This window comes from Nuphar pumila, chromosome 9, assembly GCF_984573655.1.
Source record: "Nuphar pumila chromosome 9, dmNupPumi1.hap1.1, whole genome shotgun sequence".
In the NCBI taxonomy this organism is placed as follows: domain Eukaryota; kingdom Viridiplantae; phylum Streptophyta; class Magnoliopsida; order Nymphaeales; family Nymphaeaceae; genus Nuphar; species Nuphar pumila.
In genome coordinates, this window is record NC_143257.1 from 11703975 (window position 1) to 11848153 (window position 144179).

General features: G+C 37.0%; 1 protein-coding gene across 3 annotated transcripts; it reads right to left on the reverse strand.

The window, feature by feature from the left end:
- Positions 1-8666: 8666 nt before the first annotated feature.
- On the reverse strand, positions 8667-69036 carry LOC149828418 (uncharacterized). 3 transcript variants are annotated; one of them, XR_016434285.1, is made up of 11 exons: positions 68921-69036; positions 56191-56646; positions 52232-52337; positions 51596-51688; positions 51311-51506; positions 48716-48894; positions 44419-44666; positions 42658-42842; positions 41016-41237; positions 32694-32729; positions 8667-9378 (listed from the first exon to the last, which is right to left on the reverse strand). XR_016434285.1 is itself a non-coding variant. In XM_090017568.1 (9 exons), exons 2-9 carry the CDS (start codon positions 56552-56554, stop codon positions 9373-9375), a joined length of 1377 nt encoding a protein of 458 aa, XP_089873694.1. In that variant the 5' UTR covers positions 56555-56646; positions 68921-69036; the 3' UTR covers positions 8667-9372. The 3 variants fall into 3 exon arrangements, 1 of the variants encoding a protein (XP_089873694.1); XR_016434284.1 differs by lacking the exon at positions 32694-32729; XM_090017568.1 differs by lacking the exons at positions 32694-32729; positions 41016-41237.
- Positions 69037-144179: the final 75143 nt, after the last annotated feature.

The following is a 144179-nucleotide window of genomic DNA, read 5'->3' on the forward strand; positions in this document are numbered from 1 at the left end:
GCATCCAGCGACAGAAGCGGATTTGGATCCCAATCCAAATATCCAGACCCGTTCCGAACATCTTTACCCAAGGCGAATCCACACGCTTACAGGACATCCATGGTTCTAGTGGATCTCTCAGTTAGTCGATGCTCGTCGTGATTCTTTTATTGTTTTGATTCTATTATGGAATCATATTTTGGACATTGTTTCAACAATAGTTATTTCATGTATTTTTTGTTTTTTTTTAGGAGCCCGATTCTATGGATCCGGATAGTTCTGGTACCCTGTAGGATCTTTTTTGTGGTACTAGAGAGTGTATGGGGTTCAAGGGTAGTTTTTATTTTTTTGCAAATGCGCTTCTCTTTTATGTTGGTGCAGGATCCAGTTCACAGCTTATTTGGATCTAGTTCATGATCCATCCCCATAGGGGGGGTCCTAGGTGGCTCCACCTTGTTGTGGTCCATCTTGGACCTCATTCAAATTCTGTTTGACCAGTCCAAAGTCACATTGGGTTGTTGGAGTGAGTTAATAGCTCTTGGCAAAAACGAGGCCTTGCACGCTCATTTTTTGGCACAAGGCTTGGGAAGGCCCAAGGTCTCTTTATTGTGGCTCTTCCCAAGCAAAGGAGGCTTTAATTAGAGAGGTCGACCAAGGGGAAGGGGGCTGCTTCTTTCTTTGAAAAAATCATGAATTTGGTTCTTGGCTGGCTGGTTCTCTTGTGTGGAAGAAACTCTTGTGTGAAAGTGGTGTTTGCTTGAAGAAGAAAGTGAAATTGTGTTTCTTTGTGAGTGTGGAAGTGGAACTCGTGTGCGGTTCCATTCGTGGTGGTTTTCCTATGCTCGTGTGTCGTGGATGAGAGTTCACCTTCCATTTGTGGGTTTCCTCGTGGCGTCGGTTGCTTCTCAACGACGGCCATTGTTGATTTCAGTTCGGATATCATCATTGGTTCTTCATTCTAGACTTTTGTTTATTTATTCTCATTTGTTTGTGATTGTTCATGATTAATTGTTGTTAAACTGTTTTGATTCATTAAGGAGTGGCGAATACATGTTTAGGAGGGTTTATGTTAAGAATTGACTCGTTTGATCTAATTTTATTCGGGACTATTATTGGGTGTGTATAAACTCGGATCCCCTTAAAAATATCAAATTTCTATTACGAGATAACACAGACGTCTCTGATAAAACATCGATGTCGGACTCATTTCTGAATGGATTTTCGTGTTCTTTGGCTTTCTGGAAAGCTAAGACGATTGTCTACAACTTTATTGTTGAGATTTATTTAAGATTCATTCGTTTAGACCTCTGAAATTGTCTATCAAAGCATCATACTGACAGAAGTCCATTATTTCATTTCTGTTACAGAATGTTTGAAATAGTGTTCGGTATTTTGCCGTTATCTGAAGATTCCTTACATAAAATTTGGAATTTTTCAACTCTGTGAAAAGCTAAGATTGAAACCTACAACTTTCATGTTTGGATATTTTATTGACTCATTGTTGTTGTACTCTAAAAGTATCAATTTCTACTGTTATCCAATATTTGAATTTTTATTACTGCAATAATATTTCTATATCATTTCGGATATTCAAAAATTCGTAGAGGGTTGTAGAAATATCATAAAATTATGATCTTTAGTGTTATGGAAAGATCTAGATCTGATCTTCATTTTGTCAGTGGTGAGTTTTCTCAAACTTCAATGTTTGAAGGATAAAAAATTCCTATGAACAATCTATCCCTGAAATTCAATAATCTGTGATAGACTTGTTTAGCAGTCCCGGTATCGAGTCCGTGGAACGAACACTCCTGCTTCGAATCTGGTGTTTCCAGATTTGTTGGAAAATTGTGTGAATCACGCACGACTTTCATTTGGACCACCTCTGTCGAAACAGAGCGCACAAGTCCCAAAAATCTGTTTCTCAGAGTTCTGTTCAGACTCTGCAGCGTGTAAGCTTCCACGTGGATGTGGATCCATTTGGATCCTGGATCGGTGTGTACCGAGTCCACACCATACCATTGCATCACTTTGTGGAAGGACTAGGGAAGTATTATTGTAAAATTTATTTCCTTTGTAAGGAAATATTTGTTCATAAAAAATAATATCTTGGCTTGTGAAAATCATTTTGTTTTGAATATCATAAACACGATATCCTTTTTTATTAAAAGTGTACCCAACAAATACACATGGCTTTGCTCGAGGAGAAAATTTATCCGTTGGAGAAGGAATAATTTTAACATAACACAAACATCCGAATGTATGGAGATGTTCATAGTTGATGGTTTTTCCAAATAAAAGTTCCAAAGGGGTTTTATTTTGTAAAATAATTGATGGAGTACGATTTATTAAATACGTAGTTGTTAATATACATTCCCCTCAAAAATCAATAGGTAAAAAGGCTTGAAAACGAAGAGCCCTTGCCACTTCTAGAAGATGTATATGTTTTCGTTCAACTCTACCATTTTGTTGAGGTGTTCCTACGCAAGAAGTTTGATGATCAATGCATGTTTGATGAAAAAATTCTTGAGTACAATTTGCCAAAAATTCAGATCCATTATCACTATGAATACTTCTGATTCTTGTTTTGAATTGATTTTCAACCATAGAATGAAAAAGTTTTAAACAAGAAAGAGCTTCTGATTTGTAGCGCATAAGGAAAATCCTTGTTGAACGTGAATAATCATCCACTATTATAAGAATAACGTGCACCAGTGTGTGATGATGTAACATAACCTCCCTATATGTCGATATGAATCAACTCAAAAGGTACTGATGTCCGACTTTCACTAGAAGAGAATGGTAATCGATTCATTTTTGCCTTATGACAAGCATCACAAGGTAAATCAATAACATAATGAGGTAATGACAATTTATTCTTTAAAACAAGCAATCGAAAATTAGAAAGATGACCGAGACGATTATGCCATGTTTGGGTTGATTCTTGAGACACTGCTAAAGCTTTATGAATAGTAGTAGTTGTGAAATGATAGAGTCCGCCATACAGATTACCCGCTCCAATCAGCCTCCTTAAGGTAAGGTCCTGAAAAACACAAAAATCAGAAAAGAAAACAGCCATACTATGTGATGATTTGTGAATTTAGGAACAAATAAGAGATTGTATTTGAATGTGGGAACATAAAGCACATCAAGAAGGATCAAGTTCGAACGAAGTTGGACTTTACCTACTTGATTGATGTATATACTATGACCATTTAGAAGTTTGATTGGTCTTGGATTAGGAATAACTTGCACATCAAACATAATATCCAGATATGGTGTTATGTGTTTGGATGCACCTGTGTCAATGATCCTTGGAAAATCAAATAAATAGGGAAAAGTTTTACCTGCGAGATTAGCATTGGCTGGTTTAGCATTGACATTGAGCCAAGAAGCTAGCTGATTTAATTGATCCTCTGACAACTGCGAGATAACAGAATGCTCTAGAACCGGTGCTCCACTTGTACTTGAATTTGCGGCATATGGTTCATTTGAATCTGATTTGTTAACTTTTACATGGTTGGCTGGATATCCATGCAAGACATAGCAATGCGCTTTAATGTGACCCATTCTACCACAATGGTCACACTTTGGACGTGAACGATTATTTGGGAAATGAACGCTGGTTTGAATGGAAACTCTTGATGGCGAGAGCGACATTTTTCGGCCCATGAGAATTTGGCATCAACAATCATTGAGTTTCTTCTTAAAGAACCATGGAGTATACTTTGTTTATATTGGGAAGAGGCTCGATGGTTAATATTTGACTCCGGATATTGGCAAAGGTGTCATTGAGCCCCATTAAAAATTGGTATACTTTCTCTCATTCAAGACAAATGTTAAATTCTTTGAAGGCTCCACAAGAACAATTTGGAGCCGAATTCAAAAATCCAAGTTCATCCCAAAGTGTTTTGAGATTAGTAAAATAGGTTGCCAAAGATGATTGTTCTTGTTGTAAATCAGATATTTGTTTCTTAAGTTGATAAATTCGGGCAACACTACCTTGTGGAAACCTTTCTTCTAAATCGACCCACACATCTCGTGCATCATTAGCATAGATGACACTATGTGCAATATCCTTTGACAATGCATTTAGTAACCATGAGAAAACCATGTCATTGGCTCGGTTCCATACTTGGAAATCTGCAGCAGTTGTAGCCGATCTGGGACAAGTACCATCAACAAATAAAAATTTGTTTTTAGCACTGAGGGCCATTTTCATAGCCCTTTTCCATGTAGAATAGTTGTCACCGGTAAGTGGAGTGGTAACTAAAACAGCACCCAGATTATCTCAATGGTGCAGAAAATATGGTGATGATATCTCTTTCAATCGATCAGAAAAATCAGAAGAGGCAGCCATGGACATGTATAGAAAATGCACTGTTTTGCAAAAAAAAAAACACAAGAAATGCACGGTCCTGCTACAGGCAGTGCAGTAAGTGTACCTGGATTGATAGTCAGGTGCACCAGGGAATAGAAACATACAAATGATCCACAGTGTCTGCAGAGGCCAGTAAGCAACGTGATAACAAAAAGGGCTCGGTAAGCAGACTCTGCGATAGCCTCAGAGTGCTCAGTCTGAAAATGAACAGAGAGGCATAACCTGCTCTGATACCATGAGAAAGGAGCAAACAATGAAGTTGCCAAAGAAAGAGGGAACGAACAGTAAAAAGAAATTGGTATGCTTCAATACATTTCAATATTTACATAGCACATTTATAATATCACACAACATGGGTCTGCGTGAGTTACAAGATTTGGAATTCAAAAATTACAGGTTGTTACAGATAAGTCGTGATCTCTGTTTCCTGATTTCATGTTGGACGGTTACTCATGTCATCTTAGTATCTTTGATACTATGGACCATCCAAACTAGGATCAGCCACGACCATCAGGCCCCCCACAACTAAAGCAATTCAAAGGTAGATTTGATCTACTGTAAAACGGAAGGGATATTTAAACAAAAAAGAGGAGAAAAGATGGTTTTCCATTTGAGGAAACCACCTCCCCATAATAGATTGAGGGATGAGGTTAAACCTCACTCTCCACGATCAACGGGGGGTGAGGTTATCTTCACCCCATCGTGAATAGCCCTCACGATAAGCTCCCCACCACTGTCGAGCAAGAGAGAGAGAGAGGCAGAGAGTGAGGGAGAGAGACAAGAAGAAGAAGAAAAAATTTATGAGAAGAAGCAGAGAAGAAGGAGACTCACTGGAGCTCGCCTTCGGCGAGTAAGCATCTGTCTTCTTTTTTTTCTCCTTTCATTTTTCGATTAAAATGAGAGCCGACAATCATGGCTGCCGACGAATTGCAGTGAAGGAAAAAAAAAAGAAAGAAAAGAGGGCACTACGATGGAAAGAAAGAGAGAGAGAGAGAGAGAGAGAGAGGTCGACGTCGACCCTTCTGCCATAGAGTGAAGGAGAGAGAGGGTTGGTTCAGAGGCCAGCCCCTTTGTTTCTCAGAATACGAAAGGGGCAGAGCCCCTTTCACTTTTGTGTTTTAAAAGGAGGACCAGACTGTGTCGGTCTGGGTGCAGCCCAAACCGAACCTGTCGGTCTGGGTCACACCCAGACCGAACCATGTATGAGTAAAAAAGAAAAAACAAAATAAAAAGTCAAGTCGAATCGGTTCAGAACGAGTCTGCTTAAAACAAACCACTTCAGCTTGAATCAGTTTAAAACTGAACTGATCTGGACCAAACCGGTTCAGACTGACTCAGACAAACCAAACTGGTCTGATTCAGAATTCAAGTCTACTAGGTCTCGGTTCTTGGTTCGGATCTGATCTGATATGAATCGGACTGATTCTCGATCCAATTAATCTAGACCAATTTAAATGGAACTGGATCTAGAGAGATATGGGTTTGGATCCAGTCCAACTATTCTGGATTCAGAACAAAACTAGATCTGGTTAGGATAAGTACTGAATTCAGATCAAAAATAAATCTGGATCTAACTAAATGGATCAGTTTTGGATCCAGATCAAAACTAGGTCTAGATCTAGTCCGACAATTCTAGATCCAGATCAGTAATAGGTCTGGATCCAGTTAGACAGTTTTAGATCTAAATAAAAATGGATCTATATCGAGTTTGTGATTTATTTTTGAATTATGAGAATAATTATTGAAATGACCAAAATACCTTTATATGTACCCAAGACCCATTTTGGTAAAATAGGCATTACTTTATACTCCACACTTAGAATTGAGTGAGGTTTGGTGCGTTGGACTCATATTGTAAAGGAGAATCTCTTTGTCCTTTGATCTTGGTCAAATTATGGAAAAAAAAATTGAGGTGTGACGAGTCAATTCAAGAGAAGTATTTTGGTAATTTGGTTAAAATATGCGAGGTTATGTATATTAATACAAATATGCTTGTGTAATGATCATATTCTTCTGTTAGATCAACTTGAGACTCGATTTTGATCAGAGACCAGTATTCATATTTAAGGTAAGGAATATTATAAGTAATTTTAATTGTAAATAACTTTTTTTGCATTTTTCATGTTATTGTTGATATGTGAATGAGCATGATTAAAAAGATAGATCTTGAGTGTGAGCATGATATGAATAAAATGATCATACATAAAATTATTGTAATGAAATGAGTACATACACATGTTAGTTACGATATGTTATGCATAATAGAAAGAGATTATTTTGTGATAGCATATCTATGTGATAAATTGCTAATAACATGCATTATGATGCGATTATGTTTAGACATGAATTCTTTTATTCTATTCATGTTATGTGAATGAATATATTGATTAGCATGCATAACTTTTTAAATCTTGGAAGTGATGATCTATGGTAAGGGCTACCTGGTTCGTGGCCAGAGTGCAACCACCATGGAGAGTGGCCACCGGTGATTTAACGATGTGGAGACTCTATATTGTTTCATGCTTAGTACGAGATAAGTGTGAACCCTAATGTCATCATGAGATTAGAGAGTGAAATTCATCGTGATCATTTCACAATATCAATCATGAGAGAACGAGTGAAATACGAACTTGAGATCGTAGTCTAATATGATGAACTTAATTTATAACTTAGGGTTATACTCATACAATGTTTGAGACTCTAGACGATCATGGATAGTTGAGAATCATCATGGTTATGATGTAGCATGAACCATGCCAAGATTGAGATTGAGTTTGACCTTTCGGTCAGCTATTAAAGAGGTTTTTTTTTGTTTTACTATAATGCTTGGTGGTCTGGGGATTATTGGGAGTGTATAGTTCATAGTCTGGCCAATATGCATAATTGATGTGTTCTACGTGGGTTGCTACACCCATAGATAGCTATGACCAGTCTAGCCGACCTAGTGTTAGTTTGGTTTGACAGAGTGTTTGAGAGAGTTAAATAGAGATAATTAAAACATACAAACCGTGTATGGTGTGTCAAAAACTAAACTCAGACTCGAGGCATAGAGACCACTACAATTGTTAATTAAAGTGTTTATTTACTTATAATTATTTCTTACTGGGTTGTAGACTCACTCTCTGTATAATTACAACTATAGGATCCAAACACACTAGCATAGACAAAACATGATCGGCTACTTGTTCGGTGGAGCACTTTTAGTTTTTATTTTTCTTGTCATTGAATATTTATGTATTTGTTATTTTTTATATTATGAATGATATTACAAAAGAAAGTGAGTTATTGAAAAACTATTCCAAAAATTTTCTGTAGTTATGTTTGCCCTGGTCAGGAGTAGAGCATTCAGTTTTGGTTCATATTAGAGATCATAACTACACGGAAGGCAAGTTCATGATAGCAAGAACCGCCAAACTGTTTTCCATGTTGATGTTTCTGGAGGCTCCCCTCATCAATAAAATACCATCTGATCGGCAGATAACTGAACGGCAGATTTTGGTTGCAGCCTGGTGTTCCTGAATGAGGGCGATTACAGAAGGTAGGAAGCACATTAATCCTATACACACGTGCCTGATGCGCTGTGTACATAACCTAACAATTTTGAATGTTAAACCAGCCAACGATGTGGAATGTTTATTACTGTTTCCCACAAGGCAGGGGGGAGCAAAGGGTGTGGCACAATATGCCCGTCACCTCTGCACTCCCGGTTCATTTTTCACCTTGTTTAGTTTTGCTGTATATTTTGTATCCCCATGTATAGCTTCCTCTAACAAAGGACAGGCCTCCCACAGCTTTCTCAGCGAAAAAATGAAGAAAAAATTAGCTTTTCCAAGTTCTCGACGTTTTCAAGCCGCTATATTTTAAAATATAGACATCTGAGAAGTCATCTGCGGCACTCTCTTTGACATAACCCATACTGAAAGTAATTGGAACACCCCATTTTTTATCATATTGAGAACCATTGTGATGGGATCTAATTTTTCTGATAAAAAACAATGTTTCCTTCACACATTTTCAACTTTGTTTCTGTTCTTAACCAATCTAAGGCACTCTTGCACCATCATGTCATAGTTCCCTCCATTCAGCCCGTTGATGGTTTCCATGGACAGAGGGGAAGGCCCAGTCTTTTATCGACTACCACATTCTAAAAGGCAACACCTGCGGACTGTAGTATGCTGGTAATCTGGTCTTTTGCTGCAACCAATTAGAGCTTTGTATCCTGGTTTCCACGGCTCCAAGACAAGAAGTCATTGTCGCCTGGCTTTTATAACAAAAAATTAGGAAGCTAACCAAGATCATCAAAATTTCCTTAGGACGATCAAGCCAGGAAATCATGTCCGTTAAACCACCAGGGTTCTTGAAAAAGTCAGAACAATATCCATTCCCTAATTGATACAACAAAGAGCAGCCTCAAAAGGCTTTTCAAAGTCTGGTTTGCAGATCCTGTGCAGAGAGACATTACTCAATTACTGCATTTTTTCCATTTTTCAACAGCAGACTCGGCTCAACCGCTTATATGGCGTTCCAGCACCAAACAACAGTCATGAGCTGAAATCGATCTTTCTTTTTCACTGATAACATGCATCAATGATATCTACAGTGACATTGACAAAGAATCATGATGCATACATCTGGAAGTTTTAAACAACTGCCTTCGCAGTCTGACATGTGAAAGATCAAGAGGTCGGTATCATCGCGACTCAGATTATCACTGGTTGTCTCATGTTGTGCAAGAAACCGGGTGCTGTTCGCCTGATCCACTCAAAGCGATATGTATTTGTATGAAGTAGTCCTGCAGTTAGCTCTTCCCTTTTTTGTTCTTTCGATAAGAGTTGGCTCTTCCCTTGCCCAGTGACACAAGGCAGCCCAGCCAGTGACCCATTATGTCAATAACACTCCAAAGAAGCTACAAGAAACTTGTACCGAGATTAAGATCGTTCAAATTAGTCAGGATCAGAGAACGTGTGGTTCCAACTTGCTGTGCAATCTCCAACTGCGGCTCCAAAGTCTGCATCTCATAGCTGCAAGAAAAAGAACAGTTAAATTTCACACAACAGTAGCTTCAATCATCACTTTACAATTAATCCCATCTTCACAAAGACTAATGACTGAAAAAACCAAAATTATGTACCATTTATTATAATCATGCAATCATCAGATTTTCAATCAGCCCTCTAATCATCAAACAAGAAACCAATGTTGTCAGAACCAGTTTCTCAACTGAATCATTTTTCAAAGGATTCAGAAAAAATCGGCCCCGAATCAAATTTTGTCAAATTAGTTTATTTGAAAACTGCTTTTTTAAACAATTAAAAAACTCAAAAACTAAAACAAAAAAATAGGAAAATACGGAAACAAAAGTAAATGATTACTTATAGGGTCCAGTCAAATTTTAACATACACATTTAATGGCCATAAAATATTAGAGTGAACAAACATCATAATTATCACAAAAAAAGATTCAGGCTGATTTGTATGTGAATCGGTGAAGTGCTGATTTGATTCAATTTTGATAAAAAAAATCAGGCTGATTCAGTTCAATTTTCACAGCACAGGATGGAACAATTCAAGTGAAAGACTAAAACCATGTTCTCAATGATTTAAACTAGAGAGAAGGGAAGAAGAAACAAGAGTGGTCCATCTCAACTACAAACTATAACTTACGCATACTTAGCCAGTCACGAAAGAGAACAAGAATCAAAAGAGCAAGTTACTCTTTTCTGAATCTTCAAAAGACCCCACCACTCTTTTAACATAGGCCATCAACAGTTTGTATCCTAATAAGATGTCATTGGAGTTCAAGGTGAAGATAGACCCATACCATACCAACCACAGTGCAAAAGGACACTAAGAAAATATTGCAAACTTTTCTTATACACAATTCTAAGGTTACTCTTTATAATTAAAATATAAAACCATAAAAATCTTGGTTTATCACAATTCATAAACTGTATTTACCAAAAAACATGAATGCAATTTAATCCTCATTCGCATATCCTATTAGCAATGGACCTGGGTCTAGCAATGACCTCTTTGGATGCTGTCAAAGAGGCCAGGAAAATACAAATTGCAGTGCCAAGCATAAACAACAGTATTAGTCTCTGTAGGAATGTTCAATGTGTGAGCGTATGTTGAGTGAGAGAGAGAGAGTCTTCAAAGAGTGAGCATAACTACATAATCTTGTAGATCCCTAATTGTGCATGTCCATACCATCTTAAATAGTTATTGCCATTGCATATATGAAATTTGATATGGAAAAAGGATCATGCTTCCTATAAAACCAGAAGACAGTATAAAAAACTGTCTAAACAAACACTCAAGCTACATTCCAGAGTTCAACTGATCCATCACTTTGCAGCACAGGCTTGCTGCTAAGAATAACAATCTAAAAAACGAGGTACTTTTAAGTTCACATAAAGCAGAAACAATATATTGGGGTATAAGCATATCTATAAACTGTATGAAAAGAAGTTATGGAACTTCATCATTTAGCATATGTCATGTGGTGTAAATAACCAAAATGTCCACCAATATCAAAGTGGACAAGCACAAAAGCGGTCTCTAAGAACACACTCACAAAACCCACAAAGGGTCACACACAAGAAGGCTCACAATATAAAAAATAATATTTTATTAATTAATCACAAGTATGCAAAAAGCATACTTTAACAAAGGGTTCACCCCTATTTATATACAAGAGAGAGAGGTGAGTAAGAGAGTTAAGAGAGAAGAAAGAGAAGAGAGAGAGAGAGAGAGGCCTCTTCTTGCTGTTGGACTAGATCCAACGGCTAGTTTGACTAGCCGTTGGCCTCTTCTTGCCATTGGACTAGATCCAACGACTAGTGTGACTAGCCATTGGACCAAATCCAATGACTAGAATGACTAGTCATTGGACTATATCCTATCGGCTAGTCCTAGTCAACTTGATTTTGACTAAAATAAATAAAACAAAAATATTTTACAATAAAGAATAAAATAAAATAAATATATATTATATATACATATATACACGTATATGAAGATAGGTATATACATAATGAGTAATGCTACCTACTTCGACATACTAGAAAGCATGGTTGTAAGTTGTATCTTCTAAATCAAACCTTATAGATGTACTCAACATAGTTTTTTTGATAGGGATCATCTGGATCATGATTTTTGGACATAAAAGTAGGATTTTTTAAGTCATAAAATTTTGATACATTATGAGTTGTTGTTTTTTAAAGGTCTTAAAAAATATACATATATGCTATAATCACATGATCCAAAACTTGTTTCCTACGAAATAATGCTTATAGATCATATCTATAGGGTCTAGTCAACTAAAAAAAGTTTAAGAATTTTGACAATCTAAAACTTCTATTAGGTGGGAGTAGGTACTCCGGGAGCACCGTATCATTACCAATACATAATATATATGTACAAAGATTACATATCTTAACATGTAGACCTACAAATTTTCTTCTCACACCTGTCTAGCTAGCCAATTGTTACAAAACCTTTCTTGCTCCAGCTTTGACCCAAAGAATATGCCCCCTAGTTAGGATCTGATCCGCAGGAGTCACAACTCTAGGATCCACTCCAAGAAAACCTGCCCAGCCTAGAGTTCCACTAAGGCTGGGACTCTGGTGGGACACCCTCCTAGAGTCCTCTCTAGGGTAAAATTGTGATTGTACTTTTACCTTTTTTTCTTTTGTAATTCTATAAATAGGCATGTATAGCTTAGTTTATTTTCAATGAAGCATATTGAGATTCCTCTCTATTCTTCGTTTTAGTTTGTATAATTGCTCCCTAAGGGAAAGACTCTCCTCCCACACTTGTTTCTCTATGGTCGGCTCATCGAGAATGTGTTTCTCTTCTAGTTGACACCCTCACCGCCCGCTAGGTGATATGTTTGTCTCTCTCTCTCTCTATCATTTTTCCTTTATTGTATCTTCTGCCTTGGGACACGTCCTTTCCACACGCCCCTCCATGACATCTTTGGTTGTGTCAACTACTTGAGACACACCTCTCTTCACCTCCCCGCCTAGCTATGTCCTCCTCCTGCAACATGAACCTGGTGGCTCCCTGTTCATGTGCAGCATGTCTGACACCTACACAAATATGCACCTTGCCCAACGCTACTGTTGTCGTGCCCTCCCTATTTCTACATCATACCTGCTCACAGCTCGATCTATGTACGACCCTTAGTTGCACAAGTGCAGATTCTTCTTGACCTTAAATTTGCACTCCGCAAGCCAAATCCACAAGACTGACCCCTCTGAGAATCGAGTCCTCACAATTGGTATCAGAGCATTGATCCTGCGAGTCATGCTATCTAGTAGTAAGGGACCACGCCCTTCTCGCTTTCACTCAGGTATGATTCGACGTGCGTGTTAAATTTCTAAATTATATTTTTCAATTTTGTTGCATCGGATTTTACTGTGTGGAGCGTTAGATCAGATCTAACGCTGATCTAACCTGAATCTAGAGGATTTGATTTTGCTTCTCATGCTCGTGATAGTTTTTAGGTCTCCAAGGAGCTGGACAACAGTCTTGACAGCTTTGTACAAGTGTGGCTGAATTCTTTCCCAGTCTGCACTGAGTCAAATACGTATTTTGGTCCAACCTAGGCACTTTTGGGAGGGTCTGATGAACTCAGGTTCTCGACCATTGTTCCAGAACATGTTTGTCTTTTATACGATAGCCCCATGCTTACTCGACCATTTGTAAATACAATGCTGCTAGTACTGTTACCATAACTCGTTTTGATATCATGAATATATTCAATGAGGGCTCACACCCTTCTTGTTTTCGTAACCCTGGAAACTTGCGATATGACTTAGGCATAGGAGATATATGGTGAACTCTGCACCGCATTCGAAGAAAGATCTACTCGAGTCAATAAGCAACTCGCTCAATTGGGCAAATACATAGTTACGCTCAACAAAAAGTTGGATGATTGATTTTGGTAGCTCCTCGTGCGTATCGATGGACGCAATAGCGATCAAGATTATCGTAACATGGAATCTAGCTCTGGCGGTTAGACCTCAAGGTCCACCAATGAACTCTATCAGGCCTGCCAACCCTAGCTGGAATTTTCTAAATTTTCCAGGGTCAACCCTACAAGTTGGTTGTTTTGGGTTGAGCAATATTTTCGGATTGCTTGGACAGCCGAGGAGGACCAGGTGGCCTTCACCTTGATTTACCTCAAGGAAGATGTCATCCGCTGGTATCAGTGGTTGGTGTCCTAGTTGGGGATGCCTACTTGGGAGGGCTTTTTTATAGCCCTAGTGATACGATTTGGTTTATCTGCCTACGCCAATCACCATATCTTGTTGTTCAAGATCTGTCAATAAGGCAGTGTTATCGACTACCAAGCAGAGTTTGAGAGGTTGAAGTTACCGGTTGGTCCCAAGAGTCACAAATTTGGACCTTTAATGCGGGCCTCAAATCGGACCTATAGATCGAGGTTCAGGTTGTAAGACTTATCTCCCTAATGCAAGGTTTTGAATTGGCATGAGTGGTCGAGAAGAAACTATCCAGGGTGAACTCACGTTAGACCCGAACAGTCAGAGATACGTGTATCAGGGAAATCCTATTTCTAGAAAGATCGTGCCCCTCCCCTCCCAAGAGGCCGCCCCTCCTAGGTCTATTATGCAAAACATGGATCACTCCTAGTCGCCTAGTCGAGCGTCTGAACCATGACTCAAGATGCAAGTAAGGCAACTCTATCGGGAACACATGGAAGAGCGCTACGAGAAGGGCCTATGTTATCACTGTGATGGAGTATGAACCAAGCACTACAAGTATAAGGTCCTAAATATGTACCTTATAGATAGTGAGGTTGAGGACAAAGAGCTTAGTGATCCTGAGTTGATCGATACGAGTGATGGCACTTTGGAGGAAGTTTCAAAGATATCATACCATGAGCTAGTCGGCGTGGAGGTGCCTTAAATGATGAAGGTACTTGGAAGAATTGGTTAATTGATGATTTTAGTGTTGATAGACATCGGTTCGATGTACAATTTCATGTGTGCTTAGACGGCTAAACGGGCCAAATGCACGACTACCCCGCAACACCCCTTTGAGGTGGTGGTTGGGAACAGTAGCAAGCTCAGATGCACCACCCTTTGTCCTAGGGTCCATCTAGAGATCCAGAGAACCATCTTGACCATGGATATATACATATTGTCGATTAAGGGTGCGAACATGGTTTTAGGAATGCAGTGGCTCCAGTCCTTGAATTATGTCTATTGAAACTTCAAGGACATGACAATGGAGTTTGAGTATAGGGGCCATCAGGTCTCAATCTGAGCTCTCCTAGGATACCTTCTCTAGCCGAGTCTAGACAGGTCACCAAGGTTGATCTGGAGAGCGTCTCTTAGGTGTTCTTGATGATAGAGGCAGAAAGGGGTACCCATGACCCCTATAGAGATTTTGGTTGACTTGGAGGCCTTGCTTCAAGAGTTGGGCACAACGTTTGATGAGTCCAAGGGCCTACCACCCTCTCGCTCCCATGACCATGCAATCCCCATTGACCTGCGGGCCAAGCTCATGAATGTATGGGCCTACAGATATGCACACGCTAAGAAGCTAGAAATTGAGTGGTTAGTCGGGGAGATGCTCTCCGACGGGATCGGGCCAACAAGAGTTTGTATTCTTCTTTAGTTTTATTGGTGAAGAATGACGGATCTTAGAGTTTTGTATCGATTATCGAACTCTTAATCAGATTACGATTAAAGACAAGTACCAGATTTTGGTAATTGACAAGTTGCTAGATAAACTACATGGGGTACATTATTTTTCGAATTACCCCAGGTCCGGTTATCATCAGATCTGCATGGCCCCAGAAGACAACATTCTGGATGCACGACGACCAACATGAGTTCTTGGTATTGCCTTTCGGTATCACCAATGCTCCGACAACTTTTTAGGGCCTAATGAATGATATTTTTTGGCCCTACCTATGGCGATTTATACTGGTCTTCTTCGATGACATCATGATCTACAACCCTTCTTAGGAAGACCATATGTGCCACCTGCGGATTGCCATGGAGACCCTCGCTGCATTGTATTGGAATATGAGGTTTCGGGTTTGGATTAGAATCTTGATTCAAACCCATGATGATGTCTTTTAGTGATTGTAATAGTCACGCACTTCATTAGTTTTACACTTTTTTTATTGCCTCTATCCTTTTGTATTCTCATGTATATTGAATAAGAGTAATTTTGTAACAGATTTGTTTGTTAATATACAGTTATCCACGACCCACAATGGAGTGTGTGGAATCAGTTTTGCTGCAACCCTAATTTCCTTTCTCTCATCTTCCTTCTCCCTCTCTTCTTTCTCTTGATGTTATGCTATGTTTTTACATGGTATCAGAGCGACGATTGAGTCTCGATCTTCCACCATAGTAAGTCCAACAAGTTCTTGGCTATTCCTCTATTTCTTAATATTTTTCACCTCATATTGCTTCTCCTCTTTTCAATAATATATTCTTTCTTCTACTCTTTATCTTTTCTTTTTATACTTAGTTTTCTATTTCTTCAGACCTACTCATATTCTTTTCTGATCATCGTATATTCAAAATCAAGTTTTTTCTTGATCTCTTCTATAGTGACGTTATTCAAATCTTCTTCAAGGGACATCAATTTTTTAAAAAAAATGGGGAAGGGAAACCCAAATCGATATTGGGTTTATTCTGTTCTTTGCAAGAAAAACATATACAATTTTTTTTATGTGATTTCTTTCTTATCTTTTGTTATCTTTGCTTCATTCAGATATGAAAACAACCTTTCTCATTATTCCAAAAAAAAAGGGTTTCATTATCTTTCATTACAAATCTTTTTGTATTTGTTTATTATTGCCCTACCTATTTGTTGTTGATAACATTTATTATTTGTAATAATTTTTTATCTGCAAAAAAAAAAACCGCAGTCAGATTTGTAAGTGTCAGCAGCCATTTCTATTTTTTTCAAACATGGATTTGTCATCTTCATATGCTCTCAGCTAGCTTTCTCAATCAACTAGTTTTTAAAAAATTGATTATATCCAATTTTTTAATGTGAAAACGTCAAATAACTCTTATTCGTAGCCAAGATCTCTCAGGACACCTAGATGGATCGGTCAAGATCCGACCATAGTTCATTTTGTGGGAAGAAAACTATGAAAAGGGGTTGTAGTTGGGGCAATGTATATTTGAAATTTGGATTTTGTTACTTGGATTAAACGTGATCAAGCACTAGTTGCTTATATCACGTCTATATTATCACAAGAAGTCTTGATCAGCATCTCTGATTACTGCACAACCATAGAATTATGGGATAAACTTATGCAGACATATTCACAAGTTTCAGAGGCAAGAGTGATGTTTTCAAAGAAAGAATTTCTAAATCTTAAGAAGGGTTCTATGTCCATTATGGAGTACCTTAATAAGATAAAAGAAATTATATACCAACTTTCCATTCAGATGTAGGGTTCCTGATAAGGACAAGGTGCAGTAGGCCCTAAACAGATTAGGACCTGAATAGTGTCTTTTATACTGTTTTGATACACTCTATATTTAAAGCCTTGTGACTAAAGATTCTTCAATTTGAAATAAGCTTACAGGTACAATTGAAAGCTCATAAGGTCTTGCAGATAATCATCAGGTGCTTATGTTGAATACCCAATTTAGAAGAGGAAGATAAGGTATGAGAGGAGGACAAGGTAGAGGCCAAGGAGAAAATCAGGGAGGTCGTGGATTGCTTCTACTTCTCAATACTCCCTTCATTTTTTACTCAGATAGAAGGATCCCCACCTGTTGTATTTGCAAGAAGTTGGGCTATGTTAAAGTTAATTGTTGAAATAAAGATGACTCAAGATATTCAAGGGAGGCAAACTCTCAAGCAAAGAATGCATTAAGTTCATCTGGAGGATCATGGAAGTATAATTACCAATGGATAAATAACTTATTTTGACTGTCATAGCAGGGCTGAATATAAAGCAGAATGACCAGGAAGTGTGGTACATTGATTCTGGGGCAGCCAATCATATAACCGAGGATGAAGGCAAATTTAAAGTTTTGAATCATTATTCTAGTAGGGATAGTCACTTACACTGGAGAGGTTGTCATTCTTATGTCTGATTCTAATCTTTGTTTGTCAAATATATTTCTAGCTCCTAATATAAAAAATAATCTTGTATCTATTTCTAAACTTGATAATACAAACTTTTGCATCGTTTTTACTCTTGTTAATATAAAAGATCTTCACGTGAAGAAGACGTTCGTTGAAGGAGAAAGACAAGGAAATATGTATTTCTTCAAGGAGAATCATCTACTTTAAGTTTCCCCCAAACCTTCAAAAAATCCAGAAGTTCTTTATCCTCTTGTTTTGTTAATAAGTCAGAATCTAAACAGCCAAAAGTCTAGCACAATCGCCTAGTACATTATAATAAGGCTTTTGTTGAGAAGCTTGTTTCTGATGGTTTAGTTCCTTTGTCCTGTTTGAGTTCTGAGTCAAATAAAATATGTCATAGTTGTCAAGTTTCAAAGAGTCATGTATTTATGCACTTCTTCTAATACAAGAGCTCCTAAATTATTTGATATCATTCATTCTGATGTATGGGGACCGGCTCCTATTGTTTTTTCTTCTGGAAGTCATTATTATGTTATATTCATTGATAATTATTCTCGATATACCTAAATATATTTTATGAAGCATAAGCATAAAGTTTTCAAAATATTTAAGAACCTTCATGCTTTTGTTCACAATCAATTTTCAGTGTGATGGTTGAGGCAAGTACTCTTCAAATGATTTTATTGAATACCTTAAGGAAAATGGAATTAAACGAAGAGTGTCTTGTCCCTGGGCCCTTCAACAAAATGGCCTTGCTACAAGGAAGCAGAGACACATCATCGAAAGTGCCCTTGCTATGAAGCATGAAGGATGTGTCACTTTATATTTGTGGACTGAAGCATTACACTAGTCTATGTAATTAATATGTTGCAAATGAAAGTTCTTCAACATAAATCACCATACTACGAACTGTTTGGACAACATCCTAACTATGGCTTTCTATGTGACGCCCTAAAATCCCAACTTGGAAAATTCGTAAATTCTTAGGGTAATTTTTTTTTTTTGAAATCGTTGCGCAAAGAGGAAAAACTGGCAAGGGAAAACAGTTGGAAATTCTGAGTGGGTCACAGGAAGCGACAATAGAAAGAAACATTTTATTTATTACAAATTGATACATAAGGAATGTACATCATTTTCCTTTTCAAAAGACCACTGCCAAGATCTCAAGTTCTAGAGTGTGGGTTCAGTCTATCGCCGCACATCAAGCTCCATCACACCACTAGAAGCCAAACACTTGTATCCCCATAAAACGGGGTCAGTACTCTTGCAAGTTGGTGAGATAAACCATCCATACATTATCATTTCTAAGGAAAAGCATAAGGTATGAAGCATGAAGTAGGATACAAATATGTCATAACTTGAAAACTACAAGTAACAGGCTATTGCTAACATGATGGGACAGTTAGAAATATTTAAACCAAAGTACATGTGCGTGTGTCAAGTAAGCAAGTGTGTGTGTTACAAGTCTAAGCAACAATGAGAGTAGCAAGTACAACAACTACATCAAACTGAATAAGGAAACAAGCCAAGCAACTATTGAACAACGAAATGAGGGAACTAAGCAAAAGAAGGAATTGTGCCAAACAACTGTTGAACAACAAGTAACTAAGGAACCAAGAACAAGACAAACACAAGAATAGTACTAACACAAGCAGTGCGGTAAAGATAATGCTAATTGATAAGTGACGATGTCCATCACTAACACACGTGGATAGTAACATCAAACATTTGGGTAAGTAAGCAAGGAAGATACGTGTAACCACACGTTTTCAGCACAGGTGAGCTCAACTCACGAAATGGGTCTATAACCCCTATGAACTCGCCACGGAGTTCATAGCATTCGATCCAGTTTCAAAGGCAAGCATGTATTTCTATAATGTGTTACAAGTCTCTTTTGTACTTACGGGGCGGATCACGAGTCAAGGGTAAGTCGTGTGCCTAATGCAAATGCACACGAAACTAATCAGACATTTAAGCAGTAAAGCACTTAATTAATGGAGCCCTTACGATGATGAAAATCATTGTGTACACCAAACCATAATTAGGCATAATTATGTGTATCCCATCACAATTCCTCCTTTCGAGGTACTTAGGCCCATCCGGCTTGGTGTTCCCCGCATAGCAACACGAGCAGAAATGTCAAGGTCACACTCAAACATTTACGTGCTCCAACACTACCAGCATAGTGAAGTGCCTTGCCAACGAAGGCGATAACCATATATGACAATTAGAGATGTGACAAGCATTAGCTTAATGCCAAGGGGTGAATCACCGCATACATATGTGTACTGATGTCGCATACAATCCATATGATGTACATGTTAATAAAAGCAAGGTATAATTGCTCAACCATCAAATGTAAATGTTAGTATTTACGTATCTCATTTCCATTCATGTGTGAACACGTGCAAGGGCTAAGTGGCAATCAACAAAGCAGTAAATAAGCGATCGTATTGTGATATTTGTAATTATAACAATGCAAGTTTATCCAACCTGTGCCTCTTGCATGAATTTAAAACTACGCAAATGCTTCGTGGTCCCCACGGGGTACGCAGCGAGGTCTCAGCCATATCATTCACATGCTCGGCCTCACACAACCCAAAAAGGAGCACGTCGCTGGTAAAAGCGATCTCACATCACTACTATTTCCATTTTCATTTCTAGGGTATCACAATACGTGAGCTCTCTCTCACGAACATGGGGCCATCGCCCAAAGACTCCAACTGAGTCCCAAACCTCAACAGGTCGAACTGTGCTATACCCTCATGGTGTTTCAGTTTCAAGTGTATGTCATGTCAAGTGTGAAGCACGTCTCTGGTGCAACGTATATTCATCAATATACGAATGTGAGTCAAAACAAGTAATACTCGACAAACCAACACCAGTGACATACATGTCAGGATGTGCCAAAGTGCATGTGCGAAACGAGGAAAGCCATGAAGCCTCAATCATTCGCATGAGTATCGAGCAAAAGCTACGATATGAACATATATTTATGTAAATGGCACATTTTAATATATTCAAGTGATACGAGGCTCAAAAATGCATATACAATCATTATCGTACGTGCATAGAGTGTTTCGAGCCTTGAATATGTATTTCCCAAATACGTGTATTCCAAACGTCATACCATGGAAAATCTCGCATAGTGAAGCCTTCTACGAAGGATCTTCGCGAAATCGACACTCACGAGTGTCGAGAATGAATCTTGGCTTAATCCCATTCGTATGGGAATCACGTTATCATATCCCAATGCGTGGCCGCACTCTGCTCGCATAAACGGGGCACGAACGATGCCATTTGTCGGAGGTGTCTGACGAAGGTGTGAAATAATACACGCAAGTGTATAGCGCGATGCTCGACGTGAGCTCAACACATTGCTGCCACGACGGGACAGTGGGGCACGAGCATCGAATGCCCAAGGTCGCAACGATCTCGTTGCACACAAGCGAGATTCCTCGCTTTACACGTGCCTTCGCCTCGTGGGTTGGCGGCAACGAAGGGGAAGTTGACGCCACCCATCAAATTTCGCGGGAAACTCAACGAGGACTCGACCACCGGGTCTGAGCCTGTATGTGGCTCAGACCATGGGCTGAGGAGCCTAGTTCAGCCCTTAGCTGCGCTAAAGGCAGCAACCACTATCGGGTGCCTTAGCACCCGGTGCCAAGGTGGCGCCAAGGGGAAAGTCAGAGCCCATATAGGGTTGATTGCATGGTTGGGCTGCTGGGGCCTCGCCAACCTTGGTCTACACCCCCCGTGCAGACCAAGTGCAGATGACAGCCACATTGGTCAAGGGCCAGCACTAAGCTCACCCGGGTGCACCAGCACCCGGCTAGGCCTAGAGCCCCAAAAATTGGGCTCGGTTGGGCTAAATGCCCAAATGGGCCGATTGAACTTATAGCAGGGTCCAATGATGACTAGACCCAGCTGAGTCACAAATGTGACCCTGGTCTGAACCCTTGGGTTCAGACCAGGGTAACACACCCAGCCAACTCCCAAAGTGGGAGTGGTTGACTCAAGGGACCCCCAACCGGTGGGTCACAACTTCAGCACGGTCTGGACCCTGTGGGTCCAGACCCTGCTGGGTCAAATGGGGCAGAGCAGCACACTGGGATATGCGCTAAGCCTATGCCCCTGGTCGGACCCATGGAGGGTCCCGACCAAGGCTGCAGGCCACAACCTGCACCCCACATAGGTGCGCCCATGGGGGCGACCTAACACCCAACGTGGGTGATGCGGTCAAGGCAGCATGGGCTGGACCCAGTAGGTCCAGACCCAACTGTATCAAGGGAAAAAAGGGGGTACAGGCTGGTGGTCTGTACCCCCTGGTCTGACCCACACTTGGGTTCAGACCAGGCCAATCAATGGTCGACGCCCCACAAGTGGGTGCGCCAAAAGAGGGAAATTTGGGTGCAAAGTGCACCCGGTTCCCAGCACGGGTGGTGCAATCAATGCAGCACGGTCTGGACCCAGTGGATCCAGACCTTGCTGAGACAAGCGGTGGGGGCGATGGGCTGGGGATCTGTGCCCCCCTGGTCTGACCCCGAAATGGGTCCAGACCCCTACACACTAGTCGGCGCCCCATAAGGTGGGTGCGCCAAGCTTGTACCCGGGTGCTAAGAGCACTCGGTTTGACTAGGTTGTACAACAACAAGGGGGGGGGGGACCCCACATAGTAGTGGACTCCCAGGTGGGCCTGGGTCCCTTCGTGGCCCAGACCAACTGGCCACCACCAGGGGGCTGCAGCAGCAGCCCAGCAATCCAAACCGCACCAAGGGACCACCAGGGGGCTGCAACAGCAGCCCAGCAATCCAAACCGCACCAAGGGGGGGACGCACATGAAAGTGGCCCGGACTGACCGACCCTTGGTCAGTCTGGGGACTTGCTGCGTAGGTTGCAGCAGCAACCCAAGGTGGCCATGTGGCCCCAACGTAGCTACACAAAGGGTCTGGGCTGGCTGCGAAAGAGCCTAGCCCAGCTACCTCGAGCACAGCCCTACAAAGGGGCGCTCCACCGAAAATCATACATAGCATTCGGAAAAAAAAAACGAATCATGCTACAATGTTAACGAAACAAAAACGAAAGGCATAAAAGGAAACACAGAGTTTCCATTGAACATGCTCATGGCTTGAAGCCATTACGAATCGGTTTGCAAATGCAAACCGATCTTGAGCCTCAAAGCTTGCAACCTATGCCATTCCATACAAACGAAGTATGAGAGGGAGGTGACTCACCTTAGGGAAAATGGAGGGTTCCTCCTTCAGCTGGGGCTATTTATGCCTCTCTCACACACACACACAGCAACTAAAGAAAAGAAGAAGGGAGCTGGGGGAAAGAGAGGAGGAGACGGTGGAGGGGAAAAGAGGAGAAGGAGAGAGGGTGTCGACCCTCTCTCTCCTCCCCTTCCATTTTTAAAAGGGGAAAAAGGATGGAGGGTGGGGAGTGAAAGGAGGGAGATGGAGGGTCTCCCCATCCCATGCCCTCCCTATGCCCAAAACTAGGTCAAAGGGGGTGTCAAGGGCTGGCCCCCAACCACTCCCATTGATTCAAGGGGAGTGGTTGGCTTTGACTTGTCAAAGCCAAGCCACCAAATGGAAATCGCCCCTTTTTTTGAAATTTAAACTTTTATATATATTTTTTTTAAATGAATGCATTTAATGGGGTTAGGGGCTACCCCCTAAGGGGCGCCCATCCCATCCCAAAATCATGGGGCTGCCCACCCACTTCTTAAAATGGCATTTCAAGACCCCAAAAGTTGCATTTTACTTGCTTTTCAAAAAGCCCTTCCAAAGTGAGTTTTTTTTTAAAAGTTACTTTATTTTTATTGCAATAATCATGGGCTGAGGTGGGGCCCATGCCAACCACTTCTCCCAAATGCCCAAAACAAACCTCCTTTTAAATTTTTTTCTAAAACCTCTTTTAGGTTTTGTGAAAATTACAATTGACTACATTTTTAAAACCCTATTTTGCTTTTTAAATGGATAGGTTTTAAATAATTCAAAAGCTACAATTCCAAATTATATTTCATGAAATTAAGACCTAAATTTTAATATTATATGTTTAGATCTCCAATTTTGACGAATTTGGACCTCGTTATGACTCGTACTTTACCGATATGCCCTTTTTCGCCAAATTACATAAAATAACAAGGTAATATCCTCGTTTAGGTTCCAAATTTGGAGTGTGTCCAAAGGGATATAATATCAATCAAGTCTAAAAATATCAGGGTTCAATTCGTCGTGGTTTTCCCTGAATCACCTCCTAAAGCAAATTTACGCGATCCAGAACCTCGAAATGCTATATATGCATAAATTACGAGCAAGTCTCGCGTTAAAGCCAAAAATCACCAACGTTGAAAACATATTTCATCTCAAATTTCCTCAGAAATATTGTGGGTCTTACATTCTAAAAGCATATGGATGTATTTGTTATGTTCATATTGATGCATCTTTGAGAACTAAGTTTGACAAGAAAGTGTATATTTGCAAGTTAGTTGGGTATGTTGATGATTACAAGGGTTGTCAGTGTTATTATGTTGAAAATTAGTGCATTCGCATTTCAAGAACATTATTTTTTATGAACAAAATTTTAATAAGGAAAACATTCAAAGCGGTGTTAGATTGCAATCCAATCAGTCATATCAGCCCTAGTTAGATGACAGTTTGTTCCCTATAGAGAACACATCGAGAAATGAAGATGAAGATAATTTTGATGATTCAGAAGGCGAAACAAAGGAGCAGAATGTATCAGATCAACCAATTAGCAGCTCAGATATGATGAATAGGAGATTTAAAGGTATTGTGTATGAGCACAGGGATCAGACAATAACAGAAAACAATCTAGAACAGGGGAACACCACTGCACCATATGTAACACCTCAATTTTTATAACCCAAAAAATGGTGGATTTTTTTTTAAATACTTTAACAAATACAACGGGAAAACACATTGGGTCAAAAATTTGGCGTGCTACTTCACATGAACACTTGCAACATATAATTATGGAATTCATAATTTAACAACTAATTAACCATGCATAAAATAAAATTAATATCTACAATATCCAAAATTTATTATAATTGTCCTTGAATTGAATTAAAAAAAAATAGAGTCCAAAATTCATGTGAAGGCAAAGGAAAGGTAGTCTCGGTCCCCATTACAACCTTCTGCCTTTGCATGTAAGCAGCTATTCAACTCCTTAAAAAAACATTAAAATCAGAGGGGTCAAGCACAACTTGTCTCAGTAGGATAAATTATACTAAACTTGTAAAATAGAAATACAAAACAAGAACTTCATCTGTTTTTTTTATAGCAATTTAACTCTAAGTGATTAATCATGCATTTTAATTTAAGCAACAAATATAAGAACTAGCAAATTTAAACAAATACGCATTATTAATTTTTAACTCAAATCAAATATAATGTATGAACTTAGCATATGTAGGAGTCATCAAATGCATGCATAATCTTTTTTTTTGTTTGATTAAGTGTTCTTTCTTAAATGACGAATGTAATGCCAAACTAATGTACATATATTTTCAAGCTATCACTTCTTAGCCCCACTGGTACGACACAGGCTTGAAAACCAGATCAAGGCCATGGCGCAAGGGTATTTTCATACATAAGGATGGCTTTGACCTGGCCAAACACCTTTCACCAATGATAGGGTGAGGGATGATAATTTGAAAAAGATTCCCAACACCTTTAATCCTGATGCATCAGATTTTCTCACGAGTACCTTATCCCTTTACGCTGCAGTCTAATGCAGAGGTTTTCCCATAAAATCGTGGGAGGGGAGGAGCAACCTTTCGTGCTTGAACTTACTTGACCAACAAACTTTTGTACCACTTGTCACTCTCCAGACAAGTATCTTTTACATATGATGTTGCATTGTTTTACTTATTTACTTGATGTTTTACATGAAATCATACTTGAACCTGTAAAAAGGATTTGACCTCGTATAGAGCAATGGATGCACTTGCAAAGTAGTGAAACATCAATTCATTTATACTTTTAAACATAAATACATACATATGCATAAATGAAAATTTCATACATTTCATGCTTTGGCTAACATATATGCATGTACATGAATAATACGATAAAGAAATATATCTTGCATGCATCCACATAACTGAAACATCAACATCATTATTGTCATCATAACATGTTCAAATATGCAGCCACAACTAACATTTGGGATTTAACATCACACTTTGCATGTTAGACCCTTCGCTCCATTCACTAACGCTTAGCTCCCTTTTTCGCAATATGTTTAGTTATCAAAATTTTCATTCATGACATAAGGTAGACACATCTTTACTGTATAAATCAGACATGTATATGCAAATACCTTATGCATAAAAATCATAAAAAAAAAACTATGAAACATATATACCTACGCATGAATCGGAGTTGGACCCTTGACCAACTCCTAAAATAAAAAACTCTCAACTCTGTCTAACAGTTATAGAGTTTACAGAAAATTTTGCAGATAGTGAACAAAGCTAAAATTTTCACAAATCATATAAAATTTTGTCAGCTTTTCGTAAGCACAAACCGTTTATAAAAATTCCTTTGTATGAGGGAGTTACAAATATTTTACTATAGACATATCAGACTGTTTTCAACTATTGCAGTACGATGCTCAAACCATGAACAGAGCTAAAAATTTCACAGAGGGTAGAAAATTTTGTTACCATTCCAATGCAACAAACTGCTCATCAAAACTTCTCTGAACGAGAGAGTTATGAATATTTTATTGGCTGAAAAACTGTAATTTCGGGTCTATGCATTCGAGTAGGCCCAAACTGGGTTACCTGAATCCGTACACCCATATTTTTTTTGACATAATTTTAATTAAAAACTAAAATAAAACTACACAATTAAGTCTGATCTACTCTAAATGAGACAAATCATATTTTTTCTCAGCCGATTGGCCAGAAAAATCGAATCATCTCTCACCTACATTATTTTCTCAAAAATTAATTCAAGAAAATGCATAATAAATGAAATAAATCATGGAATTTATATGTAAATAAAATTCAAAAAAATCTACAAAAATCACAGAATATCCACATGCATATATTCTACCAACTTCAATAAAAAAATTACAGAATCTATGTCACAAAATTCATGATTTCCCTAAATTACCAATTTTTTTTCTTAAAAACCCGATTTGACTAAAATTGTGATATTTCAAAATTTTGACCATAGAAATTTACCAAATTTTTACATAATGTCTACAACAACCTACTCTACTAATCCAAGTCAATACTTTCAAAAAAATTATAGCATAATTTGTGTATTTTTAAAATTTACAGATTTTTTTTTAAGAAACCGGTTTTTGAGCAAAACATGTTTTAAAAAGGGGTTTTCTCTCAGAAAACCATTCCCTTTCCATCTTTCGATAACCCTAAGCCAAACCCACGTATGGGAGGGTTTGTTTAGGAATTCAAGTGAAGTATAAATCCACCTACCTTTTGTCGAAGAATCTGCTCCTATGCGAACCGATGGGTCTTTTCGCAATATCCGGCCATTCCACGCATACCAAGACCACGACTAGGCTCTCTTTTAGCCCTCCTCAACCACATGAAGGTATTTTTTCAAAGCTCCAAGGTGAAAACCAATGGAGTTGAGGTAGGAGAAAGAAGAAAAAGTGGTTTTCAGAGAAGGAGAGAGAGAGAGAGACTTGAGATAGGCTAAAAAAATATTCAAAGACACAAAATAGGGGGGGGGGGGGTGAGCCCCTCCATAGCTTTATAGATTCTAGGGTTTGGTCAAGGGATAGATTAATTTCTAGCCCTTGATCAAGATCAAAAATAAATTTCCAAATCCCCTTGCATTGCTACTTTCCCTTTTTTTTATAAAGAGTCCCTTTTCTTTTTTGTTTGTTTTAGCTTAAGACTCATGTTATGTATTATGTATATCATATAATATACTTTATATCTATAATATATTATGGCTATGAGGGCTAGTCGACCGATCTATAGGAGCTAACTTTTCTTTTTTTTTCATGAATTAGCAACTTCCTTGCTTGGCAAGCAAGTTGACTAATTCAACCCTCTTGTTTTTTATTATTATTAATTTAAATGTTTTCTTCTTACCTTTACTTTCCTAATCTCTAAAGGGGTTCCAGCCCTTGCTGGCCCCTTTAGAATTTTTCCAAGTTGATGCCCCCCACTATGGGGCTCTTTTAAAAAAAAAATAGCAAGTGTTGACTTTTTCAACCTTGTTTTATTTTTTTGGTGACTTTGATTTTAACTTCTTTTTCAAGTTGATTTTTGTTTTTAACTTTTTAAAACTTTAAATAGGATGCCACATAGGATGGGAGGGCCCACCCATTGACTCCTATCATTTTATAAATTCTAATTAATTCTTGAAATCCATTCCATAAAATTCAAGCTAAATTTATTCTAAATTAAATTAAAATGTTTTATAAATTCATTCAAAATTCACATAAAATTTTAATGAATGAAATTTAAGCTAAAGTTATTGGTTAAGTCTTCATTTTATTTAGTTGCTGTTTTGCTTCTTTCTAATTTGTTTATCTTGAGGCTAAGGGTATTTCTTAATACTTTTAAGTCTTTGACTTGCTAGGCCACCCATTATCTCACTGAGCTTATCAAAACTCGAGCTTGAACTGAACTTAAGCTAGAATTGGGTGGGGTCATGTTGGAGTGTGGATGAGGCAGCGTCAAAGCCATTTAGAGGGTATCTTTCTAGATAAGGGTCGGAGAGAGCGGATCGTATGAAAAACCTGGGTGACATTAGCAATGTTCCCAGCAGCCAGAACCGTTATACCCGCCCCTCTGTTGTAGCTCAGTTCAAACGGGACCCAGCCAGGACGGGATTAATGGTTCTGGCGGATGGGTGACATTGCTAATATCACCGAGCGTTTCATATTATCCGCTCTCAGGGTTGGAAAGGGGGGGCTTTAACGGGTATGTATAGATAATGCTAAGGTAATATTACCATGGTCACATTTGGTTAAGGCTGGGAGAGGGGCTTTTGATTGGGCACTCATTGTCTCATTACAGTTTCTAGGGAGGGGATGTGTCTTACATGTTTTCGTCTCTCTCTCTCTCTCTCTCTCTCTCTCTCTCTCTCTCTCTCTCTCTCTCTCTCTCTTCGTAGTTTGGTGCAGTGCACCAGAACATTACTATTTGCAACAATTTCAGAAGCCAATGCAACTGAAAATTATCATGATATTCTTAAAAAATCACCTAATTGAAAGTATCACAAATTTGTCATGATATTAACGCATTTTTTGCTCTTTATTTTTCATATATGTATACATTTTGTAAGTCTTATACAGCAATATTTTCTCTCTGATTTTTCTAAGAAAAAATTTTTTAGTCCTCCAGCTCATGATACAAAGTCGTCTCTATGGCAAGAAATATTTTGCACATCTTCAAGCTCGGGTGCATAAAGATCTTCTCAAGGTTATAACGATAGATGCAGAGAAGCACAGGATCATAAATATAACCAAAAAGACACTAACGAAGAAAGAATTTATTCGTTTTTTGCGCATGTTGGCATTCTTTCATCTTTGCACCCCCAGTGAATTTCAGTCTTAACTAAAATTCATAATCAAATTTCTCCCCGTCTCGTGGTGCTCATTATACAAAGTCGTCTCTATGGCAACAAATGCCCCCATTTTTACCGAAAAGATTACATTTTTTCTTCGAAGATTTTCACACCATGTCTTGCAAACGCATTTTACTTCTAGACGAAATCACACCATGAGTTGCATCCATTGAGTCTAGGAAGAGGTTACCCACCTCCTACCAGTGCAACAGGTCATCTACTTCTTTCTTAATCAATAAGTTGTTCTTTGAATCTATCACTTGGAATCAAGGATTTAAGTAGAATAGATCTGGACCAAAAGAAAGCGGATTACAAGCTAAAGAAAGATGATCCAGTTTCATAAAAAAAAATACCCATATTACCCCTTACACCTTTCAATGGCCTTAAAGATATTATAACATGCTATTGGACCTAAATACTAATTATTTAATCCGATTCAAAAATCATAAAAATAAAAAATACTAAATACTAATACATCACATATTTGGATCAAAATTGATTCCAAAAAAAAAATCGAAAGCTAAAAAAAAAATTAAATTTGTCTTTAAGATGGACCGAGTTTATGCGTTCAGGTGCAATGACATATTTTTTTCGAAAGTGTCCTCTAAATGCGTTGCATTCGTTTCTCTCAAGGTCAAATAGCTTCGTCCTCGGAGTCTGAGTCTTGCTAATTGGATTACTGCAAAAACATTCACCCATAAATATTTTAGTTGGAATTCATTTTATAAAATTAAGGAGAACAAAATAACAATATTCATGCATTTTTTGAAGTAATATAAATTTATCAAGTTGGAAAATTACCTGATTCCTTCTCGATGAACCTTCACGAAAATTCGTATTTAGCTCTTCTCAAATTTTAAAAGAATTAGAACTTCTTGATGAACCTTCACCCATAACTGATTTTCATTTTCATTCGTCCTCCAGATGTGCTGCATTAGAACTTCTTAGGATTTTCTTATCATTAGATAAACGATAAGTATTTGTATGTTCCCCAATCTTGATTTGGCTTTTCTCAACCTACCAGATTTTTTCTTCCCATGGTTTCTCTATTCTCTTTCCTAGGTTTCTTCTTCCACCTGTTTCTTTCCTTTTATTCCTTCTCTCCTCTCATTTTCCTAGGTTTTGTTTTTAGTGGGTACCTCTTCATGTGCCTATTTCTCATTTTCCTCTCTTTCTTGATGGTTCAGGACCTCTTCCACCTTTTGGACCTTTTTCTGGACTTTGGATCCAAGTATCTTGACCCTCATGAACACTCTAGATGGATCCAGACCTTTAACTTCCTATTCCAATCCATAATCATATCTATGCCACTCGTCCCTTTCCTTGATCTACCAATGGCTCAAGACACAATCAAGAATGAAAACAATTCAACTTACATAAAATTTTGAAAACTTTTAGGTGTCCTAATATACATTTATTTCAGCAAGTCACTTTGGGGTTCTAGGTTTTTGGTTTCCTTCTTGACCACTCATGACATTTCCAGCCAGGTTCACCTACCGATATACTTAGACTTAGGGTTTCCAGTATGTGGTATGAGAATCTTAAGATCCAAGAATAGAAAAAAAGAGTTTGATAACTCTTGCACACAAAAATCATAGTGGCTCTAGACATAGAGAGAGGATAAAAGAAAGAGAGCACACACAGAACAAGTATTATGTCCACACAATTTTGTGAGATTATTAGAGGTGAGAAATTTAATACTTAGAATTTAGGTGAAGTAAATCCCTAACAATGTGAGTGTGTGAGGTGTTTACGGTTCAAGAATTCTTAGGAAATAACTTTCCTGAAAATATCTCAACAATGGAGGAGACTGGGTTCCATCACGATCGCCGAAACATTTATTGATGAGAAAATCCACCAAGGGTTTTTAAAGTTTTTAGAAACATACCTCCCTTTCAAAAGATATCACTCATTGAAAAGTGTATTTCAAAGTGCCAAAAGTAAACAAAAAATTATTCTCGGTGGCAAATGCAATTGACTCAGGGCATTATGTCATGTTCGATACAAAGGACGTGAACTTCTTATACAACATTAGAAGCTTGGATAAGGATGTGGTACACACCGGCAAGCATGTTAAAGATTTATTAGTTTCATCTGTCGCTATGTCTTAAGTTGACAAGATGAACATAAACGATGGAGCATCAATTTGGCATGCTAGATTGGGTCATCTTAGCATGGATAAATTGAGAGTCATGGTAACCAAAAATCTAAATGGGTTGCCAAAATTGACTTCTTTTAGAAATAGTGAATTATGTGAAGGATGTTAATATGGAAACCTTCTTTTAGAAATAGTGAATTATGTGAAGGATGTTAATATGGAAAGGCACATTGTCTTCCATTTGATAGGGCTTCCTCCATATGCAATGCTCCAATAGATTTTATTCATAGTAACCTGATGAGAACTTGTGTCACACTAACCTATTCAGGTATCTGGTTGTGAACAGTGGATCCAATGTAGTTTTGTCAAGTGGTAGTTTTGGCCATTTCTCATGATAATTGGGGAAAAGATTTTCTACAATTGTTTGTATTTGTATGTATAATCGACTTAGCAATCCTCATTCCAATGAGATAACTTGATTGTCAGGTCAGAGCTGGGATCTCAGGTTCGAACCTTTTATAGGTTATTCCAAGCTTTATATATATATAGAGAGAGAGAGAGTGTGTGTGTGTGTGGTAGCTGCTTGATCAAAGCACACTCACGCATCGCATGCATTTTTTTTGCACAAAAACACATTTTTTTGTAAAAAAACACCTTTTAGCAAGCACCACTAAAGGTCACAGTTCCGCTGGGACCTTTAGGGATGCTTCAAACGTCGTTAAATAACAAAAACTAAATGCCACGAGTGCCCTGGCTGAGCATTTAGCGACATTTTGAAGCATCATTAAAGCCTTGTTTGAAATTTTTTGCACATTTTATAGGGAAAAACGTGCTGAGTCATCCATCCGTTTAGACAACTATGGATTAAGCAGCTACCACTTTTCCTCTCTCTCTCTCTCTATATATATATAGGTTGTAGCTGCCTACTTTCTTTAGTGTCTACCGGCAGCCTACCAAGCTTTGAAAGGGTTTTTTTCATTTTTTCTAAAATCTGACCAAACAGATGTGATCTATATGTTTAATTTTATATGAATCAGCTCTTGGATAGACCGATTCCGACACAAAAGTTTTTATAAATTTTAAAAATTGACTGTACAATTTTAAAAAATATTCAATGCTTAAGTCATGTTTTTACCAAAAAAATATGATTCAAGTGTCATTTTTTACTAAATAGACCATGCCAAACACATCTGCAGGGTTAGATATGTGAAAAACTGTAACGCTCCAAAATTTCAAACTTGCGAACCTTTCGGAAAGCATGCAAGAGACTATAAAAAATCATTTTCATTTCAGAGTTTGCTTATGAAATCAGCGAAAGACTATTCTTTTGTCAAATTTAGAAAGAAAAGCTGACAACTTTGGGCACGTTAGCTAAAAGAACCAAAACTCACAATCCATGCTACTTGCAAAACACTTGGAAAAACCACTTTCATTAAAAATACCTAAATAGTACAAAATTCGGATATCCCAAGAAAAATCTGTTACAAAACCCAAAAACGTCCAGGACGCGAGCTAAGAGCAGGAAGAGAAAATCTTGAAGCCATCTTACCATCACGTAATCGCCCGTGGTGTACCTAATCATCACCTGTACCCATAGAATGGGTTAGTTTCGCGAAAAACTAGTAGGTGCACAAGAGAGACTACAAGAAATTGAATTAAGTACATTTAATTCAACATGCTAAGCAGTTTAAAGCAGATCAGCAGTTAACAGGTAAGTCGTTTCAAACAAGCAGTTCAAAACAGGTAAGCAGTTCAAAGCAAGTAAGCAGTTCAAAGCAGGCAAGCAGTGCAATTGTCAAAACGCAACACGACGATTCATTTGATCATAAGTTGTGAACTACCACGCAACAAGCAAGTCTCATGACCCATCAACCAGTGTGAACAGACTTTATGTTTCGATATTACTGGCATGAGGGTACGCACAGACAAACCGTAGAAACAACTGAGACTAGTTCGGGCATCTGTTATTCTATGTATTTTCAATAACCCGAATAGCTAGTTGAGTCTGCTCCTAAGGGGACGACTTTAGCCGAGAGAGGATTCCTCAAAAGCAGGTACTTGGCAACGGATGCATCCAACTTCTGCAGAAGTCCATGGGATCTACCACCTAGGATAATGTATGGTAGTCCCTTCCCCTGACTCCAATGACTGGGGAGGCCGGATCTTTGCCCATGGGTTGGTTGTTAACAACTTGTCCATTGGAGTTATGTATCAATCCATCCTCTCCCTTGACAGAAACATAAGGGCGAATGAGTGCGTCAGGGGTAAATTAACTGACGACTCATTCTATATGCTCTGGTCCTTTGACTAAATGAGCATCTTACCTGTGAAGGCGATCCCATTTTTATGTGTTTACAACATTGTGCATTTAGCACTGTTCGAGGTACTCTAGAACGAAAGGGATATAATTCCTCAATAAGAACCTCAACAAAAGTGTTTCACAAAGATGTAATGTTTCTCAAACTTTACTTTTGACATTCTTTATCTTTTGAAACAGCCAACAGCTTGTGCCAACATTTGGCATGCAATTTTCTAGAATCTCATCCGCTATCGGGGTATCTACATGCCTCGCATGACTCGATATCGGCCTCGATAGACGAGATACGGGTTTCTCAACAGATCCCCCGCTAAGAAGTTCGCTCAAGCCCCAATTCGGGGTTACCCGAGATATGTCGAATAGAGGAACAGAACCAGCCAATCACATTCTTCCAAATACTTTGATTTAGGCAGTCATTGATGCTTTTACGCAGCTCCCTAAAATCTTAAGTCTACTTTGCAGGACTGCTCACTCGAAAAGTCAGGATCCTTGCAAGGTATCCATCTCCTTATATGAGGATGTATCGTTAAGCTCTCGACTCAACTTTTGTCGCAAGAGGGAGAGCAATAAATGCCTTTGCATCCTCCACGAGGATCCCTTTATAGTACATGCAATGAGCAAAAACCTGAGCGGCATCTGCAATGGCAAGGCAGTAACGAAACATTTGCAAAAACAAGAGCCTGGACGCAAAGCGCGACGACAAAGGAAAGACATGACAAAAAGTAAAGGACAAAGATCGGAAAACTATGTCCTTGAGTTAAATGCGTATTCGTATGCATATATATTTATTTAATTATCATTTTTAGTTAATTGAACTCAATTCAATTATCCAAGTCCTACGTGCAATCTTCCCCTACCTTGAGGAGTTGCAAGCTTGTTGGCGCCTGTGGGTATAAACGATTGACGGCTTGGGTCGCAGAGCCAGAGTTGGATCCGTTGTACGAGCTGCAAAAGTGACAGTCTTAGCAAGCTAACACCAAAAACAAAAGGTCGGGGGCACTGTCGTTGACATAACGTGAAGGAAAAAGAAGCAGGGGCATCGTGCCCTTGCGCACCACAAGAAGCAAAGGCAGGGGCTGCAAGCCCCTACTGACCTGCTCTCTGCAACCTACGAGGAGGCAGGGAGTTGCACCCCTGCCCTCAGAAAGCGAGGGCAGGCAGGGATTCGCCCCTATCTGACAAAGTAGAAGAGAGGCAGGGGCAAAACCCCTGCCTGTCAACAACAAAGGGGAGGCAGGGGGCTTCACCCCTGTCTGTCGAGCATGCAAGGAGGCAGGGGCGAGGCCCCTGCCCGTCGATCAAAAAGGGGGAGGCAAGGGGCTTCGCCCCTGCCTGACGCCAGAGAAGGAGCAGGGGGGTGGGGGGGGGGGGGGGGGCTCGACCCCTCCCCTGCCGGAAAAAGGGGAGCACGGAGGGACTTGACCCCCTCCCTTGACCGCAGGGAGCACAAGGAGCAGGGAGGGGGCTCGACCCCTCCCTGAAATCAAGAGTAAGGAGGGAGCTCAACCCCTCCTGCGTACTACGAAGGCAGGGAGGGCTCGAGCCCCTCCCTGCGATAAACATAGGCAGGGAGGGTCAGACCCTCCCCTGCGCACCTAAATAGGGGAACAGAGAGGGGCTCGACCCTCCCTGGTGAAGACAAAAGGGCAGGCAGGGACCCCAAAACCCCTGTGTCGGAACCCTTCTCACAGGCGGCAGGGGTTTTACCCCTGCTGACCTGTCGGCAAACTGGTAGGGGCTAAAGCCCCTGCCGGACGGCCCTTCCTTGCCGTAAAAGGCCGACAGGAAGGGGCTTTTGCCCCTGTCTGTCAACGGAAGAAAAGAAAAGAGGAAGAGGAGGCGGCAGAGGGAAAAGGAGAAGAAGAACGAGGGGAAAGGGTGCGTACCTGGAGGACGCCGGAGAGCTCGTCGAGGGGAGGAGGGTCATCGGTGGTGGGATGCCGGTGGTCGTGCTCGTCGAATGCAAGATCAGCAGGGTGGTCAGTCGAGAGAGAGACGAGAGAGCAGAGAGGGGAAGGTGTTTTGTAACCCCTCTCCTGCCTTGTTGTCTTTAGAAGGCACGAGGGAGGCAGTGCCTCCATTGGGTCCGGGTCGAGTCTGGATCCGACCCAAATCCAAGTTTTTTTTTTTGGGGGGGGGGAGGGGGGTTTACAAAAAACTCCTAATTACTGGTGGTAGGCAGCTACCACTTTTCATATATATATAAAAGAAAGCTTAAGAATACAAATATTGTTTTTTGCTGAATAAGTCAAGCTTGTGACACTTCTATTACAATTGGGTAACATTCCTGGACGATGACCGTACACGCATAACATCCTCTCCTCTTGACCATCGTTCAAGATACAAGGTTGATGGTATTGATAAGCACTACCATTTTGATAAATAGAGATGGATAATGACAGTGTAAATCAATTTGAAAAAAAAAAAGTGGCTTCTTGTAATAAGTGTAGATATTGGGTTCAGTATGTGCCTTAGAAGAAAGAGAATTATTAAGATGCTTAATTGGTTACAGTTATGTAGCTGGATGGAGACTGCAGTGATTAGATGGATGGCGTATATGAATCCATGTTCGTTGGGTCCAAAGTAAGAAGAGGGCATGTAAATTACCGGAAGAAAGAATGAGGATGGCCATCAGGACCAAAAGGGAGGCCTGGAATTTTATCCTTCCCTTCCATGATCAATCGCTCTAACAAGACCAGTACAATTATCCGAGTTCGGATAAAAATAAGGCCCGGAAAGGGGCTTAAATAAATGAGTCGAGAAGTGGGAGAATTGAGATTAAACAGGCAAGTTACTTTCCAAATTCCAAAAGATTAAAGTAGGAAATAAATGCTTTATAATTTGTAAATCATTAGGGCCACTACAGTATCTTCATCACCTTTCCACACAAGGTTATACAAGGAAACTTTGAATTTGGTTCTTAAATTTTCAAGCAATAAAAAGATGATAAACTCTAGACAGTTTTAATTCCAATTTCCAAAAACGGCCAATGGTCCTATACATATATATATATATATATATATATATATATATATATATATATATATATATATATATTAACGTGCAAGATCACTTTTGAACATGACCAAAACGAACTCGCGCGGAGCATCCATTGCGCGCATGATGGACGCTCCGAAGTTGTCTCTGCTGAGCAAGAGCTTTAGCAGGGACAAAAGTTGCTGCTAAAGGTCTCTAAAGGTCTTCTTTGGCGGAACCATGCAAGGAGCATCCATCACGTGTGCAATGGACGCTCCGCGAGAGTTCGTTTTGGTCATGTTCAAAAGTGATCATGCACCTACAAGTTTTTCTTTTATATATATATATATATATATATATATATATATATAACATTTGCGGCAGTTGTTTGTATGTACAGATACCTTATTTTTCCAAAAAAAAGAGGGAAAAAAAACTTGGCACGGTTTTTGTGCCATGCACTGTTATCCTAGTTTTCTTGATAAGCCAGTTTAATACAGGGGACTGCTTGGCTAGCGGTTCTTGTGCCATGCCCTGTTAATTCTACATATTTGCATCACATTTTCAGAACAAAATACGTGAATATGATCAAAGTAATGATAGATTGATGAGGATAACTAACTCCATATCAAAAATATGTGAAGAAAAATTTTTGTTTAAAGTACGGGAACATCATTACAAATGTTTTGTACCAAAAAAAAGAACAATGAAAAATGCTAAAATTTTGAGTTGAAGAAAGTTTGGTAGACAATATATATAGAATATGAGAACGCCATTTTCATGGATGTTTTGTTCTTTTCTCTTGAATCTAACCATTCAATGTGATTTACAAGTTTGGTTTTATAAGAACCCGCTCTTGAATCATCCAATTTTGAGGCTTAAACAGGAATTTTTAGGGCTTTAAAATCAATGACTCATAATCTTCATAAATATTCACGCATTCAGAATTAGCATTTTTCAATGGTTGATTTCTAACAAATTCACCACACCAAGCACATCCCCATGGTAGGATTTGCAAAAAAAGTGTTGGAAATGCCCATATTTCTGGTTCTCATATTCTAGCTCTCATATATATATATATATAGGCATGGGAGTAACAGTGGACGATTAATGTTATTCGGACGAAGAGGCACCGCTGATTGCAAACATGATCAGCAGCACCCTTTTTTGTGCAAAAAGCTTATTCCTCAACTAAAGATCTGGGCGGAAAACAGGTCTTTAAAGGTGGTCAAAGACTGCCACTGATTCACCATGTTGGGCAATTTTAAGCAACATCAGAAGTACAGGGAGCGTTCAACCTTTGTTCAACAGAAAGGGGTTCAACGATACCCCCTTCCCTATATATATATATATAGATAGATAGATAGATATAGATATAAGTTGGTTTTAATTTTACAAGATGAGGTCAAAATATAGGTAAATACGAGATTTTTCCTTTAAAGCAAAGCTATATATTTGGAACTATGCGGTTAAATCCAAGACCCATTTTGAACTCTAGATTTGGGGTTTTTTCTCAACGAAATACCTTTTTAATACAGCTGATGTGTCAATTACCATGTTTCGTAAATTTTAGCTACTTGGTAAGTTCTGGCCAATCACAAAATACCTTTTAAATACAGCTCATGTGTCAATTACCATGTTTCATAAATTTTACCTACTTGGTAAGTTCTGGCCAATCACATAATACCTTTTAAATACAGCTCATGTGTGAATTACCATGTTTCCTAAATTTTTCCTACTTGGTAAGTTTTGGCCAACTCACATAATACCTTTTTAATACCGCTCGTGTTGATTGCTATGTTTCATAAATTTTAGCTACTTCGTAAGTTTTGGCCAGATCACATTTATGTGAATTGGAATATGTTTGAAATAAAAGTTTTGTTCCAAAATTTATCTCCTAAAGTGTGCAACCAAAAAGAAGTTTGTGCTGGGGTGCCGCCCTCCACTGGCAGTACCATACTGCATAATAGATATTCAATAGATAGTATTATTATTATCATTATAGATGCATTTATAATGGCTTAAAATCATAAGCATCGAGTCTGTAGCTAACAAAAACACTCATTAATTCCCAAGTAACAGCAAGTAACAACAGATAATCTTGAGAAAAATACCCCACCAGCTTCCCAAAACAAACAAGCATACAAACGAACAAGGAAAAAAAAAAAGGTAAACCGCTGAAAATTGAGGTCACAACAAGCACAAAAATTAATCAAGATGCCAAACAGGAAAGAGAATTTTGTTGCTTTCAAGTCATATTTTGATCAATTCTAATAGCACAGATTTAATAACACATGATATTACATTTAAAATTCAAGACATATTCTGATCAATTCTAGATATTCCAATAGCACACATCTAATATAGTAATATCACATGATATTACATTTAAAAATTAAAATCTTTTAAAGGGTTGGTAAATTCTAATCAGATTGCCACGTTGGTTGACTGCATGTCCTGCCTGAATTTCAAATTGAATTTGTATACTTGGATGTTACCATTCAAGATGTGTCATGATCTATGTAACAGGGATTCGGCTACCAGGGTGCCGCACCCGCGTCGAGTCGACGCGGGTGCGGTCAACCCGACCCTGGGTGCGTTGACCACACCCAGGGTCATTTCAGTCCATTTTTTTATTTTTATTTTAAAAAAAAAAATGCCCTATGAAAAGGGAGGGGGTGTTGCGCAGCTGCTGGAGTGTTGGGGTAACCAACCCCCACTCCCCACGATCCCCCACGACCCCCATCTCCCTTCTGTTTCGCCCCTCTCTTAGGCACTCTTATAAACCCCCCATCCTCTTACTCTCTCACTCGTTATCTCCCTTCCCCTACTTCTCCCCCTCTCGTTTTCCTTTCTTTCTCGCACCATTTGGTGAAAAGGCACACGGCTCACACGAGCACAATGGTGAGGGGACTCCTTTGGATTCACGGTAGCCGAAAGAGGGAATCAGAAAGAAATCAGGAATCCGCAATTCACAGGTAGGGTTTACTACGATTGTTGTGGGTGTATTTTGTTTCAAGTTTGCAATGGGTTGTAACACACCCCAAATATAAAGGATTTTGAAAGAAAAAAAGAGGGGTTTTAATGGCTGCCGAAAACCCCAAATCGGCAGATTTAGGGGTTTCGGTTGCTTTGAACCCCAAATCAAAAGAGGAGTTTTAAGGACTGCCGTAAACCCCAAATCGGCAGATTTGAGAATTTCGGCTGCTATGGACCCAAAAAAAAACTCAAAGATTGAAATCACGGACTGAGTACTGGCAACAAAACGTTTTTTTTTCTTCTTGTATGAAATCCATGAATAGAAATTTGTGATTTAGTTATCCTAAATTAAAATTGAAAAAATGTTTGTGATTTGCCTCAACTAATCGGTGTTCTCTTTTGTATCTCAAAGTATAGTTGTGTATGACTGTGGGTTTGCATTTTTATCCATGGTCGAAAATCTGTCTGCAACACCTGCATTAGAACAAAAAATATGTTTGATTAGTTGTTCTCACTTGCTTAGTTCTTATCCCATCATAATTGTGTAATGAAAGGTGTTGTACATTTGGATGCAAGTAGGAGTTATATTGGTCGAGATAGTATGAGATTTTATGCTAACTAAAATGTGATGAACATGAAATGTCGAGGAGTTATCTTTTTAAGTATTAAAACATATGTTGTGATTTGCAATATAGATTGTAACTATCACACCCCTAATTATTAGAAGGGAAATCTATGCGTGTTTATGGATATTCTATAACATACGGAATTTGTAGGTATTTTTGGCACACGTGGGTCCAGGGGTGTTGCATATTTAATCCCTGTAGAACTTATTTTCTTAGATACACTATGGTACTGTGCTATGCTTTACTGGATATTGGTTTTTCCAGATGATTATACCGTGATGGTAACATTCACACCAGAAATCATGAAATATGTTGTTTGTTCATGTACATTTTTTTTTATAGAAAACTATAGTTCTAATTGAATTTGAACATATTGAGTAGTGGATTATATATATATATATATATATATATTACATTTTTTTCCCTGCCGCACCCCCGCACCCATGTGGCATAGGTCATGATGTCATTAGTAAAAACCACCTGAAGAACCTCGATCATCTACTACCATATCTGTATTTTCTCCAACATTCGTGGGCGCCTTATCTGTCTATGGCCAGGATACTTCCTCTAGGTTTAAAGCACTAATCAACACCTCATAATATCATAGACAAAAGGCAATGATAAAACACAGGTTATTTTCGCACAGACCAAATGCTGCCATTGGAACAGTATTGTGATAATGGCAGTAAGAGAACAGCAGCAACTAGTATGTGGTTTTTTTTAATGACGAGGAACCCTCATCGAAGCAAGGAAAACCCTGGGTGGGGCCCCACGACCACCCTGCCTTATGTGGACCAACTCTGAAAGCTACGGACACACCCGTGCCAGCAACTAGTATGTATTATGTGCCCACAATGAACAAAAACTGCCCATACTCCAGAGAGATTTATAAGCATTGAATGTTAATAGCTTCCCAACATACACGTGATAAAGGGTATCCAGAACATATAGAAAAGAGAGTTTAGAGATTTACCAAGAGTACCTCCCAAGAAGACCAGAAAAAAAGCTCATTCACTACTACAGCTGCTCACGTGAATGGATAGAAGTTTGAGAAGAGCAAACTCCCAAGAAGAATATAGGATATAAAATAAGCCCAAATGAAGTAAGACCATTTCAAACCAATACCAGTAGAGACAGCCAAGTGTGAAATAAACCAATAAATAGGGAGACTGGAAGACAAGAATCGAGTTGCAACCTGTAGAAAAATGTTAGTATCACAGTACGGCATGTACTTGAACTCAAATGAAGACCATCTCAAACCAACACCAGTAAAGAGAACAAAGTTCAAAATAAGGGGACTGACAGACAAGAATCAAAACAGAACGCCTCAATCAATTGAATAGTTTAAGGCAAACAGAGCCTAATGCAGTAAGAATCCAGTAGAATACCTAGGATTGCCATTTTGGATTTAAAGTTTTCCATATTTTCTAGACAAATATACAATTCATTAACTTTTGATGATCTGAAAATTTTACCTCAGATATAAGTGAAGATACAACAGAAACAATGAAGATTTTAGGCTGGAGTTAATAAAACTGGAAGATGACTATTATGCACTGAGCAAATCAATGTACCCATCAGAGGTATTCGTTATTTCTTATAAATGGGGATGCATGCATTCATTTCATTTCATTTCATTTAATTTAATTTAATTTATCAGTAATACTGAAAAGGTTTTCTAAAAAATATGAGAAACCTGTCATATAGGTATGTGTACATGGTACAACATGAGTGTCTCGTATGACAGTTGTTTCCCAAAAGAAGAGTGCAAAAATGCAGCTGGGTTCTGCTTGTTAATGTGCAACTCTGCATGAATATGCATGCATATGAGTGAAGAATTCTAGTAATATATAAAGGAAAAATTGCATAAAGTATAACATAAAATATATCCTACATATGATGTAATATCCATGTTTGACACTACCCAAAAGTACCCACATCAACATGGTATGTGGGCACGTTGAGGAACCCATATTAAAGTGAGAAACCCAAGGTAAAAAGTAGATTTTTTCACAATCTATAGATGATGAAAAATAGTTAATTTTTCATATAAACTCTGTTGAAGTGGTGAGATACTGAAACTGAACTTAGGATCTATCAGTTGGTGTATGTTTAGTAGTCTAATAACGGCCCAGTAATGGAAATTTATGATTGTGTATGTGTGTGCATGTGCACCTGTTTGTGTGTGTGTGTTGCATATGTGTATATGTGTGTGCATGCATGCACACAAACGTGTGTGCAAGTGTGTATACACGCGCGCATGTGCATGGCCGCTTGCGCATAAACTGAACAACGCCTGGAGTCAAGCAAATTCATTGGCAGACACAACTTGACACAAGGCAGCATAAATCATAAGGAATTTTTTTTGAGAGACTACGGTCATTCACATAATGATTCAACTTACTGCTCTATACAGATCTGGAGATGTATGATTTACAACAAATGAGATCTAGCAATTGAGGTCAACCAGTCATTTCAAACTTTATGGCACTTGTCTTAGATTGATATGAAGTTATTCCTCCATTTTCTAAGTTCTAATAAATGATCATAAGAATGCCTATGGTTGTGCATGTACGAGCTAAGTTAATAATCAAATAGAATGACTAGTTTTTTACCTGCACATGCATCACAAAAAATGCAACAGCAACCAAGAATGCCAAGTGTAGAATAAAAGGCAGTACAAGGACCGGGTCATATCTCAGCCTAACTGAAAGATGATTACTCTCTTGTAAACAAGAATCATTAATTATTTGAACACCACCAGTATCAGTCCTCTTCCTCTTTCTATGCATGAGTTTAGCTGCCAAGGAATTAAAAACAGGTATGAGATGCTAGATATTGGAAACAGCGGGTAGAAATAAAAACATATAACGAGATTCCTACAGTTGGATAAACTCCAGGATAAAACCAAATGATCAAGAAACTGCCTTAATGTGAAACAAATATCATTTGATTTTATCCATGCATTTTATAGCTGTTATCTGCCCCTTGTGTTTCTCACCCATTATTATTACACTACTATGGAATTTATATAAAACAAATATATAAATTCATATATAAACAAGGCAAAGAGAAACCAAAAGTTTATTGTACCCCTATACAAATGAATAAGAATGGAAACATACAATATCTTGTCCCTTTTGTTAAAAATGCAAGGTCATGCACATACTTGTTGGTATTGTCATTTATTCATGGGAGCAGAGGTAGGATAGCTTTTTCTGTCATTATGCCGGCTTGTTCATGGGTAAAATGGCCCTTCTACCTAGAGCCTGCATTAGTTAACTTGTGCAGATTAGCAGCTTTACTCAATCTGAATTTTATTTATTCTCTGCATTATGGAGAATGCTCCAATATACTCGTGCAGTGCATTGTGGGACCAAACATTAAAATCAAGAGTTGGTGAACAATAGTGAAGACTCACAGCTACAGCCTGAGATGTCATAGCCAATATATTTCATCTATGGTTGTTGAAATGACAATGTGTGAATCTGTCACAGGGATGCTTCAAATTGTCCTGTGCCGTGTAGCCTTTTATACTATTCCTAAAGGAAACTACAAATGGTCTGTCATGTGACTTGGTTTGAATATTTCATCAGCTAATGTTGAATTTGTCTATCTGATTAATCTTTGTTCCTTTGTTATCCAGTCATCATAAGCTGAACTTTTAATCACAATTGATTTAGTTATGACTTGCTCAGTCTGCTTAACAATGAATTTAGGTGATGGCTCTGATCCACCATGATCTGCAAGTTTCATATATCTTATGTAGGAACAAGCAGTTCGTTGCCAGATCAAGTGTTAATTTAACAGTCACTTTCAAAAAGTTTATGTATCCAAATTCCATGATGTTAAAACAATTCTGCTGAAGTCTCAATGAGAAGCTCTGGAGTATTGGGCAATTCAAGAAACGTTTACATCCTAAATAACTTGAGATACAAAGTATATCCACTGGATTGAAACGAGATTTAATTCTCCAAAAGAACAAAATCAGACCCAAATGATCCAAATCCCAATGATTTGAGGTCAAAAACTTCATTCAGATCCAAATGATCAAAGATCCAAAAGGGACCAAATGGTCCAAGATACAAATCAAAAGTCAAATATCCAGACGGTCCTAGATGATCCAGATCCAATACAAGCCGTTTGGTATAATATTGGTTCCAATGTTGATCAAATGGGTAGATCTGATGCTGTCACATGGATTTGGCTGAAGATATGGAGGTGCTAAAAGCTACATGTTTAGCTTTGTACAAACTATAAAGAGCGGCATGAAGTAACATAATGAGCAACGAAAATTAAATGAATTATTCCAGGCTCTTAAAAATTTCTCATATTGTACAGACCATCTAATTAACACTGCATGTAATCCTGCAGACCTGTGGGTATATCAGAAAAGTTTGTGTCAAAAGACTGAATGGTATTGCACTTTCTGCCTATGCCAGTAGAATGGAATATAAAAGCATCCTTTTCAATATGATGAGCAAGAAAACCCAAAGAAAACATCACTTTATGATGCAACTTTGTGTATTCAATAATCGAGCATGCAGCCAGAGACAGAACCGGGGAGGCAAGAAGAAAATTTGGTAGCTGTTTCAGTTGGAAGTATCTCAGGAACCCAACACCCCTGCATCACAAGGTCAACCAGGGATAAATGAAATTAATCAATCAGCACAGAGATATACCCACAAACACTAGAAAAAACAGGAAAAGAAGTGTTGATTGCATCAGTTTGGTTTGAACAAAAACTGTGATCAAATACAAGTCCAATAGTTAAATAGTCATAGTTGGCAAGCATTTTCAGAAGCATATCGGATTGAAAAAATGTATGCATCTCGATTCAACTATTACATCAACCTGAAAATCTAGATCCAGAAAGTTAACAAAATTTGGATCTGGTTTGGTATTTTTTTGTCCAAAGTTGGTTTGCAGACAATAATGCTGCACCTAATTAAGCGAGTACGTTGTACCTAGATACATGCACAATCTGTATGATTTACTGTTAATTTATAGTCTTTATATATATATATATATGTGTGTGTGTGTGTGTGTGTGTGCGCGTATGTTAATATATATATATATATATATTAGGGATTTATGTATTTTTGTATTTCTTTCATTGTATTTTTCTTTGTTTTCTTTATTATTTTATTGTAATAGGTAGTTCCCCTTAGGGGCACTTTTGTAATTTTTTGTTATAACCATTGGGGGTAGCCGTTCGGCTAGTCCAATGGGTAGCTCAACTAGCCGTTGGACTAGCCCAAAGGCTAGTTGAGCTCCCACTCTATTTTAGTCTCTTGTGTGTGTGTATATATATATAGAGGGAGAGAGAGAGTAATGGGTACATGCTAAATGAAATATGTTAAATGAAACATGCTAAATGAGTTTTTCAGGGTTTTTTCATTTTATTTTTAAATTCTGACTGTACAGATGTGATCTATGTGCTTGATTTTATAGGGATCAACTCTTGAAGTGTTCGATTCTGATACATGGGTAGGTTTTTATAACATTCAAGAAATCAACGGTCCAAAATCTTTGTAAATTTTTTAGGCTCCAAATATCATTTTTTTCATCGAAACACCAGGTGTGGATTCCTCGTAAATTGACCATGCCCAACACATTTATGGGGTTGAAACTGTGAAAAAAACACTGGAGGAGCAGAAAAACCCATTTAGCATGTACCCATTATTCTATATATATATAGATATAGATATATATATATATATATGTGTGTGGGAACTAACCCACATATTCTTGTGCTTTTCATAAGCATTCTTAGATCATAAAATTATTTATTTTTATGTGTTGTAGCCCTTGAGTGGCTTGTGTTTTTGCTACCTTTGGTGACCTTGTTTTTGCCCATAAAAGGCTTCTTGTATTTGTGCACACACTTGTAATTGTGTTAGCCCATAGTGGCATCTTTTTGTGCACACTCTTATTTCGTTATATTTACATCCTTAGAATAATAGCACTTCAAGCGCATTAGCATTAGCACAAGAATTACTAACGAGATGAGCAAGGCATGACAGTTTTTTGAACAATGTAAGCTATAGGTTTCAATAAAAGAGAAAGCCGCTGAGAGTTGTCCATTATTAAACAAAACTACAAGAAAATTTTAAATACCATTCTATTTTCTGAGCACAAATATAAATTTTCATTGACCTGATGGCACACAATGCCATGAGAATTATCAGTACCAAGGGGCTGTGAACACATTTTGTTGTTAGTATGATGACTCTGATAAGCATATTCTCACAATTTTTTCTCTGTTATAAGTAAAAGCCTGAAAAGGTGAGAAGATACTACAGCCCAAAGCAGGGTTACCAGAAGTGCTATAGGGCATGGGGAAGCGTGCTATAGGTTCTAATCTGGAAATTCGCTTTCCCATCTAAGGAAAGAGAGCTTCCCGACAATGGGAAGCGTGTTCCCAGAAAAAAAGGAATCGTGTTTCCAGAGATAAGTAAACGTGATTCCCATTATGACTCCCAGAGTTGGGAATCGAGTTTCCTAGGATTGACTTCCCTAAATCTTTTGCTTGGCCATTTTTTCCCCTACCAAATTTGTTTTTGACAAAAAAAAAGAAACTTCACTTTTTTAGGTCAAAAGGATCTTTTACTTAAAAATGTATAAATGCAAAAGGGGGAACATTTTGGGGCTTTTCAAAGGCTTTTAGAAGAGAAGAAAGGGTGCAGTGCTCTCAGCTCTCTTCTATGGTTTGTCTTTGGCAAGAATCTGGCATCATGTGAGGATTTCCAGCAATGTGTGGCTTCATCATTGCCTTCCTAACAAGGTATGCCCTACTCTCTCTCTCTCTCTCTCTCTCTCTCTCTCTCTCTCTCTCTCTCTCTCTCTATATATATATATATATATATATATATATATATGCACGTCTTCTTCCTCTTCCCATGCACTTCTCCTTTTCCGTCTTTTTCTTATTGTTCTTCCTCTTACCCTGCACTTTTTCTTTTTCTTCTTGTTTTTCTTCCTCTTCCCCTGCACTTCTCTTTCTCTTCTTCTTTTAATCCCTCGCCCTATGCTTCTTCTTTGTCTTCTTCTTCTTCTTCCCTACACTTTTCTTCTCCTTGTCTTGTGCTTCTTCCTCTTCCTCTTCCTCTTCCTCTTCCTCTTCCTCTTCCTCTTCCTCTTCCCTGCCGTTCTACTTCTTTCTGCAGTTTTTCAATTTTTCTCCATTTTCCATGTTGCTTTGCATTGTTGTTTTTTTCTGCTGGTTTTAGCAGCGGACCAAGGCGAGGTATGCACTATATATCTTGTGTTTTTTTACTTTCTTGCATATGTATTGTTTATATTTTAAATTAAACTTTTTGAACATTTTAACAATATTCATTGTAGGAAATGAAGAAAATGGAAGGAATGGGGGTGTGGATGTGGAGAGGCAAAGGCAGGAAGTTCTTCCGAATCTATTGTTGAACCGAAGAAGAGAAAGATGACAAATTATTGACTATGAACTCTTGATTATGTAGTTTGAAAACTCTTAGGTTGCTTTGGTGGTGACTTTTTTGTTACAGACTTGTAATATTTTGTTGGTTTGATGGTTTGAACATTGAACTTTGAAGTTTGAATGTTGAAGTGAACTGATAGTTTTAAAGTTTAAACTTTAAACTTTGAATTGTTTAATTTACTTTATGTTTTTTAGTGCTTAAATGTATAATTTGTTTTGTGAGTTAAAAATTTTAACCATATCTCCATGTAATCTTTTAGTTTATTGATTTTGTTATCTTGCATGGATCATAACCTCATATAACAAATTTCCTAAAAAAGGTATGTTTCTTAACCAAATTTATTAGTTTTCTATAGCTTATGCTTTTACTACCAATAATGTGATAATGTTTTTATTATTTTTATATTTAGTAGCTCTTAAATTCTTGTTGTATGGATTATGGAATATGAATTTTTGTTGATGTATTAATTATTAAATGCTTGCAACATGATGCATTTGTTAAATGGTTGCACTTGCATATATGATTCAGTTTTGAGATTAATAGATCAGCTTGAATGTTATGTACTCATGCTTTATTTTGTCCATGATACCATAAATTTTATATTTTCATTAATTAAGAAAAATATAATTACATTTTTGCTTCCTGTTTTATTCCTATTCGCTTTCCCTTTCGTTTCCTTTTCACTTGCCACTCGATTCTCTCTTTGTTTCCCCAACAAATCCTTTTTATTTCCGGTTTGATTCCTAGGTTGCTTCCAGTTTGATTTTCTTGTTGCTTTCAATACGATTCCCAGTTCGCTTCCATGTCGTTTTGTGCTTCCCGCTATTTAAAATTTTAGAAGTGTCTCACTTCCCGATTTCTCTTCCGGAATCGCTTCTCGCTCCCACTACCTCGATCAGCAACCTTGGCCAAAGTAATGAAAAAAGTGAATACACCATGCACCATAGCCATTTTAAACATTTTAAACAACAGAATTTAACAAAAAGAGGAGTCATGACAGGAAAATTGCACCACCCAAAAACTGATAATGTCTGACCAAAACCTGTAATTTTCTTAACCAAAACTGTAAAACAAAAGGTAATTTCATCAGAACTACTTGTGAAAACATAAAAGCGGTTGTGTAACAAGGTAAAAAGCTTATTAATGACATTTATGAAAATAAATCCAAGTGTGAAAGTTATTGCTATTCAGCCTTCACAATAATATTGAGGCTTACCAGTAATGGCTTTGAATAAATCCATATAAGTACGGCACTCTGGATTTGCACCAAGGCCTTAATTCATCTGAGGAACTTCTTCGGCAAATGTTATAGAATCCATACGCTTGAAATGAAATGAAGGGCATGAAAACAATTAGAGATTGGAAAACTGCAGAAAAGGCAATCCGCAATGCCAACTGCAACAAAAATAACAAGAATATTTTACAGGCAAAAATAACAAGAATATTTTACAGAAGATTGGTACCGAACCCCAGCATCAGCATTTAACAATATCAGAAAAGTACACATTACTGATTCTGAAAAACGTAAGGTTGAATTTCCATCAAAATGAGCACTGTTTCTTTAGTGTTAGGGTGTATTTGGTCAAAGGAAGAGCTTTTGCTAAAATTCACTGCGATTCAAATTTTACATTTGAACCACTTCAGATCAAGTATTGTGATCACTCAAATTAACAATGGTGGATAAATTAAAGTCCTGCTAAGAAGAATATCCTTTCTCATTCATGATGCTGATAATTCAAATTCTGGATATTTTGGAGACCCAATATTCTCCATGGTATTTCCATCAGTTTTGTCAACACACTGGTATTCTTCATCACGAGCATCAACTTTTACTTTCCATACAAACAAAACCTTAAAGTTGTTTAAAACTCAAAGCTACAGAAAATAATTGTGTGGACTTACATTATGCTAACTAGAAATAGTGAATACAAAGAAGGTGCAGTTCCACAAAAAAAAAACAATAGAGCATCTTGTCCATAAAGCATCATTCAGTAACTGAAAAAAATGCCCTCACAAAATTAAATAATCATAATAGCCAGCAAAAATATATGCAGAAAAGGGCATGTGGTTAGACCAAATATGGTCACCATAAGAACTCTAACATTTGTATTATTCTTCTCTATTTTTCTTTTAGATATGATATTAAAATTGGTTTGATTGACCTAGACAAGCCTACCAGTTGAGGAGGCATATGATGCAGGGGCAAAATCATAACTTCCCAGAAGTCTTGTATTTTGATTCTTTATTACATAATCTTATGTTTTATGGTATGTGGTAATTTTTTATGTTTGCAACCCCTATTAATTTAACCATTTTAGGGTAAAGTCCATATTAATAAAAAGATTATGGGGGTCAAATGAGATAGCTCGATGGTTAGATCACACTATCATACCAACATCTCATTTCAAATCACATGGGGGTTATTCCCAGCTTGCCTATCAAAAAAAAGCCAAAGATTATGAAGTAGTTCCTCTCCATCAGCAAACGTTAGAGTCATGGCCAGTCTATCCCCTCATTTCCTTCATCATGTTGCAACAATAACCAATTAAAAAATCCCAAAATTTTAGTTATGTCATTTATCTACATTATTCTTTGCTAAACTTGCTTTATGATTCAGCAAGAGTACTTGCAATGCAATATTTCTCTAATTATGTTTTTCTTCATCGAAGCATGTGCAAATTTTGTTACCAAATATCATTCAACTTGCTTTCATTAGCTTTTCACCAAACACTCAATGGTTACTGTTGATGCTTGTATAACATGAAGGGAAGTGTCTAATTGATATATGTCTATGTATATAGACCTTTTTGTGATCTACATTTGTTTCTTAGACATTTTTAACAGTCACATATAATCTTATCTATCCTTTAAATGATAGCTTACAATCTCAACTCTCCAATAAGTTATTTCATTTCACAATATCAAAATTGTTGTAGAACTATAACCAGAAAAATTAAGCCTGCATTTCCATGGTATATATACTTCCAGATGCCTGAATTACCAAATTCTTATCATAAGATGCTTTCATGGCAGAGGTTATTGTAACGGGTTGCCAATCAAACATGGTAAAATTCCCACTGAGTTGCTTTTCAGATTCATTGGTTTTCAATTGCCAGAGATGAGACATAATAAACCTTAGCAGTTTACTGCCACAAAAAAAAAACCTATCAGTTGTCAAAACAAATATATGTAGCATCTTTTTCGACATTTGATGGAAATACAGATTCACAGCAAAATGTTGAGTGCTAAAAACTGTTTATATCGTCTTCAAAATAGCATCTTAGTAGTCTTCTCAAAATTGAATGCTTTCTTACCTAATCACAGGTATTTGTATCACAGTAACTCAACTAAAAGTAAAAGCCATGTATCTGTGACAAATCAAGAAAGACAAAGCTACTCAAAGGAACCTGGAAACCAATATTCAGTTAAATGCAAAATTTCTTCAGGAAGGGAAAGTTGGCATGCAATTATTCTGAAAAGCATTGTATTGAAACTTTGACATGTACAGTGCCAAATTGGCCTATCATCCATTAAGATAACAGCAACAGCAGCAACAGTAAGCAGCAAAGAATAAATTCCCATGTAAATAAGATTGGTTAAATTGAAAATGTACAGGCTCATGCAAGCACACACATGCACAGACACACACATGTTCCTCTGCATATAGTAGATTACATTACAAAATCAGTAGTCATGATCCTTGAATTAAAAGCTCATACATAAAAATGGATTTCAAGTTTTTACATGATACTCAAGAAACATGAACAATGATGCTAGAAAACCACAACAGAATCCAGAATTACATTCTTACACTGACTTTCTTTTTCTGCACAATGGCATCACAAGCCTGATGCATTGCTTGAAAGCAGAAATACCCAGCATTAAGAAATCCATTTGACCTTGCAGAACCAGAAAAAGCAAGCAGAATTGTAGCTTTCGTGTTGTTTCGGCAGAGCAGATGATATAACCCTCCAAATGAAAGAAGGGCATATAGACTTTCCGAGTATCTGACAGATCAAGGAAATACAAATTACCAACTTCATAGCAACCATTACCAAGAGGCCTACAGATTCATCTGGCAGGGGTTTAGTTTTACATTGATGAATAGAATATGGAGGCTGGATTGAAGCAGAAAAAAACAGAAGCCCGAAAAGCATCTCTAGAATCCTTTAAGATGATGAATGAAAGCCTGCAGAGAAAAGAACCTTTAGATCTTTTTTTTATCTTACAGCAGGTAAACAACAAAAATGACACGTAAAGAAGAATCGTAGACATAATCTTTGGTTACTATCTAATTTCTCAGAAGACTGACATTGGATGGCCTTCCCGAGCATTAAGAAGAAAGCAGTAGGAAGCATGGGAAAAGCAGTCAATAGGCATCGGTTTAGTAGACTTACAAAACTTCCACTAGAGCAACATCACACTGAGCTATCAAAAATAGATAGAGAAAAGAAAAACCTATATCAGACAAAATATGCACAAAACTGACATGCTGAGCTCATCAGCTCTTCAGGTCACCTACAAAATCCTCACAACTTAATTCTTTAAAGCTCACCAAGATTTCATATTACAGCATAAATAAATGAAAAGGAAAGTGCCAAAGCTCGGCACAGTATTAGTATGGAAACGACCTCAAAATCTGGATCTGACAAAAAAGACCAAGCAAAACTAATGAATTCTTATGGAACTCCAACAGCTAAGTTGTCCAAATGTGCAAAATTAGATATCTTACCAGTAAAAGTAAATTGATGCAAGGCAAAAGGCCAAATTATTCAGAACATATGCAGATACGCCCAACACTGCCCTGTAACCCAATAGTGGAACAAGAGGTGCAAATACTGCAAATCCACCAGGCAAGCACAATCAAGCTCATAAACAAGTAACCTACAAACATGGATCCCCTTTTATTAAAGGGATTTCAAAAACATAAGTATATCTCCAAAATGAATAAAATCTGAGCATGCTGCCTACAACATTAAAAATGAATGATTTGTGGTAAAGTTATTGAACTTACGTAACCAGTGTTGTGAAAATCGTTGAGGCGTAGCGAGGCATTCCACCCAAAACCGAGGCGAGGCGCAAGCCTCGAGGCGAGGCGCAAGCCTCGAGGCGAGGCGCAAGCCTCGAGGCGAGGCGCAAGCCTCGAGGCGAGGCGTAAAGCGTAAGCCTCAAAAAAAATTTGAAAACTTTAAAAAAATATCAAAGAATACAAATAAATAAAGAAATGCTTTATTGATGAAATAACAACCAATAAGAAATAGAAAATCTCAATTAAGTACTAAAAATATGAGATTAACATATAAAAGTAACTAAAAACTGATTACATAACTGGAAAATATATGAGATTAACCAAAAAAAGTTAAAATATACTAAGAAACTGATTACACAACTGAAATAACTGAAAAATATATGAGATTAACCTACAAAAGTTAAAATATATGAGATTATTCTAAAAAATATGAGATTAACATATAAAAGTAACTAAGAAATGATTACATAACTGGAAAATATATGAGATTAACCAACAAAAGATAAAATATACTAAAAAACCGATTATATAACTGGAAAATATATGAGATTAGATTAACCAACAAAAGTTAAAATATATGAGATTATTCTAAAAAATATGAGATTAATATATAAAAGTAACTAAAAACTGATTACATAACTGAAAAATACATGAGATTAACCAACAAAAGTTAAAATATACTAAAAAACTGATTATATAACTGAAATAACTGGAAAATATATGAGATTAACCTACAAAAGTTAAAATATATGAGATTATTCTAAAAATATGAGATTAACATATAAAAGTAACTAAAAACTGATTACATAACTGGAAAATATATGAGATTAACCAACAAAAGTTAAAATATACTAAGAAACCGATTACATAACTGGAATAACTGAAAAATATATGAGATTAACCTGCAAAAGTTAAAATATATGAGATTATTCTAAAAAATATGGGATTAACATATAAAAGTAACTAAAAAACTGATTACATAACTGGAAAATATATGAGATTAACCAACAAAAGTTAAAATATATTAAGAAACTAATTACATAACTGAAATAACTAAAAAATATACGAGATTAACCAAAAAAAGTTAAAATATAGTAATATATTAAGAAACTAAATACATAACTGAAAAATATATGAGATTAACCTACAAAAATCTTATTGATTATGTCTCAGAAATCTTGTTGTAAAAAAAATAATAAATTTTTTTTGCGCCTCAGACCTGCGCCTTGAGGCACAGAGGGCCGCGCCTCAAGGCGAGGCATGCCTTTTGTGCCTCAAGGCGCGTTTTTGATAACACTGTACGTAACTAAAACAAAAGAGTGTTTGTTAACATGAATATCAAGAATAATGATGTAGAATAAGACTAACTTTTGTTCATTGTAAGTATCATAGTGTATTGCATGATACGTATCTTGCCTAAGTGGTGTTATGATACGATACACACCTGTATCTCGATACGGGCGGATATCGTACCCGTATTGGGTGTATCTTATGATACACTCCTGTATCTTATGAGTTATAATACACTCCTGTATCTTATGAGTTATAATACACTCCAATAAGTGCAGTTGAAGTTGCACTTATTTCAATTTTTTCGTAACATATAAGGCCCTTTGAGCTCAGTTTATGCTCATTCATAAAGGGCTTGAGAGTGATTTTGGGAGAAATTTCTTTCAAAAAAAAAAGATGATGATCATGATCATGATTGACTTTATCTAGTTCTTTTTTTTTTCAAAAAACTTGGTTATGTAAAATTTGTAAGCATTGAAAAACACTTTATGATATTGTTTTTGTTTATATAAAAACAGACTATTATGAATCTTGTAACTTGTTAGTTTAGTTTTGTGGTTTAATATGTATATTATGTCACAGTTTGCATTTTTCTTGTGAGATATGCATCATATTCATAACATATTATCTTAATTATTTAATGTTCGATGTCTCATGCATGACATCGCATATAATTGTTTTGATATATGATATTATAGTCTTATCTTATAAAATTTATCATTGTTTCTTGTGTGATGATTTTTCTAGAAATTTTATTGATTCTTTTGGATTTTTTGGATGTTTTATCCAAAACATCCGATTTTTTACGATATGATATGATTGATATGTATCTTATTTTGAGCCTGACAAATACAGGTTACGATATGCTTTTTACAACCTTGCTTTTGTTTTCTTTAGTCCAGCTCTTCAAAAGAAACTTGACAACAAAACCAACAAATAGTTTGACAAGTATGGCCAAGTAGATCTTCTGTGATGCTTCACCAAAATTGGGTAAATAAAGGGGCATCTTTGTTTCAATCACGTACTTCAGTCCCAGCCTTGGAGGTTTACCCACAGTTGGATTTATATCAGCTAGATTATGAATGTTAAAAAATAAAAAAAGAAACATATTCCAATCTAACTAAAGAGCAGATGAAGAAATCATACAGGATATGAGAATTTTGCAGCAAAGTATGAGATCAAGCATTAATTTTGTCTAATCTAAATGCAGTTAGTCCTCTATATGCATATTACAACAGAATTTTGATTTTAATGAAGTTTCATTTGAATAAGACAAAAGAAATGCTTGCTGTGAAGGAAGATAACTAACTTTCTGGCACATAAGATGTTCCACCAAATCAAGGCCTCACAAAATTTAGATCTTGATTCTTGAAATGCATTGCACTATCAAAACCATGTGCAGTTTTATGGGAATAAATATGTTTGCACCCTTCAAGCTCTGGTGCATAAAGATCTTCCCAAGGATATAACGATAGAAGCACAGGATCCTAAATATAACCACAAAGACCATTGGCAAAGAAAGAATTTATTCACTTTTCACACATGTCGTTCTTTCTTCTTTGCACCCCAGTGTATTCCAGGGTCTTGACTAAAGATCATAATCAAATTTCTCCCCCTCTCATGGTGCTCATGATACAAAGTCGCCTCTATGGCAAGAAATATTTTGCACATCTTCAAACTCGGGTGCATAAAGATCTTTCCAAGGTTATAACAATAGATGTAGAGAAGCACAGGATCCTAAATATAACCAAAAAGACACTAACGAAGAAAGAATTTATTCGTTTTTTGCGTATGTTGGCATTCTTTCATCTTTGCACCCCCAATGAATTTCAGTCTTAACTAAAATTCATAATCAAATTTCTCCCCGTCTCATGATGCTCATTATACAAAATCGTCTCTATGGCAACAAATGCCCCCATTTTTACTGAAAAGATTACGTTTTTCTTCGAAGATTTTCACACCATGTCTTGCAAAAGCATTTTACTTCTAGACGAAATCATGTTTTGATTCTTTTATCGATTCTAAGGCAAGATTTGAACCAGTCTTATGACTATTGACCAAGGCTTGTTTAAATCTAAAGATGATCGGCCGTGGAGTTGAAGCGAGACTAGATTTAGGCCAATCTTCGGCATTGATGATTCAAACCCACAGGCAAAAACGTTGAATTAATACACCAGTTGATCTTCGAATCATAAACTCCTATGTGTCCCTTACCAGATTTTACTGTGATGTATTTGGCTAGACACGGTTATCAAAATGCGAGTCCAATTTCCATTTCGTTTCCATAAAATCAAGCCTCCAATGATGAATCTCAATAAGAAAACAGCTAAACAAAGCAAAAAACAAATCATGCAACCAAGAAATTCACGAACCCGATCGCGCCAAGAACGAAATGCACAGAGGAAGGAGCGGCAAGAAGGCGTAGCTTTGCTCGTACTCGTACCCGCACTCGGCGATCCTCACGAAGTAGACGCCATCCCAGACGATGCTATCCTCGATGGCCTTGCCAACCGCCGGCCAGCGAACGGGCCGCGACGGGGGGTCGATGACCCTGACGGCATCCGACGAGAGGCACGGCGGGTTCAAGGAGGCGGAGGTGTCGTAGGGAGAGGCGAGGAACCTCCAGAAAACGATGAGGGCGAGAACGGACGCCCTAGAAGCGGTCACAATGCGGAGGACCCTTAGGGTTTCTGGAGGTTGGGAGGTTTCTGGCAGAGAAGATATCTCATTCTCCATCGGTAGACGGGAAGAACCAGAGTGTCGTCGGACTACTCTATGATTTCCATAGTGTACGTGAAGTCTCTATGAGAGGCCCACACCTCTTTTACCTGCAAAAAGGATAAATTAAAAATAGAAAATATATTTGCAAGAAGAAATAAAAATAAAAAACACTTACAGCTTTTACATTGTTACAGGGCTAGCTAGCATTGGCCTCTCTCTCTCTCTCTCTCTCTCTCTCTCTCTCTCTCTCTCTCTCTCTCTCTCTCTCTCTCTCTCTCTCAGTTTTGTGTGCAATAGACCATGGCTATATATATAGATATATATATATATATATATATATATATATATATATTTAACAGCAAATCTCTAATATAGTCCAGCAAACCTCTATCTTATATTGTGATAGGGACATCTAGATGGCTAGAGGTTGGATGCATGGTGGCATTGCTTCAATCATTTTATTTGTTAATCAAGTTGTTAGATTTATTTGTTAATGTAATCCCTAACCTATGTATTTTATGTTAAACATGTCTTCAGATCGGGGCTTGAAGGTCCATTATCGAGTCAGGGATGTGAAGGTCCATCCTTGAGTCGAGGACACGGTCGGGGATGTGAAGGTCCATCCTCGAGTCAGGGACATGGTTTATGTTTGCAGGTGGTTCACACATAAACAAATCGTAGAGGATGTCACAGAAGGACACTTTTCTTTATGTTGGTTTATGTTTTCAGAAACTTGTATATTGGACTAAAACTTGTATATTATGTAATGTTCAAACCCTTAAAACTTGTATGCATTTGATGCAAAAAAACCTTTGAACTTTGAAGCAAAAACCTCTAAAACTCGTAGAGGGTGCTTATTTTCTGTATGGTACATACAATCTTTATTTTCTTTATTTGTTTTCCCTTCGATGTTAATTGTCATACAGTCTTGCAGGTATTGTTATGTTTTTCTTAGTACAGGAGATCCTGATATAGGTAGAGTTCCTTCTCCTGGCCTTAGCATGGTTGTTCAAGCCTTACCATTAGGCAGCACATCTGTTATTGGCGGTGATGGCTAGACATCTGCTTCGGCTGAAGTTCCTGTTATAATTGCTACAACCCCATGCTTTTATCTGTTCAACAAACTGCCACAGCAAGTGCAGTTTCTGTGCCACCAAGCACACCAGCTGGTCTTAATACAGCTGAAACATTAACTATTGCTCCTGCACATGCTCGTACCACTCCACAAGCATGTGTTTCATATTAAAATTGCTGAGAAACTGTTCTATTGTTTTATACCTTGTCTTCTTTGATACAGGTGTCCATCAAGACTTGGAAGCTTGAGGAATTGGCTATTAAGCAGTCAAGACAGTTGATCCCTATGACACCTTCGATGCCTAAAAACTCAGTAAGAAACATGATTCATCATTTTCCTTCTCTAAAGCAGCTCCAGTGAACCTAAGTTAGAATAAATTAATTGCATCTCCATCTTGAACCTAAGTTAGAATAAATTCCAGAGTGTTGAACTCCCATGTTGCTTGGAATCTAACATTTATAGCTTGTGTTGCAATACATCCACTGTGTCTGCTGGCTATAAATAAAAATACTTTATACATGTTATTTTGCTTAGATGCACCATTTAGCTGTAATGTGTAAATGTTTTGCTTGCATCTACTACATATGCACATGTACAACCATGCGCCAGGAGGCTAGGTTGTTTTGTGCGATTACGCATGGCAATAGCCCACAGTCACAATCTGATTTCAGATAGCTATATCCATCAATGTTCTATCTGCAATTTCATTAATTGTATTTGTATCCAAGGGCTATATAATCATCCAAACTACAATCAGTATGATATTTCTGTTGCATTTCCTCTGAAAAACTTTGGCACATATATGAAAATACTGGGAAATACTCTATTTTGCTGATGTTGTCAGATATTATTGATCACTTATTGAGCAATAAATGTTTATTCATCTTTTGAGAGATGTGCATCCTGCTTTACCATTCCAAATGTTTTTCAATCGTTTGTAATGGCAATCGATCTTTCTATAATGAATTAAACACTTTAACACAAAGGTTATCAATTAAATACTGCACAAACCTGGACCCCTATCAAAATTTTAGACCAAAACAAGAATCTCATATGACATTCAGTGCATCTATCTATCTTTCAATTTGCTGATAGAAAAGAGAAAGTTCATGTTTATTTAATTGGATCTGGCATTGGACATCATATGTTTATTGAAAACTGTGAAATGCAAAACCAAAAGTCAGAAATATGGCATAGCAAAGCAAAACCAAAAGTCGGTCAAGAAATGCATTGCAAGCCTGCCCAATCTGGGGGTGACCTAATTGATGCAGGTATTGATGTTCTTGCAGGTCATTGAAACCAAAACATGATGTTAATGTTTTGTTTTGCTTGAACTTTACATGGCTTGTACATGCAGGTTTTAATTTGTGCTTTGGTGTTTGTAGGAGGCAACAGCAGTGACATTTTGTCTGGCTGTTATAGAGAGAATTAGAGGCGACACTTTTGTCCCTTCTATTACTTTATAGCAGCCACGTTAACATGGCTGCTATTGCTACTAACCTACTAGAGAGCAATAGGGGTGACACTATTGTACCCTCTAATGTTTACTATAGCAGCCACATCAACATTGCTGCTAGTGGCCCTTATTAATAACAGCTATTTAATTGTCCCTGCTATTGCTAACAATATCAGCCGCTACTAACCTACTAGAGAGCAATAGGGGTGACACTATTGTACCCTCTAATGTTTACTATAGCAGCCACATCAACATTGCTGCTAGTGGCCCTTATTAATAACAGTTATTTAATTGTCCCTGCTATTGCTAACAATATCAGCCACATCAGAAGCCACATCTAATGGCGCAGTGATTACTTAGGAAGTCGTTAATTGGTCGCTGCTGTTGGCTGAATCAATAAGAGCCACAGGAAAGTTGCTGCTAATAGTGCTACCAATATTGACTCAATAACAGTGACATTTTTACTAATAGCAGCCACAAATGTCGCTGCTAAAGCTCCTTATCCTTGTAGTGTGTGTGAAAGCCCTTTGTGGCTGTACCGCACGTGCTCTGCAACAAGACCTCATTAGTCGGACGTTAACCCTAGAGGGTGTGTACGTGTGCTAAGACCCAATGGAAGAGCATGTTCTGTGTTCGCCAACTTATAAGAGCTAACATCGGATTTGACAACATATTTTTCTTGAATGCATTCTACAGATGTGTTGCATCAGTCTTGCTAGTTGGATTACCATAGTACCTGCAAAAATATTTACCCATAAATATTTTGGACTGAATTAATTTTATAAAATTAAGGAGAACAAATTAACAATGTTCATGCGCTTTTTGAAGTAATATAAATTTATCAAGTTTAAAAATTACCTGACTCCACTATTATCAAATTTTAAAATGATTTAGGATTTACAAAAGATGTTTTTTACTTAATATTTTATCAGAAATAATATTTAAGGATTTGACCTTATGATAAAGCTATCAAAATCTTAGAAAAATGTTGTCCATCAACAAATATTTTTTTGATTGACATCTTAATCTTAGATAAAGAAATGATTTCAGGCAAAGAATACTGCATGATGACTCAATTCCTGTTTCAGAACAAAAAAAATGAAATACATTCTAAAAAATAATAATTCAAACCAGTTATGTGAATCTTCTCTAGTTTGTTCATGAACTCAAACCAAATTCAAGAGTGAAGAGAGTGGCTTGGTGTAAATTTTTCTCTCGGTTCCTGTATTGAGAAAGAGAAGAGAAATAGAGAGGGAGAGAAAAGGGAGAGAGCGACTTCGGCTGTCACGATTTCTATTATGAAATCGTGACCTAAACTTAGGTATTTAAGTTACATTAAGGTATGGGTCCGGGTCTGGTGTATCCAGACCCGATAAATGAAAAACAAAAAATTACATTACATGTTACATAGATTGGGTACATGGATCGGATCCTATGCACCTTTTTCACCCCCCCTCAAGTTGATCATGGTTTTGGACCATGAACAACTTGCTTTTAAGCATCCAAAAGCGATCCTTGGTTAACCCTTTTGTAAATATGTCTGCAACCTGTCTTTCAGTACTGACAAACTCAGGTTCAATCTCTTTTTCTTCAACCTTCTGTCTCACAAAGTGTTGGTCGATCTCAATGTGTTTGGCACGACTGTGATGTACTGGATTGAATGACATACTGATAGCACTTTGATTGTCGCAGAACAAGGCAGTGTGGGAGATCTTTTCTCCTACTTCAATTAGAAGATGCCTGATCCATGTGACTTCGGCAGTGGCAGCAGCCATGGATCTATATTCAGCCTCAGTGCTTGATCTAGCGATAGCTTTTTGTTTTCTACTGCTCCAAGAGACTAAATTTCTTCCAATGAAGGCACAATATCCTGATGTAGATCTTCTTTCGTCGGGATCTCCTGCCCAGTCTGCATCACAATATACAACAATTTCGTGCTCGTTTTGGCCATGGGACTGTGGTAAATATATCAATCCATCCCCAAGAGTCCCTTTCAGATATCTAAGGATCCTCTTGACCGCTTCCATATGTCCAGTACGTGGCGCATGCATAAATTGAGACACTTGATTGACTGAATAAACAATATCAGGTCTAGTGAATGTGAGGTATTGTAACATTCCTATTATGCTGCGATACCTGGTGGGGTCATCACACAGATCTCCATCATGAGCGCTAAGTTTTTGATGAAGTACACTCGGAGTTCCTAGAGGTTTGCAGTCTTTCGTGCCTGTCTTGCTGAGAACATCTACGGTGTACTTGTGTTGAGTGAGTGTCAATCCATGAGCCTGGTTGTCAACTTCTACACCAAGGAAATAGCGTAGAACTCCAAGGTCTTTCATTTTGAACCTTTGACCTAATAAGTATTTTATTTCTTGAATGTGGTCCGCAGAGTTTCCTGTGATGATAATATCATCGACATAAATTAATAATAGAGTGGTCACAGACTGGCTTTTAAAAATAAATAATGAGTGGTCCAGCATGGAACGTGAAAATCCATGTTTCTGAATTTCAGATGAGAAGCTATCAAACCAAGAGCGAGAGGCTTGCTTCAGGCCGTAGATGGCTCTTTTTAACCTGCATACATGGGTTTTACAATTTTGTTCTTGATATCCAGGGGGTTGTTCCATGTATACCTCCTCCTTCAAATCCCCATGTAAGAATGCATTTTTTACATCAAACTGGCTCAACTTCCATCCATGTTCAACAGCCAGGGAAATGATAATTCGAATCGTTCTCATTCTTACAACCGGACTAAAAGTCTCATCATAGTCTTGCCCTGCTTCTTGAGTGAATCCTTTTGCTACAAGCCTTGCTTTATATCGTTCAATAGTTCCATCTGGCTTGTACTTGATTTTGTAGACCCATTTGCATCCGACAACATTTTTGTCGGGTGGTCTGGAAACAACTTCCCATGTTCCACATTCATGCAATGCTTGCATTTCATCACTCATGGCTTCTACCCATTTCATAGAAGTTGATGCCTGATAATACATGATGGGCTCTTCATCCTTATTGATGGCAGTTAAAAACAATTGAAGGTCCAAGGAGAAGTTGTTATAGCTAACCCACCTGTCAATAGGATGCCGTATGTGGTTTGATTTTCTGACTGCAAGGGTATGAGAAGGAGTAGGATTGGCGTCTGAGACCTGATCTAAAAGACTTGATGTTGTCGGTCTCTGTCTGGAATAGACAATGCCTTTGTATCTGCCCGGTACTTCCTCTGCATTCTGTGACCCCGACATCCCAGTGTTCTCAAAAACCTCTTCTTTTTGTCGCACGCAATCTGAGGAACATGTTTCATTGGAGCCAGCAAAAAATTCTGAGCTTAGCTAAGGATGGTAAATTTCAATTGGCATACTCGTTGTGTTAGCTGCGTGATCAAAATTTTGTTCATCAAAGACAACATTTCTTGAGGTTCTGATACGTTTGTTGTTGGGATCATAACACCTATACCCTTTGTAGTCATCTACATATCCTACAAATCTGCACTTTTGGGCTTTGTCTTGAAACTTGTTTCTCAGGGACTGATCGATATGCACATAGCAAACACATCCAAAAACAGGCAGATCATAATAACTGGGATAAGTTCCAAAAAGACAGTGATAAGGAGACTTATTTTCCAGAATAACCATAGGCAGTCTGTTTATCACATGCACAGCAAAATGGAAGGCTTTTGTCCATAAGTTGATGGGAAGATTGCTGTCATGAAGCATACTCATGGCACTTTCAACGATATGCCTGTGTTTTTGTTCAGCAATTCCATTTTGTTGAGGGGTGTGAGGACAGGACACCCTTCTTCCTATTCCATTACTTTGAAGAAAAGAGATAAAATCACGGGATGAGAATTCCCCACCTCCATCACATTGGAAAAATTGAATGGACTCAGAAAATTGATTTTTGACAAGTGAAAGAAAATTTTGAAACAAAGAGAAGACTTCCGACTTATTTTTTATGAAATATATCCAAGTGTATCGAGTATAGCTATCAACAAAGATTAGATAGTATTTGCTCCCAGATCCAGAAACAACTGGGGCTGGTCCCCATACATCAGAACGATGATCTCAAAAGGTTTTGAAGCTCTCTTATTAATGGAATGAAAAGGCAATACATGACTCTTGCAGGAAAGACAACTGGAACATTTGTGACTGTTCTCATCCCTATTTAGACTTTCTTTTGGAATGAGATTATTAGATACAAGTTTCTCAATGAAATGACCCCCACAATGTCCTAATCGACTATGCCATAAGAATGGCTTATTACATTCAGAAATACTAAAAACATTAGCAGAAGAAGATGAACACGACTCTAATGAAGGCTCTGAATTCAGGTGGACAGGGCGGACAACATGACAAGGAGCTTCTTCAAAGACATACATATTGCCTCGTCTCTTTCCTTCAGCGAATGTTTCCCTCGTGCGAAGGTCCTTGACCTGCACAGAGAAGGGAGTGAATTCAACTGAAGCATTATTATCATCAATAAGTTTGGAGACAGAGACAATATTTTTCTTAATGTCAGGAGCATGAAGAACGTCAGAAAGAGTAAGAGTGGAATGTGACATGGGAATGACAGTTTTTCCAACATGAGAAACAGGATGGTGGGACCCATCTCCAGTGACAATCTTACTTTTTCCAAAATAAGGAATGGGATGAGAAATCTTACCTGCATCACCTGTTACATGAGTCGCTGCCCCTGAGTCGACAACTCTGACAAGGCAGATATCAACAAATCTTTAATCTCTCCACTGCTTGAGAACTTCCTTTTGTTTTCTGTCTGTGGACCCTTTCCTTTCTCTGGATTATGCCAACAATTTGCCTTGATATGCCCCTTTTTATTACAAAGGAAGTAAGTAGGAATGGATCTTGGCCCCTGCGCATGAGCTAACATATTTGGAGTGGGAAGTAAACCACGCCCTCCGTGTCCACTTCGCCCTTGTCCTCCTCGTCCGCGTCCTCTACCATAAGACACCCCTGTGGCAAAAACTTCTTGAGAATTTGTGTGAACGTGAGATTCCTCAGAGAACCCTTTCAGAGTTATCTCATACTGAATTAATTTTGCTCGCAACTCATCAAAGGTAGGTAGAGAAGGGAGACATAATAAGGAAGTGACGATCATGTTGTAGTCGGATCCCAATCCACTCAGAGTCTGTTGTACCATATCGCTGTCATTCACCGCGCATCCTATAACTGCAAGTTGATCTGTGATAGTCTTCATCTTGTTCAGATATTCCATGATGGTCATGAAATCTTTTCTCAACATCTGGAATTCCCTCTTGAGAAAAACCATTCTCGCTTGCGGAACTTGTGAATATGTTTGAACCAATTTTTCCCAAAGTTGCAGAGCAGTACAATTGTCGGGGATGGCAACAAGGACCTCTTGGGACAAGGTGGAAGTGATGTAAGCAACCACTGATTGATCTTTCCTTTCCCAGTTGAGGTACTCAACATTCTTGACTTACACAATTGAACTTACTCCTTTGTCGTCTTTTCTTCTCTCGTAACAAATTCGAGTGGGACGGGAGTGGTTCCATCAAGGTGACCTAAGAGACCTTGACTCCTTATAAAAGGAATAATTTGCCTCTTCCAAATCAAGAAGTTTGAGGTAGTTAACTTTTCAGAAACGAGTTTTGTGAGAAAACTTGAGGAAAGGTTGGATGAAGAGGAATGAAGATCCATGAAAAGGGTTTTAACAAGAAAGAGAACCGCCTTTTTGAGTTTTTGAGTATTGACAGATTGCTCAGTCTGCAGTCAGAGTGGTTTGCTGATGGCCTTTTTTTTTTTCGGCTGTAGTAACTCAAGGATAGACCGATCAGAAACTGTCAGAAGAAAGCACTGAGTTTTCAATGTGAATCCCACTTGTAACAGTCAAAACAAGAATGATACGAAAAAAAAATTAAGGCAAAGGAATGAAACAGGTTTTCTGTCCCACAGCAAGCTGAACAACAAAAATTTTGTTGGATCCTGCGTGAACAGATTAGGGATTCACGTGAGATGTGAATCCACTAAATGAAGTAATCGCAAAAATGAAGTACACGTGAAATTAGGGATTCACGTGTGATTCACTGCATGAAAAAATTGGGAAAACAAAAAAGGGAAAACGAGAGGTTGATATTGAAATCGTGATAAAAAAAATCAAGATTCACGTGAGATGTGAAACGATTAGGGATTCACTGCGTGAAAAAATGAGAAAACAGAAAGGATAAAAAAAACCAAGATTCACGTGAGATGTGAACTGATTAGGGATTCACGTGAATCCTGTGTGACGTGAACTGATTAGGGATTCACATGGGATGTGAATCCACTAAAGGAAGAGATCGTGGAAATGAAATCCACGTGATATTAGGGATTCACAGCGAGGAAAAGGTGGGAAAACAGAAAGAGAAAGGAGAAGTGGAGATTGGAATCGTGGTAAAAGAAAAAACTGAAGGAGATGAAGAAAAGAGTAGGCGAAACCTCAAACCTTGATTTTCGGCACCTTCGGAATCCACTTCCACCCTTAGTTGGATCTTTGCTCTGATACCATGTAAATTTTTCTCTCGGTTCCTGTATTGAGAAAGAGAAGAGAAATAAAGAGGGAGAGAAAAGGGAGAGAGCGACTTCGGCTGTCACGAATTCTATTATGAAATCGTGACCTAAACTTAGGTATTTAAGTTACATTAAGGCATGGGTCCGGGTCTGGTGTATCCAGACCCGATAAATGAAAAACAAAAAATTACATTACATGTTACATAGATTGGGTACATGGATCGGATCCTATGCACCTTTTTCACTTGGCTCAGGAGAAGCCTGACATCCAAAACTTCTCTTGAGTCTTCATTGTCTTCAAACTCATCGAAGATAGGATTTCATTGAGAGATTCTTCACGGTGTCCTTTGGCAAAAATCATAAAGCTTTGGACCTCTTTGTTCCTCACATCTTCATTGAAGATTGATTCACTCTTGAATTTAATCAGAGGTTCTTCGTGAACCTCGTTTATGAAAAGGGGGAGTAACATGGACTCTACCAAATTAGGAAATTCGGTAAGCTGCCCTCTGATACCAACCTGACACAAAGGAATGGTAGTTGGGGGTGGGATGCAAAAGAATCCCCTAACGGTGTCCTGATCACTAAGTCCTAACAAACTACAAAAATCTAAGATCCCGTGTTAGAGAAAAAAGGTGACAACAATAGTCACTTGCTCCAGGACTTCATAATCATCCACAATGGAGCAATTTCAAACTCAATAGGAGTGCAACATGATGTTAGATTCTAGCAAACAAAAAAAAAAAAACAGAAAAACTCAATAGGAGTGAATACCCACTTCGTGCGTCCCCACTGTGAAACGCAATAGGGTTTGGTTGGTTTGGGTTCACATGAATTTTATTCGTGAATCAAATCCTATGTGTCAGTGATAAATCACATATAAAATATCACATTTAACTCGTATTAGTCGAACTCTTAACAATTCAAATAAAATTAGTTTTCGATAATCAAGCAGAGTAGAAATAGATCAGTTTCAGTGCAGTTTGGACCTAAAAAACACTCGAAACATTGCCTTTTTAGCCAAAACAGGTATACGTATCAAACAATCAGGCATAAAAATTATAATTAGCAATGCTAGGGACCTAACGCATTCAGTTCTTTACGGTGAACAAACAGGGATGTCAAAACTGGTCCCACAAGTGGACAATTTTGTGTCTGATTCAACCGTTCAAACGTTACAGAAAAGTTAAGATCGCTTAAACCCTATCCTCAATCAGTTTATAAAAAAATGAATACTCAGCCAGGTATTTCAATCAACAAAATTTGATCATTAACAGTTCTAAAGAAAACAGATTCAAGAGGTGTCCCCCTGTTTCACCTTCAATCAAACAAAGTTTTGATCCTGACCGGATTAGGTAGATGCCCAATCAAGTTCACAAACTGATATTGATCAAGAAAATGAAACAACGTTCAGCATGTCGGGCATCCAAGGTAACTGAAAAGTATTTCAGTTCAAGAAAAATGTCTAAACAGATTTTGCATCCACATTTTTTTGTCTACTTAAATCAGCGTTAACAACCTGATAGTCAACAATGAAATTGCACAAATCAGTCACAAAAAAATCAAATCACAACAATATATTTTCCTGTCATTGTCATTGATAGTTCATGTTCTGAGCCAAAAATAGATTCAGATAAGAAGAGGAAAAAGGGGCAAAAGCAAATAGATACAAACACAAATCATATTTAGTTCATACGAGACATTCAACAAGAAAAAAATAACAGAGAAAGGGGGGTTCAAATTTGTTAGCTCCGACCAGAAGCTGGCTGAACACGCCCTTTTGTTGGGTCTTAGCACACACACAGACCCTCTAGGGTTGACGTCCAGCCAAAGAGGTCTTCTTACAGCGCACGTCCAGGACGGCCACAGAGAAACACTGAGAGAGAGAGAGGGGTGGCTTCCAAGACTCTTCTCTTTTTTTTCACAAAACAAAACTGGTTTTCCTTTTTCCTTAGGGTTCTTTGAGGAAAATAGGGAAAAATGTGTGGGAGGAGAGGAGGCTAGGGCTGCCGCCCCCTAGACCAATGGATGTAGGTTCACCACCTCCCAATGATACTAATACCATGGTGACAAAAGTTTAAAACGGCAATTTCTCGGCAGTGAATTTCTCGGGAGATTTTCAACTTTTTGAATATTTCTCGAGTTTTTTTCGGCAAAATCTCGGGAAAAAATAAAAAATCAAATAAATTCTCAAAAAAAAACTAAAATAATAAAATAATAAAATAAAATAAAATAATTTAGTTTTACATGCAAAAAAATAGAGAGTGAAGAGGGTGCCATGGTGGGATCAATGCTAGCAAGTGCTAAGAAACATCCTTGCTTTCTACTTTTCCCTTTTGACAAATTATTATAAAGACCACTTTGTGGGATATTCCTACTGTTTTGCTTCTCTTTAGCCTTTAATAAAGAGAGTTTAAAGTGTGATTAAAATAGTCTTTTCAGTCCTTTTCTAAGAACACAAAGGAGGATGAAAAAAGAGTGTAAAAGCAACCCAGTCAGCCTATTTAACCAGTTCAATGTAACCTGTAAAACTGCATAGACAAATAGAAGGGTCTGCCTAACCCCAGCTTTCTAGTAGGAAAAAAAAATCTATACTCGGATTTGGACCCATTTTATGAACTGAGCATAGGCCTAGAGCTACCCTGTTTATGCAGAGCAGATGTATTGGGAAAAATGATCGCTGGATTAGTTGATCAGTTTTTGATGGGTCCTTCTTTGATGACTCAGGTTCAGAACCTTGTTAGCTGGCACTTTGTGGGTTAAATTGATGAAGCCTGAAAATGACCGAGCGTTCTTCAAGACAGTCACAAAAAGAAAAAATGCTCGCCACTGATGCAAAAACTATCCACCATCTATAAACAAGAAAGCTGCATCAATCATTTTGTCCAATAATTCAACACCCAAGATCAGCTTCTATCATTTTCACCTCCACTGCAAACCACTCAATCGATGCCCATTATGCTGAAAGGTGTTTTGAACCCTTTGCTATCATGGAATACTCTCTTGAGCATCAAGTGAGTCAAGATTTTAACACTACAACCCTCGATTACCACAAGATGAAATTATAGGAGAATCGATTTCCGGATCATAGAGACCATTTCCTAAATTCGTTATTAAAAGAAGAAATTGAAAAGCAAAAACGATTTAGAAAGTATCATCCCACCATTTTATTAGTATCATCCACGCTCTTCTCTGTAATACAATAAAACAATAAAACCCCTGAAAATCCCTAAGAATCTGTAGGCTCAAAACAATAAAACCCCTGAAAAACTACAGAAAACGTAACCAATCTGCAAAAAACGTAACTATAAAAAATTGAGAGAGAGATGAACCTGTTGGCTTGGCTGTTGCAGACTTGCAGTCGGACAGTTGTTCCATCTCAGAGATCTCACAGTCACAGCGTTGTTGTTTTTTTGCAAACAAGTGGGAAGGGTTTCAAGGGTTTTTGCAGTCGGACCATTTTTGCAAACATGCTAGAGTAGAGTCTAGGGTTTCAAGGGTTAAGTCTGACTCTTAACCGTTAAGACCGTGGAAAATAACGTTGACAAAAAACTTGAGATATTATCGCCAGATTTAGTAAATCTCGCGATAATATCGTGAGAAAATGTCACAAACCAAAAATCTCGCAAGATTTAACCGTTTAAAACGTTTACCTAAAATCTCGCATTTTTTTGCGAGATTTTTCATAAATATCACGATATTTTTCACTATGACTAATACAAGGCTGCCCTTTTAGGGCCAACGAGAGTGGGTTCTCTATCTCTCATGAGGATTAATAACATGTGTGTCCCTTCTTGGTTTAATAGGAGGTGTCCCACCACTCATTGGACTAGGGGTGGCAAAATCTGACCAGACCCGCCAACCCGCTGCTTAGCCGGGTTAGGGTTTGGCTTAAATGGGTTTGTGTCATAAACGGGTCGACCCGCCTAACCCGTTTATTAAACGGGTCGTGTTCGTATTAGGGGTATGCCAACCCGCCAACCCGTTTGACTTGTTTAATAAACTGGTTAGGCGGGTGGGTCAACCCGTTTACACGAACCCGTCAACCCGCAACCCGTTTTTGCGTTTCTAATTGTGTTATTCGGGGCAATCTATAAACAATATATGAGACTTGATCTAGAATTTTCAAAAAAATTCAGCACCAAAACTGAAATTATTTCTTTTAAATAAATGCTTACAAGTAAAAAGGAAAAGGAAACCCTAATCGGGTTCCCTTTTTCGTTTCTCTGAGAAAATGAGAGAGAGGGAGAAGAGCAGTCGGAGCTGCAGGTGATCTCCGATGAACGAGATGGACTAAACCCTCTCCAGCTCAGAGAAGCGACGATGGCGAGGATGTCCTTCTCAGTCGTTGCCTCTCACGGCTCCTTCTCGAGAAAGCAATGACTAAGACGGTGAGGGTTTTCCACCTCCTGCAGTGACTTACTTCCGGCAACGCGGGTAGCCCTGCAATTAGACAGGTTATTCGGGTTACTCGGGTCGGTTATCGGGTCGACCCGTTTAATAAATGGGTCACCGTGTCGTGTAATCTTGTCATGTCGACCTGACCCATTTATTAAACGGGTTAACCATGTCGGGTTACCCGTTTAATAAATGGGTCATGTTTGTGTTTGCCACATTCGACCCGTTTAATAAATAGGTCGTGTTCGTGTTGAGGTATTCTGACCCACCAACCCGCCGACCCGACCCGCCAACCCAATTGCCACCCCTACATTGGCCAATGAGAGTTGCATTCATTGAGTCTAGGAAGAGGTTACCCACCTCCTACCAGTGCAACAGGTCATCTACTTCTTTCTTGATCAATAAGTTGTTTTTTGAATCTATAACTTGGAATCATGGATTTAAATGTAAAGTGGCAAAATATGCATATCCAAGTAGAATAGATTTGGACCAAAAGAAAGTGGATCATAAGATAAAGAAAGATGATCCAGTTTCATAAAACAAAAATTAAAAATACCCATATTACCCCTTACACCTTTCAATAGCCCTAAAGATATTATAACATGCTATTGGACCTACGTCCTGATCCAATTATTTAATCGGATTCAAAAATTATAAAAATAAAAAATACTAAATACTACTACATCACATATTTGGATCAAAATTGATTCCAAAAAGAAATAGAAAGATAAAAAAAAAGCAAAATTGTCTTTAAGATGGACCGAGTTTATGCATTCAGGTGTGATGACATATTTTTTCCGAAAGTGTCCTCTAAATGCGTTGCATCCATTTCTCTCAAGGTCAAATAACTTCGTCCTCGGAGTCTGAGTCTTGCTAATTGGATTACTGCAAAAACATTCACCCATAAATATTTTAGTTGGAATTCATTTTATAAAATTAAGGAGAACAAAATAACAATATTCATGCATTTTTTGAAGTAATATAAATTTATCAGGTTGGAAAATTACCTGATTCCTTCTCGATGAACCTTCACGAAAATTCGTATTTAGCTCTTCTCAAATTTTAAAAGAATTAGAACTTCTTGATGAACCCTCACCCATAACTGATTTTCATTTTCATTCGTCCTCCAGATGTGCTGCATTAGAACTTCTTAGGATTTTCTTATCATTAGATAAACGATAAGTGTTTCTATGTTCCCCAATCTTGATTTGGCTTTTCTCAACCTACCAAATTTTTTCTTCCCATGGTTTTTCTATTCTCTTTCCTAGATTTCTTCTTCCACCCATTTCTTTCCTTTTATTCCTTCTCTCCTCTCATTTTCCTAGGTTTTGTTTTTAGTGGGTACCTCTTCATGTGCCTATTTCTCATTTTCCTCTCTTTCTTGATGGTTCAGGACCTCTTCCACCTTTTGGACCTTTTTCTGAACTTTGGATCCAAGTATCTTGACCCTCATGAACACTCTAGATGGATTCAGACCTTTAACTTCCTATTCCAATCCATAATCATATCTATGCCACTCATCCCTTTCCTTGATCTACCCATGGCTCAAGACACAATAAAAAATGAAAACAATTCAACTTACATCAAATTTTGAAAACTTTTAGGTGTCCTGATATACATTTATCTCAGCAAGTCACTTTGGGGTTCTAGGTTTTTGGTTTCCTTCTTGACCACTCATGACATTTCCAAGCTTAGGTTTTCCGGTACAACAATCAAGGGCACCGGCAAGCCAGGTTCACCTACCGATATACTTAGACTTAGGGTTTCCAGTATGTGGTATGAGAATCTTAAGATCCAAGTGTAGAGAAATCAAGATAACAAAAAATATGCGGAAGCAATATAGGATCTAACAAAGGCACAATCAAATCACAACACAAGGGTTTACGTGGTTCGGTCAACATGACCTACATCCACGGGGCACGAAGAGAATAATCTACTATAATGAAAGTAGAGAGTACAATGTAGAGAGTACAACGTCCAATAGCTGGCTCAAAGCTAAATATAATAACAACAAAGAAATCACAGGAAGAAATGAATACAAGATTACCTCTCCGATGCACAACCCGAGTCAAAACCCACACCACAACCAACACCTCTTTCTGAGGATCAATGTGTGGTGACAAACCTTCTTCCTTCCTTTTCTTCTTTCTACTCTCTCTCTCTCTTTTACTTCTTCTCTCTTTACACACTGCACACAACCACTCTACCCTTCTCCCACCAGCATACAGCCTCTGCACCCTTATTTATAGATGGCATAGAGTCTTCTAGATATGAACCTTCTAGAAGTGAGCCTTCTAGACTCATTCCAGAAACTGAAGGGGTTTTAACCCTTCAACTTCCTGCATTAATGGGAGTTAGGTGGCTATTTCACTTCCCCACATCATTAATGAGGGGATAGGGTTGACCATTCAACTTCTCCTGCATTAATAAGAAGTGGGTGGCTATTCCACTTCCCCACACCATTTGAGGGATAGGGCTAGACCCAACAATCTCCCCCTCCAGCCTAAGGGGATACTCCAATTCATCTAATCAACTGAAGTTCATGCTAGGCAGTTGCCGACATGTATTTTGTTTCTCCATCGGTAAGACCTTTGTCAGCATATCTGCATCATTATCATTTGTGGAGATCTTTGCAAGATGAAGCAAATTTTTCTCAAACACATCTTGGATCCAATGGTACCTGATATCTATATACTTTGACTTTGAGTGAAAACTCGAATTCTTGGCGAGATGAATAACACTTTGATTGTCGCAATACACCAAGTACTTGTCTTGCTCAAAACCCAACTCCATCAAGAATCTTTTCATCCACAACATCTCTTTGCAAGCTTCTGTAAGAGTAATATACTCTCCCTCAGTAGTAGACAAAGCAATACACCTTTGCAATTTTGACTGCCATGACACAGCTCCCCCTACAAAAGTGAGTACAAAACCAGATGTGGACTTCCTCGTATCAATATCTCCAGCCATATCTGCATCTGTTTAACCTGTCAAGACAGGTGATCCACCACCAAAGCTTAAACAAACTTTGGAGCTCCCTTTGAGATATCTAAAGATCCACTTTACTGTTGCCCAATGCTCTTTTCCTGGATTTGCAAGGAATCTACTAACAACACCTACTGCATATGCGATGTCTGGTCTCGTACATACCATCGCGTACATCAAGCTTCTGACTGCTGAAGCATAAGGAACTTTCTTCATTTTCTCCTTCTCCTCGTCACTTGATGGACTCTGCTCTGAGTTCAGCTTAAAGTGACCTGCAAAAGGAGAACCAACTGGCTTTGCATTGTTTATATTGAACTTGTCCAACACCTTTTCGATGCATTTCTCCTGTGATAACCATATCTTCTTGTTTTTTCTATCACGAGAGATCTGCATGCCCAATATTTCCTTTGCTGGCCCCATGTTCTTCATTACAAAGGTCTTACTCAGTTTCTTCTTAAGCCTGTCAATTATAGACATATCTTTTCCAAGGATAAGCATATCATCAACATATAACAAGAGAATAATAAAATTCTCACTGAACCATTTTATGTAGACACAATGATCTGCAACCGATCTATTGTATCCATTTTCAGCCATAAATGAATCAAATTTCTTGTACCATTGTCTTTGAGCTTGCTTCAGCCCATACAAGCTCTTTTTTAACCTGCATACAAGATTTTCTTTACCTTTGACTTTAAAGCCTTCTGGTTGCTCCATGTATATCTCCTCCTCCAAATCACCATGGAGAAAAGCAGTCTTCACATCTAGTTGCTCAATCTCCAAGTCCAGGCTAGCAGCAACACCTAGAGCAACACGAATAAAAGACATTTTAACAACAGGAGAGAAAATCTCTTCAAAGTCAATACCTTGCTTTTGACCAAAGCCTTTCACAACCAATCTAGCTTTGTACTTTGGTTGAGAACATTGTTCTTGAGTCTTCAACCTGAAAACCCACTTGTTCTTCAAGGCCTTTCTGCCTTCTGGTAGTTCCACCAAATCATAAGTGTGGTTCTTCTGCAATGCATCCATCTCATCGTGCATAGCTATTAGCCATTGCTCTTTCTGCTCACACTCTTGTGCTTCCTGGTAACTCTCTAGTTCACCTGCATCAGTAAGCATCACATACTCATGTGGAGAATATCTTCTGGAAGGTTGTGACTCTCTGGAAGATCTTCTCAGTTAAGGTTCTATAAGAGGTTGTTCTCTAACTTCTTCCTGCTCAACATGGCCTGCAGGTAAATCAACATTCGTCTCTGCATCATCTTTCTGCATTGTTCTTCCTTCAACTTGTGCCACTAGAGGAGTAACTGGATCTAAGTAGATAGATTCACCTACAGAAGTCTGAATTGACACTTCTTTCTTGATATCTTCAAGTGCCTGGTCTTCAAAGAATATCACATCTTTGGATCTGAATACCTTATGCTTCTCTGGATCCCATAACCTGTAGCTGAATTCAGCATCACCATATCCTAGAAAAATGCATTGTCTCGTCTTATCATCAAGTTTGAACCTCTCATCCTTGGGGATATGTGCAAATGCCCTGCATCCAAATACCCTCAGGTGCTTGTAAGACACATCATTTTCTGACCATACCCTATCTGCAACATCATTTGCTAAGGCATGAGCAGGAGACAAGTTGATCACATCAATTGTTGTCCTTAAGGCCTCGCCCTAAAATTTCTTTGGCAGCTTTGACTGTGCAAGCATACACCTGATTCTTTCTGCAATGGTACGATTCATCCTTTCTGTAATTGCATTGTGTTGTGGGGTACCTGAAACTGTCAACTCATGGCGAATTCCATGAATTTTACAATATTCATGGAATGGACCTGTGTACTCGCCACCATTATCTGACCTGATACATTTCAGTTGCTTTCCTGTTTCTCTCTTAACCATAGCATGAAATTGCTTGAATACACCAAGAACCTGATCCTTGGTTTTCAGAGGGTATGCCCAAACCTTCCTGGAGAAGTCATCTATAAAAGTAACAAAATAAAGTACACCACTGAAGGTTTTCACATCAGTAAAACCATTAATAGTTTTTGTTCTCAGAGGACCACAAACATCAGTATAAACTCGCTCCAGAATGTGAGATTTTCTATGAAAGGCATTTCTAACAAATGATACTCTATGTTGCTTATCAGCTAAGCAATAAACACACGGGTTTAGACATGTACCTTTTAACTCTGGGAGTTGCTCCCTCTTAGCAAGAATCTGCAAGCCCTTCTCACTCATGTGGCCTAATCGACTATGTCACAAATCAATAGAAGAGTCCTCAGTTGTATTCAACTGTCCCTTGCATACCTTGCCTTGCATCTTGTAAAGAGTACAACATCTCTTTCCTTTGGCCTGAACCAATGACCCGCTGTTGAGTTTCCACTGTCCTTGGCTAAAAACACTGCTTCTACCCTCTTTATTAAGCTTTCCTACTGAAAGCAAATTCAACCTCAAGTCTGAAACATGTCTGACATCCTTGATCACCAACATGTACCCAAGACTGGTCTGGAGATGAATATCTCCAATACCTACAATTTCTGACGTTCCTGTGTTTCCCATTCGGACAACACCAAAATTACCGGTTCTGTATGTATTGAAATATTCTCTCTGTGGTGTGGCATGGTACGAGGCTCCTGTGTCTATGACCCAATCTATATCCTGACATACACAGATACATAAATCATTAATAGTAGACAAAATCACAAGCTCACCTTCAACTGTGGCTGTGGTATCTTCTTTGGTTTCTGATGATTCTGTCTCTTTCCCTTTTTTCTGATTTTTCTTTGTCTCTTTGCACTGATTCTGGAAGTGCCCTTTCTTTCCACAATTATAGCAAGTGATGTCTTTCCTTTACCTGAACTTGCTCTTATATCTGCAGTCATTTTTTCTGTTTTTTGACCGACCCCTGCCTTTGGATGAACTCACCATCAATGCTTCACCAGAATCCTCATTCGGTGATGGTCTTCTTCTAATTTCATTGGAAATGAGTGTACCTGTGACCTCTTTCATATCCAATATTTCTTTTCCATAAATTATGGTTGTCACAAGATGCTCATAAGATGGTGACAATGAGGTTAGTAACAACAAAGCTTTATCCTCATCTTCAAGTTTAACATCCAGACTAAACAGACCAACAATAATCTTATTAAACACACTAAGATGGTCAAGAATGAGAGTACCTTCATACGAAGACTATAAAGTTGTTTCTTGAGGTGTAACTTGTTGGACAAGTTCTTGGTCATATAGAGGCTCTTTAGTCGCAACCACAATCCCGCTGCTGTCATCTCTTCCATCGCGTTACACATGACTTCATCTGATAGACACAACTCAATCACACTAGCAGCCCTCAAGTCAAGATCATCTCATTCATCATCGGTCATGTTTTTTGGCTTATTCGCCTTCCCGACAAGAGCCTTGTGCAACCCTTGCTGTGCAAGTAGAGCTTTTACTCTTCTTTGCCATAAGGAAAAGTTTTCTTTGCCATCAAACCTCTCCACCTCAAACTTAGAGCTAATTGACTTAGAAGACACGATTTTCCACAAACCTGCTCTGATACCACTTATAGAGAAATTAAGATAACAAAAAATATGTGGAAGCAATATAGGATCTAACAAAGGCACAATCAAATCACAACATAAGGGTTTACGTGGTTCGGTCAACACGACCTATATCCACGAGGCACGGAAAGAATAATTCACTATAATGAAAGTAGATAGTACAATGTAGATAGTACAACATCCAATAGCTTGCCCAAAGCTAAAGATAATAACAACAAAGAAATCACAGGAAGAAATGAATACAAGATTACCTCTCGGGTGCACAACTCGAGTCAAAGCCCACACCACAACCAACACCTCTCTCTGAGGATCAATGCGTGGTGACGAACCTTCTTTCTTCCTTTTCTTTTTCCTACTCTCTCTCTTTTTCTTCTTCTCTTTTTGCACACTGCACACAACCACTCTACTCTTCTCCCACCAGCACACAACATTTGCACCCCTATTTATAGATGGCATAGAGTCTTCGAGATATGAACCTTCTAGAAGTGAGCCTTCTAGACTCATTCCAGAAACCGAAGGGGTTTTAACCCTTCAACTTCTTGCATTAATGGGAGTTAGGTGGCTATTTCACTTCCCCACATCATTAATGAGGGGATAGGGCTGACCCTTTAACTTCTCCTGCATTAATGAGAAGTGGGTGGCTATTCCACTTTCCCCACACCATTAATGAGGGATAAGGATGGATGCAACACCAAGAATAGAAAAAAGAGTTTGATAACTCTTGCACACAAAAATCGTAGTGGCTCTAAACATAGAGAGAGGATAAAAGAAAGAGAGCACACACAGAACAAGTATTATGTCCACACAATTTTGTGAGATTATTAGAGGTGAGAAATTTAATACTTAGAATTTAGGTGAAGTAAATCCCTTACAATGTGAGTGTGTGAGGTGTTTACGGTTCAAGAATTCTTAGGAAATAACTTTCCTAAAAATATCTCAACAATGGAGGAGAGTGGGTTCCATCATGGCCGCCGAAACATTTATTGATGAGAAAATCCACCAAGGGTTTTTAAAGTTTTTAGAAACATGCCTCCCTTTCAAAAGATATCACTCATTGAAAAGCATATTTCAAAGTGCCAAAAGTAAACAAAAAAATTTTCTCGGTGCCAAATGCAATTGACTCAGGGCATTATGTCATGTTCGATAAAAAGGACGTGAAGTTCTTATACAACATTAGAAGCTTGGATAAGGATGTGGTATACACCGGCAAGCATGTTAAAGATTTATTAGTTTCATCTGTCGCTATGTCTTAAGTTGACATGATGAACATAAACGATGGAGCATCAATTTGGCATGCTAGATTGGGTCATCTTAGCATGGATAAATTGAGAGTCATGGTAACCAAAAATCTAAATGGGTTGCCAAAATTGACTTTTTTTAGAAATAGTGAATTATGTGAAGGATGTTAATATGGAAACCTTCTTTTAGAAATAGTGAATTGTGTGAAGGATGTTAATATGGAAAGGCACATTGTCTTCCATTTGATAGGGCTTCCTCCATATGCAATGCTCCAATAGATTTTATTCAAAGTAACCTGATGAGAACTTGTGTCACACCAACCTATTCAGGTATCTGGTTGTGAACAGTGGATCCAATGTAGTTTTGGCCATTTCTCATGATAATTAGGGAAAAGATTTTCTACAATTGTTTGTATGTATAGTCGACTTAGCAATCCTCATTCCAATGAGATAACTTGATTGTCAGGTCAGAGCTGGGATCTCAGGTTCGAACCTTTTAGAGGTTATTCTAAGCTTATATATATATATATATATATAGAGAGAGAGAGAGAGAGAGAGAGAATATGGTAGCTGCTTGATCAAAGCACACTCACGCATCGCATACAATTTTTTTGCACAAAAACACACTTTTTTGTAAAAAAACACCTTTTAGCGAGCACCACTAAAGGTCCCAGTTCCGCTGGGACCTTTAGGGATGCTTCAAACGTCGTTAAATAACAAAAACTAAATGCCACGAGTGCCCTGGTTGAGCATTTAGCGACATTTTGAAGCATCATTAAAGCCCTGTTTGGAATTTTTTGCACATTTTATAGGAAAAAATGGGCTGAGTCATCCATCCGTTTAGACAGCTATGGATTAAGCAGCTAGCACTTTTCCTATATATATATATATATAGGTGGTAGCTGCCTACTTTCTTTAGTGTCTACCGGCAGCCTACGAAGCTTTGAAAGGTTTTTTTCATTTTTTCTAAAATCTGACCAAACAGATGTGATCTATATGTTTAATTTTATATGAATCAGCTCTTGGATAGTTCGATTCTGACACATAAAGGTTTTTATAAATTTGAAAATTTGACAGTGTACAATTTTAAAAAATATTCAATGCTTAACAAGTCATGTTTTTACCAAAAAAATATGATTCAAGTGTCATTTTTTACTAAATAGACCATGCCAAACACATCTGCAGGGTCAGATATGTGAAAAACAACCCAAAAACTCCTAATTACTGGTGGTAGGCAGCTACCACTTTTCATATATATATATATATATATATATATATATATATATATATATATATATATATATATATATATATATAAAAGAAAGCATAAGAATACAAATATTGTTTTTTTACTGAATAAGTCAAGCTTGTGACACTTCTATTATAACTGGGTAACATTCCTGGATGGTGTCGGTGACAGTACATGCATACCATCCTCTCCTCTTGACCATCGTTCAAGATACAAGGTTGATGGTATTGATAAGCACTACCATTTTGATAAATAGAGATGGATAATGATAGTGTAAATCAATTTGAAAAAAAAAGTGGCTTCTTGCAATAAGTGTAGATATTGGGTTCAGTACTTGAGATGTTACCATTCAAGAAGTGTTATGATGTCATTAGCAAAAACCTCCTGAGGAACCTCGATCATCTACTACCATATATGTATTTTCTCCAACATTCCTGGGCGCCTTATATGTCTGTGGCCAGGATACTTCTTCTAGGTTTAAAGCACTAATCAACACCTCATAATATCATAGGGAGGGACTGCCGACAAAAGGCAATGATAAAACACAGGTTATTTTCGCACAGACCAAATGCTGCCATTGGAACAGTACTGTGATAATGGCAGTAAGGGGACAACAACAACTAGTATGTGGTTTTTTTAATGATGAGGAACCCTCATCGAAGCAAGGAAAACCCGTGCCAGCAACTAGTATGTATTATGTGCCCACATGCCCACAATGAACAAAAACTGCCCATATTCCAGAGAGATTTATAAGCATTAAATGTTAATAGCTTCCCAACTATGTCACACGGACTCGGCTCCAAGGTCGCCGCACCCGCGTCGACACGCACCGACACAGGTGCGGACACGGGTGCGGCTCGGACTCGGTCAACCCGACCCTGAGTGTGGTCAACGCACCCAGGGTCATTTTGGTCCATTTTTTGGAAATTTTTTTTTTGAATTTTTTTTTTAATTTTCTGGGCTACAGCTGTAAGGAAAAAAACCCATCACAACTAAAAAACCTGTACACTTTCAAGTTTTAAGTACAGAATGGGCACAACTCAAGTTTTTGTGGTTTTTTCCTGTATGAAGAAAGTGAATTATTACAGTGTATGAAGAAAGTGAATTATTACAGTGTATGAAGAAAGTGCCCAAAAGTGAATTATTCCTGTATGAAGAAAGTGTACAGAATGCCTTCACAACTCATCACCTGTCCCCTAATGGGCACAACTTTGACTGAGTCTTATATATATATATATATATATATATATATATATATATATATATATATATATATATATATATATATATATATAATTTTTTTTAATATATATATAGCCGAGTCCCCGTGTCCAAAATTTTTGAAATTGCGCCGCACCCGTGTCGCACCCGCACCCGCACCCGCACCCATGTGACATAGCTTCCCAACATACACGTGATAAAGGGTATCCACGACATATAGAAAAGAGAGTTTAGAGATTTACCAAGAGTACCTCCCAAGAAGACCAGAAAAAGCTTATTCACTACTACAGCTGCTCACGTGAATGGATAGAAGTTTGAGAAGAGCAAACTCCCAAGAAGAATATAGGATATAAAATAAGCCCAAATGAAGTAAGACCATTTCAAACCAATACCAGTAGAGACAGCCAAGTGCGAAATAAACCAATAAATAAGGAGACTGGAAGATAAGAATCGAGTTGCATAGAAAAATGTTAGTATCACAGTACGGCATGTACTTGAACTCAAATGAAGACCATCTCAAACCAACACCAGTAAAGAGAACTGAGTTCAAAATAAGGGGACCGACATACAAGAATCAAAACAGAACGCCTCAATCAATCGAATAATTTAAGGCAAACAGAGCCTAATGCAGTAAGAATCCAGTAGAATACCTAGGATTGCCATTTTGGATTTAAAGTTTTCCATATTTTCTAGACAAATATACAATTCATTAACTTTTGATGATCTGAAAATTTTACCTCAGATATAAGTGAAGATACAACAGAAACAATGAAGATTTTAGGCTGGAGTTAGTAAAACTGGAAGATGACTATTATGCACAGAGCAAATCAATGTAACCATCAGAGGTATTCGTTATTTCTTAAAAATGAGAATGGATACATTCATTTCATTTAATCTATCAGTAATACTGAAAAGGTTTTCTAAAAAATAGGAGAAACTTGTCATATAGGTATGTGTACATGGTACAACATGAGTGTCTCGTATGACAGTTGTTTCCCAAAAGAAGAGTGCAAAAATGCAGCTAGGTTCTGTTTGTTAATGTGCAACTCTGCATGAATATGCATGCATCTGAGTGAACAATTCTAGTAATATATAAAGAAAAAATTGCAGAAAGTATACCATAAAATATATCCTACATATGATGTAATATCCATGTTTGGCGCTACCCAGAAGTACCCACATCAACATGGTATGTAGGCACGTTGAGGAACCCATATTAAAGTGAGAAACCCAAGGTAAAAAACAGATTTTTTCACAATCTATAGATGATGAAAAATAGTTAATTTTTCATATAAACTCTGTTGAAGTGGTGAGATACTGAAACTGAACTTAGGATCTATCAGTTGGTGTATGTTTAGTAGTCTAATAACGGCCCAGTAATGGGAATTTATGATTATGTGTGTGCATGTGCACGTGTTTGTGTGTGTGTTGCATATGTGTATATGTGTGTGCATGCATGCACGCAAACGTGTGTGCATTTGTGTATACATGCGCGCATGTGCATGGCCGCTTGCGCATAAACTGAACAATGCCTGGAGTCAAGCAAATTCATTGCCAGACACAACTTGGCACAAGGCAGCATAAATCATAAGGAATTTTTTTTGAGAGACTACGGTCATTCACATAATGATTCAACTTACTGCTCTATACAGATCTGGAGCTGTATGATTTACAACAAATGAGATCTATCAATTGAGGTCAACCAGTCATTTCAAACTTTATGGCACTTGTCTTAGATTCATATGAAGTTATGCCGCCATTTTCTACGTTCTAATAAATAATCATAAGAATGCCTATGGTTGTGCATGTATGAGCTAAGTTAATAATCAAATAGAATGAGTAGTTTTTTACCTGCACATGCATCACAAAAAATGCAACAGCAACCAAGAATGCCAAGTGTAGAATAAAAGGCAGTACAAGGACCGGGTCATATCTCAGCCTAACTGAAAGATGATTACTCTCTTGTAAACAAGAATCATTAATTATTTGAATTCAAAACAGGTATGAGATGCTAGATATTGGAAACAGTGGGTAGAAATAAAAACATATAACGAGATTCCTACAGTTGGATAAACTCCAGGATAAAACCAAATGATCAAGAAACTGCCTTAATGTGAAACAAATAGCATTTAATTTTATCCATGCATTTTATAGCTGTTATCTGCCCCTTGTGCTTCTCACCCATTATTATTACACTACTATGGAATTTATATACAACAAATATATAAATTCATATATAAACAAGGCAAAGAGAAACCAAAAGTTTATTGTACCCTTATACAAATGAATAAGTATGGAAACATACAATATCTTGTCCCTTTTGTTAAGAATGCAAGGTCATGCACATACTTGTTGGTATTGTCATTTATTCACGGGAGCAGAGGTAGGATAGCTTTTTCTGTCATTATGCCTGCTTGTTCATGAGTAAAATGGCCCTTCTACCTAGAGCCTCCATTAGTTAACTTGTGCAGATTAGCAGCTTTACTCAATCTGAATTTTATTTATTCGCTGCATTATGGAGAATGCTCCAATATACTCGTGCAGTGCATTGTGGGACCAAACATTAAAATCAAGAGTTGGTGAGCAATAGTGAAGACTCACAGCTACAGCCTGAGATGTCATAGCCAATATATTTCATCTATGGCTGTTGAAATCACAACGTGTGAATCTGTCACAGGGATGCTTCAAATTGTCCTGTGCCGTGTATCCATTTATACTATTTCTAAAGGAAACTACAAATGGTCTGTCATGTGACTTGGTTTGAATATTTCATCAGCTAATGTGGAATTTGTCTATCTGATTAATCTTTGTTCCTTTGTTATCCAGTCAACATAAGCTGAACTTTTAATCATAATTGATTTAGTTATGACTTGCTCAGTCTGCTTAACAATGAATTTAGGTGATGACTCTGATCCACCGTGATCTGCAAGTTTCATATATCTTATGTAGGTACCAGCAGTTCACTGCCAGATCAAGTGTTAATTTAACAGTCACTTTCAAAAAGTTTATGTATCCAAATTCCATGATGTTAAAACAATTCTGCTGAAGTCTCAATGAGAAGCTCTGGAGTATTGGGCAATTCAAGAAACGTTTACATCCTAAATGACTTGAGATACAAAGTAGATCCACTGGATTCAAACGAGATTTAATTCTCCAAAAGAACAAAATCATACCCAAATGATCCAAATCCCAATGATTTGAGGTCAAAAACTTCATTCAGATCCAAATGATCAAAGATCCAAAAGGGATCAAATGGTCCAAGATACAAATCAAAAGTCAAATATTCAGACGGTCCTAGATGATCCAGATCCAATACAGGCCGTTTGGTATAATATTGGTTTCAATGTTGATCAAATGGGTAGATCTGATGCTGTCACATGGATTTGGCTGAAGATATGGAGGTGCTAAAAGCTACATGTTTAGCTTTGTACAAACTATAAAGAGCAGCATGAAATAACATAATGAGCAACGAAAATTAAATGAATTATTCTAGGCTCTTAAAAATTTCTCATATTGTACAGACCATCTAATTAACACTGCATGTAATCCTGCAGACCTGTGGGTATATCAGAAAAGTTTGTGTCAAAAGACTGAATGGTATTGCACTTTCTGCCTGTGCCAGTAGAATGGAATATAAAAGCATCCTTTTCAATATGATGAGCAAGAAAACCCAAAGAAAACATCACTTTATGATGCAACTTTGTGTATTCAATAATCGAGCATGCAGCCAGAGACAGAACCGGGGAGGCAAGAAGAAAATTTGGTAGCTATTTCAGTTGGAAGTATCTCAGGAACCCAACACCCCTGCATTACAAGGTCAACCAGGGATAAATGAAATTAATCAATAAGCACAAAGATATACCCACAAACATTAGAAAAAACAGGAAAAGAAGTATTGATTGCCTCAGTTTGGTTTGAACAAAAACTGTGATCAAATACAAGTCCAATAGTTAAAATAGTCATAGTTGGCAAGCATTTTCAGAGCATATCTGATTGAAAAAATGCATGCATCTCGATTCAACTATTACATTAACCTGAAAATCTAGATCCAGAAAGTTAACAAAATTTGGATCTGGTTTGGTATTTTTTTGTCCAAAGTTGGTTTGCAGACAATAATGCTGCACCTAATTAAGCGAGTACGTTGTACCTAGATACATGCACAATCTGTATGATTTACTGTTAATTTATAGTCTTATATATATATATTAGGGATTTATGTATTTTTGTATTTACTTCTTTCATTGTATTTTTCTTTGTTTTCTTTATTATTTTATTGTAATAGGTAGTTCCCCTTAGGGGCACTTTTGTAATTTTTTATTATAACCATTTGGTAGCCGTTCGGCTAGCCGTTGGATTAGCCCAAAGGCTAGTTTAGCTCCCTCTCTCCTTTAGTCTCTTGTGTGTGTGTCTATATATATATATATATATATATATATATATATATATATATATATATATATATATATATATATATATATATATATAGAGAGAGAGAGAGAGAGAGAGAGAGAGAGAGAGAGAGAGAGAGAGAGAGAGAGAGAGAGAGAGAGAGGGAGAAATGGGTACATGCTAAATGAAATATGTTAAATGAAACATGCTAAATGAGTTTTTCAGGGTTTTTTCATTTTTATTTTAAATTCTGACTGTACATATGTGATCTATGTACTTGATTTTATAGGGATCAACTCTTGAAGTGTTCGATTTCCGATACATGGGTGGGTTTTTATAACATTCAAAAAATCAATGATCCAAAATCTTTGTAAATTTTCGAGGCTCCAACTATCATTTTTTTCATCGAAACACCAGGTGTGGATTCCTCGTAAATCGACCATGCCCAACACATTTATAGGGTTGAAACTGCGAAAAAAACACTGGAGGAGCAGAAAAACCCATTTAGCATGTGCCCATTACTCTCTCTCTCTCTATATATATATATATATGTGTGTGTGTGTGTGGGAACTAACCCACATATTCTTGTGCTTTTCATAAGCAATCTTAGATCATAAAATTATTTATTTTTATGTGTTGTAGCCCTTGAGTGGCTTGTGTTTTTGCCATCTTTGGTGACCTTGTTTTTGCCCATAAAAGGCTTCTTGTATTTGTGCACACACTTGTAATTGTGTTAGCCCATAGTGGCATCTTTTTGTGCACGCTCTTATTTCGTTATATTTACATCCTTAGAATAATAGCACTTCAAGCACATTAGCATTAGCACAAGAATTACTAACCAGATGAGCAAGGCATGACAGTTTTTTGAACAATGTAAGCTATAGGTTTCAATAAAAGAGAAAGCTGCTGAGAGTTGTCCCTTATTAAACAAAACTTTAAAACTACAAGAAAATTTTAAATACCATTCTATTTTCTGAGCACAAATATAAATTTTCATTGACATGATGGCACACAATGCCATGAGAATTATCAGTACCAAGGGGCTGTGAACACATTTTGTTGTTAGTATGATGACTCTGATAAGCATATTCTCACAATTTTGTCTCTGTTATAAGTAAAAGCCTGAAAAAGTGAGAAGATACTACAGCCCAAAGCAGGGTTACCAGAAGTGCTATAGGGCATGGGGAAGCGTTCTATAGGTTCTAACTTCTAATCTGGAAATTCGCTTTCCCATCTAAGGAAAGAGAGCTTCCCGACAATGGGAAGCATGTTCCCAAACAAAAAGGAATCGTGTTTCCTGAGATAAGTAAACGTGATTCCCATTATGACTCCCAGAGTTGGGAATCGAGTCTCCTAGGGTTGATTTCCCTAAATCTTTTGCTTGGCCATTTTTTTCCCCTACCAAATTTATTTTTGACAAAAAAAAAAGAAAGTTCACTTTTTTAGGTCAAAAGGGTCTTTTACTTAAAAATGTATAAATGCTAAAGGGAGAGCATTTGGGGGCTTTTCAAAGGCTTTTAGAAGAGAAGAAAGGGTGCAGTGCTCTCAGCACTCCTCTATGGTTTGTCTTTGGCAAGAATCTGGCATCATGTGAGGATTTCCAGCAATGTGTGTCTTCTTCATGGCCTTCCTTACAAGGTACGCCCTACTCTCTCTCTCTCTCTATCTATCTGTCTATCTATATATATATAGATATGCACGTCTTCTTCCTCTTCCTCTGCACTTCTCCTTTTACGTCTTTTTCTTATTGTTCTTCCTCTTACCCTGCACTTTTTCTTTTCCTTCTTGTTTTTCTTCCTCTTTCCCTGCACTTCTCTTTATCTTCTTCTTTTAATCCCTCGCCCTATGCTTCTTCTTCTTCCCTACACTTTTCTTCTCCTTGTCTTGTGCTTCTTCCTCTTCCTCTTCCTCTTCCCTGCAGTTCTTCTACTTCTTTCTGCAGTTTTTCAATTTTTCTCCATTTTTCATGTTGCTTTGCATTGTGTTTTTTTCTGTTGGTTTTAGTAGCGGACCAAAGTGAGGTATACATTATATATCTTGTATCTTCTTACTTTCTTCCATATGTATTGTTTATATTTTAAATTTGCTTTTGAATTGAGCGAAATGGATATGTACTGAAAGTGAATGTGGATGCTTAACTGGTATGACCACTTCATATTTATAAATGAATGTAAAGTTAAAGAAATATATTGATGCATAGGTGTTATCTCATATTTAAGGCATGTTCTTCCATGGGCCCTAAAGGGGTCAAATTTTATAAATATGACTCAATGGAGTGTTGCATGGAATCAATAGATTAAAAATCTAAACATGTAACACTAAATATTAATGCTTACAAGAAGCAGATAAGCAGTACTAGTTTGGCTTTGTAGATACCATACTTGAGTACGAAATGTTGCTCCTCCCTAGCCACGAAGATAAGAGAACCATCTATATTAGACTGCAGCGTGGAGGAATAGAATCTCATGAGTAAAGTTTGCTGCATTGGGATGGAGGTGTTAGGAGCTTCTCTCACTCTTGTCGTCCCTCACCCGACATTGGTGAATGGTGTCTGGCCCGACCAAAGCCATAATTATTTGAAAACACCACTTGTGCCATTGCCATGATCCAGGATATTGTCTTTATTTATACCCATAGGGGTAAGAAATGAAACATAAAGTGAATGTGCATTTAGTTAGGCATATCATGCATCATTTAAAAAGAAAACTTAATTAAAGATAATAAAGTCACTTATGCATATGATTCAAATATCGACAATGGTAAGTGCATGCATTTTTTTAACTGCTCATGCATATTTAAATATTTATAGTTAAGTGAATGTTTTTGATTGAAAGAATTATGTAAATGTATGGTTAAAAGTCTTGTAAAGAATTGCATGTATGTATCCTTAGTGTGCTTAATAATGTTTGGGTGTGCAAGTATCAGATTAATCGTATGCATGAGCATTTTAATTTATGTGTATTGCATAACGCTGTCCTATTGAGGACTTAATTGTCTAACCCTATTATTATTTAATGTTTTTAGATAGTGAATAGATGACCATGTAATGGCGGGAGGTTGCGTCTGGGTCCTCCTTCCCAGTAAAGGTTGGGGGACTCAGTTTCATAAAGCATTTATAGGACACTTCATGGTTTACAACATTGATGGGTCTGATGAATAGAATTATTCGACCTTATCTGGATTTGTTTGTGATAGTCTTCATCGATAATATTTTGATTTATTCAGAGAGTGAGTAAGATCACGGAGAGCACTTGAGGATTGTTCTCGAGACACTTAGACAACATCTATTGTATGCCAAATTTTCTAAGTATGAATTTTGATTGGAGCAGGTGATGTTTTTGGGACATGTGATCTCATAAGATGGGATGTCAGTGGACCCTGCTAACGTAAATTCACCTCGATGATTATGCCTTGAGAAAGATTTTTCCTTAAGATTTTTTAGCTTAATTGTTTAAGTATTATAGTTTTGGAATTGTATTAAATGGAAGCAATCTTAGACTGAAAGCAACCAAAGAGCATGTCAGATATATGCAGTTTTCTTAGTCTTGCAGGATACTATAGAAGATTCATTCAGGACTTTTTTAAGATCGCAACATCGATGGACAAACTACTTTGTAAGGAGATAAAGTTTGTATGGACGTAGCAGTGTGAAGAAAGCTTTCAAGAGCTGAAGAAGAGGCTTACTTCAGCCTTAGTGCTCACTCTACCATCAAGCCATGGAGGATTTGTAGTCTATGAGGATGCATCAAGTACAAGACTTGGATGTGTACTCATGCAACACAACAAGGTCATAACATATGCTTTGCGCCAACTGAAAGTTCATGAACGAAACTATCCCACACATGATCTGAAACTAGCAGCTATAGTTTTTGCACTTAAAGTGTGGCAACACTACCTATATAAAGAGCAGTTCGAGGTTGTCTTGGATCATAAAAGTCACAAGTATATTTTCTCTCAGAAAGATCTGAGTATGAGATAGAGGCCGTGGTTAGAATTCTTGAAGGATTATGACTTTTTCATATCCTACCACTCAGGCAAAGCTAATGTAGTGGCAAATACATTGAGCAACAAAGCAAAAAGCCTCACAAGCATGATCAACAATGAGTGGAGATTACTCGAGGACCTGATTAATTGGAAACCTTTTAACACAAACTCAGGTCACATTCAGATCACAAGCTTAGTTGTGCGAACCGAACTCATGGATCAGATTATTTCTCAGTAGAAGGATGACCCAAGCTTCGCAAAGATGGTTGCAGCGTGAAAGCAAGACAAAACAACCCTATATCTAGAAGAAGATGGTAGCATCTGATACAATCAAATGTTATAGGTGCTAGAGGATCAACAGATATGGAGGGAGCTACTTGATGAAGTGTATAGAACTAAGTATACTATATATCCAGATAACACCAAGATGTATAAGGATCTTCATAGGAACTACAGGTGGAATGACATGAAGAGAGATATCACAGAATATGTGTCGAGATGTTTGGTATGTCAGCAGGTCAAGAAAGAATATTAGAGACCTGGAGGAACACTGTAGATGATCGAGATACCTTAATGGAAGTGAAAAAATATTACCATGGACTTTGTGGTAGGTCTGCTCAGGACACAACACCAGTACAATACTATATGGGTCATAGTGGATCGCTTTACGAAGTTGGCACACTTCTTATCGACCAGAGTGAATCAGATATTGGAGAATCTAGTGGACTTGTATATAGACGAGATCGTCAGATTACACAGAGTGCCTGTCTTGATTATTTCTGATAGAGATCTGAGATTTGCGTCCAAGTTTTGAGGACAAAGCTTAAGTTTAGCATGACTTTTCACCCACAGATGGATGGACAGTAAAAAAGGACAATCCAAATGCTAGAGGACATGTTGCACGCTTGTGCATTGGAATGGAAGGGCAATTGGAGTAAACATTTGAAGCTAGCCAAGTTCGCCTACAATAACAGTTACCATTCGAGCATCCGTATGGCTCCATATGAGGGTTTTATATGAGTAACCATATAGGTCGCCGATTTGTTGGAGTGAAGTTGGTGATCGAGTGATTAAGTCACCAATAGTACTGCAATACTACACCAACCAAGTGCAGTTGATACAAAAGAGACTTTTGACCGCTCAGAGCTGTTAGAAAAGTTACGCAGATCCAAAGCATCGTGAAGTCTCATTTGAAGTTGGGGATCATATATTCGTTAATGTATCGCCAACCAAGTGTGTGTTTCGATTTGGCAAGAGAGGTAAGCTAAGTTTGAGGTATGTAGGACCTTTCCTCATCCTTGAGAAGATTGGCAACCTATAGATTAGCACTCTCGCTACAGTTTTGAACATTCACGATGTTTTTCATGTGTTGATGTTAAGGAAATATGTGCCAAACTTGACACATATTATTCAATATGATGAGGTTAAAGTGCAGAAGGATCTCATGATCGAGGAGCGTCCCATAGAGATTTTAGACCGACGAGAGCAAGTATTGCAAAATAAGATGATTCCTTAGGTAAAAGTATGATGGCAACACAATGGACTCGAAGAATGCACATGAGAGCTAGAAGCGGAGATGAAAGCGAAATATCCAAGCCTATTCAGTAAGTAACCCTAGACAAATTTTGAGGATGAAACTTTTTTAAGGGGGGGGGGGGGGTGGATGTAATGCCTACGATTTTTTGAATTTTTTTTGTAAATTTTTGCAAATGTCTTTGTATGTGATAATTTGATAATGATAATATGTATTAGATAATATACATGGATTATGTAATAACCACATTTTTTCCATTAAAATTTTTAATATTTTAGGCGTAATTTGGGGGATTTAGGCATGGCTCCAAGTTTCGGATCCAGAACCCATACCTAAGTGCTACCTCTTATACATATAAACCTATTATATATATATACGTAAATAGAAAAAAATATATATCATTAGGTAGGGATTTGGATCCAACTATGAATCCACATTTTAAGCAAGACTCGGATCCAACACACGGTTGGATCTCGAGTTGTGGGTCACGGGTTTCGGACCCGGACCCGGGCTGCATTATGAGTAGCAATAAAAAGGGAAAATTGGGGTTAGGGTTCTGAAAGAACCCTAACACGATTTTGGCAAAGGGGAGCGTTGTGGAGCCGCCAGGGGAAAATCTCGCCCTCCTTCCTTTTCGGAAGGAAGGGGAAGGGGGTCGCTCCTCTTCAAAAGGGGGGGGGGGTCTCACCTTTCTTTCGCCTTCTGCATTTCCCTCTGCCTCCCATCTCCCTCCCATTTTTGTGTGCGCCAGCAGAAGAAACCGACACCCTCTACATTCCCCTCTGTCTCTCCTCTTCTCTCCGTCTTTGTCTCCCCTTCTTCCTCTCGACTTCTAGCTTCCCCTCTCAAACAACTTCGCGGTGGTACAGTTGGGGCCGACCGATTTCCCCTCGTGGTAGCAGTAGCCTCTTCGTCGAAAAAGGTAGGTTTTACTGTCCCTTTTCTTAGGGTACACTGTGCGCTCGGGTATGTGGTGTGGGCTGATCGAAAGCCCCAAATCAATTGATTTGGGGATTTCGGCTGTCGTGAAAGGAAACCCTAATTGAAAAGAAAATTGGGGATTTTTGGCTACTGTGAAAACTCCAACTTCTAGGGGTACCTTTCGATTTCTGTAAAACAGGGTGGGGGTTTGGCTGTTAATCCGCTCAAGTTTTGAATCAGTGATGGTTTGAGCTTGGTTGAGTATACTGTCTTTGGTGCATTTTGGGTTTAAATGTAAATTTGCTCTCATTTAAGTATTAGGAAGTTTTTTTTATAGGTCGATTACCAAGTCATGATAGTTTTACGATTTCAGTTGGATATGGTAGTGGTGAAATAGGTGATTGAAATTTCTGCTTGCTTTAGCTGAGATATGGCAACTACCTATACTTAACTCTGAAGTTACTGTTATTTTGACTGGTTCCATGTGCCAAATTATCAAGGTATATTCATGTTTTTGATTTTCACAGCACTGTCATGTTGGAAATACCCTAAGTTCATCTGATGAAGCCTTGATTTTATTTGACATATCAGTGTTTGTACATGCTTAAACTCGGTGTGGATCTTTTGATCTAAATGTCAAAATTGTTGTTTAAAAGCATGTTAATATATGTTCAGTATGTGTGCTGAAATACTGCTTAAAAGCACGATAATATATGTTCAGTGGGTAGAATAATGCTCAGGTATTATCTAAGTTCAGTTTCTGTGCTGAAATACTGTTTAAAAGCACAATAATATATGTTTAGTGGATAGAATAATGCTTAGGTATTATCTAAGTTCAGTCTGTGTGCTGAAATTCATTTTTCTGAAACATGTATGTGATTGTTCCGATTATGTGTTACATTATGTCCTGCACATACAAGTGTTCTGATTATACTTTAGTTCATGACCAACATGATATAATTGGTTTCAGTTATATGTCACTTCACGCCCAACATAATGGTAGATGATTTTGGTTACACCATAATCCATGATCAATATGTCTTTATATCTTTGATTACACTTGGTTTAAAGACCAACACATATATAGTTGGGTACATCCCACTTTAGGCCTAGTATAAACATATGTCTCAGGTCGGGTACTAGATGCGGGTACTCGGGTTGATGAGCTTGCACTCAATGTCAAATAAAACTAATGAAAAACTTAATCTTAAATGTTGAGTGCCCGATTGGTTTGAAGGTGTCGGGGCTTGTGTGCTTGACTAGTTTAAAGGCACCGGAGCACTCTGAGTGAATTTGTGCAATCAATATGAAAAAAAAATTGGATGTTTAGGCCTTGGTAAAATGACTAAGGTTGGGGACCTACTACTATGATAGTAGGAGGTAGTTTGGGGAAATGCCCCTTTACTTTGAGTAATTTAATTAAATGAAAAGAATAACCCACTCAGATTCGGGCTTACCTTGGAGAGGGTAGGTGGTACAAAACTTTGGGGACATGTGTTTAACTATTTTGAGCGAAAATGACTTGTTGGTCTCCAGTCCTTGGAGTTGGGGGGACCCGGACTACCAATGTGTTCTAGGTGATAGCTCTTTGTTCTTTTGTAGAAGTTAGGGATGCATCCTGTTTTGGTTTTGGCTTTTGTGAGGTTCTCTCGGTCACTGACCGCTCCCTTAGGATTTACAGTTTCGGTTATAATGTTCGAGTTAATAAAACATCCATGAATAATAAACCCCCGAATGTTCTCTTCCATTACGAGTGATTAGGCCCGCGTGTACCAGCAGGATAATTAAAGATAAACATTTGAATTAGATCATTGTGAACACCCCAAATTTTTCAAAAATTCCCTTTTTGTCCCTAACTCACATTCTCTGAATAATCAGGTCAATTTTTAACCAAAAATTCCATTCATTTCTCGGATTCATTGGAATCCAGACACAATTTTCATTTCTGACCAAATTTCTGATCCAAATCAGACCCAGATCCATCCTGAAGTCCCAATTAACCCTACTTTTATCAAAAACCTCATTTTAAACATTCTTATATCTCAAAATAAAAAAATTTTCGCAAAAATACTTCAAATGCCTCATTTTGGTCCAATCTGTTAAAATACTTCAATTTTATTTTTTAGTTTTTAAGATCCCTTTTTACTAAAAACCTCTTTTTTTTTTTGAAAAAACTTTTTAAGAGCCTTTTTGAAAATTTTGAAAAATTTGGAGGTTTCTTTTTAAAAAATCCCAACGGACTTTCATTGTGAGAGAAGCCGCAGTGGCCTTCCTCTCTCTGCTTCATCTCTCACGATCGCTCATCTCCAACATCCTCCTCTTCCAGAATCTTCCTTTTCCTCTTTAAAAAGACACGCAGGGGACTCCACTTCACCATCCAGCTTCACCCCACCACGTTCTTCTTCCCCTTCTCTCACAATCGCCTTCAACCCCTCTTCTCCTCTTTCCCTGGTGTCTTCCCTTTTAATCGACTGAAAGTTGATCACCATCCAGAAGAGTAAAGGTAAGAGCTACCATTTCTCCCCTCTTTAATTCTCAATAAATTTTCTTTTCTATTTCATAGTTTCAATTTCGTTATTTCCTCATTTTTTCCCTTTTTAGGCAAAATGATGGAATCAACCAGCATATAGCAGTGTCGACCCACCCATTGCTACAGAAAAGGAACGAATCATTCCAATATTTTTTCCCTCTTTTTTTCTTTTTTTTTTCTTTTCTTTTTTTTTATTCTTTTCTTTTCTTTCTTCTTCTAAAAAAAATGCTATGATTCTTGAATTTCTGTTTTGATTATCCATTTATATTGATTGTCATATTGGTCTTGATTTTCCTGTTGCTTCCTCGTTAATTTTCTGTTAAACTAGATTATCTGTGGTGTATTGAGTGTCTTCACGATATCCCCTGCAATCAAGTTATAGTCCATCATCATCCTGCATATCGCAAGTTCTTTTGATTTTTCTATTTTGCATTTCAAGTCCCAATTTATATTTGATGTCCGGTTTTGATTGCATTCTCGTTCACATCGATCTCTGTGATTATATCATATTCCTGCATCTTCATGGTTTATGTAACTGAGTTCCCCTTTCTTTTCTTTTCTCTTTTTTGTTTTTTTTTCCTTTTTTATTTTTGTTCTGCACTTATATTTGATTTGTTGTGGGATGCCTGCCCGATTCAGCATGAATTCTTGTTTTTACTGCAATACTTTGATTGGCATAAGATTGATCAAGAGTTGATGTGAAAATATTGGGTTCGCTGACATTTGTAGTAAGACCCACTCAGGCCCCTCCCATCTGGAGGGCTTCTTCATACAGGTTCGTAAGGGTGGTGAGAATCAGCGTCTTGAATGATGCTCTAAAAGAGCATGTATAATGCTGAAAAGAGAGGAAAGAAATAGGTTCTAATCCAAAGTTATCATCAAGTCTCTTTCGGTGATACAGAAGCATGATTACATTGAAGAATTTGAAGTTGTTGATGACCACAAAGCAAACAAGATTGTTGTTGGGTTGAATGGTAGATTGAACAAGTGTAGAGTGATAAGCTCTCGGTTCGATATTGGAGTGAAGGAAATCGAGTCATGGACTACTCGTTTACTTCCTTCAAGACAATGGGGTTATATTGTTTCAACCACATCAACGTGCATCGAGATCTATGTATTCTTTCTCCTGGATACAACCCCTATCACCCATAATCCACAGGAGGAACGACAGAAGGTAAAAGAAATTCATTCCTGAGTTTACGCAGGGATGCTCTGTGAATAATAAGAGAATGGGTCCCAGGATCCAGACTTTGCTAAAGGCAGATTCCCGTGTAATGCTTGCCATGTACCACACCCTTCCGTTATTATCATGATATCTCTGTTATTAAAAAAAATAGAAGAGTAAATGGCTATGATGATCATCATATTTTCCCCTTCTTGTTATTATCCTGCATCATCATTCAATACTCCTGTAAGTTTTTTTTTAGACCGTCGGCATGATCAATTCAGCCTTTGTTTTCACTATGGCTTAGCTATAATCCCCTGCCCACATCATTTAGACATTCACTGCCTTTTTCATGTTCCACCACCATCCAGCTATTTGAAGGAATATATTGGATTATGTTGTCTTCTCCTTGAACAAGTGCTCATTCATACGCTAGCATCAACCTTGGTTTCCACTGCCCCTTTTGCATCTATCATATACCAATGAGGATAAAAAGAAGGTTTTAGGAAATAATTTCAATAATTTTCTATTTACATCTGGGTCGTATGTTAGTCCAACAGATCAGTGGGTATCAGGCCTTTGAAGAGATAGTGCTGATTATTTATTAGACACAACATGGAATTGTTGTATACAGTGTAAAAAGGGTCCTGTAGGAACTGGCTTGAATGCCTACTTTCTGTCTTGATGGACGAGTTCGAGTAGTGCATACCTTCAAACAAAAATCAGATTATGTAAGTTTCTAGTTAGCATACATCCCCTTTCTTTCTACTAGAATTTGTTGACTGACTTTCTGCAAAACAGGTGAAACTGTTGTAGCATAACACTTTGTTTTCTATGCATTGTTGTAGCATAATACCTTATCTTCTATGCATTGCTGTAGTATAATATCTTTATGTTCTCTCTTGCGCACCTGCTGTAATGATACTTCTGCATCTCCATCATTCACATCCCTTGTCACTCCCACCTTGCAGCCACTACACCTTCACATTTCTGCACCTACTAAATGCACTGCTCACCACCTACTATTCACTATTACATCTCCCAACTACTTACCTATTTGCATTCATCTCCCATATGTTGTTATAACCATCCTCATATAGCATCACCACCACATCTACATCACACCTCCAGCACTCACCTCTATGCCTGTGTATACACTTCACTACCACACTTGCATGTTCACACAATGTCACCTCATGTCACATCTGCACATCACAATAACCCCACCACACTTGCAGTATTTCTTGTTGTATTAGTTACAACATCTTGCCTGCATCATTAATGCATTCACTTCAATAGATATCGTCTGAATGGTATAATTCACCGTGAAATCTTTTGATTTCACTGAAAATCTTTTCTTCATATCAGCAAGTGCCCTGTATTATCAATACTTTCATTCCAGTGGATATCATGGTGTATATGTTGTTAATTGGGAATAAAAGTGTATGTTTAGTTCATTGTGAAATCTCTTGACTTTGCTGTGAAAATTTATCTGCTATATTTGGTTGATTGCAAATTGGATCTGCCATATTGAGTTACTGATAACATTACTCTGAATTTATCGTAAAAACAAATCCTGTATTTGAATCATCTTGCTGTCAGCTCAGATTTGCAGGAAAAGGATTATAAGATCTGATTGTTTTTTTTAGCTTAAATCACTGTGAAATTACAGTATGCAACATCTTATTTTCCTTCCTGACTTTGCATTGCATATATTGGGCAATGCCTATTTTCCCCTGCATATCATTGTGACCACTACCATTCCCAGCATTATGCATGTAGCCACCTACAACATATTCAAACTCACCCATGTTAGCATCATTTCCTACACCTTGCTGTTACTCCACCCTCATTTGCTGCATCATAATCACTAACAACATATTCAACATTTACACCTCCTGAACACCCTTCACAATAGCTTTATACTACACTGATCACCACTTCCTGCACATCTGTTAAACACCCAAGTCCATCCTCCTTCATACTCAACTCCATTACCAATCCCTAACACCCACCTAGGCATTAGCATCCTCCCCTGTGCTCACTCTAAGTGTACAACACCTCCTTGTATATCCGCACGTCATCCGTAAACATATGTTGGAACTCTCATTTTACTAAGGAATATGTGTTAACAATCTTTTTCTGTTATGAGTCTATGTAATACCCACGATTTTTATTAGATAAATAAATTTAGATTTTTAAGTCATTAAGGTGATACATGAATATTTTATTGTTTTAATTATTTATTCGTAATTGGATCTTGAATAACCTATTTGGATCCTTGAAGTAAATCGGATTTTAATGGAAAAAAATTTCTACAACACTTTAGTGGGAATTGGTATAGCTTAAGGCGATGTTCGGATCCACAATATTGCATTTGGATCTTCGATATCAGAATTTCAATATTAATCTGGATCCTTGTATTGAAACCATAAAGATCAATGTACATTTAGCTGAATCCATAATAATTCATTTGGATCCATAATTCTAAATCAGAGTATGATCAAAACTTTGGATTTCTGGATCATAATTTTTTTAAAAGGATTGACGAAGCACAATGGATTTTGGATCCATATTAATTTTTGTTAATTTTGGATAACGTAAATGGATCTATATTAACCTATGAAAGACCCACAAGATTGTATCGAAGAATAAACCAAATGTATTAAGAAAATAATATTTTAAAGCTTGAATCCTTAGACAGATCCAAATTGCCCAACTGGGTGGTTTCATTAAAGATTTGGGTTGCGGGTCTAAGTGGTGGCCAAACCAAAACCGTACCCAATTGGGGTGTAATATATATATACATATATATATATATAAATAAGATAATAATACTAATACTAAGTATAAATAAAAATATATGGATCCGTATGGGTCCAAATATCAGACCCAAACTATCGATGGGCCGCATATCCAAACCGTGGCTAGATCACGGGTCATGGATCCGGTTGATTTATGCCCCGCACCTCACCGTGCGTTAAGTAAAGAAAAAAAAAGAAAAAGAAAGAAAGAGGCCCCTACCCGATAAATAAAGTGTTAGGTTTCATTTTTGAACCCTAACTCGTCGTGAGGGGTGGCTGTGGAACGAAGAGGTGCAGCCAAGACGAGTGAAGGAGGTAACCACCTCCTTCCTTTTCGGAGGCACACCCTCCTACTTAACTCCTTTCTCTTCTCACTGCAGCCCCACCCCTCTCTGCCCTCTTGCTCACAGATGGCCTCAGCCAACACACTCGCATCCCCTTCCTCTCGTTACTACCCTCCCTTTTTCGTTCTCTCTTCCTCTCCCTCTCATTTTCCTTTCTTTCTTACACCAGCCGGTGAAAGACACACGTCTCACACGAGCACGACAGCGAGGTTACTTCGGTTTTTCCATCTCTCTCATTCGTGTTCGTGGAGTCGGCGTGAGGAGGGCTTGACTTCACAACGGCTAGGGACAAACAATCGAACGAAGTTGGGGATTTCGCATCGCCGAGGTAGGTTTTACTGTGATTTCACATATCTACTGAGTTTTCAAGCATGCTTTGGATTTGCCGTAATTCCTAACTCGAAAAATTGGGGTTTTGGGTTGCCGTGAATCCCCAAATAAAAAATTTGGGATTTAGGGTAGGGTTTCTGTAAATTTTTTTCAGGTCAATCATGGGTTTGGTGGGGTGTGGGTTGTCCAAAACCCAAATCGATCGATTTGTAAGGGGGGGGGGGGGGAGGGGGAATCCCCAATTTGGGGTCGTCTGTCAACCCCAAACCGAAAACCCCAAATCTGCGATTTGGGGGTTTCAGATTATTATGAAAAAAGAAGAAGAGAAAAAGGGGACTGTCCGTGTTTCACATTTCCGTAAAAAGAGGACTTTGGAGGTAGCAGTGGATAAACCCAAATTTGGAGGGGTTTTCTTCCAGACTTGTGATGACGAATGCTAATTTTTTTGTATAATTAATGTTGTAATACAAATTAGGCTTATGTAAATTTTGATTGACAGATCATATCTTTCTTATTCTGAAACATATATCACGCTTGTGTTGATTTACGTTGGCCGATTGCATCCGTTCCAATCTATAACCTGATTATGCTAAATTACATCAGCCGATGTTGATTATTTTATTCTGTAAAGCTATGCTGAACTTAGCATAGTTTATGATTAGCCGATGTTGATTGTTTTATTATGTAAAGCTATGCTGAACTATCATAGTTTATGATTGGCCGATGTTGATTACTTTATTCTGTAAAGTTATGCTGAACTTAGCATAGTTTATGATTAGCCGATGTTGATTGTTTTATTCTGTAAAGCTATGCTGAACTATCATAGTTTATGATTGGCCAATGTTGATTACTTTATTCTGTAAAGTTATGCTGAACTTAGCATAGTTTATGATTAGCCGATGTTGATTGTTTTATTCTGTAAAGCTATGCTGAACTATCATAGTTTATGATTGGCCGATGTTGATTACTTTATTCCGTAAAGTTATGCTGAACTTAGCATAGTTTATGATTAGCCGATGTTGATTGTTTTATTTTGTAAAGCTATGCTGAACTATCATAGTTTATGATTGGCCGATGTTGATTACTTTATTCTGTAAAGTTATGCTGAACTTAGCATAGTTTATGATCAGCCGATGTTGATTATTTTATTCTGTAAACCTATGTTGAACACATCATAATTTATGTTGACAGATGCTGATGGTTTCATCCTGTAAATCATAGCATGTTTATGCTAGCCGATTAAAACAATTTCACTATGTAAACCCTAACTTGTCTAGGTAAATTCCTGTTAGCCTATTTTTGTCTATGTTTTATGCTGTGAGATATGTCATGCTTATAATAACTCATGTTAGATGTTGAAGATACTGGTAGTTACCATGTTTGTGGGAAATTTTCATTTCAATATTGAGACCCTATATGACAATAAACTATGCTGAGCATACATAGAAGCTGTTATATATATTAGAGGGTGACTCAACACATAACCTGGTGCACGTTGCAATCTTTAGACATGTGCCTTGCCTAATGGGCAAGACAGATTGTATTACCCGATACGGGTATTTGGGCTATTAGCCTGTGTGTTAAGGCAAGTAAAATGATGAAAACTTAATCATAAAGGTTGTGCGACCAACTGATTTAAAGGTACTGGGGTCTTGGTACTTTACAGTTTAAAGGTACCGAAGCATTTAGAATAATGATCATAATACTGATAAGAAACTTAAATTTAATTGTTTGGGGAAACCTTGCCCAAGGGGCGATACGGGTTAAGTACCTAATGTAGGTACGTGGTCTGGTTCAAGTATATTGGTAAGGAAATTAAATAATAACTTTTGTGCTTGATTGGTTTAAAGGCACCAGAGCACTTTGGGTGGGTTATGCAATTAATATGACAAAGGATTGGGACTGTTCTATGCACCTTGGTAAAATGACTAAGGTTGAGAATTCTACTACTATGATAGTAGAAAGAAGTTGGCAAAATGCCCCATACTTCGGGAATATAATTAAATGAAAAGATTAACCCACTCAGATTCGGGCTTACCTTGGAGAGGGTAGGTGGTACAAAACTCCGGGGACATGCTTACTGTTTTGAGTTAAAGTGACTCGTTGGTCCCCAGTCCTCGAAGTTGGGGGGGACCCAAACTACCAGTATGTCCTAGGTGGTAGCTCTTTGATCTTCTGCAGAACTTAGGGATGCATCCTGTTTTGGTTTTGGCCTTTGGGAGTTTCTCTCGGTCATTGGCCGCTCCCTTAGAATTTTAGTCTCAGTTAGAATGTTCGGGTTAATAAAACAACTTTGAATAATATACCCCCGAACGTTCTCTTTTGTGATGGTTGCCTTGGCCTGTGTGTACCCGCGGGATAAGAAAAGATAAACATTAATTAGAATATTTTAAGTATCACAGTGATTGAAATTACTAGGGAGACATGTTTATATTATTCCAGCATGTTCTGAGCTTGTGATGAAATGAAATACTGAAAGGTGTAGATATGAGATAATTGAATTCATATTGTGGTTGTTACATGACTGATATGCATGTTGCTGCTATTGCACAATCCGCTTTACTTGCTTATGTATATGTCTGTTATAGTTGTTGCATAGTCTGCTTTACTTACTTTTAAGCATTCAATGGAATCAGTGGCCATGATATATTTAAATGCTGCAAATGATATTACCTTATCATGAAATGAATTCTGTACTCCTTCAATGGTTGATTTGGTCTTGGTAGTGTTCATATATTCTAGCTAGAAACTTAATTTAACAATGTGCAGTAGTTTGGTAATGTTCATATTCTCATGCTATGTTTTATTGTCCGTAATTAAACAAATCCCTTGCATACTTGTTACTTAGTATATTTGCCAAATTTACAGTAATTCCTACTTAGACGTGGTAGTCTAATTCCAATCAATTTACTATTTTCAGGTAAAGAATATGGTTTATGAGCGGCTGCGGGATGAGGCATTAGATAAAAGTTTTTGGATTTATTGTTCCAGGAATCGCTTGGGTTTATTGTAATTTTTAACTGTTCATATAATTTATAACTCTAATGTTAATTTTCATTGATATTGAAATGAAATAAATGTGTTGGGTTTTCTCTCCACCGTAATGTTCCAGAATGTTTAACCCCATAATATTACTTGTTTCCGCTGTTAAAAAAAAATCCTCTTAAATTTGGGTTAAAATTTTGGGGCGTTATAGTCTACCTATGCCTTAGATACCTCTTATTATGTACCATTCATACATCATATCTTTAATGTACTTCACTGTTAGCATCTAGGTAGTGTGCATATATTTAGATACCAAAGTTAACAAATCTCAATAAAATTTTAACATTGCTACAACTCAATCTTAGGATCTTTGATTCCACCAACCGATCCCAATGTGCTGTAGCTTCTTCTTTCTCACATCAGTCCAATGAAGGCTGAGGTTTCTTTCATTTCATAACATGTCTACATCACCCTTAGGCAAATCCATGTAGGTTTGCATTTACCTCAGGACATTGCCTATGCCTTCCTCATATAGGTTTTCATTATACGTATATATATGCTTTCTCATTAACATAAGGCATATCCATGAACTTTTCATCAATTGCATTCTAAATTCAATATGATATTTGCAATCTTTCTCTATGTTCGCCTGTTATTTTGTGCTAACTCTGTCTTGCAGAAAAGATGTAAAAATATCAAATTCTTTCTTTAGGATTCTAATTTCAATTTCGATTCAAAGGTTGTAATAATTAGATGTTAATGAGAATTCTTTATTTTTTAGGGTAGAATGTATGAGCACGTAAATATCACGAATTACCTATTTTTCATCATTTTACCCTTTTTTATTTTTCAAAAATTCATGAATGGAAACACGAATGACACATGCACCATTCTAATAAAAGGTGATTAAATCCTAAGTTGACGATTTACATCAATGACCATAGTCAAGGTGTGAACAAGACTTAGGATTTTCATCTTTTATGGAATAACATTGGATCCACACTAGATCCCTTTTCAGAAAATCATCATATTTTTAAATATTTTCCTTCCTTATCAGAGTTTAACTTAAAATTAACTCAAAATATATATCAATGTCTATAGTCTGGATATATTGAGAGTTAATTTCATTTTAAACTCTATAAAGGCACAAAAAAATGTGTTTTATTCTTCATTTGAATTTAAATATGATTATTATATAATACATTTTATGATCAAAGTCAGAAATGTATTATATCTTCAATCTTATTTTAATTCATTTAAAGAATGAAATATGCTTTTCAAATTCAATTTTCAAATTCTCTAATTCATTTCATCATTTGGGATAAAATTACATTATATTTCCAGACATTCTTTTTCAAAATCCAAGTGATTTTGAGATATATTTTCAAATATCTTTTTCATTTCTCAACCCAATCTTCAATTTTTTATTCCAATTCATCTTTTCATCTGATCTCAAAATCCAAAATTCAATTTCAAAGACCAACTTGACTTTGAGATTTCAAATTTATTCTTATATTCAAGATGCAATTTCCAATTCAAATCAAATTTCAAAGTTCAATTCAACTTTGGAATTCCAAATCCATTTCCAGGATCAGGATTCAATTTCAAAATCAGTTCAACATTCCAGACCGTATTTCAAAGTTCAATTTAACCTTTGAAATTCCCAGATTCATCTTCTAATTTCATATCGGATTCCAGATTTCAAATCTCATTCTATCTGAGATTCTCGATTTCGGATCCAATTCCATCTTGGGTTCCAGATTTCAAAAATCAAATTCCATCTCGGACTCCAGATTTCAAATCCAAAACCATCTTGGATTCAGATTTTCGAATCCAACCCCATTTTCCAAATTGATTTTCAATTCCAGACTTAATCTCATCTGGTTTTCAAGATTCCAATTTCAATTTCTATTTTCCAAAACCACTTTTCTTCCAATTCTAAATTCAATTTCCAAGTCAAAAATTCCTATTTTAGTTTTTGAATTCAAAATTCAAAACCAAAGATCCCTTTTCAAAATCGATTCTTGGGAATCAAATTCAAATTAAAAGTCCATTTTGAAACTTCATTTTTACTTCGAAATTCTATCTTAGCTTCAAATCCCCATTTCTCTTCATTCTTTTCAATTCAAGATTTATTTTCCCAACCCTGATTATTCCAAGACTTAGAACTTTGAATCTCTTTTCAGATCTATCTCAAGTTCTAAGTTAGATTCAACTTTAAAAATAAAAAATAAAAAATTCTTCACCATATTCTCAAATTTATTTTAAGATCATTTGGAAAATCCTAAACTCTCTAAATCATTCTTCTCAAAAGCATACATCTTTGCATTCACATTTTCACAAGCATGATTCTTTGTGCATTCTTGGACTTAAAATAAATACTTAGACAATATTTAGGCAAAGCAAAAGGCATAAATTCGATCCTTGGTTTGATTACCCCTAGTAAAGGCGCCAGGAACGGTCGAACCTCATACCGACGAGCGAGCCTCATCTTTCTTTTTCCCACAAAAATTTCAAAAACGGAGGTGAGTAATCTTTTAAATCTTTTTTTCAAAATTAAGATCAAGTGAGACCTTCACAAAAGAATTCCTCACTCTCTTCTTTTCTTTTCTTTTCTCTCTTCTTTTTTGTCTTTTATTTCCCCTTTAAAAGGGGCAATAGAGGTTAAAAAGGAAAAGAGAAGGAAGAGAGAGAAACCAAGAGAATTTTTTTTGCGATGATCACAGGAGTTGGCGACCGAGATGTGACCCGTCTTCGTTCGGTCGAATATATGCCTTTGCTTTGCTTTGTTATTATCTAAGTCTTTATTCTACAAATGTCAGCTTCATTTTCATGCAAACCCTAGGAGCCTAGACTCTGTTCTAGCTGACATCAATGCATATAGGATTTAAGTATGGTTTGGTAGGACCAAATTGAGGAGATTATTCCATGCTCACATTAGACTTAGGTCTGAAATACAACTCTCCTTAATTCTAGGGATTGAATGCAAACAATGTATGCAAGTGTATGCTTCTCTTCATTTTAAATCTATCTTTTTAGGACTTGCATTAGAGCCATCTGATTTCTTGCATGTTGAACATGTTTTTGAAAACATCCCTACCTATATTGTCTCGGTCTTCACGTTGCTGGGCTGTCTCACTGAACCATAGTTTGGGAGAGAGCCTCACAACTGGACCACTTATTTGGGTTCGCGCCCCCCTACCACATACCTAAGGGCCATAGTCTGAGGTATATCGGTAGGTGCTCAAGGATGTTGGGAAGCCATTACCTAAGAACCAGAGAAATATTCTTATGCCACGTACTTCGAGCTTCGGCTTGAGTATATCGGTGTATCTTGATTGGAATCAGATGATCTGAACCTTAGAGTTAGGATTAAGGTCCTACGAGCCTTTTCAAATATTGCATTTAGAGTCAGCTTCTAGGGAGTGCTATTCTGTGCATCATTGCTTGTATAATTTGATTCTTTTGTGGATATTATCTTGAAAAATCTTATTTTTCAAAACCCTGGATGTTTATTTCACAAAAATTCTTTTATTTTCTTAAATCCAGGATTGTATATTTCTTATTTTTTTTATTCTTTCACAAATTTCTTAAAAACCTGGACATTCTTTTAAGTTTTCCCTCTATCTTTCAAAAAGTCTAGGCGTATTTTCTTCTGATTTATTTAAATTCTTTCGATCCTGCCTGCAATTTTTTAAAATATTCAGATCTTGTCATTCATCGTCAAATATGTCTTCAAAAATTCTATTTTCTCATCCAAGATCTATTTTTATCAAGAGATCTCTCTTCAAATCTTTTAGTATCTCTTTCTTCGTCTCTCTTTTTTTTTTTCCAAAAACTCCTCGAGTTTAAATCCTTCCTTTATTCTACAGAAAACATCGACATTTCATCATGGTTCAAATGAGAGTAGGAAGGAGGGCAACTCAACTACACGATGACAGTGAGGTGGAGGAAGTGAACTCACCCAGATTTTCCCGGAAACATGATTCAGATGAGGATGATGTCGATCAACAATGTACAAAATATTTCAAAAGATGATGGCAAAAATGATGTCTGAGCAAGCTGAGGCAGGTTCAAAGAAAACATCCTCTAAAAATAAAATCAAAAGAAAGCCAGTAAAGAAATATGTCAGGATCAACAAGAAGAAAATTCGGCAAGACAACACCTCTGAGGGTACAAAATCGGCAAGGGAGGATTCCGAGGAAGAACATTTTGTGTTCGTCCCAAAACATCTGCGACAGCCCAAGAAGACGACAGAAGAGCCCGAATCGGTGAACAAGCCTAGAGATGGGGTCCCGACAGAAGATTCAATCCAAGCACTGACCAAGATGGTCAAGGATCTGCAAATTCGAGATAAGGGAAAGAGAGTATATACCAGACAAGACTTCTACCTTGGTTTAGATGGGGACAACAGCTTGGAAGACCTCCCCAGAAAATTCATTAAGTTCGATGGATCCGGCAATCCAAAGGCCCATCTCGCCATGTTCTTCGCAGAGTGTGCCAGATTCAGTGAAGACAACCGTTCTCTTTTCTTATGCTTCCCACATAGTCTCGAAGGCGTAGCAGCAAAGTGGTACGCAGAACACATAAACCCTGTTGAGCTGCGTGATTTTGATAAAGTTGTTAATCTGTTCGTGGAATGGTTCATGTTCAATACTGAAGCACTGCCGACCCTCAATCATTTGTACAATCTGAAACAAAAAAGACAAGGAAAAGACCGTAGATGTCATTCACAGGTGGAGAGATACATGTAACAAAATGAGAACCCCCATCTCAGAGGAGCACACACTCCAGGTTATTTTGAACAACTTCTCTCAACCTCTCAGAAGCCTTATTTCCACCTACCCATCAAAATCATTCATCAAACTTATTGAACGAGCTGAGTGACTCGAAATGGGGATGAACAATGGGATGTATGAAGGCATCACCCTCATCAAGAGCGATCAAGACCCCAAAAAGAAGGTGAATTATACCTTCTCGACCAACTCTAGCGGCAATAGCAACAAGGATAGCAAGAACAAACAAACAGGGCAACGAGAGGAGCCCTTCAAGCAGAATGACAAACCGGTTCTGGCCAAATAGAAGGAAAAAATAAAACGTGAAGGTTGGGGTTATGATCGCCAATTCACTACTCTGGAACAGTCCCTCGAGCAGTTTCTAGAGTATATGTTGAGCAAAGATATGATTAAACTTCTGAGAGTTGTTGATCCTCCGGTCCTCCTGGGAAAATGGAAAGACAAATTCTACAAGTTCCATCGAGTAGTAGGGCACGATACCGAGCACTGCTTCGTCCTAAAAACCAGGACTGCATCAATAAAAACCTTCTGATAGAGGACAAAGATAAAGAGCAGCCCGCCGTCCTGACCAAGCCTTTCCCAGATCATTCAAAAAGCTGACAATGCTAGAGTCCTTCTGCTTTCCTCCATTTTCTTTACCAACCATCTTGTAAAGGGCAAGTAAGCCCGAGTCTTTTGTGACCTTTTGCTCAAGATGCTTGTAAATATTTTAGTCTTTGTTATCGGTTTTGCTTCTTCTTATCTTTGATCCTTATTTCTTTTGCCATATTGAGGCATCTTTTATTGTTAAAATTACATTTACACTTCAAAATACTCTTTGCCATCAAATTCACATTCTTTTCAAGATGAGGGGAAATCCCGACATCATCCATGAGAGAAATGATATTACCTATGAGGGTTTTTCAAAATCATAAAAATCTGAAAAATTTCTGCAAAATCTTCGTCATGATCACCAAAAGTTCAAAATTTTTATCCAATCTCTTCCAAAATCAACCAGCGTGTTGATCCTCCTTTTCAAAATCGGTTTCAAAACTATTGTTTTCAAAGAATCAACCCTCATGTTGATCTCTCTTCAAAATCAACCCTCGTGTTGATTCTTCTTCAAAGATCCGCTCTCGTGTTGATCATTCTTCAAAATCAACCTCACGGTTGATCCTCTTTCCAAAAATGTTTTTCTTATGAACAGTCTTCTCTCACTTTAAAGATCCCACGTGCAGGCAGGATCAAACAAATTCTTTTCCTTAATCAACTCTTTTCATTTGTCAATTTTTATCAGTTTTATCAAATTTTATTCATCTTTATCGTTTTTGTCAAATTTTATTGATTCTTCATTGATTTATTGATGTTTCTTGTAAATTCTTATTTCAATTACCCTTTCAGGTTAAGGGATAAACCTGATGCCTCTTTCCCATGAGGTATTCCTTTTTCTTTCTTTTTCCCACTCAGGTTATGGGACAAACCTGAATTTTCCTCTTAGGTTAAGGGATAAACCTGAACCTCGCCCTACGAGGTCCTTCTTCCTTCAGGATAAGGGATAATCCTGAAGTCTTTCATCGTCTTCCAAACATCCTCAAATTTTCCACCAAATTTTACCAATTTTTACCAGATCTTTGTCAATTCTTTAGTAATTCTTATTCTTTATCAAATTTATCAATTTTATTGATTCTTTATCATTTTTTATCAATTCTTGTGATTCTTTATCAACCTTTTATCAATTTTGTCAAATTTGTCAATTTTATTCTTTTCCCATTCAGGATAAGGGATAATCATGAGACCTCTCATAGGAGCAACAATGCTACCTGTGAGAATTCTTTTACAAGATAATTTTTATCAGTTTCTTCAATTTTTCTTTCATCAATTTCTATCTCTTTGTTTCTTCAATATTCTTCTTTCCCCATTCAGGATAAGGGGTTAATCCTGAAAATCAGACCACGTACAATTAACTATGATGGTCTTCTTCATTTCAAATCAAATAATTCAGTCCTCGAACTGGTCATTCTCAATCCTAGATCCGGTCCTCGCACTGACAATTTTTCAAAATTCAATCTTCGGATTAAAACTTTCTGTCAAATATCCGAATTTCAAGTCAGACTCTTTTCTTTTTTAAAAACCCAACCCTCAGGTTGGTCCATACATCTTTTTTAAAATATTCGAGTTCCGACTCAAACTCTTGTCCTTTTCAAAACCCAACCCTCAGGTTGGTCTAGCCATCTTTTTAAATATCCGAGTTCCGACTCAGGCTCTTCTCTTTTTCAAAACCCAACCCTCAGGTTGGTCCATCCATCTTTTTTAAATATCTGAGTTCTGACTCGAACTCTTCTCCTTTTTTTTCAAAAACCCAACTGCCAGGGTGAACCTTCTCCCAAAATCAAACCTTTTGGCTGATCCCTTCCAAATTTCAAGCTTTAGGTTTATTCTCTTCAAAATTCCTTCCCTTCCCCTTCGGGTTAAGGGATAAACCTGAGTTTCCCATTGAGGATAAGGGATAATCCTGAAACCATTTTTAGAAGCAACGCAACCTTCTATAATGGTCCTTCAACAAATCCATTTCTCACATCGGTCCTTCTAAACCCAGTCAAACTGGTCTTTCATCAAATCCAATTCTCACATTGGTCCTTCCAAATCCAGTTTAACACTGGTCCTTCATCAAAATCTAATTCTCACATTGGTCCTTCCAAATCCAGTCCAACACTGATCCTTCATCAAATTCAATTCTCATATTGGTCCTTCCAAATCCAGTCTAACACTGGTCCTTCATCAAATCCAATTCTCACATTTGTCCTTCCAAATCCAGTCTAACACTGGTCCTTCATCAAAATCTTTCACCAAATCCAATTCCCACATTGGTCCTTCCAAATCCAGTTTAACACTGGTCCTTCATCAAATCCAATTCTCACATTGGTTCTTCCAAATCCAGTCTAACATTGGACCTTCATCAAATCCAATTCTCACATTTGTCCTTCCAAATCCAGTCTATCACTGGTCCTTCATCAAAATCCTTCACCAAATCCAATTCTCACATTGGTTCTTCCAAATCCAGTTTAACACTGGTCCTTCATCAAATCCAATTCTCACATTGGTCCTTCCAAATCCAGTCTAACACTGGTCCTTCATCAAAATCCTTCATCAAATCCAATTCTCACATTGGTCCTTCCAAATCCAGTTTAACACTGGTCCTTCATCAAATCCAATTCTCACATTGGTCCTTCCAAATCCAGTTTAACACTAGTCCTTCACCAAATCCAATTCTCACATTTGTCCTTCCAAATCCAGTTTAACACTGGTCCTTCATTAAATCCAATTCTCACATTGGTCCCTCCAAATCCAATTCTCACATTGGTCCTTCAAAATTCCAATGTTTACATTGGTCCTTCCAAAAATTCCAATTCCTCAAATCGGTCCTCCAAAATTCCAATGTTTACATTGGCCCTCCAAATTCCAATTTTTCAAATTGGTCTTTCAAAATTCCAATGTTTAACTCTGTCTGTGTATAACTGTTTAGTTATACACTGCCGGTCCCAAGCCCGGATAAAGGAGGAGGGTTGCGGTAGGCCTGTGACAGCCAACATAAAAACTTTGTCATACCCTATGAAAATGAACCAATATGAGAATTTCGTTGGGGCGTTCCCTACTGAGCGACGCGCTGTACTCTCTAGGCTCGGAGGCAGTGATAAATGGGCAAGGGTTGCTAGGTCGTCGCCCAGAAGCGATGCGTCACACCGACGCCCGGGTGTGGTGTCATATAGGCAAGGGTTCCCTCACTTTGTTGGACGGGTGGGGGTAAAGAAGTTAGTCCAAGACCATAAAATTAGGCTAGCCACTTGGAACATAGGGTCTTTAACTGGTAAGTTGGTAGAGTTAGTAGATGTTATGGGTAGGAGAAAGATTGATATTTTATGTCTTCAAGAGACCAAATGGGTAGGTGAGAAAGCAAAAGTGATAGAACCTTGGGGATATAAGATTTGGTATACAGGAATAAATAGGAATAGGAATGGAGTAGGGATTGTTATGAGTCGTCAGTTTATAGATAATGTAGTTGAGGTCCATAGGAAGGGTGATAGAATTTTACTTATTAAATTAGTATTAGGTACATATATTATTAATATTATTAGTGTTTATGCACCTCAAGTAGGTTTAGATGATTCCATTAAGCATCAATTTTGGGAAGATTTAGATGGAGTAGTACAAGGGATATCTTATGGAGAAAAGCTTTTCATCGGCGGTGACCTTAATGGACATGTAGGCATTAGTAGGGATGGATTTGAGAGTATCCATGGAGGCTATAATATAAGAGAAAGAAATGAAAGTGGAGAAAGGATTTTAGATTTTTGTTTGTCCTATGATATGATCTTAGCAAACACTTGGTTTAGGAAGAGGAAGTCTCACCTAGTAACATTTAAAAGTGGGGTAATACGAGTCAGATAGATTTTTTCCTACTTAGAAAGAGAGATAGGGGTTGTTGCATCGATTGTAAGGTTATACCGGGAGAAAGTGTAGCTACACAACATAGAGTCTTAATTTTAGATCTTAGAATTAGACAATGCCGCAAAAGGGATAGACATATGATAGATCCTAGAATTAAGTGGTGGGCACTGAAAGGAGCTAAACAAGGAATGTTTGTAGAGCAGGTAGTTAAGGAAGCTGATTGGTGTCTCGAGGAGGATTCAGAATCAATGTGGAATAAGATAGCGGGTGGCATGAGAAAAGTGGCTAAGGAGGCATTGGGTGAGTTTAAAGGTGGTGCACCACTAGGTAAGGATACATCATGGTGGAACGAGGATGTCAAATTAGCTATTAAGGTTAAAAGAGAGTGTTATAGAAATCTAAGTAAAAGTCGTGATAATGAGAATTTGGAGAAGTATATGATAGCAAAGAAGGAAGCTAAAAAAGTTGTTCGAAACGCGAGGACTAAGGTATATAAGGAAGTTTATGACAAGTTGGATACCAAAGAAGGCGAGAAGGATATTTATAGGCTTGCAAAGATGAGAGATAGGAAATCGAAGGATTTGGGTATGGTTAGATGTATCAAAGATGAAACGCAAAGGGTTTTAGTCAAAGATGAGGAGATTAAGGAGAGATGAAAAGATTATTTTGATAAGCTATTTAATGATAGTCATGCTCAAGATCTTGGAGACTTCTCCATTCCTTTTCATGAGATAAATTGTGACTTCATGCGCAAGATTCAAAAGAAAGAAATTGCAGAGGCTTCGAAGAAAATGAAATCAAGAAGGGCAGTTGGCCCAGATGGTATACCTGTCGAGGCATGGAAATGCTTGGAAGAGAAAGGTTTAGAATGGTTGACAAATCTTTTTAACTTGATTTGGCGAACAAATAAGATGCCTAATGAGTGAAGGAAGAGTACTTTGGTGCCTTTATATAAGAATAAGGGTGATATACAAGATTGCACAAACTATCGTGGTATAAAACTCATGAGTCATACTATGAAACTTTGGGAGAGGGTGATTGAGTCTAGGTTGAGGAAGGTTGTCATGATATCGGAGAATCAATTTGGTTTTATGCCTGGAAGATCAACTATGGAAGCTATACATCTTCTTAGACAACTTATTGAAAGATATAGAGAGAGGAACAAAGATTTGCATATGGTTTTTATTGATTTAGAGAAGGCATACGTTAGAGTACCTAGAGACGTTCTCTGGTGGACAATGATGAAGAAAGGTGTTTCTCTCAAGTACATTAGTATAATTAAAGATATGTATGAAGGAGTAGTAACCAATGTCCGCACTTGTGGAGGGGTGACAACCAATTTTCCGATAACGGTTGGGTTACATCAAGGATCTGCTTTAAGCCCTTTCCTATTTGCGATAGTGATGGATGAGCTTACGAGATCAATTCAAGAAAATGTACCGTGGTGTATGTTGTTTGCTGATGATATTGTTTTGATTGATGAGTCTGCTAAGTTAGAATTATGGAGACAGACATTGGAAGCTAGAGGTTTTAAGTTGAGTAAGAGTAAGACTGAATATATGGAATGTCGGTTTAGTAAGCAACGAAGTAGTGATGGGAGTGTAGTGAAGCTTGGTGAGCAAGAAATACCGGTGAATGATTATTTCAAATATTTGGGATCCATCATTCAAAAGTATGGAGAAATTGATGGAGATGTAAATCATAGGATAAAGGTTGGGTGGATGAAATGGAAAAGTGCAACTGGAGTGCTGTGCGATCGTAGAATGCCATTGCGGCTGAAGGGAAAGTTTTATAGGACGACTATTAGACCCGCTTTACTATATGGTACGAAATGTTGGGCTGCCAAGAGACATCATATTCAAAAAATGAGTGTAGCTGAGATGCAGATGCTTAGATGGATGTGTGGAAATACAATAAAAGATAAGATTCAGAACGAGGAGATACGTAAGAAGGTAGGTGTTGCACCCATTGAAAATAAGATGCGAGAGAATCGTTTACGGTGGTTTGGACATATTCGGCGAAGGCCTAATGATGCTCCAGTTAGAAGGTTGGAGAAATGGGAAAATATATTAGTTAAAAGAGGTCGGGGTAGGCCTAGGAAGACTTGGATGAAGATGATAGGAAAGGATATGAATGCTTTGAACCTCACCGAGGACATGGCATTGGATAGAAATGATTGGAGGAAAAGGATTCATGTGGAAGACCCAAAATGATTTTCTTTTTTGGTTCATATCGCTGACCCCAATTGTTTTGGGATGAAGGCGTAGTTGTTGTTGTTGTTGTCCTTCAAAATTCCAGTTTTACACTGGTCCTTTAAATTCCAATTGGTCCTTCAAAATTCCAATGTTTACATTGGTCCTTCCAAATTCCAATTTTTCAAATTGGTCCTTCAAAATTCCAGTTTTACACTGGTCCTTCAAAATCCCAATTGGTCCTTCAAAATTCCAATGTTTACATTGGTCCTTCCAAATTCCAATTCATCAAATTGGTCCTTCAAAATTCCAGTTTTACACTGGTCCTTCAAAATTCCAATGTTTACATTGGTCCTTCAAAATTCCAATTTTCTCAAATTGGTCCTTCAAAAATTCTAGTTTTACATTGCTCATTCAAAAATTCTAATGCTTTTCATTGGTCCTTCAAAATTTTTAATTGGTCCTTCAAAATTCCAATTTTCTCAAATTGGTCCTTCAAAATTCCAGTTTTACACTGGTTCTTTAAAATCCATTTGGTCCTTCAAAATTCCAATGTTTACATTGGTCCTTCAAAATTCCAATTTTCTAAAATTGGTCCTTCAAAATTTCAATGTTTACAATGGTCCTTCCAAATTCCAATTTCTCAAATTGGTCCTTCAAAATTCTAGTTTTACATTGCTCCTTCAAAAATTTCAATTGATCCTTCATTAAAATTCCAATGTTTTCATTGGTCCTTCCAAATTCCAATTTTTCTCTAGTTGGTCCTTCAAAATTCCAGTTTTACGCTGGTCCTTCAAATTTCAATTGGTCCTTCAAATTTCCAATGTTTTCATTGGTCCTTCCAAATTCCAAATTCCCAAGTCAGTCTTTCAAAATTCCAATGTGTACATTGGTCCTTCAAAATTCCAATTTTCTCAAAATTGATCCTTCAAAATTTCAGTTTTATCCTAGTCCTTCAAAATTCCAAATATTTACATTGGTCCCTCAAAATTCCAAATTTTCACAAATTGGTCCTTCAAACTCCAGTTTAACACTGGTCCTTTACCAAAATCCTTTACCAAAATCCTTTTACCAAAAATTCCTTTACCAAAATCCTCCTTCAAACTCCAGTTTAACACTGGTCCTTTACCAAATTCTTTTACCAAGGTCCTTTACCAAAATTCTTTACTTAACCTCATTTTTTAAGTTGGTCCTGTAAGAGCCAGTTTTACTGATCAAGATTGCCAAAATAAAAAATGTTCAGTCTGAGGTCCTATCTGTAAACACCTCAAATTTTCCTCATCCATTCTCAAACAATCCTCCTCATGTAGTGCCAACCCTGTTAGGTCAGTGTAGGAGTCAAACCCCGAGTCAGTTTCAGAAAATCACCACTTTACCCACTTTCATTAGGAAAATTACCATTTTACCACTAGGTCATCCCGAACCCCAGTCAGTCGGAGTCAACCAAGCTCGTTGGTCAGTTCAGAACAGTTAGAATATCAATCATTTCAAGCTCATTTGAGTTCACAGTGAGAAAGCCATTTTCATTTCTGACAATTCCTGCCAAAATGAGATCATTTCTTTAGAAATGAACTCATTTTTTACTCAAATCCAAGTCAATTGTCTCAGAGTCAGTCATTCAAAGTCAATCATATTTCCCAGAGTCTAACTTGAGCTCACCAAGAGTTCAAGTGCTCCGGTTTCAGTTCAAAACCATTTGCAAGAGTCCAAGAGCCCATTTTAGCTCATTCAGCTAAAATTGAGCTGAATCCAGTCAGTTGAGCTAGTGTTCGAGCTTTGATTTTAGTTCATGTCAGTATGACTGATCTTTGTTCTAGCTCAAACCCAGCTCAAATTCGTAATTCACTTCACTCTAGTGACCATTCCGTACCATTTCTTTATAAATGGCGGTTTTTCTTATAAATTTAGTGGGAAAGGTCAATTGAGTTAGTGCATTGTCAGTCCAATTGAGTTCTGAAACTCTAAAAACCAGCTCAATCTAGTTCATTTCAGTTCAATTTAGCTAAAACCCTAATTTTCAGTGTCACTCTAGCTCGGTAGGGCCTGAAAACCATTTCTTCAACCATTTTGCAAATTTTAACAATTTTAATGCTTTTTAAACTGGTACAGCTGCCAATCGGGGTCTAATATCCAAAATTCTTCATTCAGAGTCTGCATCTCGCATAGCATTTGATATCATTTCTCATTATTTCATATCATTTCTCATCATTTCATAACATTTCATCACATTTCATTTCATTTTTGAGATCCAGAACTCCAGTTTTATAAATTTCAATCCAGATTGAGTTTTAAAAGTTTTCAGAAATCAATTTCAAACCCTAGGTTTCTAAAATTGACATTTTTTCCCCCGAGATTCTAAATTTAAAAATATTTTCTCAAGAAAAATAATCTGGATTTATTTCAAACTCAAATTTTCAAATTCTACACTGGATTTGCTTCGTAACGGGGTATTGAACTTCAAAATCCGAGCTCATTTCAAAAACTGCCAAAAAAAGATCATTTCGTCCAAGAATTTTTTCTAAAAAGACTATTCTACCCCTAAGATTCTCAAAACTAATTTCAAATTTGAAAAATAAGCCCACTCTGAGATGACTTATTCATTTACATTTTCCTTTTATTAAAAAAAAAATGTGTGTTTCTTTTCAATTTTCCTTTTATTTGTTTGTTTTTATTTTTTATTTTATTTTGCGAGGTGCGACCCACAAGGTGGTCGCCCAAACCTCCAGCCTCTCTTCCTTCTTCTTTTTTTTTCGCTCTTCTTTCTTCCCTCTTTCATATTCCTCTTCTTTCCTTTTCCCTTCTTCCTTTTCTTTCCTTTCTTTTCTTCCCTTTCTTTCCTTCTTTCCTTCCTTTCTTTCCCTATTCTCCAACCCATTCACGTAAACCCTTCCTCTCTCTCATTCCTCTCTAATTAAACCCTAGGTAGAGGCCAATTAAAACCTAAGTTTTTCTCTTGAAAAAAGAAAAAAACACAAGGTTAACCCACGGCTGCCCCCTTACACACCTCTCTCTCTCTTCCTCTACACCACCACCATTGATTCCAGCCTTCCACCTCAAGCTGCAGCCACTCTCCAGCTCATCTACAGCAGCCTTGGAGGCAGCCGATCTCCCATCTTGAAGCATCCTCTTCCAACATCCATTGCTCCAACCACTTCCTCCAACCATTGGTTCAGCCCTTCCAATCTTCAGCAGCACCTTCGGTTGGTGCTTCCATTGCAGCCACCTCCTTATCCTTCACATCCAGCAAGTCTGCAACACACCTGCAAGTCCAGCCACCATTGCAACGACCTCCACCAAGGAGCTCCTCTCTCCAGCCAAGGCAACAACAGGGTTACCTTGAAGCCGCCATATCCCTCCACCTTGAAGCACATCAACCGGGCCATCACTGCGGCATAGCCTCCTTCCTCTAGCCTTCTTCATTGGTGCGACAAAAAACCCAAACCTCCATCATTGTTGCAGTAGATCCTTGGCCACATCAAAATCCCAAGGTAATAAACTTCATCTTCTTTTTATATTTTACATGGACTTAGAGCTATACGGATGAGATGGTTCATCCGTTCAATGGATGAAACCCCTCATTCTGAATAGCTTAAATAAATCTCAAGCCTATTTCTCGGATTGTTTTAGTTTTCTTATTATTATTTTTATAACTTTCATGTTTTAGACAGTAGGTTTAAGTTTTATTGCATCATTTATTTCATTTATTTGATTTAGTTTATTGAAGTTTCATTAGTAGCCTGTAACTTTATGTCCATGCATCCAGTCTAGTCATCATTTCATGCAAACATTTTCTTGTATAAAGTTTGAAAATTTTATGATAGTTATAATATTTTGTCTGTGATCTCCTGCCGAAATATGGATCAATTTGAATTTCGAAAACTCATTAAACAAATCGAATCCCAAATTGGGATTTCACGTCTCCAGAAACTCCAATTTCTGTTTTAGCAGACAAAAGCTTCCGAGATCTCCTAGATGGATGATTCAAATCTCCTCCTAAAAATTACAGTAGATTCACAATGGAATCTACTAATTTTCTGAAAATTTTGGGATCTTTATAAGTAGATTTGACCTTTGTTAAAAATCAATTTTCCCAGACCTTTGGGAAAACCTCAATTTTTTCTTGTCAGGGTATAAACAGACCCTAATGCACTGTGTCCACTCAATCCGTAGCCTGAATGCAAAAACTTTCAACATGAAAGTTGTTCCTAACCCATTTCTCTGTCATTTCCCAAAATCTGGGGATTTTGTGGAATATAAAAGTATTTTTTCTAGATTTATCTTTTCTGTCTGACAGATTCTCATATCCAAAAGTTCCAGAGATCTAGGTCTCGGATAATAGCGTTCCCATTTCTAAAACATAACCCGAATCTCAATACTATAAAAATATAAATTTTTTTTTTGTCTGCCAGAGACAGTTTCCCATAATTTCAGCCTTTTTCCCATCTGTCTGATATTTTTCTCACATTTTCTCCAGAAACCTATATGTTTCCCCCAAATTCTAGAGTCACCGGATTCCGTTCCAACTTGCCAGAGCTGTACAGCTCCGACCATAGGTCAAAACCAAAATGTATAAAAGGAAAAAATCTTTGACTTACTGTCCTTTGTCACCCCATAAAATTTGGGAAATTTTTATGGAAGTTTGATATTCAAAATCTCATTTAGAATCAACATTTTAGGCAAAATTTTGATTTTTTTAGATTTTTAGCTATTTTCCATATTAAGAAAATACAAAAAAATAGATTTTTGAGCTCCATTCTATTTTAGGGTCAGTCAAGGTGTCCATGCCAAATTTGTCTCAATTCCAAGTTTATTTGCTTTGTATGTTAATTTATTTTTAAATTTAGAAGCGAAAATCAGGCGAAAATCAAGTTAAATTTGATATTTTATGATATTTTTGCCATTTTAGGGTTTTATTCATGTAAATAAGCTTGTCATGTCATATTAGGGTTAATTTCAATCTCATTTGCATTTCAATTTTCCATTTTTGCAAAATTTATTTCAGAAAACCCTGGTTTCAAGGCCATAGTCTTGTTATGAGGGGCAATTTGGTCATTTTGACCACAATTTCGAAATTTCAATCTTTAATTCTTCAAATTTTTATGCATATCATCATATTATGTTTGATTTTTTTTATTTGATTTTCAAATTTCCAAAATTTACAAAATTTCTTTACGAAAACTTTGATTTCAAGGTCATCAGGGGCATTTCGGTAATTTTGACCCCAATTTCGAATTTCCAAGTTTATTTTTGAAATTTATTCATTATTTATCATTTTTATATACAAAGGGGTATGATTCTGGGTTTATATATGAATAATATTCGATAATTTCTCATATTTTCGGATAAATTAAAAAAAGCCTACATTTCTGTGCTAACATGTTTTCTAGTTTTACAGGAACATCCAAGAAGAAGACTTAGCTTTTATTCTTTTATTTCAATTCAATATAATATCAAGTTGTAATAATTTGGAATAAGAGTTACTTTTCAGCTTAGAATAGTATTGCATTGCATATAGTTTGATTTTTGAAAAATTTGATATCTGATGTATGCTGCATATGCACATTTTCCAAAATCACTGTGGTTGGCACGAATGACACATGCACAAGCTCTTATGAAGTTTATAAACTTGGTGAGATTCATATTTATGGACATAGTCAGAATACGAAGAAAACCAAGAATTATGATCTTCATATTACCCACATTCAGCCTACACCCTTAGGCTAACTTCAAAGTTTCAAAAGGATTTCCCAATTCCTCAATGAAATTCTCTTTCAAATTCATGTTCATCCATTCAATTTGCATCATTTTCAAACTCATTTTCTAATTCCATTTCAGAGAAATCAATTTTCTCAAGAATTTCCAAGTCTTTCTCAGGATTTGATTTTCTTAGAACTCTGAATTTTCAAATGAGATTTCCAAGTATTTTTCAAGTTCAAATCAAGATTTTCCAAGATTTGCACATGTTAAATTTCATTTTCCAATCTCAAAAATCGATTTTCTCAGAGTTTCCATTTTCCTAAGAATCCATTTTCCATTTCAAAAAATCATTTTCCAATGAACTTCCTATTTTTCTCAATATTCTCAAATCCATTTCCTAAGAAAAGTAATCCAAATCTCAAAATCGATTTTCCCAAAGTTCAAGTTTTCCTGAGAATTCATCTTCAAATGCAAATTCTTGATTTCCAATGAAATTCAAAGATTTTTCCAGGAATTCCATTTTCAAGCACTTTTCCAAGTATATTTCAATTTTCTAAGGCAAACATCATATTTCTCAAACTTGCATCTTTTCAAAATTCTATAGCACATGCCTGATTCTCTATGCATTCTAGAAAAATAGAGCATAATTTAGATAATTTAACTTAGCCAAAGCACACAATTGATCCTTGGTTCGATTACCCTTTGGTAAAGGCACCAGGAGCGGTCGAACCTTGTACCGACAGGCGGATTCCATTCCACGGAATTTTCCCACAAATTTTCAAAACGGAGGCGAATAATTTTCAAAACTATTTTCAAAAACTTTGGTCGAGTTTGACTCGCAGAATCATTTCTCTCACTCTCGCAGAGGGGAGGAAAAATTTTGCGATAATAACACTATCAAAATCTATATTGAGTGATTATTTCACAAAGGATTCTCGAAAACTTTGCCAATTTGCTAAAAATATGTCTTGATTCCAATATTTTACTGTACAAAAAGAATCACCTCAGATTACCTCTAGTATTCTTTTCAAAAGGGTAAAGCCTTTTTAAAAAAGAGTAAAATTCAAATCTTCTCTCCATTGATCAACCAAGAGGATGTAAGAAATATTCAATGATGTTGAAAAGCTAGAAGTAAATCGATATTGATCATAGCTATGACACATGTTTAAAGATGATTTTCTGGCAACAAGGCAGTGGAAATATCCTGAGCGATAAAAAGAATCCACTAAATGCATATCTTCTCATTCATTTAAGCTACAATCAAATATCCGCAAAGGTGATCTCTAAATTGACGTCAAGTTGAAGGCGAATATGCAAGCTAGACCCCCGGGACCAAAGAAGATTCGGATCATCTTCGAGATGAAAGAATTTGTGACAAATCCTTCAAGGGAACGTTCAGATCACCATCAAGATGAAGGCAACTACGCTGAACCTCCCGACAAACCGTAAAAGATATTTGATTGCTGCTATCATCAAGAAGATTTTTTGACCAATGAGCCCATATCACCAGTATAATTCCTGAGAAAAAGAAGGATCAGAACATCTCCAAGATGAAGGAGTTTGTGACGTACCCTTCCCCGAAGAAAAAAAAAGGAGAAAAATCAGGACATCTCCAAAATAAAGGATGATGTAGAAACCCAAGAAAGCTCAATGTCTCAAAAAGAGTGTCAGAAAGATCATTATGGGAAAAGCCCCAGGATATCAAACTGCCAAAATTGCCAGAAATCATCTTTTCTTATGAGATATCCTTTCATCAATATCTTTTTACTACTCGCTTTTATGAAATTAAGAGTATCTTTTCTCTATTCATGTCAAGGAAATGGATAACTTCCTTAAAGGAACTCAACAACATAAAAGTTTGAATCTGACTCTGAAATCCGAGAAGTTAACCTCATTAGAGAAAATACTCTAGGTAAAAAAAGGGGGAATATCTTTCGCACACACGTGCACATCTTTCATGCATTTGAATCAATTGCAATCCCATCTTATTGGCAAAATTTTCTGGTTATCAAAAAATGAAATAAATGCTTAATATCTATTTTGATGCAACCTAGCGTTGTTTATATTTTTCAAAGAAAGTTGCCTCATTCAGATGAGGTTATTTCTCCAAGTCCCATCATGGTTTTCCCCATCAAGAAATCCATGCTTTGTATATCCATTCAAATAAAGATTATACCTGAACCTCGTCTCATGAGGTATTTTTCAAAAATGTCCCATCGTGGTTTTTCAAATATCTTTGTCCCATCCAGGTTAAGGGCTAAACCTGAGTCTTCTAAAAAATTCTTATCTTTGTCTCAGCCATGAGACTTCTTAAAAAATCTCTCCCTTTTACCATTTCGGGATATTCATCCCAAAGTCCCAGCACGATTTTTTCATTTTCTTCTATTCAAATTATTTTCTCGAGGATTTCATTCTCTTCCCAAAACCTTTCAGGATAAGGTATCAAACCTGAGAATAATGTTTTACAAAAATAATTCTTCCACACCCAGTTCAGACTTTCTGACTGGGGCATTTTAAGAAAATTTGGCGTGTCTTCTTTGCCGCTAAGCTTGGCTTATAACCGACTTAGCAGCAAAGAGGGGCATCTGTGAACACCTCAAATTTTTCAAAAATTCTAAAAATTCTCTTTTTGTCCCTAACTCACATTCTCTGAATAATCGGGTCAATTTTTAACCAAAAATTCCATTCATTTCTCGGATTCGCTGGAATCTAGACTCAATTTTCATTTCTGACCCAATTTCTGATCCAAATTGGAATCAGATCCATCCTGAAATCCCAATTAACCCTACTTTTTATCAAAAACCTCATTTTAAACATTCTTATATCTCAAAATAAAATTCTTTTCACAAAAATACTTCAAATGCCTCATTTTGGTCCAATCTGTTAAAATCCTCATGTTTTCGGGGTTTCTTCTTTCAAAAACTTAGAATTTTATTTTTTAGTTTTTAAGATCCCTTTTTACTAAAAACCTCTTTTTCTTTTGAAAAAACTTTTTAAGAGCCTTTTTGAAAATTTTGAAAAATTTGGAGGTTTCCTTTTGAAAAATCCCAACGGACTTCCGTTGCGAGAGAAGCCGCTGAGGCCTTCTTCTCTCTGCTTCATCTCTCACGATCGCTAATCTCCAACAACCTCCTCTTCCAGAATCTTCATTTTCTTCTTTAAAAAGACACGCAAAGGACTCCACTTCACCCCACCACGTTCTTCTTCCCCTTCTCTCATAATCGCCTTCAACCCCTCTTCTCCTCTTTCCCTGGTGTCTTCCCTTTTAATTGACTGAAAGTTGATCACCATCCAGGAGAGTAAAGGTAAGAGCTACCATTTCTCCCCTCTTTAATTCTCAGTAAATTTTCTTTTCTATTTCATAGTTTTAATTTCGTTATTCCCTCATTTTTTTCTCTTTTTAGGCAAAATGGTGGAATTGACTTGCATATAGCAGTGTCGACCCACCCATTGCTACAGAAAAGGAATGAATCATTCCAATATTTTTTTTCCTCTTTTTTTCTTTCTTTTCTTTTTTTTCCCTCTTTTCTTTTCTTTCCTCTTCTAAAAAAAATGCTATGATTCTTGAATTTCTGGTTTGATTATCCATTTATATTGATTGTCATATTGGTCTTGATTTTCCTGTTGCTTCCTCGTTAATTTTCTGTTAAACTAGATTATCTGTGGTGTATTGAGTGTCTTCACGATATCCCCTGCAATCAAGTTATAGTCCATCATCATCCTGCAAATCGCAAGTTCTTTTGATTTTTCTATTTTGCATTTCAAGTCCCAATTTATATTTGATGTCCGGTTTTGATTGCATTCTCGTTCACATCGATCTTTGTGATTATATCATATTCCTGCATCTTCATGGTTTATGTAACTGAGTTCCCCTTTCTTTTCTTTTCTTTTTTTTTTTTCTTTTTTTTTGTCCAGCACTTATATTTGATTTGTTGTGGGATTCCTGCCCGATTCAGTATGAATTCTTGTTTTTACTGCAATACTTTGTTTGGCATAAGATTGATCAAGAGTTGCTGTGAAAATATTGGGTTCGCTGACATTTGTCGTAAGACCCACTCAGGTCCCTCCCATCTGAAGGGCTTCTTCATACAGGCTCGTAAGGGTGGTGAGAATCAACGTCTTGAATGATGCTCTAAAAGAGCATGTATAATGCTGAAAAGAGAGGAAAGAAATAGGTCCTGATCCAAAGTTATCATCAAGACTCTTTCGGTGATACAAAAGCATGATTACATTGAAGAATTTGAAGTTGTTGATGACCACAAAGCAAACAAGATTGTTGTTGGGTTGAATGGTAGATTGAACTAGTGTAGAGTGATCAGCTCTCGGTTCGATATTGGAGTGAAGGAAATCGAGTCATGGACTACTCATTTACTTCCTTCAAGACAGTGTGGTTACATTGTTTCAACCACATCAACATGCATCGAGATCTATGTATTGTTTCTCCTGGATACAACCCCTATCACCCATAATCCACAGGAGGAACGACAGAAGGTAAAAGAAATTCATTCCTGAGTTTGCACAAGGATGCTATGTGAATAATAAGTGAATGGGTCCCAGGATTCAGATTTTGCTAAAAGAAGATTCCCGTGTGATGCTTGCCATCTACCACACCCTTCCGTTATTATCATGATATCCCTGTTATTAAAAAAAAAAATAGAGGAGTAAATGGCTATGATGATCATCATATTTTCCCCTTCTTGTTATTATCCTGCATCATCATTCAATACTCCTGTAAGTTTTTTTTTAGACCGTCGGCATGATCAATTCAGCCTTTGTTTTCACTATGGCTTAGCTATAATCCCCTGCCCACATCATTTAGACATTCACTGCCTTTTTCACGTTCCACCACCATCCAGCTATTTGAAGGAATATATTGGATTATGTTGTCTTCTCCTTGAACAAGTGCTCATTCATACGCTAGCATCAACCTTGGTTTCCACTGCCCCTTTTGCATCCATCATATACCAATGAGGATAAAAAGAAGGTTTTAGGAAATAATTTCAATAATTTGCTATTTACATCTGGGTCGTATGTTAGTCCAACAGATCAGTGGGTATCAGGCCTTTGAAGAGATAGTGCTGATTATTTATTAGACACAACATGGAATTGTTGTATACAGTGTAAAAAGGGTCCTGTAGGAACTGGCTTGAATGCCTACTTTCTGTCTTGATGGACGAGTTCGAGTAGTGCATACCTTCAAACAAAAATCAGATTCTATAAGTTTCTAGTTAGCATACATTACCTTTCTTTCTACTGGAATTTGTTGATTGACTTTCTGCAAAACAGATGAAACTGTTGTAGCATAACACTTTGTTTTCTATGCATTGTTGCAGCATAATACCTTATCTTCTATGCATTGTTGTAGTATAATATCTTTATGTTCTCTCCTGCGCATCTGCTGTAATGATACTTTTGCATCTCCATCATTCACATCCCTTGTCACTCTCACCTTGCAGCCACTACACCTTCACATTCCTGCACCTACTAAACGCACTCCTCACCACCTACTATTCACTATTACATCTCCCAACTACTTACCTATTTGCATTCATCTCCCATATGCTGTTATAACCATCCTCATATAGCATCACCACCATATCTACATCACACCTCCAGCACTCACCTCTATGCCTGTGTATACACTTCACTACCACACTTGCATGCTCACACAATGTCACCTCATGTCACATCTGCACATCACAATAACCCCACCACACTTGCGGTATTTCCTGTTGTATTCGTTACAACATCTTGCCTGCATCATTAATGCATTCACTTCAATAGATGTCGTCTGAATGGTATAATTCACTGGGAAATCTTTTGATTTCACTGAAAATCTTTTCTTCATATCAGCAAGTGCCCTGTATTATCAATACTTTCATTCCAGTGGATATCATAGTGTATATGTTGTTAATTGGGAATAAAAGTGTATGCTTAGTTCATTATGAAATCTCTTGACTTTGCTGTGAAAATTTCTCTGCTATATTTGGTTGATTGTAAATTGGATCTGCCATATTGCGTTACTGATAACATTACTCTGGATTTATCATAAAAACAGATCCGATATTTGAATCATCTTGCTGTCAGCTCAGATTTGTAGGAAAAGGATTATAAGATCTGATTGTTTTTTTTAAGCTTAAATCATTGTGAAATTACAGTATACAACATCTTATTTTCTTTCCTGACTTTGCATTGCATCTATTGGGCAATGTCTATTTGCCCCTGCATATCATTGTGACCACTACCATTCCCAGCATTATGCCTGTAGCCACCTACAACATATTCAAACTCACCCATGTTAGCATCATTTTCTGCACCTTGCTGTTACTTCACCCTCATTTACTGCATCATAATCACTAACAACATATTCAACATTTACACATGCTGAACACCCTTCACAATAGCTTTATACTACACTGATCACCACTTCCTGCACATCTGTTAAACACCCAAGTCCAGCCTCCTTCATACTCAACTCCATTACCAATCCCTAACACCCACCTAGGCATCAACATCCTCCCCTGTGCTCACTCTAAGTGTACAACACCTCCTTGTATATCCGTACGCCATCTCTAAACATATGTTGGAACTCTCATTTTACTAAGGAATATGTGTTAACAATATGTTTCTGTTATGAGTCTACCTATGCCTTAGATACCTCTTATTATGTACCATTCATACAACATATCTTTAATGTACTTCACTGTTAGCATCTAGGTAGTGTGCATATATTTAGATACCAAAGTTAACAAATCTCAATAAAATTTTAACATTGCTACAACTCAATCTTAGGATCTTTGATTCCACCAACCGATCCCTATGTGCTGTAGCTTCTTCTTTCTCACATCAGTCCAATGAAGGCTGGGGTTTCTTTCATTTCATAACATGTCTACATCACCCTTAGGCAAATCCATGTAGGTTTGCATTTACCTCAAGACATTGCCTATGCCTTCCTCATATAGGTTTTCATTATACGTATATATATGCTTTCTCATTAACATAAGGCATATGCATGAACTTTTCATCAATTGCATTCTAAATTCAATATGATATTTGCAATCTTTCTCTATGTTCGCCTGTTATTTTGTGCTAACTCTGTCTTGCAGAAAAGATGTAAAAATATCAAATTCTTTCTTTAGGATTCTAATTTCAATTTCGATTCAAAGGTTGTAATAATTATGTGTTAATGAGAATTCTTTACTTTTTAGAGTAGAATGTATGAGCACGTAAATATCACGAATTACCTATTTTTCATCATTTTACCCTTTTTTATTTTTCAAAGATTCATGAATGGAAACACGAATGACACGTGCACCATTCTAATAAAAGGTGATTAAATCCTAAGTTGACGATTTACATCAATGACCATAGTCAAGGTGTGAACAAGACTTAGGATTTTCATCTTTTATGGAATAACATTGGATCCACACTGGATCCCTTTTCAGAAAATCATCATATTTTTAAATATTTTCCTTCCTTATCAGAGTTTAACTTAAAATTAACTCAAAATATATATCAATGGCCATAGTCAGGATATATTGAGAGTTAATTTCATTTTAAACTCTATAAAGGCACAAAAAAATGTGTTTTATTCTTCATTTGAATTTAAATATGATTATTATATAATATATTTTATGACCATAGTCAGAAATGTATTATATCTTCAATCTTATTTTAATTTATTTAAAGAATGAAATATGCTTTTCAAATTCAATTTTCAAATTCTATAATTCATTTCATCATTTAGGATAGAATTACATTATATTTTCAGACATTCTTTTTCAAAATTCAAATGATTTTGAGATATATTTTCAAATATCTTCTTTATTTCTCAACCCAATCTTCAATTTTTTATTCCAATTCATCTTTCATCTGATCTCAAAATCCAAAATTCAATTTCAAAGACCAACTTGACTTTGAGATTTCAAATTTATTCTTATATTCAAGATGCAATTTCCAATTCAAATCAAATTCCAAAGTTCAATTCAACTTTGGAATTCCAAATCCATTTCCAGGATCAGGATTCAATTTCAAAACCAGTTCAGCATTTCAGACCATATTTCAAAGTTCAATTTAAACTTTGAAATTCCCAGATTCATCTTCTAATTTCATATCGGATTCCAGATTTCAAATCTCATTCTATCTTAGATTCCAGATTTCGGATCCAATTCCATCTTGGGTTCCAGATTTCAAAAATCAAATTCCATCTCGGACTCCAGATTTCAAATCCAAAACCATCTTGGATTCAGATTTTCGAATCCAACCCCATTTTTCAAATTGATTTTCAATTCCAGACTTAATCTCATATGGATTTTAAGATTCCAATTTCAATTTCTATTTTTCAAAACCACTTTTCTTTGAATTCTAAATTCAATTTCCACATCAAAAATTCCTATTTTAGTTTTTGAATTCAAAATTCAAAACCAAAGATCCCTTTTCAAAATCAATTCTTGGGAATCAAATTCAAATTCAAAGTCCATTTTGAAACTTCATTTTTACTTCAAAATTCTATCTGAGCTTTAAATCCCCCTTTCTCTTTATTCTTTTTAATTCAAGATTTATTTTCCCAACTCTGATTATTCCAAGACTTAGAACTTTGAATCTCTTTTCAGATCTATCTCAAGTTCTAAGTTAGATTCAACTTTCAAAAAAAAAAAATATTTCTTCACCATATTCTCAAATTTATTTCAAGATCATTTGGAAAATCCTAAACTCTCTAAATTATTCTTCTCAAAAGCATACATCTTTGCATTTACATTTTCACAAGCATGATTCTTTGTGCATTATTGGACTTAGAATAAATACTTAGACAATATTTAGGCAAAGCAAAATGCATAAATTCAATCCTTGGTTCGATTACCCTTGATAAAGGCTTTAGGAACGATCGAACCTCGTACCGACGAGCAAGCCCCATCTCCCTTTTTTTTCGCAAAAATTTCAAAAACAGAGGCGAGTAATCTTTTAAATCTTTTTTTCAAAATTAAGGTCAAGTGAGACCTTCGCAAAAGAGTTCCTCACTCTCTTCTTTTCTTTTCCCTTCTCTCTTCTTTTCTGTCTTTTATTTTCCCTTTAAAAGGAGCAATAGAGGTTAGAAAGGAAAAAAGAAGAAAGAAAGAGAAACCAAGAGTAAAAATTTTGCGATGATCACAATCATCTTAGGTATCACATCTGAGTAGGTACTGATAGATTTAAAATTTTATACATATACAGTTACTTGTGACATATGAAGATTTAATTTCAGCATGCAATGAAATTTGTGTCTATGTGATATTTAAATTTTGTTAATGATGTTACTTGCTAGTTAGATTCTGATAAATTATTGACTGTCGTAGCATAGAGCTTTATTGATTCTTGTATATACTGAAAATCACCCACGACACCCACATCACATACTTGACACATGATATACCTGCAAGAAAAATTACAATAATTCCTATTTAGACAGTTGTAGTCTAATTCCTATAAATTTATCATTTTTCAGGTGAAAAATAGAGTTTATGAGTGGCTACGAGATGAGGCTTGGATCGAGATTTTGGATTTACTGTTTTTGAAATATTTTGGTTTTCTTTTTAATTATTAGAATATGTCATTAAACTCTGATGTTATTATTCATTTGATAATGAAATGAAATAAATGATTTGGCTTGCTCTCTACTGTAATATTCCGGAATGCTTAACCTCATAGTATTTGTTGTTTTCGCTGTATAATTATAATAATAAATCCTCAAAATTTGGGTTGAAATTTTGGGGCATTACATATTAGATCTTGGAATAAGACTTAGAAAAAAATGACATACATCCCTAGTGAAAATTAATTTTGAGATACATTTCTGAGAAATTGGATTTTTTTTTTAAATATATATAATTAAGCTAGATGAATTTTGGTTTAAAAGAAGTTCTCATACAGATTTTAAAATAATTTAGATTGCATTTAGAGTCATGCATTTAAAACTTAAAATATAGTTTTGAAAGAATTGAAATCCAAAATAATAAATATAGCTAATTAGTAAAATAATTAAATAGAATGAAAACTTTAATTCAACTAAATATAATAAAATGGTAGAGGTCCATAGGTGGGTTGTCCCATCCTATGTGTTACCTCCTTATTAACTTAAACAAACAAAAAAAGTGAAGTTAAAGCTTTAAATTCAAAGTTTTTAAAAGTTACCAAAAACCAAATCTTTATACCAAAGTCAAAACTTGTTTAATTGCTAAGGAGAGTCTCCCAAGAGGGGGGGGGGGGGCATCCCATCCTAGACCTTTGTAGGATGGGAGGGATGTAAAATGTAGAAGGAAGGAAGGGGGAATTAAGAAAAGGAAAGAAAGAAAAAAATAAAATAAAATAAAGCTTGACAAGGTCAAACTTGCTTGCCAAGCAAGCAAGCTTGGCCCTAATCAAATTGGAAAGGGTTGAAAACCACCAAGGGGGTGTCAACCAGCCCATACGCCTTATTTTATTTAGTATATAATTTATACTATAAATGATATAATATATACTAACCTAAGTCTAGTATATAGAAAAAAAAGGAAAATAAAATAAAAGAGAATAGGAAACAAATAAGTAGAGGAATGAAAAGGAAGATAGAGATTAGATGAAGGGCTGAGATTAGCCCCGCCCTTGACCTAATCCCATAGCTTTATTAAAAGGGAGGAGGGGCTCACGTCCCTCCCTATTTGGCCATTTTCTTATTGTTTTTAATTTCCTCTCTTATCTCTCATTCTTCTCCCTCTTGCTTCTTCTTTTCTCTTTTTCTTTTCTTCTATCCCTAGTGGTTTTCCTCTTGTGGAACCAAGAGGTGAACCTACATATATTGGTGGAGTGGTATGATTCTCTAGACACAGCCACCACACAAAGTGAACAATTGGTTTGCTTAAGTGGATCGCTTTTTCTGACCCAAAGGAGTGTTTTCGCGTGAAAGGTAGGGAGTTCTATTCTCTATACGTAAATCGAAACTCATAGGCACAAGTTTATTCTAATTTCTAATAAAACAAACCCTGTACCAAACCTCTCACATGTGGGATTGGTGTTGGATTTGTAAAAATCAAAATAGAGAGGGTTTTCAAAAGAAAACCCCTCTCAAAAATCATTTTTGTAAAAAAAATATTTTATTGAATTCAAATTATCATATTGTCAAAAAGAAAAGCTTTCATAAAATCTATTTTGGATCAATAAAGAGGGGCATAGTCCGACTTTTCTAGAGAAAAATTGGTCCATCCCCTTGAGCGAATGTTTTGTATTTTATGTATTATGACATTTCAGAAACAAACTGTATTTTAGTTAAAATAGGGTAAAAATCTATTATTTTTTTGCATAAATCTTAGTAATAAATTGTGATATCATGTTTATATGCATCTGGTAAGCTGTTTATCATGTTTTGTTATTTTTGTCATGAAAAAATATACATCTTTGTGCTTGAAATTGTGAAAATACCAAAATTTATTTATGAGAAAATTGGGTTCAGAAAGATTGATCAATTTTTTGGCCTAACGACTGCAAAAATAAGATTGGTTTATGATGAATTATGTAAAACTCATATATTGATATTTTTGAGATTTTGTTTAATGAGTTTATGTGAAAAAGAAACGGAAGTATGAATTCAGGTGGCTTATTTCTGCTTACCCGAATGCATATTGCTTGCTATTACGTATTTTTGGCTTAACACTTGACTGATAAATCATTTGTATCTCTCTCGTTCGAAGGAGTTTTGATGAATGATTTACTGCATTGAAAAGCTAACAAAAATTTATAGTGTGAAAGTTTAAGCCTAGTTCCCTGACTAAGCACTTAACCATAATAGCCGGAATAGAAAAGTATAGGCATGCACTAAACTAGTCGTATCTCTCTCACCCTCAGAAATTTTTACGAACGGCTTATGGCATCGGAAAGATGACATAATTACCTATACTCTATCAAAATTTCAGTTCTGTCTGATGAATATACGCTTTTCTGTGATAGTTGTAATAGTCAAACCAAATTGAAGTTTGACAAATTTTGAATCGATTAAAGGATCAGTTAGCATATATGTGTGATTTCAATACAGCTTTCGAATATGTTTTTGCAATCGCACCATGATGCATACCTACTATCAAATGAATTTATGCAGGGATTGTGTGCTCATCATCGGCACAAATTGAATAAAATAAATATGCATCGACTGGATGAAATAATTGTACATCGATTGAATGAAATGTTTATGCTTGAATTGGCTATGTCTCCATTTGCTTTTGAATTGAGCAAAATGAGTATGTACTGAAAGTGAATGTGGATGCTTAACTTGTATGACCGTTGCATATTCATAAATGAATGTAAAGTTAAAGAAATGCAATGACACATAGGTGTTGTCTTGTATTTGAGGCATGTGCATCCATGGGCTCTGAAGGGGTTGAATTATGTAAATATGACTGAATAGAGTATTGCATGGAATCAATGAATTAAAAATCTAAACATGTAATACTAAATATTGATGTTTACAAAGAGTGGGTAAGTGGTACTAGTTTGGCTTCGTAGTTGCCGTACTTAAGCATAGACGGTTGCTCCTTTCCAGCCACGAAGATAAGAGAACCCTCTATTTTTTACTACAACATGGAGGAACATAATCTCATGAGTAAAGTCTGATGCATCAGGATGGTGGTGTTGGGAGCTTCTCTCACTCTTGTTGTCCCTCACCCGAAACTGGTGAATGGTGCCCGACCAGGTCAAAGACACAATTGTTTGAAAACACTGCATGCACCATGAGCATGATCCAGGTTACTACTTGTATTTGTACCCTCAAGGATAAGAACTGAAACATAAAGTGAATGTGCATTTAGTTAGGCATAGCATGTATCATTTAAAAATAAAACTTAATTAAAGATGTTAAAGCCATTCATGCGTACAATTCGAATTCGGCAATGGTAAGTGCATGCATTTTTTTAACTGCTTATGCATATATAAATGTTTATAGTTAAGTGAATGCTTTTGATTGAAAGAATTATGTAAATGTGTGGTTGAAAGTCCTATAAAGAATTGCACGTATGTATCCTTAGTTTGCTTAATAATGTTTGGGTGTGTGATTATCGGATTAATCTTGTGCATGCATATTTTAATTTATATGTATTAAATAGCTCTGCCCTACTGAGGACTTAATTGTCTAACCCTATTATTATTTGATATTTTCAAGTAGTGAATAGACAACCATGCAATGGCAGGAGGTTGCAACCGGGCCAAGCCATTCCCATTTTTGGACATGTTTTGGATTGCGAGCATTTACACGTGCTCAAGACTCTTATAAATTTTAATTTGAAAGAACTTGGATGTTATTTAATTCAAAGTTGTAATGGACATTTAATTATGTGTGAATGTTCAATTTTAAATTTGAAGTGTATTAGAAAAGGATATGATAGAACTGTAATACACCAAAGTTTTTATCTCATTCAAATTTTCACTACATAATTTCAAAAAAATACATAATTTTTTAGATAGAAGTTTTGGGGTGTTACAATCCTACATTCGCATCACGTTGTATGTGTTTTCTTTTTCTAAATATGTTATTATGAGAAAACATCTTGAAACATTTTATGTCTTGGAAAGACTAAAGAATTCTTACGTTCTTTTAAAGCTTATGTCTGGAAAGGAGCCTGTTGGTGCATATACGGCAGCCATTCAAGACATGGGTCTGCCAGCTAACGTGGAAAAGGCAAACCCCTAAAGAAACCCATGAAGAAATGGCACATAAAGGAGGAGTACATTGGACACATGGCCATCCAATGAGGGTTAGGGGGTCTATTATGGGAATTAATGGGCGCTTGACGTCTTGGTTAAGCTATTAGGCTACTAGACTTTCTCCACCCATCTTTAAGGATCTTTGGAGGCTTGTACTCCCTTTTCCTTACCAAGCAATGTCAGTCGCATCATGGGTTTCGGTGCACTTTACGGAAGGTAGTCCTATCCCGTCCCAGGTATTGGTTGATCAACATATTACTTCTGGCACATAAGAGGTTGAAGGTCCCACGAACACCTAGGATAAGTGTTTCTACTGTGGAGAGATGGGCCATTCCATCGAGGCATGCTAGCTTAAGTTAGGCCATGATAAAAGGCAATTGGCTACATAAGGACTGGAGGACATAGCTTCTTCAGTACAGGGTTCTTTGGGAGTACCTAGACATGTTGAGGTATCATTAGACTCAACGGGTACGCAAACCAACAAGTTGCTCAACTACTCGCCAAACTGCCCAATTTACAACTTGACTTCACCCCTTTATACGTCAGACTCACCACATTATATGCCAACAACACCCCCTATAGGCCTGAAGCCCTCAATGACACTCCATCTTTAACCTCCTCTCCTCCACGCAGGCTTAGGTGCACGGGTAACACGATGAGATTTGTTAAGTTATACTCGAATCGTTCTTGAGAGGAGGTGCTGCCAATTTTTTTGAAAGAAGCTTACCGAGCTTAGAAAGAGCGTAGAACATCCTTTATCAAACAGAGGAGGCACTGCCAAAATTCTGACAAGTTACTTTTTATAAATAGAAATGATTGTCATGCTTCCTTCGTCAAGTAGAGGAAGTGTTGTCAAAATGTCTGGCAAAATACTGCATGGGCTAGTTTGAATGGCACGATAATGCCCCTGTTGTCGGAACCCTGCTGTGATCATCGCAAATTTTTTTCCCTCTTGTATTCCTTCTCTTTTCCTTTCTAACCTCTATTTCCCTTTTTGAAGGGGAAAATAAAAGACAAAAAAGAAGAGAGAAGAGAAAAGAAAGGAAAGAAGAGAGGAATTCTTTTGCAAAGGTCTCACTTGACCCTAATTTTGAAAAGATTTTGAAAGATTACTCGCCTCCATTTTTAAAATATTTGCGGGAAAATTGAGAGACGGGGTTCGCTCGTCGGTACGAGGTTCGACCGTTACTGGCGCCTTTACCAGGGGTAATCAAACCAATGACCAAATTTATGCCTTTTTGCTTTGCCTTAATATTGTTTAAGAATTTATTCTAAGTCTAGAAAATGCATAAAAAATCATGCTTGTGTAGATGCAAAAAATGTAAGCTCTTTTGAGAAGAATTTGGAAATTTTATCCAAGTGATTTTGAAATTATGAAGAATATGATGAAGAAAGGGTTTTTGAAAGTTGAAGACGGACTTGGACAAGTTAGATTTTCTAACTTAAGATTTAGAATAGATCTTGAGTTTTGAAATAATCAAAGATTGAGATGAACCTGGATTTGAAGAAGGAAGTTTAGAAAATAAGAATTGAAAATCGAATATGGACTTTAAAAATGGATCTAGAATTGAGAGTAAAGATGGAATTTGAAAAATAGAGTGGAATTCTAGATTTAAAGTTTGAAATCAGAATGGATCTTGGGTCTAGGTGGAATTTGAAAACAGAATTGGATTTTTAGATCTGGATTTCAAGATAGATTTGAATCCGAAATCTGGAATCCTAAATGGCATTGGATCTGAAGTCTGAAATCCAAGATGGAGTTGAATCTGGAATTTGGAATCCTAAATGGAGTTGGATCTGAAGTCTAGAATCTTCAATGGAATTTAGAAGATGGATCTGGATTTTGGAAATTCAGATGAGATTTGAAGATGGATCTAGGCTTTGGAAATATAGATGGGATTTGGATTTTGGGAACCCAGATAGAACTTAAAATGAGATTTGAGAAATCCTAGATCAATTTTCAAAATTTGGGAAGAAGGATAGATAATGAAACTTGATTTTCAAACTTGAATTTTAAAATCAGGAAATGAATCTAGGAATTTCAAAGTTTAAATTGAACTTTGAAATACAATCGGGAATATTGAATTGTTTTTAAAATTGAATCCTGATCCTGGAAATGAATTTGGAATTCCAAAGTTGATTTGAACTTTGAAATTTGATTTGAATTGGAAATTGCATTTTGAATGTAGGAATAAGTTTGAAATCTCAAAGTCAAATTGGACTTTGAAATTGAATTTTGGATTTTGAGATCAGATGAAAAGATGAATTGGAATAAAAAATTGAAGATTGGGTTGAGAAATGAAGAAGATATTTGAAAATGTATCTCAAAATCACTTGGATTTTGAAAAAGAATGTCTGAAAATATAATGTAATTCTATCCTAAATGACGAATGAATTAAAGAATTTAAAATTAAATTTGAAAAACATATTTCATTCTTTAAAAGAATTGAAATAAGATTGAAGATATAATACATCTTTGACTATGGTCATAAGATGTATTATATAATAATCATATTTAAATTCAAGTGAAAAATAAAATACATTTTTTGTGCCTTTATAGAGTTTAAAATGAAATTAACTCTCAATATATTCTGACTATGGCCATTGATATATGTTTTGAGTTAATTTTAAGTTAAACTTTGATAAAGGGAGAAAATATTTGGAAAATATGATGATTTTTAAAAGGAGATCCAATGTGGATCCAGTGTTATTCCATAAAAGATAAAAATCCAAAGTTTTGTTCACACCTTGACTATGGCTATTGACGCAAATCATCAACTTAGGATTTAATCACCTTTTTTTAGAATGGTGCACGTGCCATTCGTGTTCCCATTCATGAAATTTTGAGAAATAAAAACTTGATATGAAATAAGCATTTCATGCTCATACATTCTAATCTGGCACTGAGATGTAAGGAATTTTCATTATATCTAGCTATTACAATCATTGAAACTGAAGTTAAAATGACAAAAATCTCAATCTAAAGAGGGATTTGATATCTTTCCTGCAAGACAGAGTTAACACAGAGCAAACATTGCAAAATTATGGAGGATCCAACAAAGTCTAAATGTTATGCTTATATTAGAGAGCAAGAGAACAAGTGAATACACTGATGGGAATGTATCATCTAAATACCTATGAAAATGCAATGGAGATGTACGAGGCTATACTTGTATTGAAAGAGTGCATACGCCTATATCCGATCCTAATTGGAGATGGATGCTAATGGATGTGTCCATGCCTAGATGGGTTAAATGCTCCTGCTGATGCCAAACTAGATTGGAAGTTCATGTGGGATGGGTGATAGACACTGGGTAACCTGGATATGATGCTAGAGATGCAATGTAAATCATGAAGGGTAAGTTCCTATTGGTCATAAGCATAAGAGATGAAAAAGGGGGATGATCATGTAACATAATTCCCATATTTTGCAGGATGATCATTCAAATCTACTCACCACATCATAATAGGGCTGTAAATTATTTCTCAAAATAACTACAAACTGATTTTTTTTTACATCATTGGCTAAGTGAATTTCAAGTGATATTAACAAATGAGTTCTAACCTAATGAATCAACATGTTTTCAAAAAACTAATTCATATGCCTATAGTGAATGGATATAATAAAATACATACAGTGAAGTGTATGACAATCATTGCTGTGAATTTGACTTTAGATTAAGGGTATATTTAAAGGTATTGACAGCACAGGCTGGGAAGGAGGGTGAAGATATAATTAAAGGTATTGACAACACAGGTGGATGGAGGTGCAGTGACATAATCTGGAGAGTTGATGCTGCAACAGTGCAGGGAACAACAAATAAGCTACGACAATGGATAACAATGCTATAAGTACCAAAAAAAAGGCAGCAAATGGAAGACATACCTCTTCAGCAGCTTCCAGTTGATTAACATGCAATGAGTTCTTGAGAAGTCTTGGCTGGAATGTCCATCTCATATAGATAAAGGCATGGGTCACCAATAACGTATGGATTCCCCTTTTGATCTATTCTTTCTTTTTTATTTCAAATTCTCCCGATAGGTGATACATTAAGCTTCCCACTTTTGAATCCTATGAAGGGTTCTCTGCAATATGTAATAACATGAAATTGTTAAATTCAGATATCCAGAAATAACATGCTCATGAACCCAACACTCTTTGTTTCTATTTCCGCTTGGCAGGATTTATCTTTTTACTCACACACCAGAGCCACTTAGAAGCAAATCATAAAATCATTAAATTATGAAAGGGGCCTAGTGGAAGACATATTCCAACTAAAACTCCATAATGACAGAAGTTAAAATGAAGCTGTTGGTACTAGCAGCTCCTAATTTCTTGATGCTGAGAAAAATAATCCTTTATATCCCTTATTGGAGTATCTAAGTCTGCCATATAATGTAATGTGAAATTGATAAATTCCTGAACAAATCAGTGGAATCAAACATATGAATTACTATTAAAGGTTTTCAAAAGGTAGATGGTTCAGTAACGTGAGACATCTATTTTGAACTTATCTTCTCCAAGAAATGATTCGAACTCTTGGCAGGCAATAACTATGGAGACCGGACTGAACAAGAGAGGGAGCCATGAATGCTGTCCATATCGTGAACACATGCACCATTACTGGGATACAATTCATCAACCCCAGTAATTGAAACATACATCATATCCAAGTAGTGTCACTGTGAATATGATTATTGAATTCCCAAACTCTGCTAAAAATAAATGAACTGAAGGTTAATGTAATTACCCATCAAAGAACTCCACAAAACTCACCTGGATGCCAATGAGTTTCCCGTTCTTATAAGCAATGAGGCCATTCTCAGAAAAGACACAATCATCACCCATAATTACTGTCTTGCTGAGTGACCTCGACATTTTTGCAAGATCAGATCCCCCAATAACATCAACAATTATAGCCTCTTTAAGCTTCAACCATCTTCCAGAAGGTATGGTGAGCATGTTGTGGAGATGAGGGCTCTGACCAATGTATGATGAACCACCCACGAGACCAAATCAATCCTGATTATTTCTTGCAACAAACAATTATTCTTAAGATAAATGAGGAAGCAACTGACATATAATAACAGTCACATGGTTGAAAGGAACGTCCAGAAAAACAATAACATCAGTGGATGGGTTACCAGGGATGCCAAATCAATGTATATTATGTTATGATAAAATCGATTAATATGAATGACAGTCATAAACAATGACACTGAGAAAACAGGTGAAAACATATAAGGGAAACAAAGATCATGCAAAAATGAAGATACAAAAGTCATATAAACAGTAGTTCAGGGTAAACCGAAACACTTACAGGGAAATTTCAATAAGGCACGAAAACATGAGAATCTAGGCTATATGATATTGGAGGATATTTAAAAGCATAATGAAAAGAAATCACCTAATAGTGATATTATGCAATATGAAACAAAAACAAATGAAAACTGTGAAGAAATGTATATCAAATATAGGAACTTAGGTCAAAGCATGCGGAATGGATTGGGATTAGATAGTGTGCAACCTTAATGAGAGAGAATTCTTATCAAAGCAATTGGAATTTTTAAATTCTGCTTAATGGTGTTACCCAGTATCTAAGTATTTACTGCTTAAGGGCTAATCAGTAAGAGGCATCAGATGGTAGGTCATTCAAGTGAATTTACAGGAAAAGAAATGCATGAGTTACAGGCAAATGAACGAAATAAGGGCAACATGCTGAATCGACATAAGTATGCCATAATGAAAGATACAGAAAAACAAAAAGAAAATGATCAAAACGTAAACGATGTTAGCTGAATGAAATCGAGATTTAACTGCAGTATGCTAATAAAGGGGAATCACAATGAAGTAAAAAAAAAATTTAAAGCCAGAAGGAAAACATAAACCGAAAAGTATGAACCAACAAAAGAATTAGAAAAACAAAATAGAGAGAGTAATGACCAACAAGCAAGCAAAGTCAAAAATGAATCGGATGGAATAATCTCAAATGAAAATGGACGATGATAAACAGAAATGTAATGCATAATGAAGCTCAAATATGATTAAAAATGGATTAGATATCATGAACAAAAGAAAAACTAGATACAGTTGGGCATTACTAAAGAAAAGCGCAACAAAAATGAAAAAAAACAATAAAAATAAAAATAAAAATAATAAAAAGAAGAAAAAAAGAAAAAAAATGAAGGAAATATGTTGGAACTTATATGCTCCCGTTGATTTTGCACATGCATGGATCAATCTTGCCATAAGCAGATCAACCCTACACAAATGCTCCAGCGAAGAGATTTAAACAAAAAAATTTAAAAAAATCAAAGGGAATTGAAAATCATAAAGGAAATCGAAACTAAAAAGAGGGAAAAGTCAAATAAATGCAGATGCTACTTGAAATTCAAACCCAAGTGAATTGGCGATGCCATTGCAAGGCATCGCCGGTTACCCATATGTAGGAAAATATGAAAATCCAAAATCTGCCGTGAATGTGAAACATAAATAAGCGTAAGATATTACAAGGCAGACAAGAAGATATACATGAAAAGGCAATGAAAGCGAGAATAAGAAAATGCCCTAAAAACAAATCCATGAAAATCAAGACTCTCATGAATAAAAGATGAAAGGGGAAGGGTTTTTTTTCTAGATTTTTGCAGGGATTCTGACAGAGGGAAGAACTCTCTTCTGGTGTGGGGATCTTCTATTGAATTTTCACTGATCGGAGGGCTTTGCTTCTTCTGACATAGTTCTGTAGCGGCAGGCGTTCCGATGGAGGGAGTTGCAGTTCCTTCAATAGCTTAGAGAGGAGGCTCTCAGGGAGAGAAGGAGAAAAAGGGGAGAGAAGAAGGAAGAAGAAGAAAGAAGAAGAAAGAAGAAGAAAGAGAGATGCTGGGGTGAAGAGGCGGTGATCGAAGAGGAGAGAGGTGCTGGGGTGAAGAGTCGGTGCCCTCGACGGAGAAAGAGAGTCATTTTTAATAGAAAAGGAGGAGAAGATTCCAGAAAGGGGGGAGAAGAATCGAAGGGCGGCTCATGAGTGAGAGCAACCTTCCTGGTCGTCCGATCCTACACGTCGGGTTTTCAGAGATAAACCCTTAAAAGTTTTGCAACAGGGGCCCCTTTAATGTTCTGAAAGTTTTTTTAAATTCGAGCTCTTTTCAATGTTTTCAAAAGAGGGTTTTCACAAAAACCCTGATTTTCAAAGGATGCTTTTAAAAGCTATATTTTTGTATTTTTCTTTTATTTTTCTTTTCTATTTTTTGGTGTTTTTTTTGAAATGAAAGCTTTAAAAACTAGAGATTTTTAAACTAATTTTATGAAATATTTATAAAGGCAGTGTCTCCTGAGGATTCAGGCTTTTATTTTTGAAACGTTTCTCATAAAATGGGGTTGGATCCGATTCGGCTCAAAAACTGGGTCAGAGATAAAACTTTGAGTCCGGATTCTAGCGAATCCAAGGACTGAATGGAATTTTGGTTAAAAATTGACCCGATTACTCAGAAGACGGGAGTTAGGGGCAAAAAGAGAATTTTTTGGATTTTTTTGGAAAATTTGGGGTGTTCACAGATGCCCCTCTTTACTGCTAAGCCGATTGTAAGCCGAGCTTAACGGCAACAAAGACACGCCAAATTTTCTTAAAAATGCCCTAGTCAGAAGGTCTGAACTGGGTGTGGAGGAATTATTTTTGTAACATTATTCTCAAGTTTGGTACCTTATCCTGAATGGCTTTGCGAAGAGAATGAAATCCTCGAGAAGAAAGTAATTTGGACAAAAGAAATTGAGGAAATCGAGATGGGACTTTAGGATGAATATCCCGAAATGGTTAAAAGGAGAGATTTTGAAGAAGTCTCATGGCTGAGATAAAAATAAGAGTTTTGAAAAGACTCAAATTTAGCCCTTAACCTGGATGAGACATTTTTGAAAAATACCTCGTGAGATGAGCTTTAGGTATAATCTTTATTTGAATGGATATACAAAGCATGGATTCTTTGATGGAAAGACCATGATGGGATTGGGAGAAATACCTCACTAGAATGAGGCAACCCTCTTTGAAAAATATAAATAACGCTAGGTTGCATCAAAATAGATATTGGGCATTTATTTCATTTTTGGATAACCAGAAAATTTTGCCAATAAGATGAAATTGTAGTTGATTCAAATGCTTGAAAGTGTGCACGTATGTGTGAAAGATACTCCCTTTCTTACCCAGAGTATTTCCTCCAACGAGGTTAAGTCCCCGTATTCCAGAGTTAGATTCAAATTTCAAAGTTGTTGAGTTTCTTCAAGGAAGTTATCAATTTCCTTGACATGAATAGAGAAGAAATACTCTTAATTTCATAAAAGCAAGCAGTGAAAATATATTAATGAAAGGATTTTGCATGAGAAAAGATGATTTCTGGCAACTTTGGCAGTTTGATATGATCTTTCTGGCACTCTTTTGAGACATTGAGCTTTCTTGGGTTTTCGGGAGAAGTTCATTACATCATCCTTCATTTTGAAGATGTCCTGACTTTTCTTTTTTTCTTCGAGAAAGGTACGTCACAAGCTTCTTCATCTTGGAGATGCTCTGATCCTTCTTTTTCTCAAGAATTATACTGGTGATATTGGCTCATTGGTCAAAAAGTCTCTTGATGATAGCAACGATCAAATATCTTTTAGGGTTTGTCGGAAGGCTCAACGCAGTTGCCTTCATCTTGGTGGTGATCTGAACGTTCTCTAGAAGGATCCGTCACAAACTCTTTCATCTCGAAGATGATCCTGAATCTTCTTTGGTCTCGAGGGTCTAGCTCGCATATTCGTCTTGATCTTGACGACAATTGAGAGATCCCCTTTTGAAGATATTTGATTGAAGCTTAAAACGAATGAGGAGATATGGATTGAATGAATTCTTTTTATCGCTCGAGATTTTTTTCACTGCCTGATTGCCAAAAAAATCATCTTTAAAACATGCGTCATAGCTATGATCAATATTGATTCGCTTCCGGCTTTTCAACATCATTGAATATTTATTTCGCTAATTATACCAAGGACATTTCTTATATCCTCTTGGTTGATCAACAGAGAGAAGATTTGAATTTTACCCCTTTTCACGAAAAGCTTCACCTTTTTGGAAAGAATACTAGAGGTAATCGTAGGTGATTCTTTTGTGCAATAAGATATTGGAATCAACACATATTTTTAGCGAATTGGCAAAGTTTTCGAGAGTCCTTTGTGAAATAATCACTCAATATGGATTTTGATAGGACCTTTAGCTGAAATTTGGAAGAAATAACATGAAAACATTGGTTTTATCAGACAACATTGGCTCAACAGGGACTCAATCTAAGAGTCGTAAAGAATATTGGATCCGTAGGGATTCATCCTACAGACCGAATTTTTGAAAAATGAAGTCAGTTTAATAGGAATTTAGCCTAAGAGTTGTAAAAGAATTTTTTGACCAATAAGGATTTATCCTACAGACTGAATTTTTGAAGAATAAATTCTGGTTCAATAGAAATTCAACCTAAGAATCGCAAAATAATATACATCGATAGGAATTCAACCTACAAATTAGAATTTTGAAAAATGAATTTGGTTCAATAGGAATTCAACATAAGAACCGCAAAAGAATATGGATCAGTAGGAATTCAACCAATGGATTGGATTTTTGAAGAATGAATTTGGTTCAATAGGAATTCAACCTGAGAACCGCAAAAGAATATGGATCAGTAGGAATTCAACCTACGAATTAGATTTTTGAAGAATGAATTTGGTTTGATAGGAATTCAACCTAAGAACCTCAAAAGCATATAGATCAGTAAGAATTCAACCTATAGATTGGATTTTTGAAGAATGAGTTTGGTTTAATAGGAATTCAACCTAAGAATCGCAAAAGAATATGGATCAATAGGAATTCAACCTACGGATTGGATTTTCGAAGAATGAATTTGGTTCGATAGGAATTCAACCTAAGAATCGCAAAAGAATATGGATCATTAGGAATTCAACCAACGGATTGGATTTTTGAAGAACGAATTTGGTTCGATAGGAATTCAACCTAAGAACCTCAAAAGCATATAGATCAGTAAGAATTCAACCTACAGATGAATTTTTTGAAGGGAAATTGGTCCAAGAAGGAATTCAACCTAAGGGCCTTGATCAATAGGAATTCAACCTAAAGATTAAATTTGAATGGTCTGAAAGGGGTTCAAAATGAGAACTGCGAATCAGTAGGAGTTCAACCTAAAGATCGCGGATCAGTAGGGGTTCAACCTAAAGATCGACTGAAGGAATGGTCCTAAAGGGGTTTAACCTAAGGATTGCGGATTCGTAGGGGTTCAACCTAAAGATCGCTGATCAGTAGGGGTTCAACCTAAGGACTGCGGATCAGTAGGAGTTCAACCTAAAGATCGTTGATCAGTATCGGTTCAACCTAAAGATCGACTGAAGGAATGGTCCTAAAGGGGTTCAACCTAAGGACTACGAATCAGTAGGAGTTCAACCTAAAGATCACGGATCAGTAGGGGTTCAACCTAAAGATCAACTGAAGGAAAGGGTCCTAAAGGGGTTCAACCTAAGGACTGCGGATCAGTAGGAGTTCAACCTAAAGATCATGGATCAGTAGGGGTTCAACCTAAAGATTGACTGAAGGAAAGGGTCCTAAAGGGGTTCAACCTAAGGACTACGGATCAATAGGAGTTTAACCTAAAGATCACGGATCAGTAGGGGTTCAACCTAAAGATCAACTGAAGGAAAGGGTCTTAAAGGGGTTCAACCTAAAGACTGCAGATCAGTAGGAGTTCAACCTAAAGATCGATTGAAGGAATGATCCTAAAGGGGTTCAACCTAAGGACTGCAGATCAGTAGGAGTTCAACCTAAAGATCGCGGATCAGTAGGGGTTCAACCTAAAGATCGACTGAAAGAAAGGTCCTAAAGGGGTTCAACCTAAGGATTGCGGATCAGTAGGAGTTCAACCTAAAGATCGCGGATCAGTAGGGGTTCAACCTAAAGATCAAGTGAAGGAAAGGGTCCTAAAGGGGTTCAACCTAAGGGCTGCGGATCCGTAGGAGTTCAACCTAAGGAGCCACTGGGTCGAGAAGGACTTCTGGTTCACAAAGGGATTCAACCGGTGAGCCATATTGGTTCAACAGGGGTTCGACCTACAAACTATTGATTCCATAGGGGTTCAACCTAAAGATCACAATTTAAGAAGGGAGGGTTCAACTCGTGGATTGAATGGACCATCATAGTTAGTTGTATGTGGTCCGGTTTTCAGAATCAACCCCTTATCCTGAACGGAGAAAAATAAAATTTGAGAAGAACTGATGGAAAGAGATAAGAACTGATGAAATATTTGATAAAAATGAAGAGAAGAATCTAAGGAAATTGATGAAAATTATCTTTGTATAAAAAAATTCTCACAGGTAGCATTGTTGCTCCTACGAGCGGTCTCAAGATTATCCCTTATCCTGAATGGGAAAATGAATAAGAATTTTTGAGAAAATTTTAAAAGGAATAAAAGTTGACAAAAATTTATAAAATCAAGGAAAATTGATGAAAATTTATTTTATGAAAGAATTCTCATAGGTAGCGTTATTGCTCCTATGAGGGGTCTCAGGATTATCCCTTATCCAGAATGGAAAATGGAATAAAATCGACAAAAATTGATAAGAGGTTGGTAAAGAATCAAAAGAATTGATAAAGAATAAAAAAAATGATAAAAAATGATAAAGAATAAGAATTAATAAAGAATTGACAAAGATCTGGTAAAAATTAGTGGAAAAACTGAGGATACTTAGAAGACGATGGAATACTTCAGAATTATCCCTTATCCTGAAGAAAGAAGGACCTCGTAGGACGAGGTTCAGGTTTATTCCTTAACCTAAAAGGGAAAATTCAGGTTTATCCCTTAACCTGAGTGGGAAAATTCATAAAGAGGAAATGAATACCTCATGGGAAAGAGGCATCAGGTTTATCCCTTAACCTGAAAGGGTATAAAGATTGACAGATATTGAAAGAATTGATGAAAACTCGATGAAAATTGATAAAATTAATAAAGAAGGATAAAAATTGATAAGATTGACAAAAGATCAAATGAAAATTGATAAAATTTGAGAAAAGACGAGTTTATTTGATGCTGCCTGCAAACAGGTTTTTGAAAAATGAAATTTCATAAAAAAT

What these genes read in the sequence shown, in the direction of transcription:
- LOC149828418 (XM_090017568.1), bottom strand. Translation starts at nt 56,554, where the DNA reads ATGGAGAATGAGATATCTTCTCTGCCAGAAACCTCCCAACCTCCAGAA. An exon ending in TGCAGAAAAAGAAAGTCAGT is followed by an intron (nt 48,895 to 51,310) that starts GTAAGAATGTAA and finishes TTTTTGTTGCAG; the next exon opens with TTGGCATTGCGGATTGCCTT. An exon ending in TTTATTCAAAGCCATTACTG is followed by an intron (nt 44,667 to 48,715) that starts GTAAGCCTCAAT and finishes CTTGTGATGCAG; the next exon opens with GGGTGTTGGGTTCCTGAGAT.